The sequence below is a fragment of the Ornithodoros turicata genome, chromosome 1 (assembly GCF_037126465.1).
Source record: "Ornithodoros turicata isolate Travis chromosome 1, ASM3712646v1, whole genome shotgun sequence".
NCBI lineage: Eukaryota > Metazoa > Arthropoda > Arachnida > Ixodida > Argasidae > Ornithodoros > Ornithodoros turicata.
This window is the reverse complement of record NC_088201.1, coordinates 196,844,820-196,976,837: the sequence shown is the minus strand read 5'-3', so window position 1 is coordinate 196,976,837 and position 132,018 is coordinate 196,844,820. Positions and strand designations below refer to the sequence as shown.

Sequence of the window (132,018 nt, the reverse complement as noted above, 5' to 3'; positions counted from 1 at the left end):
CTGTCTTTGGCTTGGCTGCTTGGCTTCTTTCGTTTCCTCCTCTGTGCATCGTACATAAGCGAACAGCTGTTATGCTGTTGCTAAGCCGGAAACAAAGCATGTGAATGTTTTTTTTTTTGGCACAGCGTCGTTTGGAAAGTGCACTTCCTTGTTCTGACCTTGCCTTTTATGGGCTGGAGCGATATGATTCGTGAATATGCCACGGCGAAGTTGTCGAAGATGCGACAGTGCTACGCTGTTAGAACAATTCATCGGAGCATTCAAGTGTTACCTATTATAAGCTGCCAAAAGACCAAGCAGTGCGAAGCTCTTGGCTGACAGTGGTGCCTGCTAATTTCCACTGCAAGGATTTCGTCCACGAATGTTATCATAGGTTACGCGCGACTCCAGAGGCAATTTGGAATCTCGGCACGAAATCGTCTGATGAAAATCTGAGGTGCCCGACGCATAACATTTGAACGTGCCACGGAGGATCAAGGCAAAAAACGAGAGCAAAAAATGGCAAGTCGACGTTCAGATATAAAAAATAGCAAGCTTAATGAATCGATTGTGCAGCTGTCCTACTGCGCTTACTCTGATATAACCACGACTAACAACACAATAGTACTATTGATAATCTAAGTTCTGAACTATCACAGGTGCACGCCGAAGGCGGAAATGAAGCATGATCTGGCTTGCATCTGGTCATGAAGAAATTGCTGACACGTTAGTTGCAGTCCACCTCCACCAACAGGTATGACAATGTGATGTTATAATTTGAGTATTCATCTATGTTCAACTTTTCATGTGCACTCGCATGCAGACATCTTGACACCACTTTTAAATCTACCCTCAAAGTTACACAGCACAGGGTGTGCACAGGGTGGAAAACAAAGGTCGCCATTCCGATTAGCTGCTATCTCCCAGTTCAAGCACTTTTGTGTCTGGACACTGGTTCCTGTGGATAGGTGTTACAAGCTTCACTGTCTGATATAGAAGGTACGTTACATTAGTTCAGTTAATTTGTCTTTTGCACATTTTTGTTACTGTTAGCTGGATTACTGTTGGACATACAATCCTTTGACACACCGAAGCTGATGTCGCCTCTGATAACGTTTTATAATTTTCAGTGTCACCAACGTCCATTGAGGAAGGTGCCTTTACTATCTGTGAATCTTCAACTGAAGAATAGCCCAGAATTCATGTTAACATTGTCTACTCTTATTAATTCACTGTCTGTTTTCTGAGAGCTGAAAGAAGAAAAATGGAAACTATTTATTTGTCACAACTTCACACTGGATACTGGTGTGGTACTGGCTTGACATGTAAGCTAAAATACCTGGATTCTACAATAATTGTGTTCAACTTGGTGCATTACCGTGGGCAATGCCACTTCACTACATTTTTAGTGGGTCCGGTGCACAAATACTGTGTGCATACTGCATACATACATACTGTTCGATAGGCAAAAATACCTGAGCAGTGCTGTGTAGTCCTTTTACCCAAAGTCCATACTCTTACTGCAAAGTCACAGTACGTAAAACAGCAATGTGCAGGTATGCTGCGATAGAGATTCACAACAGAAAGAAGACTGTTGAGAGCATCTAAATTTTAATGAGACGAGACTTTCGTGCACAAGGCTGCTCTTGTTAATGTCTAACATGAAGTTACAAAATCCCAGAATATATAAAACATGTTGTAATGTAGAGAGCGAGGGGTGGTACAGACATAAAGATAATTATATAATCATATATAATAAAATAAAAAGGGGGTACAACTCCCCCCTCAACTCAACTCGACAACTCAATAACTCTACTTAGCCTTACCTTACAACATGTCATATATTCTGGAATTTTGTAACTTGATGTTAGACATCAAGAAGTACAGCCTTCTGTTTCTGTTGTGCACAATCATTATACAGTAAATGCGACTATCCATTTCTTGTCATTAAATGCTTTTCCTTTCTTTCTTTCTTTTTTTCTGCAGTGATGAGCATCCATAAGGACACATGCCAGAAAGGGAGTCTCTTTGGGATGGCAAACCCTCATCACCTCATGAGGATACAATGGTTGACGAATGGTTCTCAAGCACATCGAAACTTCCAACAAATAATTCATGAAAAAGCCAGTCAGTGCTAGCACCAGGAATTGAACGTGGACCGTCCTGCTACCAGTCAGAGATGTTCAGTGGCGTAGCCACGGGGGGCTAGGGGGGGGGGGGGGGCTCGAGCCCCCCTTACCTGCCACGGACCGACCCACACAAATCGTGCAAATCCGAGAACATAATATATGGGGGGGGACCAGTGTGACTATCGCGAAAGTTCTTGCAGTTCATGGCGTCTATCTGAGAAGCACTCTTGAATGGTTTTCAAAGTATGAGCTTTTCAAAATACTTCCAATACTCCAATACTCCACTTCATTGGTCATGACAGCCTATACATGTAATCGTACTGTGAACGTCTAAATCAACTATTTTCGTTCCCTTTTTTAATCCTCAGTTTGCAGTGTGCACAAGTATGTGTGTGTTGTCGACACAGGATCAGCGGGGGGGGGCGAGTTTTCGTATCGAGCCCCCCCTACCTTTGAGGTCTGGCTACGCCACTGGATATGTTACATTTCAGGCGCTCATTGACTTTTGGTGAATTACTTGTTGACTTTGTCCCAAGGTGGAGCTCGCTACAGCTCATTTGCTATCTGTTAATGTTGTGTCGTGTGTTGCGTTTTTCTCTTTGTGTGTTCCAGACTCAGAACGGTTAATTTGGATCAGGTCAGGTACGTTTCATTTAGACATGGCAAACATAAAGTGGTGTTTCTCAACACAACTTAGCAGTGGTCTTCATGCATTACTGCTACGGCCATTAAGCGTGAATAGAAACCTGCACATTATCCACGATGTAAAACCCCAAGACTAGGCAACACGAAGGGACAGACACAAACATGTCCCTTTGTGTTCCCTAGTCTCGGGGTTTTACATATGCATCATCTTCACCAGCTCGCTTGCTTGCAGCCATTTTTTCTGCACATTATGTTCACTCTACTTTTATCGTGTGCTATATAATCTTGTTCAAGTTCTGTCAAACAACCTGTAATGCTATAAAAAAATTCAGTACACTGTTTGTGTGGGTTGAATGGTAGCGCATGAATGCAGGAAGGAAACTGTCATGTTATGGCAAGTGTTTACGTATTGTACATTTAACTACTAATTTCATTGGTTAGCTTTCGCTGGCGTATCATGTCAAGCCATGTTATATTAATTTGGAACATGTTCTTCTTAGTAGCCAGGGCAGCTGATACACAGAGAGAACATAGCCCGTGTGTGTTTGTCTTTTCCACCGCAGCCCTTGGGTTTCCTCCCTGATGGCTACACATGTCAGGGATAGGTTTCAGAACCGGTAGTTCCTGCCAAGTGTGAATTGCTTTTCAGGGGATCATCACGCTGGCAGATGAAACATATGGTTTAAATTATTTGCAGGACAGGAATTGCGCAGCTTCACACAAATACTACTACTACGACGTAAGAGTGGTTTCAAATCTAACTTTTTTGTGTTCCTGACATTATCGCACAAGATGTAGTATCCACTATGATCCTTTATGTGGGGGGTATGTACAGTGCAATCAACAGATGCTATTTACAAATCTGTGTTTTGTACTGTGTTGAAATAGGGTTCTTTCTATCTGAGAGCCATAGTGAAACACAGGCCCTCGAGAAACATGGCAACACATTGCAGGGACTCTGGATGCTGCCTAAATTTCCAGAACACACAGCTCAAGGCAGCGGTTAAATAACAAGTGGTTAGAGAAATCCAAGATAGTTGCATCCGTAAGCAGTCCGCTGTTGGATTTGCTTCTGTCAGAGATATGTTATCTCAAAGGGAACGCACGGACACACTCAGAATGATACTAGGGCTGCCTGTGAAATAGAATGAGGAGAGGGGAAGATATATAACCCTTTTTCTTGTCTGTTATTCTATTGGTTAAATTGTAATTTTCTTAGCAGCATATGTGTGTATATTCCAGAGACTGCTTAGAGCCTTCCAGAGTCTGAGTTTAGAGCTAACAGTCGCATTGTAGATGTCTCATCCTGTCCTTGGTTGCTTGTGATTCACTATGGCCATGCTTGCTATTGCAAAAACAGAAAACAAAAAATCACAATAGAAAAACACGGAAAGAGCGACCTAAAAAGCTGCCTGTTCTAGTGCTCACATGGAGGCAATGCAATGAGGTAACATGTTCCATTCATGAACTGTGCATAGTAGTACATATCACAACGGCAACCGATTATTCAGATTTTTCTTGAAGTACTTTGTTTTTTTTAGCTTTGTTTGCACAGTCTATTATTGGAGATTTATGTGATTCCCCTCTTCAGATACTTTAAGATTGCTGATGCTGTGCAGTTTGTTAATTTTGAAACTGTACTGTGCTGAGGTACAAAAACAGAATTGTCATATCTGCATTTGAGCACATAGGAATAATTTGTAAGTACTTTACTTGTTGACATTAATATTTGCACCAGGTCACAACATTGTTGATTTATGGAAAATGTAAATAAGTATATTTATTTGCTTGCCAAACAATGCACAAATGTCTTCTTTTCTAGTGAGATATTCCCTGTTCACCAGACATAAATGTGGAAAAGTTAAAGGGGCACAATGATGGTAGAGTCTAGCGTTGCTTTTTGCCACTTCACATATATGCACTGTTATTCGTGTGCACATGTAGGAATAGGAAGGTAGAGGATGCGCATAAAAAATTTCGTATGCAGCCACACATATGGTTCAGAAGATTAATTAGATGATGTCCAAGCATATATAATTGTGCTTCATGTGCAATGGGTATGCTAACGGATTGCTTCCATGAAGCCTTTTTATTTATTTTTTATAAATTCTTTTTATAAATGTTATTTTTTATTTTATATAAATTTCATATTACATATTGTATACTTATATTTTTATAAATTTTATAAACGTGTTGTAGTTAATGGTGCTAATTCGTGTCGATCCTTCGTGACCTCGGGTGTCCCTCAGGGGTCCGTTCTGGGGCCCTTGCTCTTTTTAATATATGTTAACGACATTACAACGAATATTCAGTCGAACATCCGATTATTCGCAGATGACTGCGTTGTGTATCGCAAGGTATCAGGACCGAATGACGTTCTCTTACTTCAGAGAGACCTTGACGCTATTGCTGCCTTGTGTGCTACATGGGGCATGACCCTAAATACTAGTAAATGTAAAGTTCTTCATTTTAACCGCACTAGTCGCACAAGAATACCTTCGTATGTAATAGGATCTGTTCCTCTCGCGCTGACAAATGAATACAAATACTTGGGTGTTTTATTCCAGTCTAACTTACACTGGGAGGGTCACATCAATCAGGTTGTGTCCAGGGCAAGTCGTACTTTGTTTTTTCTTAGACGCAACTTTAAGCGGGCGCCGCGTAATGTAAATGAAACTGTTTTCAAATCATACGTTCTCCCCATATTAGAGTATGCTTCGGTGGTGTGGGATCCCCAGCAGGAATATTTACAGAAAAGGATTCAGGGAGTTCAGAATATGTCAGCGAGGTTCGTGTCGGGTAATTATTCTTTTCTTATCCGCTCTCATGAACTCATTGCCGACTTAGGGTGGGACAATTTAAAGAATAGAAGGCGACATAATCGATTGAAATTGCTGTACGATATTCATAGCATAAACACTGCTCTAAATAAAGATGAATTTCTTCTACCAGCTGTGTGTGTATCGTCCAGGATGGATCACTCTAAAAAAATTGAACCATTGCGTTTTTCAACGAGTGTTTTAAAGCAATCTTTCTTTTGTTCCACCATCCCAGAGTGGAATTCTCTGCCCCAAGAAGCCGTTAATGCTGCCAATAATACATTATTTATGGCTAAGATTAGGTGTCTTATGCACTGATTCTTTGTTTTTGTTGTTACTCTTCTTTTTTTTTTTCGTTTCTACCATGTAATACTGTGTGTAGTCAGTGTACAATATTGGTGTGTTTTCCTGAGAATGATGCAAGTAGCATCACCATTGTACTTCCTCACTCCTCTGCTGTAATGCCTCACGGCGCTGCAGAGCTCTCTGAATAAAAATAAATAAACTAAAAACTCAAGTTACACGGCCCCTGTAAGAGTGCCCTTTGCAAATGGTTTGGTAACGTGTCTCGAACTGTAAAGGTAAGAGGCAATCGAGAATGCTGCAGACAAGGTTGCAACTTACATATTGCTTATCACGTCCTACATACAAAGTGATTTGTACAATAATTCCTGAGCACGGAATTAATCCCGAGGCTGGCCAGTGATGTCACCCAGGACGACAAGTCACATAATTGCCTTTAACACTTTTACACCCCATGGGCTGAGTTGTGAATTGAAAGAGCACTCTACAGAAGGATAAGGTGCACCTGATTTCTAGGATCTATGCTATGCCCTAACTCTTCAGACACCACATTTCTAAGTGGCAATATGTGCTCTGGTACTTCTTTTGCGTCTGCATAGTGTGCAACCACATGGCTACTGGAGCTTTCGTGTGCATGTTTTTGTGCGACGGTGTTCATTACAAACAATATCCAGATGTTAGACATAAAATGCAGTAGTAGCGTACCACACAACGCAGCGTGACATGGGAGTGTGTGATTCAAAGAAAGCTTCTGGAAAATGCACAGAATCCCACAAAAAGTTTAAAATTATTTTTGTATTTCGTTTTACGTCTTTCGTCATTACATACCATCGTCGACGCTGTTGCACATTGATAAATCGTACGTAAAACTTGTCCCATAGCAGTATGCGGTCTCTCAAATACATAGCACAATTTTCCTGCAGTAATAAAACGCTGTCGGCTTTTTCTTGCTGACACGGCTGTCGAAACGTCAGCCTCTACAATGGGCAAGTGCTGTAAAGGGGCTAACGCAGACGCAACTTGATAGAAATTGTACGTGCTCACAAAACACAAACGACGAATTCCAGTCACAACATCGCACAGAGGTTGGTTCGCGAATGAGTTCGCAGCTGCTGCACTGTTTACTTATCGCGGAACGGTGGAACCCGGCTGTCCGCCATCTTCAAGCACAGATACGTGAAGCCGCGAGAAGCCGTAGCTGAAATCCACTGACAAGTACGAAGGCGCGTACACGTCACAATGCCCGTTCGGGTGCATCTACGTCATAAAAATGGCTGCGCCCATGTGTGTTTCGGAATGACTTACCTATTTTTTTGACATGGTACTGTACCGAACTGAGAGAATGAAGGTGTATTTTGGGGAGAGCTGGATGTGGGCTTTCAGAATATCACAACCGTTTAGACTATTTGGGATATCGGCATAGCTGACCTTTAAGGAACTACACGCACATGAATTCGGGACAGAACGCAAAGCAGGCTTCACCTGTGTATTCCTCATAGAGCACACGTATTAGGAATCTAAAAGCGCGTAGAAAACATCCCTCTGACAGTGCTCCGCATTCGTTCGCTATAGTGGCGCGTTGCCTGTCGTCGCCGTCCCTGGTCCGATATTAGATGACGGCAGCATGCATCAAAACAATTGTAACGGGAACGGTGTTGAACACATGGCTATGTAGGGTATGAACGATGGGAAAGCTTAGTGAATTGTAATGCATCCTATTAACATATAGGACAAGAACAAATGGCACTACGAGGTAACATTAGAAGTATTGACAAATTGAAACATGACACAGAAGCAAATATCATAAATGAAAGAAAGAAAGGAAAACCTTGCGACAAAAACGTTACGATTTCGCAGCTCCCTCAACCACCTCCACTCAGCAATTATCCGCAGTTAGCGTGCAATTTTGCACGCAACAAGCAATTTTGCGCTCTAGTACATCCATTGGTAATGCCAATGTAGACGCGACTGTGCTTGTAGCTTACACAGCAAATGTTTTTACACCTTATAGGGTGCGGATAGGGTGTAATACGTCTATAACACTCTTTGTTTTCGGCAACGCCCTTCTCTACACCCTTCAAAATGCAAATGGGTATTGCATGAGTGTGAAATGGGTGTAAAGTAGGATTACACACCCCAGTCACCCCCAAAACACCTTCTCACGTGGTGCTTTGCTTTGCAAGGCGGGTGTCTCATAGGGACAGCCAAGCACTTTAATATTCATTACTAAAAGTAAGAGACACGAGAGGAAATTCGAAATCAACAACCTGGGTGAGAATAAGTCGGAATCGTTCACCTATCCTGTACTCTACCGCGGAAAGTCTGCTGAAATCCTTCACGCAGGCAGGTACAGGAACGATTTTCTCTAATTTATTCAAGGATATTGGCGATAACGGCATATATCAACGTAGAACTTCCCGAGGAAGTAACGTGGAAAACAGAGCGCCAAAAACACGACCGCGGATTCTTCGGAATAACAGAGTCAGGGTAACATCAGTAGTAGAGAGGGGTATAGAACCCAGCCCCATGCGAATCCAGCACCCCCCCCCCCTACCCTGAGCCCTGCGCGTATTTTTCCCTGCGCGGCGCGTGTGCGGAGGGTTGTCCACGTGATTATCGACGGGGGAGGGCTGCGCGTGCGCTCATCGTAGCATATTTTTCAGCCTGGGCAGACTTCTTTGGCCATACTTGGGCCGACTTCACATATTTTTCCGATACAACAGGTGAGCGGTTTACATGCAGAGACATGCAAAGAAGGGTCATACACAAAAAGTACAAGTCAAAATATATTTATTAGTGTCATTCAAGTTGAGATATATTTATTAAAGCCAATAGTGCTGGGAATTGTGATGCCAATCAGGTGAAGGAGAAAAACCCAGCCGAAAAAACCTTCACCACCTGTAACAGGGCGGAGCGTGACCGGAGGGCTGTTGTGGTGGGCGGAGTGTGACCGGAGGGCTGCGTGCTTACCATTCACCCTGGGCTGACTTGTTTCACAATTTTCCTACTTGGGCGTCGCGTGGCCGGAGGGCTGCGTGTGCGTTTACCATTCAGCCTGGGCCGCCGACTTTCGTCATTTTTCAGTCTGGACCGCCGACGTTCGTCATTTTTCAGCCTGGGCCGTCGACTTTCGTCATTTTTCAGCTTGAATCGACTTGAATCGTAATTTTTCCAGCTACAACAGGTGTGCAGTTTACATGCAAAGGATAGCCATACACAAAAGTACAAGTGAAAATATATTTATTAAAGTCATTAGGAATTATGTTATGACTCTGCGTGAATGGGAAAAACTTAGCCAAAAATCTGAAATAGAAGGAACACAATACACGTAACAAAGAATATTACAGGTATGATACATTAGCATTGAATAGGTATCACAAATCAGAATTGACAGCGCATTTAAAATATTCTTAATCAATACGATTACAATCAAAATTGCAAATTGTATTATAAAACGTCTAATATTCCTATACGTGAGAACCATCTTTGCAATAGCGGGAACTTCTGATAGTTGTATGTAATTAACTGTGAACAGCAGAGACACTGGAAGACTATGGGACACGAACACAAGACGAAATAAAATCTATACCACTACAAAGAAGATATTCCACTTCACCACATAGCACGCTCCTAGCCAACAAACAGAACAAAGCACGACACGAACACAAGAGGAAAATCAGAAGAAAAAATCAAACTCATCAGAAAATAGATATGTTAAAAACGAACTTCACCACATAGCACGATCCTAGCCAACAAACAGAACGACACGAACACAATACGAAATAAAATCTATACCACTACAAAGAAGATATTCCACTTCACCACATAGCAACGCTCCTAGCCAACAAAGAACGACACGAACACAAGAGGAAAATCAGAAGAAAAAATCAAACTCATCAGAAAATAGCCATGTTAAAAATGAACTTCACCATATAGCACACTCCTAGCCAACAAACAGAACGACACGAACACAAGAGGAAATAAAATCTATACCACTACAAAGAAGATATTCCACTTCACCACATAGCACACTCCTAGCCAACAAACAGAACAAAGAACGACACGAACACAGGAGGAAATAAAATCTATACCAATACAAATAACATATTCCTAATCAAAACAACATAGTAATCTATCATTCAGTAAATTAGAAGAAAAAATCAAACTTATCAGAAAATAGACATGTTAAAATGAACTTCACCATATAGCGCGCTCCTAGCCAACAACCAGATCTAATGATATCTGACCTGCATGATTTGTTGAAGACGGATGCCGATAGATGTATGGGAAGACCACGGAACACGAGCGACAAGAGGAAATAAAATCTATACCACTACAAAGAAGATATTCTTAATCAATACGATTACAATCAAATTACAAATTGTATTATAAAAGTCTGTGACGTGAGAACCATCTTTGCAATAGCGTGAATATTTGTCATAACATTTCGAGCGCAATAGGGAATCTCAGTTTCATATTCCAACATTACTCAACTTTTAATTTCTTATTAAGTGAACAGCATAGACGTAAGGAAATAACGAGAAACAACACAATCATCAGCTACAATTAATAGAGAGCCAAACCTGCGCACCGTCCAACACATAGAGAAATAATAGCTAATCAATCTATCAATGGCGAAATAGCAGACTTAACGCTGAAGAACAGAGGAACACGCGGCGACACGTAAACATCAACAGAGGAAAATAATCTATCATTGAACCATCATAAAATCGATCAATATACAATTTTCATTCTAACAAACACTACGAACCTTGATGGAGGTATCCAAGACATAGGAAATATGCACGGTTTTCACTCTTTTCCTCAAAGCCAGGAGGCTTTATGTCTATATCTATGTGACCATAGCACAGCGCATGCTTTATCACTCAAAGGGTTAGGGGCTATATTACTTTGTCCAGCAAACGGGGCGCTCTAGAGGTCAGATAAGAGAGTTCAAAGGCGATATAGTTTATTGTGCAGCGCAAATAGATGTCGATATCACTCGCTGGGGTCACTCTCTTTTCGCATCCTTTCCCTGAAATGGAAATCTTTCGTCAAAGTGGTTGTCAAGTCGGCTAAGTTTGTAGAGATGCGATATTGTTATTGAAAATGTAGAGAAAGTCCAAATTATTAATTGGTAGCAACGATACTCAATCAAAAACGAGAAACAAATTTAATTACGTCAATTTTTGTAATATTTTGCAACAGAAATTTCTAATGAACCACACAGAAATATCAAATGTGAAATGCAACTCAGAGCTATGAGGCATTCCCATCTTAGAGGTACTTACTTATGTCAATCGAGTGAACAATTGAAACAAATACAAGACAATAATTATCTCGAGCGGTAAGTTCACAACTCATAGAATATCAGTCGAGTGAATACTTGAAACAAAATCAAAACAATAATTCTCACGACAGGTGGAGATTATAGCATTCTAAATCAGATAATAAAATTTTAATCAATAAAATAAACATAGATATGATTTTAATTAAGTGTAGACGTGCACTTGAAAACAGAAGAGACAATTGCTCTACTTTGAAAAGATGGACAGATTTTGTACTCGATACCATAAGTCATGGGAAGATGTGATAAAAAACTGCTTCGAAAAGGAGGAGCCGCGAAACGATTTCATTATCGCTGCATTTCAATACGTCCTAGACATGGTCGTATTCGGAGATATGGTACAAACTACAGAACTGAAGGTGCAAGAATTTATATGCCGAATCTACAATACTTATAAAAATATCTGCACATCAACGTCTGAAGGGCCATTGGGATTGATGGCGGAGTTTTTTAGGTTTGCCAACGAAGAATTGAAATACACTAGACCAGATGTAATTGTAATCATTGCAATGGGCATTGCGTACATCAAGAAAGCAGTCGGATCAAATTATCATATACAAGCGGTCTATATCGCACGATTCATTACGGATTTGTTGAAATTACACATATCTGAGATGGAAAGTATATAAAATCCTATCATGGTGATATATTCCACTACCACGGCAACGCAATTATTTTCTTCTACCAGTCTCTGCAACGATGTCGAATCAACAGAAGTTCAATATTGTCGTGCAAGGTCTGATGTATTATCACCTGTTGAAACTCAACAAACATATCAATTGCGGTGGACCACCGGACGATTTTCATCTAATACTCTCTTGTACGCCATTCAAGAACCTTCATGCAAAGAAAGGAAGCATCAATAAGAGACTCTGCAAATTCATCGCGACAAAGTGCAAGTTGTTGAAGCAATACAAACACGGCGACAACATAGCGCCTGCATTAATCAACGCTGGATTCAAGCGCCCAATAATCAGAATAAACTATTTAATGTCTTCGGAATTCATCAATGAAGACAACAAACGAAAACTTCAGAGTTTGAAATAGAATTGTAATTTATCGAAATAAACAAGTGTATAAGTGAAACAATAATTGTAATCTTTGTCATCATTAAAATGAATGCTTCGCATCACAATGAAAAACACTTTACATTTAGCATGGCTAGACTGAGAACAATGATCGCTAAGGAAACGAAATATTCCACAATTTGTGTAAGAATTCTCATATGGAATGAGACCTGACCACCAAATAGGTTTTACTCGACTACACTCTGTACAAATTCAACACCCGAAGGATAGAATTGCCGGAGAAGGATCGGTCATTGAAATTTAGAGATATGATACATCGGTCTATGATTACAAAAAGGATCACTAATCTCATGTGAAAACTTATCATATTTCACGAATTAAATTCAACAGTGCATGTATATTTCTCAATCAGTTGCACTAGCCCAGACATAGTAAAAGAAGAAGAAAAGGCGTCTTTGACAAGCAACCGATTGGAGTGCGGAACAAATAAATAAATATTTTTGTCAACACAGTTGTCCATTTGTATGAGTAGGAAAAAGGAGCCGTCCAAGGCTTGCAGTGGGGGCCAAGATATGGCAAAACGGGAAGTAAGGCAAGATAACTGATTGCGGCTGGCCATTCGCGACAACTTTTACAATCGCATTGGGGTTCACTGCCTGGGAGATAATACGAAGCCTTCGCGAAAAGCGAATCTATTATCAGATGCCACAATGCAAACGAAATATTTTACGAGCACGACGTGCAGGCCAAGTCTACATTTCTAATCATGTAGTCTTCGTAACACACGGCACACAAACGTATACGAAATAATTTCCAAGTGGCAATCAGATTTTGGGAGAAGCGGATCACACAACTGCCATCAGAAGTGCTTAACCAATATACAATGAAGATGAGCGTTATGCATAAGCACAATGGAAGATATGTTATATTAATTATAATAACCAGATCAGCGCAGGTCACACATAAACGTAGATCCAATTCACAAAATATACTAGAGATTTCCCGTAACCATACAGAAAAAACTATCACATTATTTTAGTGTCATAGCATCTAGGCACTACAAATGGAAAGGCCATACTGTAATTTTATAAGTCTTTAGCTCATAACATTGTAAAACGCAAATTCCACACTAAAGATCATTTTCTTCTTTAAATTTTCAAAATCAAAACTGCACGCTATTTCTTGCATTTTTCTAAAGATATAGATTAAAAAGTTGTGCATATACTCACATAAACTTTACAAGATATTTGTATTGTATATTGATCGATTTTATGATGGTTCAATGATAGATTATTTTCCTCTGTTGATGTTTACGTGTCGCCGCGTGTTCCTCTGTTCTTCAGCGTTAAGTCTGCTATTTCGCCATTGATAGATTGATTAGCTATTATTTCTCTATGTGGTGGACGGTGCGCAGGTTTGGCTCTCTATTAATTGTAGCTGATGATTGTGTTGTTTCTCGTTATTTCCTTACGTCTATGCTGTTCACTTAATAAGAAATTAAAAGTTGAGTAATGTTGGAATATGAAACTGAGATTCCCTATTGCGCTCGAAATGTTATGACAAATATTCACGCTATTGCAAAGATGGTTCTCACGTCACAGACTTTTATAATACAATTTGTAATTTGATTGTAATCGTATTGATTAAGAATATCTTCTTTGTAGTGGTATAGATTTTATTTCCTCTTGTCGCTCGTGTTCCGTGGTCTTCCCATACATCTGTCGGCATCCGTCTTCAACAAATCATGCAGGTCAGATATCATTAGATCTGGTTGTTGGCTAGGAGCGCGCTATATGGTGAAGTTCTGGTTATGGTTTAACATGTCTATTTTCTGATAAGTTTGATTTTTTCTTCTAATTTACTGAATGATAGATTACTATGTTGTTTTGATTAGGAATATTTTATTTGTATTGGTATAGATTTTATTTCCTCCTGTGTTCGTGTCGTTCTTTGTTCTGTTTGTTGGCTAGGAGTGTGCTATGTGATGAAGTGGAATATCTTCTTTGTAGTGGTATAGATTTTATTTCCTCTTGTGTTCGTGTCGTTCTGTTTGTTGGCTAGGAGTGTGCTATATGGTGAAGTTCATTTTTAACATGGCTATTTTCTGATGAGTTTGATTTTTTCTTCTGATTTTCCTCTTGTGTTCGTGTCGTTCTTTGTTGGTTAGGAGCGTGCTATGTGGTGAAGTGGAATATCTTCTTTGTAGTGGTATAGATTTTATTTCGTATTGTGTTCGTGTCGTTCTGTTTGTTGGCTAGGATCGTGCTATGTGGTGAAGTTCGTTTTTAACATATCTATTTTCTGATGAGTTTGATTTTTTCTTCTGATTTTCCTCTTGTGTTCGTGTCGTGCTTTGTTCTGTTTGTTGGCTAGGAGCGTGCTATGTGGTGAAGTGGAATATCTTCTTTGTAGTGGTATAGATTTTATTTCGTCTTGTGTTCGTGTCCCATAGTCTTCCAGTGTCTCTGCTGTTCACAGTTAATTACATACAACTATCAGAAGTTCCCGCTATTGCAAAGATGGTTCTCACGTATAGGAATATTAGACGTTTTATAATACAATTTGCAATTTTGATTGTAATCGTATTGATTAAGAATATTTTAAATGCGCTGTCAATTCTGATTTGTGATACCTATTCAATGTTAATGTATCATACCTGTAATATTCTTTGTTACGTGTATTGTGTTCCTTCTATTTCAGATTTTTGGCTAAGTTTTTCCCATTCACGCAGAGTCATAACATAATTCCTAATGACTTTAATAAATATATTTTCACTTGTACTTTTGTGTATGGCTATCCTTTGCATGTAAACTGCACACCTGTTGTAGCTGGAAAAATTACGATTCAAGTCGATTCAAGCTGAAAAATGACGAAAGTCGACGGCCCAGGCTGAAAAATGACGAAAGTCGGCGGTCCAGACTGAAAAATGACGAAAGTCGGCGGCCCAGGCTGAATGGTAAACGCACACGCAGCCCTCCGGCCACGCGACGCCCAAGTAGGAAAATTGTGAAACGAGTCAGCCCAGGGTGAATGGTAAGCACGCAGCCCTCCGGTCACACTCCGCCACCACAACAGCCCTCCGGTCACGCTCCGCCCTGTTACAGGTGGTGAAGGTTTTTTCGGCTGGGTTTTTCTCCTTCACCTGATTGGCATCACAATTCCCAGCACTATTGGCTTTAATAAATATATCTCAACTTGAATGACACTAATAAATATATTTTGACTTGTACTGTTTGTGTATGACCCTTCTTTGCATGTCTCTGCATGTAAACCGCTCACCTGTTGTATCGGAAAAATATGTGAAGTCGGCCCAAGTATGGCCAAAGAAGTCTGCCCAGGCTGAAAAATATGCTACGATGAGCGCACGCGCAGCCCTCCCCCGTCGATAATCACGTGGACAACCCTCCGCACACGCGCCGCGCAGGGCTCAGGGTAGGGGGGGTGCTGGTCTGCTGGATTCGCATGGGGCTGGGTTCTATACCCCTCTCTACTACTAACATATGAGATGCACCTCAGAAATCCTTCCAAATGGTACATAACGAACGGACGTTTGGTGCTTGAGGTACAGTGCTGGGCAAAAGTCACCTGAATTCATCTCAGCACCCCATTATCTCTACGATAGCAGAGAGACACCCTTCCCGCGATAGCAACTCGCGCTTAGTGCAGCGGAGCGAGAGAAAAAAAGAATAAAGCCATTTCAAAAGCAACGTTACCAATCTTATCACGGTGGGCCGCCACAAGCACCGCCTTCCATCCCTCCGAAGGAGTGAACTCGACCGCTTCAGCTTGGCGCTAGGGTGCCTCTGCTCACAGAAAATACGCTGCTTGCGCGTTCCGTAAACTTTTGTCCAGCACTGTACATGAGAAGAACGCTATAGACAGAGCTTCCATAACCCTCCAGCTACGGTCCAAAAGCGTGGCAATATACAAGCGACACCAGCACGTGAAATACGAACATTCCCGGCAACCTAGAACACCAAACGGACGGACAACGCATGTCACGATATTTCCCGGTGAAACATACGATTACAAGCGCCCGCGGACGCCTGTTGCCCTCGAGCGCATCACAATGGACGAACACTTGAGCTGACGAAGCGAGCCCGAGAACGCGTCAGAAGCAGACGAAGGAAGTGCGCCGGAGAACTCCTACGATGAAAGAAAGCAAGCAAGAACGTGAGGAGTGGTGGAGAGAACTCATTCATTCGGAGACCAAGCAGTTCAGACCAGTTCAGACTTCACCTTCCTTCCTCCTCCGCTGATGTACAGTGCGCTCGGCTTTAGATAGAAGAAAGTAGATGGTGCCACTCTTGTCGCCGCTTTCCTTCCTCCCTTCCTCTGAGGAGAGGGGAAAATTTAACAACTGAAGAACGGCAATGAAACTTCCTAAAATTTATCTAAAGCTTTCGAATCGTGGACCATGCTCCATCAGGAAAAAAAGAGCAAGCACTCACCACAAAAGAAATATCCTCTAATTTCTTCTCTGATGACGCAGGAGGAACCTGGTTGTCGTCCTTGTAATGGAGAGCGCTGCCAAACATGTGCTTCACTGTGACATGCGCTGTTGCGCACAGCAACACCTCTAATTTCACACTGAAAATTCGCCCGTCCCTCCACTGCAACACAGCCAGTGTCTGGTATCTGGTCACCTGCAGTAAGTGCAATCCGCAATCCATTGGTGGCCTTCACGCCAGGAAGCAAATTTGACGCAAACGCAGGCGAACGACGCAGAACGACGAACACTGAACGACTGAACTGCTGACTACTGAAGAACGCGTTAGAACTCCAGAAGCCCGGTCACCCAGTCGTACGCGCATTGCCAGGCTATTCATCATTCATTTCGCCTCACCACTCCAAACCGTTCAAAGCCCCATACCCGCGCATGTTCAGTGCGCACGGGCACCACTCACAGGGAGACGCCAGAAAGGTATTCCAACACTTTCCTATGCACAGGGGTGGCATCCAGTGTATTGCTCCGTAGACAAAAAGCGTGCTGGGCGAACGCAATGCATCCGGACAGGTCCTGGTCGCACGTCACAGAAAACGTCAAGGCACACGTGGCCTTAAAGATGCCGGCGCCCGTGATCGGTGGCCAAACCGTATGTAAACAATGCGGTTGTTGTTTCTGCGCAACGTTTTGGATGTCTTTTGATCATGGTAGTTATATTTATCCGATAATCTAGCCCTAAGCCGCGTAGTTTTGCACATAAGCGCTCGTATTGTTGTTGACTTCCAAAGATGTGATGTCGACCGCGCGTTCTCACTGAGCCGATGCGATGCACCTAAACTAATTAGAAATTGGCTACCATGCTGCGGAAGAAGCACCGCATAGTTTACCCTGGCAAAATACGTTCATCTCTTGGCGTTATGACAACGGAAATATGTCGGTAAGCGGCAAAACGACATGTAAACAGTGTCACCTCTGTGTTCCTATGCTATGCTATGCCGTTATGCTATGCTTTAGATATAAGAAAATTAATGGCGCCGCTGTCGTCGCGCTAACTTCCCGCCTCATTCCGGCGGCGACGCTTCGAATCGCTTCAACTCCGATTCGAAGGGAACTATGAACTAATGCTGTGGCCAGTGGTGAACGAGTTTATTCAATACAAGCAAGTTAGTCATGAAGTCTGAACGGTTCATTGAAGAACGACAGGTCCCTTCGCCAGATTCAGTTCTCTGTTTGCTTCATCGCTCGTATCTTGACCGTTGATGGGATGGTGAACACATTAGCCATGTAAAAAAGATGGTGGACGGTGTGTGCGTACAGATATGGTTGGATGTCGGTGAGTTGTCGCTTTAATGCTTCTCCTCTTGTCGCGTTTACCTACCCCCTAACTGTGATTATGTGACAGCGTATATTGGAGTAGTGTATGTTTTGCGATTGACCTTGTTGTGATTAGCAGAAAGTCTTCCCTTGTTGTTGTTGTTGTTATTATTCGTATCCGTGCATCCCCAACCATGTTCACAACGGTGAAAATCTTGAGTGTGGTTGCTTTCGCTTTTGACTAATGACTAATGCCGAGGTGGACTTGCCATTTCGAGATGAATAGATTTTATTGTACTAGCAGCCATGCTGACCGAATGAAAGGATATCCTCTGTAGTATAAGGGGGAGAAGAAACCGCTGCTGTCCAGTATTTCCTTTGCGAATCGAATAATTCATTGACTCTGCTTCTTTGCTTTCACTGTCACAGATGTGAAGCAAGAGAGACATTCTGAGTGCAAAAATCTAGTTTTCTCATGCAACTGCCTGGGGTATGTACACCTGCAAGAACTACATCTTCAAGCTATCCTGGTTGAATTAATTACTTGAATTACAAATACTTATACATAACGTAATGCAAGTCGATTTGTTTGTTTTGTGTGTTTGTCTGCTTTCTGGATCATTCTGGTAACAATGTACTTGCTGTGGTATGCCGTGTGCAACTACATGGTGTACACACTTTTTAAATTAGGGAACAAGAAGCGATTTAGCTGAATCTTCGGCACTATCTGAGGAAAGCGTCAGCAGTTCGAATTGACAGCGAGGGCCATGACAGCGAGGACGATGACAGCGGGGATGATGACAGCAACACACACACACAACGGATGCTGAAGATCCTCTTTTTCGTGATGATCAGCTAACACGTGAAGGAGGTGTAACCCGTGCTGAAGCTCTTGTCCACCTCATACTGTTCACGATCCGACATGGTCTGCCCTTGGCGGCAATGAAGGATCTGCTCCTGCTTGTCAACACAATGTTCGGGAAGCCTGTTGTTTCAGCTAGTCTGTATATCTTTAAAAAGGCACTAATGTTCTGTAGAAACTTTGACGTTACCTACTATTGTTCCAAGCGCTCATCAGCATTTATGACCTTCGTTTCTGCCAGTTCAAACATCCAAAAGTGTGCAATCTCTTGTTGTGACGAACCGAGACGAAGTTGCCATGTTTTTATCATCACCACTTGAAGCACAGCTTGAGAACGTTCTTGAAACACTCCGGGGGGGGGGGGGGGTGATGTAGGGGGAAGGTGCGGTCAGCCTGCTCTAAAGTGGCGGTTCGGTGCACCCAGAGGAGGAAGAAGTGGGGAGGGTGAAAGAGGGAGGGGAAAGATGATGGTGGCACAGGATAGGGAGAGGTGTGCTACCCACCACAGAAAACATGTGAGCATCCATCAGTAGTCTTCATTGGGATGCTCCCTGTACCACGGTAACCGCCAGGATTATTGGCGAAGTTACCCCATCCAATAATCGCCAGTCTGAAACACTCCTAGACTATATATTCCTAACGGAAAGGTACGCCAACAGACAGGTGTTGGGAGGGACATATGGGACCACCAACCGTATAGAGACCTTTGCAAGGATTACGATCTTTTTTGAAATTCAAATAACATCTCCTTGATCATGAATACGGATGGATGCTCGGTTTTCAGAAGCAGAAGCTTATCAGTTTGACCTGTGCAGGTCATAATGAATGAGCTTATTATTCAGTCCGCAGTCTGGTTCGAAAAAAGACAGTCGGCAATGGAAGTTTTCCTGCAGACATTTGTGGAGCAGTGCAGACTCTTGGCTGAAAAGAGGTTTATGTGGAAGCGAAATGGAGCTGATGTGATCAGCAAGGTTTTTGTCGTCTGTTGCAGCGTGGACACTGCTGCAATACAGGATAAAATTGAACGGATATCTTAGATGCGCACGGTGTTACCACCCTGGGGTGATCGTAAACGGTCAAGTAGGGTACCCCATGACGGAAAAGGTGACGGCAGCACGTACAACTGCTATAGCTGTCCGACACATGTATGCCGCTGCTGCGCGACGAGCTATCATCATGAGAATGTGTTCCTCCTGTTCTTCTGAACCTGCCGTCCTTAGATGTCGTTTCATCCTATGTACCAGTCTATTTGCACTCTGAAAACTCTTGTTTGAAACCTCGAGCAACGGCAATTAGTATTTTCGTTGGAGAGCCATCCACTGTATCTCTCATTGATGACAGGATGCGCCGCATAAAGCCACCTTCTTCCATTGGTCGCTTCCCTCGTCAAATCTCAGAGAGAAAGCTGTGGAAAGTGCAAGAGTTCCGGTCACGGCTCCTTTTACTACTGTCTTCCTGTTATGAATGGAATCCTGCCTCCTAAATATCATCGGCATGCATCCCTTCTTGTTCAAGCCATATATATTTTGCTACAGGAGACAATAATTGAGCAGACATCAACACAGCAGAAGCGTTACTGACAAGGATGTTATTAAACTCAACATAATTTATAGAGACATTAACATGGTATACAACATTCACTTGCTACTGCACCTACTTGAGGCAGTGCTTCAGTGAGGCAGGCTTCTTTATGGACACACTCGACATTCACATTTGAGTCTTGCAATGGCATGCTCATAAAATCCGTGAAAGGCTATCATGGTGTCGCAGATCAAATATTGCATAAAGCTATACTGAAACAGCCTTTGCACTGATACGTTCAGCTGAAATGTACACCGAGATTGCAAACATATTTCTCTGCACTGAAAAGTGAAACAAAAAGTGTGCCTTCTCCGAGACAATATTAGGTGCAACACTGTTAGGAAAAGGGCGACTGTACAGACGGATTGCAGCAGAAAAGACGCGCATAATATCATTTCTGGGTTTTGTTCCACACTGTCTCCTGCAGTTTGACAAAATGATTTTAGGCGTTTGAAATTTCATGCATTATCATATTCTCGGCCGAAAAAGACAAAGGATGCAGTTTTCATTCTACAAAATGTTATGTTTTGTTCCATACGATGGATTTTCACGTTCTTGCATGAGACAAAGCAAGCTGGTTTGCCTGTTGACCGTTTCGAGACAACGGACACAAGCTTCTATGGCACGAAGCATATTGTAAGAGGTACAGTTGGTGGTGTGGAAATGTGCAGCATCACCGACGCGCGTGCAAAAGCAGTCAGGGTAGATGTGGGTAATTCTGTTTACTGCTGCGAAACTCTGAATCTTCATGATATCAACTAAAGATGAATGAGTTGAGATTTCCATAGATACCTTCCAAATGGGATTGTACCATACTTTTTTGTTCCATCAGCTAACGCGGTATTTCATGCTCTGAAGGACACAGTGTTTATTGAATATGCGTGTTGTCGTTTTATTTTTGTAAATAACTGCTGTGGCATTGTAGTTTTATACTTATCGCATGCCCTACATAGTTTGGGTATTTTGTTATTTATGCGAGGGTGTTATGATAACTGTGCTTTTCTTGTTATTTTCTATGCGCCTTTAAGCTCCTAGCAGTGTGCTGTATCACCGTAGCCTCGTGAAGATGAATGGGACGATGTCTGAAAGGCTGGTATGTTGTTATTGAAAAAAGAATTGTATCATATTTTTCTATGTGAGAATGTACGTTCAGTACAGTCCATATTACCTATTGTGTTCATTGAATCTTATCGAACATGTGTGCAGTCGATTTCATACGAAACTGCTTTCTTATGTGACATACTAGATTTATTGCATACTGCACATTATGTTGGTCTTGGGCACCTCTCTGCAACAGTATTTTGGTGACTGTGCTTTTCTTGTTACTTTCTATGCATCTTTAAGCTTCCAACATTCATTATACTGTTGGGGACACGGTTAGCTAAAATCTCCGGTCAGTAGTTCCGCGACCCATATTACCTCAGTTACACTTGAAAGTATTGTGCCACTATAGTATTTGAATGTGGACCATGTGCAACAGCTAATTATTACTCAAAAGAGATAGTCTTGCACGCCTGCACATTTCAGAGGGGATAAACCACAGAGTGCTGATTTTAGACAGTCATGTCCCCTACACTACCTCCAATAGGATTTGTTGTATCAGCACACATCTGTGATAACTTTTGTAACAATTTTAAAACCTTATTGCCTATTTCAGTATTTCTATGGTTGGTTGTATGAAGCATGCTTTAATATTCTGTGCCTGTTGTGTGTTTTTGTTATGACAGTATTCTGGTGTTAAATGTGTATTATTAAATATTTCATACATTTAAAATTGTGTATTGTCCACAACTGTAATTTATTTATAAGTACTACTGCATAAATTAATATTTTTGCAAACTTTATTTTGTTATATGTAATGCGGCCATATGTTGTAGTACTTGAATATGTACTTGCAGAACTGTAATATTACTCAAAATTCATTTTTCATTCACATGTTTAGTCACTCTCTCTTTGGCCTTGAAGACCAACCCGTTACCTGCATACAACAATTATAAATGCCTCGATCAATGGTAGAAATGCAAGGGTGCAGGCGAGCTGGTACATTGTAAAAACAACGATAAAATATGATGACAGAATGTCACAATTGTTTCAAGCATTTCCAAGAGACCAGTGTTTCCAAAAAGGTGCGTGACCCGTTTGGGCGACTCTTACCTGAATTCAAAGGGATTAAGTGACGAGGCAGTTGCGTTATTGTTCCCCCTGTTCCCCCTTTCCACCCATCAGGGTGTGTAGGTTGTCATTGGGAGTGTAGGTTGTCATTAAATGGACTGCTGAGTTTGAGAATGTGTCGTGTCGTCTTTTTCTGTTCCGTGTCAGGAGTGGAGAGAAGAAGTTTAATTGAAGATCAACGACGCCATCTTCAAGAAAGCGGCCCGGAAAGGCCGCTGACCATCGCCGGGCGACGGAGCACAGAGGCAGGTTGCAAAGCATCGCAGCTATGACCACCAGTTTCGGACATCCTGTGACGTCATCATGGGATGTCTGGGCAAGTTTGGACAGCTCTGGACATGCAAGGAGAAAAACACTCGTAATACAGAGGCTGGGAAAGCAAGAGTATGAAACCATCAATAGCTAACAAGAAAATAGGATTAGTTACACAACAAATGATCCCACCAGTAGTATGGGATCAGCTCAAGTATCCGGAAACTCACATCTTCGTCTGGACGCCATTAATTAGCAATTAGAGCTAATTGGGACCCCCCACATTAATCAGGACCCACCAGGGAGTCATTACACTAATTGGGGATCATCTAAGACACGTCCAGACCACTGTGTGAGTTTCCGGCTACTTGAGCTGATAAAAAAAAGGTAGAAAATAAAATAAAAAGATAGAAATAGAGTGGTGAGAAACAATTTATTCGAAAATCAACGATGCCGCGGCGAAGAAGCCGCTCCGCAACACCCGAGTGACCAGCGCCCGCCATGTTGGTAGTTTGCACCCAGCAGTTGCAGAGATCGACGACAGGTGGCCACTTAGTTGCACGGCATCACACCAGATGGCGCCACCATCATAGCTCTAGACGAGAAAGACAGAACAAGACACTAGCGGCAGGTAAAAATGACAGCACTGCTAAGCAAGTCTACGCATGCGAGAGAAAAGGTCTAACCGCTACTGCTAAACAGAAAACGGTACACATCGGGGAAAAAGGCTTACGGGGACGATCGCTTAGGCCTAACCACAACACTACGCAGCTAACACAAGGTGGGAACCACACATCGCTAAACATGCGTCAACAGGCTTGGACACCGCAAAACAAGTCTAAACATGCGAGAAAAGGCTTAACACGAGCGCGGTCACCGCTAAACACGGCAAACATACGAGGAAAGAGGCTTACGGGGACGATCGCTTAGGCCTAACCTCAACACTACGCAGCTAACACAAGGCGGGAACCACACATCGCTAAACATGCGTCAACAGGCTTGGACACCGCAAAACAAGTCTAAACATGCGGGAAAAGGCTTAACACGAGCGCGGTCACCGCTAAACACGGCAAACATACGAGAAAAGGAGCGCGTCAAATCACTCACCTTTTCCCCCGCGGCAACTTCGAGGCAGAAACTGAGCGAGCGCGGAGAACACACACGTCTGCTCTCTACGAGAGGCAGCCAGAAACTGAGCGAGCGCGCGGAGCGCCCGTCCGTCTTCCGCGACGGTCCGAGAGAAACTGAGAGAGGTGACGCGCAGCGGCAGCTATGGATGCGCGCGCGCCCTCTGCTCCACCCGTCCGCGCATGCGCGCGCGCTGCTAGCTCCCTCTGCGCCGGCCGCGGGTGTTTTCGGTTTCGGCTCTCTGCTGCGCGCGCGCGCGCTCCTAGCGGCGACGGGTGGCTTTTCAGTTTCGCTTTCATTCTCCGTTCTTTGCGCGCGCGCGTTTATCTGTATAAAGGCAGCGCGCACCGCGCTCGCGTCATCATTCTGACCGATACGTGGAAAACGCCATGTGTGGTTTATTCTCCTGCGTTTCTCGTCGTCGCAAGGAAAAGACAAAAAACGAAGAACTTCGCGAATTTATACGCGGCATCGTGGAGGAAGCCTTTCAAGTCCACCGTCTGGAATGGTTGCAAGCACGTCAAGAGATGTGTCAGGACAAGATGAAGACGCTCGACCGCATCTTAGCGGCGGACAGACTGGCGAAAAAGAAGTCCAACTTTAGCCTGGACAATCTGTATTGGGAACGCAGTTCCGATGTAGAGGACGACGACGAGGATGTGTAAATAAAAGCGATGCATTTCTCTTCGAGTCTCAGTCTCTTCTTTCTCTTCGTGAAACGTGTATGCACGTAACATGTCTTCCCCCGAACTTTTTCGTTTCCGTCATCCTTTTCGCTGTATCTTAAGCGGTCCCTCCATGTGCGGCAAATCTACGTTCGTTGCTAACGTGTTGAGGAACCTGAACGACGTGGTGGACAAGCCTCCGTCACAAATATTCTACGTGCAGAAATATGCTTCGCCGAGCATGCAGGACGAATTCGAGGACTCCGTAAAATTTACCAAGGAGCTACCGCGAGAGTGGGACACGTCGCGCGCTACGCTGATCGTCGTCGACGATCACATGACCGACGCCGGTTCCTTGAAGGAGGTGACCGATCTTTTCATTCGGGGTTCTCACCACGCCAACGCGTCGATCTTCTTACTCGTTCAAAACATCTTTTTCGACAGTAGCCATTTTAGAACAATATCCTACAATGCCAGTTACGTCGTCCTGTGGCGCACCGTGCGCAGCGTGCACCAGATGGAACATTTCGGCCAACAGCTATTTGGCAGAAAAAGATTGGAGTATTTTCTGGACGCATATAAACAAGCGATGTCGTCGCCCCACGCATATTTACTCGTGGATCTTCACAACTATACGCACGAGGATCACAGGTTGCGTAGCAATATCTTTCCGGGAGAACGTCAATATATCTACGCTCCGAAATGAATCTCCGCCCTCACCTCACTTTACTCAAAGTACTCTCCACTCTACCCCCTCCACGCCGCCGCGACGTCTTGAGATGTTCGTCCTCGTCCGACATGAAACACCTCTCCGAAATTTGCCTCAATGTATTGAACGGAAAGGTGGCTCTAGCTCCAGATACGTTCGCGCGTTTGAAGAAGCACAAACGCTTTTTACGACGGCTCGCCTACAAAAAGATTCACAATAATCCGCAACGTTTGAAGCGCTATCTGTCTCAGCAGCGAGGACAGGGCGTTCTTTCGTCGGTGGTTCCTCTCCTGCTTTCCTCCGTGTTGAACCTTTTCGCCAATGGCCAAGAGAATTGAAGTGACCACCTCCTCCTCCATCGGAAACATTCTTTCCTCGAAGGAGAGTGACGACGTCAAAGTGAAACTCATACTGCAAGCACTGTATCGCATACTCAAGCAGTACGGATTTGACCCCTACGACAATAAAAACAAGGCGTCCGACGCTACAAATGACTTTGACTATTCGCTCCTCTCTCCAGAGGTGGACGAAGAGGAAGCGGAAAGGGTCGTCTCGGAATTAAAGAAGGTTCTTTCCTGGGATCACGAGGGTTGTGTCTCCGTGTCGGGCAAGCCCATCAGACACTCCTCAGTTTACGAACTCGTCAATTATTTGTTGCAACGTAAGATGGGAAAGAAACCTTCCTGGTTCCCCAAAGTCTCGAAACTATTGCGTCTGATTTCTCTACCCAAATCTCGCGAGCCTCAACAGCAGCAGCAGCAGGCCTCCATTGCGTGGACGACTTATGGAGGGATATGAGAAACCAGAGGGTGGTTTGGGGGGTGTGGAACGCTATAGAAAAGCGCATCACTTGAGCAAAAAGAAGGCTCTCACCATTCTCAGAAAGCTGGATGCCTACACGCTCCACCATCCGGTCAGAAGAAAGTCTAATAGGAGACGCATCATCGCGCTCAAGATCAACGACGTGTGGCAAATGGCCCTCGCCGATTTTTCAAAATACAAGAGATTCAACGGTGGCTACCGCTACATTCTCGTGGCAATCGATTCCCTCTCCCGCTTTCTGCGCACCCTCCCGCTAAAGACGAAGCGCCCCGCCGAAATGAAAAGGGCCATGATAAGACTTTTTCGGGGAGGTAACGTACCTACACGCATCTTTTGCGACAGAGGCGGGGAATTCTACAACAAGACCGTCAAGGAGTATCTCTCACGAAAGAAGGTTCACATGTATTCTACCTTCTCTCCAGTAATCAAAGCATCGCAGGCAGAGCGCGTCATACGCACTTTACGCGACAGAATATTCCGTTATTTTAGAATAACGGGAAAATACCACTTCGTTTCCGCGCTTCCCAAGATCGTGCGCGACTACAACACCACCAAACACAGGACTTTGGGCATCAGCCCGTCCGAAGTCACGCCCGAAAACGAATTGGAGCTGTTCAATAAGATAAATGGGAAGCCCGTCGTACCCTCCGTGAAAAAGAAGCTCAAACTGGGGGATAAGGTGAGGGTCCAACTTCACAGAAAAGGTTTTCATAAGAGCTCGGAAGGGAGTTGGTCGCCTCAGATTTTCACCGTCTCCCGCCTGAGAGACACCTCTCCTCCCGTCATACACCTGGAAGATTACCGGGGTAAGGAAGTGGACGGATCTTTCTACCCGGAGGAGGTACTCGTCGTAACCCGAGACGCCAATCAGCCTTGGCCAGTAACGAAAGTGCTGAGAAAGAAGCAACTGAACGGTCAGAGCTTCTCCTTGGTTCGCTGGTTCGGTTACGACAAAGAACACGACAGTTGGGTTCCGAGCAGCGACGTGGTCAAGATTGGGAAATGATGTCAGACATCTACGTCCATCTGCTCTCGAACGCCAGCATGGATAAGTTTCCCTCGAATAAACTCAACGCCTTCACGGTAGCTTTCGATAGTCCGCTTCAGCTCTCGAATCAGTATAAAGTCGGTCTGATGGATCTCAGCATAAGTAAAGATTTTTTAAATATCGGGTACGAAAGGCAAGATGCAAAAATCGAGGTTTCTTTCGAGGATACGGTGGAAGCCGGCAGAACTTTTCGTGTCCCCTCGGATCTCGAGAGGGATTTGGGAAAAGCCCTTTCGGAATTCTACGTTTCTTTCGTGTACAATAAATCGCGATACGACTTCACCTACCCGTGGAGGTGAAAGCCGTGGAATTGGACCCTCGGCTCGCGCAAGCGCTCGACGCCTCGCTAGCGTCCCGCGAAGCAGGTTGTGCGGTGAAACCCCCCAAATTGAGCGAACGCGAAGCCACCTCCATCTTATTGGAGCACGCCGCAGCCGTCGCTTTCGGCGACGTCACTCTGAATTCGGAAACCACGTCCCTACGGAACACACTCAACAAGTATTTCCAGACGCACAAGCTGGACGCCTCGCTAGAATTCGCGGATAACGTGTACTCTCTGAAAACACCGAAAGGGTTGCACGTACCGGAACCCTTTGTCAGGCTGCTACATCTCACAGCCGTCGAGGGACACGAAGAAACGCTACGCGTCTCTCTCCCCATAGCGCGTCAATTTTCTTTCACGATCAAGACGAAAATTCCTCGATCTTTGCAAGTACATCTGCCTCCCGGCTATTATGCAACGCCGCAAGCACTTCTAAATGCGATTAATCAGCGCGTAGGCGAACGCGCGCGCTTCAGCTTCGACGGAACCGAACAGAAATGTAAAATTCGGCTTTCCGAGGGCACCTCCACCCTAAGACTTTCCGAGTACCTGGCCGTGCTTTTGGGCTTCGAATCGCGAACCGTGTTCACGGAGGATGAGGATGCTACGAGCTCCGTCGAGGTACTCCTGGAACCCCCGTTTCACAACATAATCGTGTACACGGATATCGTGGAACCCACGTACGTGGGGAGCGGGAAAAAACCTATATTAAAAATACTGCCCTTTTATTACGAGAAAGACAAGCACGTCGTCACCTACACGTTAGATAACATCCAGTATTTTAACCTGTCTCAATTCGAAATTCCTTCAGTGACGATCGTTCTCGCGGACGAAACGGGAAGACGTTTGCCGTTGCGGTCCAAAGGCAGAACCAATCTAACGTTGCATTTCAAATATGTACCGTAATTCCCCCAAAATAATTCCCGTGTACACGGGACCCCTTTTCCAACGAGGGGGCGGTGTGTTGAGCAACATATCCAAGTTTATCGTTCCCATCTGGCAGCAAATAAAACCGATCGCCAAGAGAACGTTGAAGCGCTTGGCGCGGAATTTGGCCGATGGCGAAGGAATATCGTGCGCAGTAAAAAAGACGGCCATAGCAACAGGGAGAGACGTGCTGGATTCCATGGAGGGCTCTGGAAACAACAATGGGAAGAAACGCCGCAAACGACAACAAAAGGCGCCGACACACGACGCACCTGCAGATATCTTTGGTACGCCGTGAAGGTCACACATCCGCTGCGCGCGCTCCGTCATGACGTCAACGAAAGGAAAAATACAGACGCCGATCTGTCTAACGAGTGATGTGATGATATTCGAACCCCCTTCCATTCAATACGGCGTGGAAGATACTTCGTACCAACTTTTTTATCCGGTCAACGGAGTAAATAATTCCGTGATCGAGTTTTGTATTCAAAATTTGCAAAGGGCACACTTGGATCTCTACGGCAGTTTCGTGTCTTTGACCGTGCGCATTGTTCGCGACGACGGGGAAGAAATGGACGAGAAAGATGTCGTTTTCCCAATAAACCACCTGTTGAGCGGCATGTTTAAGACGGTCACCGTTTATGCGAACAACAAACTCGTCAGTTCCAACGAGTTGTACGCCTACAGGAGTATTTTGGACGTCGTGCTTCACTCCACGCAAATGGCTCAAGAAACAGTGCACGCGGCTGGACTTTATATCGAGGACGACGAACATTTAAAGGACGATTACGACGTCTCGTCTCGCGGTCCGAAACAACGTTACGAAGCGACGAAGGGTGGCAAATACTTTAACCTGGTCGGTCAGATCAATACCGACCTGTTTCAACAGCCGCGCCTGATGGTACCTGCCGTCGAAATTCGCGTCGTTTTCCTATTAAACAACGACGAATTTAAACTCGTATCGGTCCCCAAAGACAAGAAAACGTACAATTACGAGGTGGACATTACAATGACGTTACACTTGAAAAAGGTGACGCTGGCACCTTCCCTGTTTTTGGAATACGAGCGGCGGCTTCAGACCACGCCGGCCATCTACGTGTTACGCGGATTGGAAACCAAGGTGCGGAGCTTGAGTGCCGGGAGCTTGGACGCTCACTTTGAAAACGTTTACCCCGAAAGGGTGCCTTCCAAATTATGCGTCGCCCTGCTCGCCACGTCCGACTTTCTCAGCGACATCCAATCGAACCCCTACAAATTCCGTCATTACGACCTGTCTCATTCGATGCTCTCCGTGGACGGTCAGCAAGTGCGAGCCGAGTACGACTTTCAGAACGACCTCGTCAAAATTCCCTACTTTAACTTCTTGCAAGAACTGGGAGAGAAACATTTCAAGTATAGCTACGAGCGATTTAAAACGAACGGGTTCCTTCTCTACTTTAACTTGGACGTGGACAAGTGTTCTTCTCCTTCGCATTTGAACGAGTGGCGAAAAGGAAACGTTCGCCTGCAATTACGCTTCGCTAAAGCCCTTCCACACGCGGTCACCGTCCTCTTGATTTCCGAGTGTCCCAAGCTCATGTACGTCGACAAGGACCGTACGGTCACCTTCCCATAAGAAAAGATGTACGAGAGCGACATCTTGGAACTCGTGTCCCTGAACCCCCTCGCTTCCTCCATGCTGAGAGGCATTTGCGCTTCCGACGAAGCCTTCGTTTTACGCAAGGCCGGTTATTTAATCATCAATACGGAAGAGCGAAGAAGGCGCGGGCAGCACTGGGTGCTCTACCTGAAAAACTACGACGGGTCTGCCGTGTTTTTCGACAGCTACGGACTTCCCCCCATCGAAGCAAACCTTCGAAGGACTTTACCTGTAGTGGACGAGTATAACGACAAGTGTATTCAATCGCCTTTTTCGCCTTACTGCGGGCTTTTTTGTATCTACGTAGCCACGCGCATGTCGAAACGCTACAGCTTGAAAAGTTGTGTATCCATGTTTTCCTGTAACCTCGAAGAGAATGACGAAACAATAAAACGTCTCCTCGTGAGCGAACTCGTTTCGTAAAAAAAAAAAATAGACTATTTATTTTTTCACGACATACACAAGACCCTTGCAAGACGATCTTCCAACGTGCTGACCCGACGCTCACCGCCGTCGTCGCCGGTCTGCACCGTGACGTCGAGGGATGTGTGGAGAAGCCAGTAGCGACGGACGATAGGTCGGTTGAAACCCGCGTTGATGATACACGGGTCGACTGTCTCTCCTCGTCTATACTTCTCCAGCAGCTCGAGCTTGTAATCTACAAAACGCTTCATTTTCTTTGCAATCTTCCCACTGACGGTGAACAGACGTAAGGGTATCGTCTTGAGAATCGAGCGAAAGTCTCCCTCGCAGCTATCGCCGTGAATATAATCGCGTAATCGCAGCAAGTCCCGATACATTCGCGTTTGCACAAAGGTGGCAAACCTCTGCTCGGGCGTCATCATGACTGAGACGGAATGAGAGTAGACAACCTTTTTTTTATTTCTCGTTACACACGAATTAGGCTCCAGCTTTGGTTTCGTAGCCGGGAAGGCAGCCCAAATACGGACGAAGGCTCGAGTCTAACGAATGGCTGGGGTTTCTCGACCAGAGTCCACCGCAGCGACAGGTAGTCAGTTGATCGCCGATTCGCAAAAAGAAGGTCTTTGGAGGAGGCTTGAAGGTTAGGACCAGGGGTAGATCTCCCGTCAGTAGCCATTCGTAATCTGCAACGAAAGGAGTGTGAGAAACGCGTGTTTTTTTTAACTCAAACACACACACACGTACAATCTTCTTCAGTCACAGAGTGACACTGATGGTCCATCTTCTCCATCTTCCTTCAATAGTCGAAGTCCTTCGCAACGTACGTCGAACGGTACCGTCCGACAGCCGAGAAACGGGCGAATCAATCGGTCCGTCCAATGCTTTTGCTCTGGAAAAAAATGTGAACGATTATAGAACGTATTAAAAAAAAGATAACGAGGAAGTGTACCTTTGGACCACAATCCACCGCAATTGGTGCAGAAGAAGCGGGCCCTGCCAATCTCCCGAAATATGTGAGGCGGGAAAAAACCGACTTCACGCGCAGCAAAAGTGTTGTACACTGGAAACGAAACTCTTCAAACATTTCGACGATGATGATGACGTCATGGGTATTACTTACGAGGATCTACCAAGCTGATCATAATGGAATGACGATCGACCATTCGCTTCGACATTTATAGTAAAGCTTTGCCTCTCACTCTCTATGACGTCATTGAACGTGTTTGGGCATGTTAAGACGTGTTTGAACATGTTTGAACATGTTCGGACACGGGCGGCGAACCGTCGAAGTCGCCCCTGGACACACTCGTTCCTCTCTCTTCCTCTTTATGACGTCATTGAACGTGTCTGAACATGTTTGGACGTGTTTGAACATGTTGTGACGTCACTGAACATGTTTGAACATGTTTGGACGTGTTTGAACATGTTGTGACGTGTGTAGACACGAACCCCGCAATACGAAAAACGTCACGCAGTACGAATTAGATTGGTGGTTAGTGTGTCGCGCCCAGTGTAGAAGGATCCTGGGTTCGAATCCCACTCTGGGACGACTTGTACATGACGACAAGAAGACCCAGAGTGTTAGCTAGAAATTAGTGTAATGTTTTATTCAACGCCGATGACATCATTGTCATATGCGACATCGCAAAAAGGCGCGAAAGACGGAAGGCGGGGTGGTCAAAGTACAGACGACACCGTCGCAATGCGAGGAGGAGGAGAGCGGTGTAGCGATTATAAAAGGTGCGCTAGTTCTACGACGATTGATCGACAGCCCACGAGGGGCATTCATCCACGACGTGAGTCGTTTCGTGGGCCAAAATGTAAGTTGACCGTCTCTGCTGTGAGAGTGTATTCTATGCATGACATTGTTTTTCAGGAACCAATAGCCGCTGTCACCGCATGACACTGAACACAGGGTCTCATCCCATCCTCTCTCATCATCATCATCAATCTCAAGCGTTCCTCAACTGAAGGGAAAAGTGAGCATTGTTTCGTGAGAGGAAATCTCGTACTGATTTTGTTTGACCGCAGTGCCGCGCTGTCTCGTATGTCAGTACGACCCCATCGATGCCATGCTCGTGGCCGTAGAAAGAGAGCACGAAGCTAGAATAGAGAATCTCGGTAATAGCCCAGTCGTCCTTTCAGATGACGACGACGACGACAGAGTCAGTAGTCCGCCTTTCGTAATACCTGAAACGGACGACGACGACGACGACGAACCCCTAGATGGACATGACAATGCAGACGAATTGCTCATGTGGGAAGGGGATCAGTCGTATGCAGATTTCATTCCTCTGTCTGGTAGGGTTCGAGATGAATCACCAGATGCAAGCCCAGAATTTCGAAACGAAGCTGAGCCTGTCCAGGGTCGTAGAATCGTTGAATTGAGAGAACACGTCGTAGAGAATCATCCCTCCGTCACGGAGAGACGATTCCTTCCTTTTTTTGTCACAGATGAGGCATTTGACGGAACGGCTACTAGGTACACGCTTCTCTGTTCCCCGCACGACGACAACGTCGACGATTTGCGACTCTATCTACCGTAGCTCCAGTAATCACGCCCGTCCTCGAAGCATATCCCATGCCTTTCAAATTTTGTCTGTGCTCGAAAGCGCTCATGGTTAAGGACGGAGCCGACGGGTTGACTTCTCATCTCCTTCACGTGAACCTTCACATGAGAGTGGTTCATAACCGTCAAGAAATCGAAGACGCGATAAATGCTGCTATCGCAGAATCCTCGCAACGCGTAGAAAACTATGCGAGAGAAGGGTCTGGTTTCACCTCGAACGACGTCCAATGTGTCGACTTAAAACTAACGCGTTTGAAACCGAAGCGGATTGGGTGCACGATCGAGCTACCCGAAATGTTGAAGAAAAAAACAAAGACTCTCACAAACGTCAAACTTCCACCGAATCACGAAAACGAGTGTTTCAAGTATAGCGTGCTGGCACTCTTGCATCCGTTGAGGAGCAAACCAAACCTTCATGTTAGATACCACAAATACATGAATCCTTCGAATCCGGAGACGCGTGTAACATACTGGCCACCCTGCTTCCCAGTCACTTACGAAGACATTGCCCTGTGGGAGAGAAAAAACAAAATCTCCGTGTACATCTACGTGTTCGACGAGCAGACGAGTTCGATATCTACCGGACGGGTTCCCTGCACGCTCTATAAGGACAAAGTCCTCCTGCTCGAGGTTAGGGAGCATTTCTATGGGATCCGAAAATTTAGCACTTTCATGGGGCGAGGTGACTATTTTTATTGCGAGAAATGCACGAGCGGTTATAGGACGAGAGGGGCGTTGGAGCAGCACGAACGTTTGTGTCGAGACGTAAACGAAGTAATTCTCGAAATGACAAAAGCGGGGGAGAGCGTTTCCTTCACCAAGATACAGTACATGCATCCCTATCCCTATTTTGCGGTGTTGGACACGGAAAGCATACTGGAAAAGGACGCGCTCGTTAAGGACGCCTCGAGTGTGCACAGGATGAGCTCGTATAGCATCGTGCTAGTGAGAAGTTGTGATGGGAAAATAATGGACGTAGATGGCTATTTGGGACCCAACGCGGCAGAAAAATGCTTGCTCTCGCTCAAGCGATTTAGCGAACAAATCGATAGGCTGAACCGTCTTCCCTCTACGTTGGTCATGAGTATGGAAGACCACTTTCGGCACGCGAGCGCTACGCACTGCGAATTTTGCGGGTGCGAATTTAACCGACATACGCGGAAGGTGTCACATCACGACCACACCCGTTTCGTAGACCCCGGTTCCTCGAATTTTGTTGCGACGCTGTGTGATACGTGTAACCTTACGTGTCGTAACACCAAAGAACTCGTCGTGTGCGTGCACAACCTGCAGTACGATTTGAGCTCCCTTCACCGCCATATGCACGTTCTAAATATGGGAGAACCGTGGATCTTAGCGTCTACCACAGAAAAAATACGAGGCTTCAATATTGGCGAGCTCCATTTCCGCGATACCACGCAGTTTTTCAACCTCTCGTTGTCTAACCTGGTAGAAACGCTCCTCTCCAGCGGTGGCGAGAGTGCGTTTCATTGCACCCGTCAAATGTTTGGTGACCGTTTCCGACGGCTTCTCAAGAAGGGAATTTACCCGTACACCTTCGTCGACAGTTTCGAAGCGTACAATTTGCCCGCACTACCGCCAAAGGAAGCTTTCAAAAGTGACCTAAACGATGAAGAGATCACGGACGAGGACTATCAGTACGCCCTCGAGATTTTCGAATTGTTCAAATGCAAGGACCTAGGAGATTACACGCGTCTCTACGTCACGCTCGACACCTGTCAGCTGTGCGACATCGTGCTGTATTTCAGAAAGATTGCGCTAGAGACGGATGGGATAGATATCTTACGCACCGTGTCCCTCGCCAGTTACGCGTGGAGTAGCGCTTTGAAGCTCACCAATGTCAAACTCGAGCTCATAAGCGACCAAGAGATGTACGAAACGATCGAGAAGGGAATCAGGGGAGGCATTTGTAACAGCTTCCACAGATACTGTCGGGCTAACCACGAGGGGTGCGACGATTACGATCCCCAGCAAGAAAAGACTTTTATCCAGTACCTCGACGTGAACAGTTTGTACCCCTACGCGATGACTTTTCATCTCCCAACAGGGGGCTTTGAGTGGGTCGATCCTTCGAGGGGGAGCGAGATCGATTTTCTCAACATTCCTCACGATTCGGAAGTGGGTTACGTCTACGTAGTAGACTTGTCGTATCCCGAAGAACTGCACGCACTCACCAGGGATTTTCCCCTGGCACCCGAACACAGGTGCGTGGACGAGAACGAACTCTCCCCCTACCAACGCCACCTGAAAGATGCGTTGTCGCTGAACGCCCCTCCCACCAAGAAACTCTTGCTGACGTGCTACGACAACGAACGTTACGTCGTTCATTATGCATTGCTCGCTCTGTACGTGAGGTTGGGCATGAAAATAAAACGTGTTCACAGCATCCTCGTTCCGCCAAGACAACTTTTTGCGAACCTTCGTGCAGAGAAACGTCGCGTTGAGGAATGCCGCGACCACGAAATTCGAGCGACTTCTGTACAAAACCATGTCGAATAGTACGTTCGGTAAGACGATACAAAATGTAAGACGGATGAAAAGGTATGCCCTAGCCTACGACAAAGAAAGCGCGCTCAGAAAAGCTAGCTCCATCGACTGTCAGCATTTTCTCATTCTGAGTGACAAGTGCATCTTGTACGAGATGAAGCAGCGCCGCATCAAATGCACGCACCCCCTTTACGTGGGCTTCGCCATTCTAGAAATATCCAAAGTCCGAATGTACAGCTTCATTTACGAGTCGCTCTTTTCTCGCTTGTCATGTCCAGTGCAATTGATCTATAGCGACACGGACAGCATAATTTTTTCTCTCACGTGTGAAAGCCTGGAAGAGCAGCTGGTGAAGATTGAGAGTGAGTTAGATCTGTCTTCCTATCCGCCAGACCACCCGCTTTTCAACGACGAGCACGCGAACCAGATGGGGTTCTTCAAAGACGAGACGGGGGGTGGAGTTATTCAGGAAGTCGTAGCCATCCGAGCGAAAATGTACAGCATTCTCTTGGCTGGGTCACACAAACAGATCGCGCGAGAGAAAGGAGTTAAGAAGGACGTGGTGAGGAAACATTTATTGCACGAAGTGTACCGAGATTCTCTGTTCAATGAAAAGGCGGTCTCTCAGAAGCAGTGCACCATCCAGAGTATAAAGCAAACGATGTACACCATTTCGAGACTCAAGAAGAGCTTGGTCCCCTACGACGACAAGCGCTATCTCGTGGATGCCGTACACTCCTTCCCTTATGGGAGCTGCGAATACGGTAAGCTTTGTTATGTTTTGACGCGTATAGGATTACGATAGTGCTCTCTCTTTGTGCAGCAACGGAAAACCCGGAAGAGAGCCCGAGAGCGTCGTCGTCAGGCATCGAGTAACCGCGGAACAAAGAGCTGCACGCGCATGTAATCGAGAATAAAAGTTCTAGTCGAGACATGCTTCTCTCTCTCTCTCTCGCAGACAGGAGAAGTACGGGTCATCGTGGCAGTGTGGTAGCGGAATGGGTGTACGAAAAGAATTACCATTCCGTCATCGTGCTGGTGCAGTGACCCGCGCAATGACGACGCTGCGATGAAGATACCCCATATCCTTTCTCTTGAGGCAAGTCAGGGAGGGTGCAGGCATCTATCGACCAAGTCCTTTGTATGTATTCAATAAAGATGTTTCAGTGAAAGAACACACAGAGTCTCGTCAAAGTTATTCGGACTGTTTAATGCGTTGCATGTCAATAACCAAGTGGTATTTCAATAAATCAGTGACAAAGTTGGCGATGTAGACTGCTTGCAAATGTCGCTGCTTCCGTAGAGCGTGCTTAATATGAGCGATGGCACGAGCGAGAAGGTCCACGATGTCTGCAGCGATGTAGTTGAATTCTGCGTTGGACAAGCTCACAAATTCGCTCACTAGTCCCAGGGGTCCGTGCGGAACCGTTATGCAGACGTTCTTGTAACGGGCGTAAATTCGACGCACCATCTCCTGCAGCGGCCCCGGCGAGAGCTCTCATATATTGCCAAAGCCTACCATGTCTATCACGTAGCGAAAAGCAGTGATGACGAGCTCGTTGCGGGGACTTTCGCCGTTGAAACATTCCTTCTCCACTTCTTCCCAAGAAGCGTGGGTGCGGGAACAATTTTGTAAAGAGTGGTAGCTGAACATCTTCACGTAGTGATGACGCGAGCGCGGTGCGCGCTGCCTTTATAGAGATAAACGCGCGCGCGCAAAGAACGGAGAATGAAAGCGAAACTGAAAAGCCACCCGTCGCCGCTAGGAGCGCGCGCGCGCGCGCAGCAGAGAGCCGAAACCGAAAACACCCGCGGCCGGCGCAGAGGGAGCTAGCAGCGCGCGCGCATGCGCGGACGGGTGGAGCAGAGGGCGCGCGCGCATCCATAGCTGCCGCTGCGCGTCGCCTCTCTCAGTTTCTCTCGGACCGTCGCGGAAGACGGACGTGCGCTCCGCGCGCTCGCTCAGTTTCTGGCTGCCTCTCGTAGAGAGCAGACGTGTGTTCTCCGCGCTCGCTCAGTTTCTGCCTGGAAGTTGCCACGGGGGAAAAGGTGAGTGATTTGACGCGCTCCTTTTCTCGTATGTTTACCGTGTTTAGCGGTGACCGCGCTCGTGTTAAGCCTTTTCTCGCATGTTTAGACTTGTTTTGCGGTGTCCAAGCCTGTTGACGCATGTTTAGCGATGTGTGGTTCCCGCCTTGTGTTAGCTGCGTAGTGTTGAGGTTAGGCCTAAGCGATCGTCCCCGTAAGCCTCTTTCCTCGTATGTTTGCCGTGTTTAGCGGTGACCAACGAGTGATTTGACCGCGCTCGTGTTAAGCCTTTTCTCGCATGTTTAGACTTGTTTTGCGGTGTCCAAGCCTGTTGACGCATGTTTAGCGATGTGTGGTTCCCGCCTTGTGTTAGCTGCGTAGTGTTGTGGTTAGGCCTAAGCGATCGTCCCCGTAAGCCTTTTTCCCCGATGTGTACTGTTTTCTGTTTAGCAGTAGCGGTTAGACCTTTTCTCTCGCATGCGTAGACTTGCTTAGCAGTGCTGTCATTTTTACCTGCCGCTAGTGTCTTGTTCTGTCTTTCTCGTCTAGAGCTATGATGGTGGCGCCATCTGGTGTGATGCCGTGCAACTAAGTGGCCACCTGTCGTCGATCTCTGCAACTGCTGGGTGCAAACTACCAACATGGCGGGCGCTGGTCACCCCGGAGCGGCTTCTTCGCCGCGGCATCGTTGATTTTCGAATAAATTGTTTCTCTCCACTCTATTTCTATCTTCTTATTTTATTTTCTACCTATTTTTTATTTTTTATCAGCTCAAGTAGCCGGAAACTCACACAGTGGTCTGGACGTGTCTTAGATGATCCCCAATTAGTGTAATGACTCCCTGGTGGGTCCTGATTAATGTGGGGGGTCCCAATTAGCTCTAATTGCTAATTAATGGCGTCCAGACGAAGATGTGAGTTTCCGGATACTTGAGCTGATCCCATACTACTCCCACCACAACAGGAGCGCAGAAGATGCGACTGCTCTATCCGACAGCCAGGCAGAGAACTGACTCGTAATGGTTTTCTTCTCCTGTATAAAGCCTCGCAGCTGCACCCCCTAGCGGTTACTTTCTCAACTAATCTCACAACAAAATTATTAAGAATCACACCAGCGCTACTCCCGTTCCCAAGGCAGAACAAGATTGAAAATGGCGGGGATGCCCGGACAACAGCAACCAGCACCCGACGTGCACTGGCACGAAAATCGCAAACAAAGCGGGAACAAAGTTGGCGAAAGCATTAGTTACACAACAAATCAGCTCACCACAGCAGGAGCGCAGACCGATGCGACTGCTCTCCGAGCCAGCCAGCGGGAAACTGACTGGGACGCCGCTCCGCGGCCGCTACGCATACGCGCTCCTAGCGCCCACTGGACCGACCACCTCCGAGAGGCTAAGAGTGAAGAGCATTCCTGCGCCCCCTGCTGGCCGTTCTCATTGGTCGTGAGGCTAAGAAAGAAGAGCATTCCTTCGCCCCCTGCTGGCCGTTCTCATTGGTCGTGATGTCATTCTATTGTCTCAGGGCTACCCTGTTTTTTTCCACTAATGCTCCTCTAGACAAGGTCAATCTGCAATGAAGCCACGGTATGACGTCATCATGCAGCTGCGTGGCTCAAGGACGCGTACGCTCTGGACAGGGGACCTATTATTTATTGAATCACTATCCCAAGATTATTTCCTTTATTCTTCTATAACGATTCAATAAGAAACTATTGCAGAAGAGCACTATGCATGAAAGCTGATCGTAGGAATTCCAAAGTCTTACTAAATGAGACTTGCAAAAGAACAAAATATCCTAACACGTAGCTCCATCAACGGCAAATAAGAGGACTAGGCACTCAACAAATCAACACAGAGTACAGGTAACCAGGAGCGCAGAACTCAGGGCAGCACTATCGTCAAGGCAACAATGTTCCTTGTCAAAACAGAAAAAATACAAAGCGTCAACAAAGGAAAGCATGCATATCGGGTCATGTCAGGACACGTCAGGACAAATCGTACGACTGCTGGGCAACAGAGGAAAACAAACAAACACTTGAACAGAGTGAAAAAGACACTCACCATCATTTTTCCCGTTCACAGCATTCCCTCATTGTAAATCCGCTCATCACAAAATCCACCTGCATCGTCGAACACCATTCACCAGTGACGAACCACACATCCGCACCCGATCAGAGGCAGACAGAACCCCACCGAAGCTACGCTCTTCCACTGACGGCCAACGCAATTACCAGGAGCAGAATTTGCGTGTCCAGACCCGTCAGTGTCCAAGAGAGAAGTGAATCCTTGCGCCCCCTGCAGGCCGTTGTCATTGGTCGTGACGTCATCCTATTGTCTCAGGGCTACACTGTTTTTTTCCACTAATGCTCCTCTAGACAAGGTCAACCTGAAACAATGGTCTCGCGGTATGACGTCATCATGCAGGTGCGTGGGTCAAGGACGCGTACACTCTAGACATGGGACCTGTTATTTATTGAATCACTATCCCAAGATTATTTCCTTTATTCTACTATAATGATTGCATAGGGAACTATTGCAGAAGAGCACCATAGACAAGAGGAGATTGTAGCATTTCATTCCCAAAGTCTTACTGTAGAGGGAAAAAATAATGGTTCAGCAAGACATGTCCATCCCAGCCGAGAGCCATGCAGCTAAGTGAATAATGATGCTTTGTTCCTTCTGAATAAAGTCACACACCTGTCCCCCTCGCGTTTACTCTCTCAACTAAATGAATCGCAAAATTATTAAGAATAGCTCTACTCCCATTCAAGCCAGCACTATCGTCAAGAATATTCCTTGTACAAAAAGAAAAAAGCTACATGTAGAAGGAAAGCATGTCAGAACAAGCCCAGGCATGTCAGCGCATGTTTGTCAGACAACAAGGGGGGAAAAAGCGAAAAGAAACAAAGAAGAAAACCAGTATCAAACTATTTCTAAGCACACGCACTCCTCTTATTCAAAAACAGTGCTCATCATAAATCCGTCCACGGCAATACACACCATCTTTCTATTGCTACACTTTTTTTCCAGTAACGGTCAATGCATTGCTACAGACTGCGTGACGTCATCACATCCTGTCTGAAGAAGAAGACAGCAGCAAAGACTCCTATCATTCATTGAATCGCAAGATTATTTCCTTTGTCCTACTCTTAATGACATTGATTCTCTCATTAAAATTCAACAAAAAAGCACCCCGCATATTAACGATTTTCCCCCAAAGGCTCATCATGGTCATTAGAATTACAGTAAACTGTCACTGCTCTTTTAAAATAATAAGTGAGACCACTCAACATCACCTCCAGGCTTATGTAATACATGACCCTTTCTATGCTCACCCATTCGTTGTCTGAGGCTACACCTGTGAGCAAAAAGGCGCGAAAGCCGGGGGCAAAGTTCCATTCGCGCATTGCGAGCAAAAAGGCGCGAAAGCCGGGAGCAAAGTTCCATTCGCACAGGCCAAAGCACAAGACAGAACGCCTTTACGGGAACACGATGGCATTCCTATACTATATTAATGATTGTTGCATTGCAGTTTAGAAAAACTACAACTAAACTATAATTTTAGGAGCCCATTAAAATTCTACTTTCTATGGAAACTATAATTGCCCTATTACTTGGATCGCTATTAATGAAGCGCTCCAATTTTTTCTCTCTTCCCATTTCAGCCTTGTCATGCAGTGAAGCAGACTCACATCCAAAATAATTAATTTACACTGAGGGTGCCGTGCTTCAGCAATTCCCATCCTGCGCTCAGATGCAAGCATTTCTTCACGGATACCTTTAACAGCTGACTTCCTCAACATACCGAGCTCCTAACAGCATCTAACAAACAATCAGAGAAACCCTCTTCTCAGCTGCACCATGCGACTTTCTTCTGCGTAAAATCGGTGATTTGAGGAAGAGAGCAGCGAAAAACTGCGCGCACTTGTGCTTGACTTAAAAAACCTGAAGCATATGCTAATAAACTAAGAAAAAGACACTCATGTCTGGTATCTGATAGTGCCACATACACAGACGCATTGCCCTTGCGCAAAGAAAGCACAGGACAGGGATACACAAATTTCCTTAGGTGAGCAGGGAAAAGGCTTAAGACCTCAGGTCACCACACATCGCCACGCGGCTAGCACAACATGACACCAACAACATACTAGCAGCGGGAAGAACTGCAACACTGCTAAACAAGTCCAGACATGCCAATATGACGTCATAACTCAGGGAAAAAAAAGCACACGCATGCACGCACAGAGGACAACGCATTAAACACACAGAGCGCTCAGGAATAATCGTAGCGTACCCGCACATCGCTACGAAGCTCAACGTCTAACACAAGACGGCAGCCACAAGATATTAGCGAAGGGTAAAAATTGCAACACTACTGAACAAGTACAGACATGCGACATCGCATACAAAACACTGCTCATCGGGGAAAAGGTCTAAGCCCGCGGCGGATCATCATAGAGCACACACAACTTCATTTTTCTACTTCGCGTAAACTAAACGCGGTCTGCTTGGAAAACGACGTACAAATTTTCTTAAGGAGCAGAAAAATATAGAAATTTCTACTCCGTGCTCAGATACCAGCATTTCTGCTCAAAAACCTGCAAAATTAAGCACTGCTTACTTCGTCAAGATATCGAACACCCAACAAAATCAAACAAACAACCCCACTTCCACTGGTAGAACACTATTTAGCTTTTACGCAGGAGGCTTTCTTCTACATAAAAAGTAGAGAAAATAAGAAAAGAGCAGCGAAAAATCACACGCACTTTTGCTTGACTTTAAAAACCTGAAGATTATGCCAATAAACCAAGAAAAAGACACTCATGTCTGGTATCTGATAGTGCCACATACACAGACGCATTACTCTTGCGTAAAGAAAGCACAGGACAGGGATACACAAATTTCCTTAGGTGAGCAGGGAAAAGGCTTGAGACCTCAGGTCACCTCACATCGCCACGCGGCTAGCACAACATGACACCAACAACATACTAGCAGCGGGAAGAATTGCAACACTGCTAAACAAGTCCAGACATGCCACGATGACGTCACAAATCAGGAAAAAGGCACACGCACGCACAGAGGACAACGCAAAAAACACACGGAGCGCTCAGGAATAATCGTGGCGTTACCGCACGTCGCTACGAAGCTCAACGTCTAACACAAGACGACAGCAACAAGATATTAGCGAAGAGTAAAAATTGCAACACTACTGAACAAGTCCAGACATGCGACATGGCATACAAAACACTGCTCATCGGGGAAAAGGCCTAAGCCTGCGGCGGATCATCATAGAGCATACAGAACTTCATTTTTCTATTTTGCGTAAACTACACGCGGTCTGCTTGGAAAACGACGTACAAATTTTCTTAGGGAGCAGAGAAATATAGAAATTTCTACTCCGTGCTCAGATACCAGCATTTCTGCTCAAAAACCTTCAAAATTAAGCACTGCTTACTTCGTCAAGATATCGAACACCCAACAAACTCAAACAAACAACCCCACTTCCACTGGTAGAACACTATTCAGCTTTTACGCAGGAGGCTTTCTTCTACATAAAAAGTAGAGAAAATAAGAAAAGAGCAGCGAAAAATTACACGCACTTTTGCTCGCATAGCTATAAGAGAAAAAATAAATAAAATAACGACGCACACGCTAATAAACTGTGACAAAGACACCCATTTCTGCTATCAGATAATTATTGCATAATGCTAAATACTCATTTGCATTGGCCCTGCGTGAAGAAAGCACAGGACAGTGATACACAATTTATCTTAAGCGAGCAGGGAAAGTCACTTCTACTCGAACAGCTTAATACCATAAAGTCTGAATTTTTGCAAAGAAAATAAAGCTTGAACAGCGCTACGAAGGTGACAGACACATACTAACAAACAAACAAACACTTCTATTCATTTCTATTGATACAGGCGTAAACCACACTACAAGGACAAAGCACACTGCTTCAGGAGAGCGCATCAAATTCAACGCAACAGGACCGGCTCTCATAAAATAGCCTACCCAAAACAAAGACTTCACCAGGTTCGCGAGGCAATTCCATTAACCCCAAGGTGTGTTGATGGGAGCGCACTACTGCTTTGTTGGGTCTCTATAGTATTCTTGCAAAATATATGGGTGCAAGAAAATAAAAGGAAAACCAAGAAGACAATGCACTCCTGTATGATGATCGCTGCGTAGAAGCACGGCAGCGTTTTCTTCGTGGAGGTATAGCGAACGTGCATTCCTTTCTTTCTTTCTTTTTTGGTTCGCGTCGGTCGAGTGGCGATATCCTATTACATTCGGAACGAGGACCTATCGCTTTGCGATCGCATACAAGAGTGAGCCATCTTTTGACGATGGTAGGATAATTATTGACCTGAGGAATAATGTGGATTTATGTGGTTGTGAGAATAGACTTTGTGTTTGTGAGTGTGAAAATGTGAGTGTGCGTCTGTGTGTGCGCGGACGCTTTTCTGAACCAGGGATCTCACTTGACAAGTACGTTCTTTGTGTGTGCCTTTTCATGTGACACGAGTGATACATTTATGTACTATTGCGTGGAATAGTGGTTTAAAAAATAAGGGTAGCAGCGCTTGCATTGCTATCTGTAGGATAGATCGAGAGCGTTTTTAATGGAATTGCCTCGCGAACCTGGTGAAGTCTTTGTTTTGGGTAGGCTATTTTATGAGAGCCGGTCCTGTTCCGTTGCATTTGATGCGCTCTCCTGAAGCAGTGTGCTTTGTCCTTGTAGTGTGGTTTACGCCTGTATCAATAGAAATGAATAGAAGTGTTTGTTTGTTTGTTAGTATGTGTCTGTCACCTTCGTAGCTCTGTTCAAGCTTTATTTTCTTTGCAAAAATTCAGACTTTATGGTATTAAGCCGTTCGAGTAGAAGTGACTTTCCCTGCTCGCTTAAAATAAATTGTGTATCCCTGTCCTGTGCTTTCTTCAGGCAGGGTCAATGCAAATGAGTATTTAGCATTATGCAATAATTATCTGATAGCAGAAATGGGTGTCTTTGTCACAGTTTATTAGCGTGTGCGTCGTTATTTTATTGATTTTTTCTCTTATAGCTATGCGAGCAAAAGTGCATGTAATTTTTCGCTGCTCTTTTCTTATTTTCTCTACTTTTTATGTAGAAGAAAGCCTCCTGCGTAAAAGCTGAATAGTGTTCTACCAGTGGAAGTGGGGTTGTTTGTTTGATTTTGTTGGGTGTTCGATATCTTGACGAAGTAAGCAGTGCTTAATTTTGAAGGTTTTAGAGCAGAAATGCTGGTATCTGAGCACGGAGTAGAAATGTCTATATTTCTCTGCTCCCTAAGCAAATGTGTACGTCGTTTTCCAAGCAGACCGCGTTTAGTTTACGCAAAATAGAAAAATGAAGTTCTGTATGCTCTATGATGATCCGCCGCAGGCTTAGGCCTTATCCCCGATGAGCAGTGTTTTGTATGCGATGTCGCATGTCTGGACTTGTTCAGTAGTGTTGCAATTTTTAATCTTCGCTAATATCTTGTTGCTGTCGTCTTGTGTTAGACGTTGACCTTCGTAGCGACGTGCGGTAACGCTACGATTATTCCTGAGCGCTCCGTGTGTTTAATGCGTTGTCCTCTGTGCGTGCATGCGTGTGCTTTTTTTTCCTGAGTTGTAACGTCATCGTGGCATGTCTGGACATGTTTAGCAGTGTTGCAGTTCTTCCCGCTGCTAGAATGTTGTTGGTGTCATGTTGTGCTAGCCGCGTGGCGATGTGTGGTGACCTGAGGTCTTAAGACTTTTCCCTGCTCACCTAAGGAAATTTGTGTATCCCTGTCCTGTGCTTTCTTTGCGCAAGGGCAGTGCGTCTGTGTATGTGGCACTATCAGATACCAGACATGAGTGTCATTTTCTTAGTTGATTAGCATATGCTTCAGGTTTTTTAAGTCAAGCACAAGTGCGCGCAATTTTTCGCTGCTCTCTTCCTCAAATCACCGATTTTACGCAGAAGAAAGTCGCATGGTGCAGTTGAGAAGAGGGTTTCTCTGATTGTTTGTTAGATGTTGTTAGGAGCTCGGTATGTTGAGGAAGTCAGCTGTTAAAGGTATCCGTGAAGAAATGCTTGCATCTGAGCGCAGGATGGGAATTGCTGAAGCACGGCACCCTCAGTGTAAATTAATTATTTTGGATGTGAGTCTGCTTCACTGCATGACAAGGCTGAAATGGGAAGAGAGAAAAAATTGGAGCGCTTCATTAATAGCGATCCAAGTAATAGGGCAATTATAGTTTCCATAGAAAGTAGAATTTTAATGGGCTCCTAAAATTATAGTTTAGTTGTAGTTTTTCTAAACTGCAATGCAATAATCATTAATATAGTATAGGAATGCCATCGTGTTCCCGTAAAGGCGTTCTATCTTGTGCTTTGGCCTGCGCGAATGGAACTTTGCTCCCGGCTTTCGCGCCTTTTTGCTCGCAGGTGTAGCCTCAGACAACGAGTGCGTGAGCATAGAAAGGGTCATGTATTACATAAGCCTGGAGGTGATGTTGAGTGGTCTCACTTATTATTTTAAAAGAGCAGTGGCAGTTTACTGTAATTCTAATGACCATGATGAGCCTTTGGGGTGAAAATCGTTAATATGCGGGGTGCTTTTTTGTTGAATTTTAATGAGAGAATCAATGTCATTAAGAGTAGGACAAAGGAAATAATCTTGCGATTCAATGAATGATAGGAATCTTTGCTGCTGTCTTCTTCTTCAGACAGGATGTGATGACGTCACGCAGTCTGTAGCAATGCATTGACCGTTACTGGAAAAAAAGTGTAGCAATAGAAAGATGGTGTGTATTGCCGTGGACGGATTTATGATGAGCACTGTTTTTGAATAAGAGGAGTGCGTGTGCTTAGAAATAGTTTGATACTGGTTTTCTTCTTTGTTTCTTTTCGCTTTTCCCCCCCTTGTTGTCTGACAAACATGCGCTGACATGCCTGGGCTTGTTCTGACATGCTTTCCTTCTACATGTAGCTTTTTTCTTTTTGTACAAGGAATATTCTTGACGATAGTGCTGGCTTGAATGGGAGTAGAGCTATTCTTAATAATTTTGCGATTCATTTAGTTCAGAGAGTAACAGCGAGGGGGACAGGTGTGTGACTTTATTCAGGAGGAATAAAGCGTCATTATTCACTTAGCTGCATGGCTCTCGGCTGGGATGGACATGTCTTGCTGAACCATTATTTTTTCCCTCTACAGTAAGACTTTGGGAATGAAATGCTACAATCTCCTCTTGCCTATGGTGCTCTTCTGCAATAGTTCCCTATGCAATCATTATAGTAGAATAAAGGAAATAATCTTGGGATAGTGATTCAATAAATAACAGGTCCCATGTCTAGAGCGTACGCGTCCTTGAGCCACGCACCTGCATGATGACGTCATACCGCGAGACCATTGTTTCAGGTTGACCTTGTCTAGAGGAGCATTAGTGGAAAAAAACAGCGTACCCTGAGACAATAGGATGACGTCACGACCAATGACAACGGCCTGCAGGGGGCGCAAGGATTCACTTCTCTCTTGGACACTGACGGGTCTGGACACGCAAATTCTGCTCCTGGTAATTGCGTTGGCCGTCAGTGGAAGAGCGTAGCTTCGGTGGGGTTCTGTCTGCCTCTGATGGGGTGCGGATGTGTGGTTCGTCACTGGTGAATGGTGTTCGACGATGCAGGTGGATTTTGTGATGAGCGGATTTACAATGAGGGAATGCTGTGAACGGGAAAAATGATGGTGAGTGTCTTTTTCACTCTGTTCAAGTGTTTGTTTGTTTTCCTCTGTTGCCCAGCAGTCGTACCATTTGTCCTGACGTGTCCTGACATGACCCGATATGCATGCTTTTCTTTGTTGACGCTTTGTATTTTTTCTCTTTTGACAAGGAACATTGTTGTCTTGACGATAGTGCTGACCTGAGTTCTGCGCTCCTGGCTACCCGTACTCTGTGTTGATTTGTTGAGCGCCTAGTCCTCTTATTTGCCGTTGATGGAGTTACGTGTTAGGATATTTTGTTTTTTTGCAAGTCTCATTTAGTAAGACTTTGGAATTCCTACGATCAGCTTTCATGCATAGTGCTCTTCTGCAATAGTTTCCTATTCAATCGTTATAGAAGAATAAAGGAAATAATCTTGGGATAATGATTCAATAAATAATAGGTCCCCTGTCTAGAGCGTACGCGACCTTGAGCCACGCAGCTGCATGATGACGTCATACCGTAGCTTCATTGCAGATTGACCTTGTCTAGAGGAGCATTAGTGGAAAGAAACAGGGTAGCCCTGAGACAATAGGATGACGGCACGACCAATGAGAACGGCCAGCACGGGGCGCAAGAATGCTCTTCTCTCTTAGCCTCACGACCAATGAGAACGGCCAGCATAGGGCGCAGGAATGCTCTTCACTCTTAGCCTCTCGGAGGTGGTCGCCCCAGAGGGCGCTAGGAGCGCGTATGCGTAGCGGCCGCGGAGCGGCGCCCCAGTCAGTTTCTCGCTGGCTGTCTCTGAGAGCAGTCGCATCGGTCTGCGCTCCTGCTGTGGTGAGCTGATTTGTTGTGTAACTAATGCTTTCGCCAACTTTGTTCCCGCTTTGTTTGCGATTTTCGTGCCAGTGCACGTCGGGTGCTGGTTGCTGTTGTCCGAGCATCCCCGCCATTTTCTATCTTCTTCTGCCTTGGGAACGGGAGTAGCGCTGGTGTGATTCTTAATAATTTTGTTGTGAGATTAGTTGAGAAAGTAACCGCTAGGGGGTGCAGCTGCCGGGCTTTATACAGGAGAAAAAAACCATTACGAGTCAGTTCTCTGCCTGACTGTCGGATAGAGCAGTCGCATCTTCTGCGCTCCTGTTGTGGTGGGATCATTTGTTGTGTAACTAATTCTATTTTCTTGTTAGCTATTGATGGTTTGCATACTCTTGCTTTCCCAGCCTCTGTATTACGAGTGTTTTTCTCCTTGCATGTCCAGAGCTGTCCTAACTTGCCCAGACATCCCATGATGACGTCACAGCTGACGTCACATGATGTCCGGTTCTGGTGGTCATAGCTGCGATGCTTTGCAACCTGCCTCTGTGCTCCGTTCCCCGGCGATGGTCAGCGGCCTTTCCGGGCCGCTTTCATGAAGATGGCGTCGTTGATCTTCAATTAACCTTCTTCTCTCCACTCTATCTCTATCTATTTTTTTTATTTTTTGTGGACTCTCGTAGTGCACAACGCTCAGCTGGCCTGAACACGAGTTAGATGTTCCCCAATTAGTGTGGTGGCTCCCTGGAGGGTGCTGATTAATGTGGGGGGTCCCTATTAGTTCTAATTGCTAATTAAATCGTGTTCGGGACAGTTGAGCGTTGTGCACTGTGAGAGTCCAGTACTTATTACTCCTATGAGGGGTTTAGAAGCTTAGATATGAATCGAAGTAACTCCATGGCAAGAATAGTAAAAACAATAAGCGGCAGGGAGGGCATAGACCAATAGCAGTTGGGGTTCACCAACCTATAAAGGGTTTGGATGCCTGGGCTGAGGGTGATGGCTGTCTCAAAAGTTTATTGAATAAAAGTTGAAATCAGTTCCTCTGAAGGCAACGCAGTGTTGCCGCGGCCTCATCTGTGGGAGTCCTAGGGCTGACCGGAGGTGACCATCTCTGTACCAAATAATGTTTGAAAAAAGGATGTTATACGTAATGGGATAATACTACTCACGCCTGCGCATACAGCCACCTTCACTTCATTCGGTCCCTGGACAAGTGGTGGCCATACCTATAACAACGGAGCAAAGGAGATGTCACTTCTTCCACCTGCACCCTCGCTTTCGAAAAGATGCTGTCGCTGTTCGTCAAACGTTGTGGCAGCTCATTATTCAGCCCTACAATATGTTTACAACGGAATAAGCAGAAGCAAAGCAGAATCTTTGGAAGCCGATGGAATGTTGAATTAAAGTTATAAAAGTTATAGCTTACTAGGGGCCCCTGGCCGTGTATCGATATATGTACTACCTGCAAAGTGAGCGATGCCTTATCAGCTCTCAGGTCATGAAAATGGCTGTACGAGTCCATTGCGTGCGGACCGCCTTACCGATGATGACGTGCACGAAGGTTCCAACTTTCACGGGAAAGTACATGCAATTGATCGAGCATTGTTTGAAGGGGACTTCTTTAAAGATGCTGAAACGACCACCAGGATATTCCACCAGGCAATAGACGAGGGAATTCAGATTGAAAGCTTTTTACACATCCTCAGAGTGACGTCTGACTCGGTGTCTATCGCAGGTAGACCCCTCTTCTGTCTGCGGTGTAGGGAAGTAAGCCACGTAAACAACGAGAATTAGCCGAGGCAGGCCACAGTTACGCACGACACAGACACATAACACTCACCCGCCCAGAAATTAACTGTTTCAAACAATTCAGGGAAAAGGGGTGCTGACGCCAGGCATCAAACCTGGGCCTTCTGATCTCCACAGGGCAACGGCGTGCTGGTGTGGTGTCGCGGTTTGCATATCTGACAGGGGCTTAGACCCAGCTTAGACTCAGTTTCGACAGGTTTGCGACCCGGGTTCGATTCCTGCACCTGTTTTCCCTGAGTTGGTTGAAAAAGTAACACACGTAAGAAAACAGAGCAGTGCGCCAAGATGTTCTGTATTCCGCGGATACGCGCAGATAAAGAAAATTCTGCTCCACTTACGCGGAGAGAGCAAGGGCTGCCACACACGGGACCAATTACTACTATATGATGTCATGGGTCACACTCTTAAAAATGAACTTCACCGCATAGCAAGCTCCTAGCCAACCATAATCTCGAATGATATCGTTATCTGCCCTGATTTGTTAAAAACGGGAGGCGTACGCCTTTTTTGTGACACTTATACTGTTCATAATTGTCACAAAAAAGGCACACGCCTCCCGTTTTCAACAAATCAGGGCAGATAACGATATCATGCGAGATTATGGTTGGCTAGGAGCGTGCTATGCGGTGGAGCTCATTTTTAAGAGTGCAGCACATTACAGAAAAGGACAACCATTCACGATGTAAACCTCAATGGTATTTTTTTTAATCAGGCCGCATCTGCGATTGAACATGCATTCTCGAGGGATAACACGCATGAGGAAAAGAGTAAGGTGCAGGTATTTGAAGTTCCAGCAGCCAGCCATATTTCTACGGTGCGCATACCAGCAGATAACGGGGCACCCAACATAGCACAAAAGGACCCCTAACACGTGGGAAAACCGTGGCACATTGGAACTGGGAATATACCTAGGTGACCGTGCCTTACGAACCCGGAGGCAGAGGCCTTTCGTAAAGAAGCCTCCAAACGTGGGAGGAAAAATTTAAATCCGTACCTTTAACTTTAGGAAAGGAACAATGTAAACTGTAACCTGTATTCTATCTTGAAAGTGTCTAGCACGCTCGTCGGTTTGGTGCAGGCAAAATATGTATCAACTGCTACAACATTTGTAAAGTTATTTTCAAAAAAATGGTGATTAAGCATTCCTTTCCGTGGGAAGCGCAGGTGCAGCAGTGTACTAATGAAACGCGACCAAAATATCACGGTTGTTTCAGATATAGGACACGATACGCAAGGAAAAATACGCAGCTTGTACATACATGTTTCTATATCTCGAATACATGTTCGTATCTCCGGTGAACTTAGGCATCCATCCCGAGATCACCACAGTATTACTGATAAATTACATACAGTGCTTTCGTGCGATGCGGGGTGTCAATGAGTTTCTCGCCTTCGCTCGATCACCTTCTCCTTCGGTGCACACCTCCAATGTGCCCTGGAATCAAATGACTACGCAGTCAAATGACTACGTGCGTGGCGCTGGGCCCCCAAAGAACGTTTTGCATAGCAAAAGACCTACACTAAATTCTGCAGCAGGAATCGTGACCACGACAAAAAACACAAGATATCAAATCAGTTTTTGAGGCTATGTGTTGGACGCCCTTCGTATTGTGAATCGGCTAAAGCAAATGATTATGAATTGATGCTAAACATGTCTCAACTACAATGATGTCTCAAACGACTGTGCAGCAGGAGTGAACATGATAATTTTGCCGCAGGAGCGAACAAGGCTACCAACGGCGCCACACATTTTTTTTATATCACCAGGTGCAAGCAGAAAGCATGATATGGCTTTCTGGAACCTCTCACGGAAACAATAAAAAGGTGGGCGAAAATAATTAGCAGCTCGAGTCGCCACGGCTTCAGCGGGGCCGTAAAACTGCCTCGTCCAGGCAGATTGCTTCATCCAGGTGCGTTTCCGAAGATCGACACGTCACTCCGTTGCCGGACTGCATTCGACAGACATCTTAGGTAACCATGCGGTCGCTGATCATACCGATAGTCATCGTGCTGTACAACGTGTGGACACCTTCGCGGAGTTTGGGCACAACAGAGTCAGGTGCGTTGATCTAAACGTCAGAATATTCGCGAAACTTTAAATAACATGCTGATGACGTGGTAACCTCATCCTATCCTCCGTAATTATTACATTTGCATTAGACTCGTCATTGATGAACCTCTGGTTAATGTTTCTACCTGTGTCGTTAGCAGATCCGAATCCTGAGGTAGGGTCTTCATGGGTTGTGCAAGATTTCGCGAATTTTCGTGGTATCTAAGTAAAAACATCGTTTAATATCGTTAATAATAAAAAATATCGTTTTGCGAGCACCTTCACTCTGGCGCAACGTTGCCTTTTTCTGTTCAGAAGCGTAAATATCAGCGAGTAAACATAATAAGTAGATCGGAAAGTGTCCACGATAGCTCTTGATCGAAAACATGACAAGCCAATGGCCCTTTCAAGAGAGTGACATCACTTTGCTATGGTGAATTGAATTTCATTGGATCAATTGGATTGCCGTTTCCGTAGAGTTCTTTTCATGTACTAAAAGTCGCTATTCTCGACTGTAGAGGCGACTACAGGGTCGTCATTGCTTCGGTTTTTAAATGCGATAGCATTCCTTTAGCGCGCTTTTGGGGCCTCGGCATCCCCGTTGCGTCACACTAAACAAAGGATAAAGTTGAAAATTGGGCAGTTTGTTACCTCAGTCTAAAATCAATACCCCCCTCCCCGACTCCTGGGGAAACGAAAAGGACGGATGGACTGACATACACTTCTGCGTCACACTGCTCCAGCTTGTTAGCCTCTCTATTGCGGCGCCCGTTCCGTTTGGAGATCACATAGACCTTGAAGAGATCTCAAAAACGTCTTCACGTATATGCAATGCGTTCCTGGCCGCTAATACATTAATGATGTGGGCATGAATTCAGCATTGTTATGAAAAAGAAAACTTTAGGAAGATCAATTGGTGAATCCTTTGGAAATGCGTTAGCGCAAGCCTTTGGTTCGTTCTTGTGCTTGCTCTGTCGTGGTCGAGGGACGAGGCAGAAGTCGGACTACAGGAAAAGCACAGCCATCCAGAAGGATGACAGAACGTTTAATGATGCCACCCAAGTGATCACGCCTCAGGTTAAAAAAAAAACCCCGTCGTCATTGTGTTTACACCACCGGTACAATCACTACCCGTACAGCTAATCACCCGTACAGCTTCTGGAGTCGTAGCATTAGGGTTTCCTCACGGTTCGCCACGACCAGGTTTGCACCAGTTGGGGCTCACCACCTTGCCGCTGTCGAGGGGAGCCCCGAAGAAGCATGTGTTGATCTCGTCGGCGCTGATGGCGGTACCTCCTGGAGATGCTTTCTAGGTCTGCCTCTTCAGCCCAGTTTCAGTCTGGACGAGATACGATCTCGGGGCATCTGCATGTTGTGCCGCGTGTGGCGGCGCCGGCTAAGGTGCGTGCGGCAGTTCCGTTTTGTAATTGTGGAGGCCCTGCTGCCCGGAGCCTTGCGTCATGTCATGTCGCCCGTAAGACTTGTAGTTTCAGGTACCGTTGTCTACATCTGCGTACACGTGGCCAGGTAGAGATGAGGGATTCCGGAGATAACGTTGCAGTTGAGTTTTGGGCCCATCGGGAGTTTAGCCGGTGAGTACCCGGCTGAGAGCGGATGGCGAAAGCCTAAGAAAACCGCTTCTCGTGCGCTGTCGGTGAGCGAAGCATGCGGATGTGCAGCATGCCGTTGTGCAAGATTTTTACTTTTTATTTTTGTCCAGTGAACACGCTTTGAATTTCCAATAATAAGTTCCAATTTTCAATAATAATTATGATTTGCAATAATATTCCAATAATAATTTCGAATTTCCAATAATAATTTCCCATAATTTGTAAGTGAAGCTTTTTGGCTCAGGTTGATGCGCTGAGATTGGAAGACGTCCGGCATCCAGGCGAGAAAAACCCGGGCGGGGGGCGGTCACGACGAGGTCGTCAATAACTTTATGAGCCGCAGGGCAGTGAAGTTTCGGACAGCGGCAGACCCAGCGAGCAGTTCAGAACAACCCAGGTAGTCGTTTAGTTTATCCAGTTCAATGCCTTCGTCTAGTTCACACGTTCAACAGTCACTTGAGCGCAGCGTCACAGCCGTATACACCCAAGACCGCAGCGTTCCGCCCAGTACGCATATGCGCTGTGGCGGTCCCCCCCCCCCCCCCACTTCTTGCCCGCATGCGCAGGTTAGCTGTACAAAACGCTCCATATAGATGCCGCAGATGCCAGACGCGTATGCGTTGTGGGGTTGTGGGCTTGCGGCATTGAAGTCTATGGTTTGTGGCGAGGCCCAGTGAACTGAACTGCTGAACTAATGTTTTGCTCGTTCCGCTCACCCGAATGACTCGTTCAGTGAGAAGGGCTCGTTCACGAACGACACATGACTACATGGGCTTGCTTCCTGTCCGGACAGTTCGGAAATTCAAGGCTCGCGTTCGGTGTCCGAGCGAAGGTGTAACCCGGACATAAAATGTTCGGAAATTGGCGAAGTCGGACTAAAAATCCTACGAGTTGAGATTTTCGTTTGCGACATCGTCGCCGAACATTGAGCGATAGCTAAAATGAGCAAGCAAAGCTACATTGACCCACATGAACAGGAGCGGATCTGGAGGCGCGTCGCCGTGTTCTGACCCCCACTTCAGTTTCTGTCTACACATACTGTTGAATTGACTAGATCGCGTAATATTTTGCTGGTCAAGGGTGGGCCCGCCCCCCCTCCTCTCAGAAAATTCCCGGATCCGTCCCTGGATACTGTACACAACCTGTCATCGAAGAACACTCCGTACGCCAGCGCTCAGCCAAGGGGATGCAACTTGCGAGTTCCTTTGCGGACTAAAGTGAGGCGCTGCGAACTGTTCGCGTCATCGAACATCATGAAACGTCAAAATTTTTACGTCGAAGCGTGAGTTCTCAACCGAGAGCATCCCATTGGCTCCTGCGGCCGCTCCCCCGGTATGCGAGCGCTCATTGGTCGGTTTGAAATTATAACGTTTTCGTGGCGCGCGTCAGCTGGCACCGCCGTGTCGGGGGGTGCCGGAGCAGTTCGCCGTAAAGTTTCGAAATATGCAGCAGCAGGGACACACGCAAAGCATCTTTGTCGGTACCGCTTTGGGTGGCTTTTAGTGCCCGTCGATACCGACTCTGAAAAACTCGAAGCCTCTTGGATAATTCTGCAAGTGAATTCAGCGATAGGTAAGTGGAAGGCAGGTCTGCTTTGCTTGCGACAACGATTCAAGAAGGATCAATACTGTGTTTTTCCACTCGATGACAGGTAAGTCAGTTCCTCTTCCGCTTAGCATAGCATAGCATAGCATAGCACCACACCTGAGGCATATACGCTACATTTCGGCCAGTAGAATTTTTAGTTTTCACGTTTTCTGTTCCCTGTTCTGGTCTTTCTTGCTCAGGTATCAACTAGGTACCGCTCAAGTCATATCTGCTTCAGAAAAGCATCTGCATGGATGCAGTAGAATGGATAAGCCACTCTGAGTGGTTGGAACAACATCTATCGTCATAGCAGCTGCACAGGTTCCTTTGTGACGGGTCAGCCTTGACATGTGACACTACACAAGCAGCAAAGGGGTATGGACAGGTTTTCTGTCGTGTTGGATCTGTGAATGTGTGTGCCTGTGCAGTGAATCTACTGATCTACTGTGAAATCTTCCACGTGAGACATCAGCAAACAGTGAACGCGAAGTTGCTTCGGCATATTACTCGAACTTCAGAAGCAATGTTCATGTCAAGTTCGTGTTTGGCGCAGATACAGAAGACTGCATATGTGTGATTTGGAAATACCAATCCCGAAAAATAAAGCACCGTGTGCAACAGAAACAGCCAAGGTTTCCGCGTTTTATTTATTTCACTCGATGCGAACGAAAATCTAGAACGACCAAAGCGGGGGGGAGAGAGAGAACAGATGAGAAAGGGAAAGCCATAAACTGCCAAAACAACGGGGGAGAGAACAGAGGGGAAAGGGAAAAAGAACGCCTAGGCAGCGTCGCTTTCCGTCATCTGTCACCCAGGGAGACAAAATAAAACAAAGCAAGAAACTACACTCTTAAAAATGAACTTCACCGCATAGCACGCTCTTGTCCAACCATTATCTCGAATGATATCGTTATCTGCCCTGATTTGTTGAAAACGGTAGGCGTACGCCTTTTCTGTGACACTTATGCTGTTCATAATTGTCACAGAAAAGGCGTACGGCTCCCGTTTTCGACAAATCAGGGCACATAACGATATCATTCGAGATTATGGTTGGCTAAGAACGTGCTATGCGGTGAAATTCATTTTTAAGAGTGTACTCCACCGAGGCCCAACGATTGGCCCGACGTCAGAGCTCACGTGAGTTTTTCCCGACAATAGAAATATACTGCACGTTCATTCCTTTGGCTCAGCATTGAAGTCTCAAGAATTTGAGTCTCGGTCCTCGATCACGTTCACTTCATCCAATCCAAGACAGGGCAAAAAATGGAGGATGGCGTGGCAGGGCCCAACGGTAAAAGCACCTATAGGACCCTTACTTTGAGATAGTCCACACAGCACTTGGACAAATGAAACTGACTATACCTAACAACGAACGTGCTTGATGCGTGCGTACTACTTCGTGATGAGCGTCTTATTTGCGAAATGGAAAGCGCGACATGGCCCCCAGGAAAGGTGGCAACGATATATTTAACGACAACGTTTTTCTTGTTCTTTGTTTCCTAGTGATGACAATAAACAAAAATATTTTCTCCTAAGAAAATATTTTCTCCTATATGCACAGTGTTCTACATTTGAAAAATGATCTTCACCACATAGCATGCTCCTTGCCAACCGTCATCTCGCCAACAAGTGACATCTTTCTCTCTCCTGATTCGTTGACAACGAGAGGCGTACGTTCTTTTTTTAGGCTTATGCAGAAATGTTGTCACACACCGGCGTGCGCCCCACACTTTTCACAACTCAATAGTTATAGAGGTATCACTCAGTACAATGGCTGGCACTCAGCGTGCTATGTGGTGAAGCTTTGTTTTAAGAGTGTAGCCTTGTAAAAACGTACCAAGTTTTGTGCATACACACTGACTCCAATGCAATAAACGTATTTCTTGCCAGATGTGTGTAAGCGCACAACATGGTATAACTGTCCTATCCATACAGTCACTGTCTCACACCCAGGTGCGCTAGAAATTCTATCGGACTACAGTATTTCAAAATGCTATATTTTTCTCATACCAAACCTATCACAGTTTGAACATGAATCCGAACATTTGATAGCTCCCACGTCTTTGTGACGTCATGAAAAGTTAACTGCTGTCTTACATGAATACGGGTAGGCACTGCAAGCTCCGCACAGATATATCCCTCAACACACACAACAATATCCCTCAACACAAGACTATTCAGCACAGCGCAATTTTCAGTAATGCACCTGGCGCTTGTGCGGCTTCCCTAACCTTTAGAGGGAAATATCACAACATCCTGAGGGGCAATGTCCTTCAGGTATTTCAGAGTGTTATGATGCTGATATGACGCGACCGTGCGTAGTTCAAGCGAAGACGGTCGATCAATGAAAAGTTAGTGCCTCGGATGCTCTCGACCCGAAATAACACCGGAAAGACATGAACATGATTTTACAAAGCTGGTCAATACAATGAGCCGCTTTAGTGCAGCATAGAATACGTTCAACTACTTGTGAAATATCCTTGAGGACGTTACGCGAGACACTCAAGATCTGTACCCCAAGTCAGAAAACGGTACATTTAAACGAAGGTTTAGGAAACACAGCAGCATTTCCTGAAAGTTCTCGAGCTTGTTGCAAGGTGCGCATGCTAAAATATTATCAACAAGAGTGAGGAGACCATTCAACACGTCATATGTAGGAAGACCGGTGTAGAAATGAACACCAACAACACCAAATTTATTTCGAGATGATGGATGGCAAGTTTCATCGCCAGGGGCGATACTCTACCCCATTGCTGGTGGTGATGCAGGGTACAGATCTGGTACAGGTGGTGATGATGAAATAATGAGCCCCTCCACAATATGGATCGAAATCCCATGGTGCCCAGAAAGGTGAAGCGAGCTTTGAGAGCAGAGCGTTGGTGGGCTCGATGTGGCCAGGGTCCAAGCAATTTTGTGTGAGAGAGTGGGCGAGAGTCCAGCTCGTTAACGGATCCAGAGATTACGGTCCCGGAAGGTTGATATGGTGGGCTATGAAGAAGAATGCGCTCTAGACCTTCTACAACACCGCAGTGACTGCATTGGGGAGAGTCAACTTGCCTCAAGCGGTAACGCCGCTGCGCTGTAAAAGCCACATCGTGGCGCATCCGACGAAGTAATGCGGCATCTTGACGAGAGGTGTGTCGAGACATGCGGAAAGCAAGCGCTACATCAACTCTGCTCAGCATGGCTGGGGGCAGAATATCAGCAGTCATTTGGCGGGCAGCCAGAGGAGCCACAGGCCGATCGAGCCGCTGAAGCAGCTCTCTCGTCTTGGAGACAGACGCGTACAGCGCTGCTTAGGGGAGATCGTCGTTCCGTCCTTCGACGCCTCGTGTAGAAGTGAACCTTGTCATCATCTGCTTGAAATGCTTCTGCGCTGAGTTCCAATCGTGTAAGAGATGCTTTCAGTCACTTCGTCGTGTAGACTTACACTGTCTCTCTGAAGTTGTTCCACATAAGCAATGCGTGCAAATGTGGAGTCACAACAGCGCTTCCTGCCCATCCGCTACATAGGTGTGAATACGGTTTGATATTACTGTGTTAGTCATGAATATCGCTACATTTTGTTGCTTGTAACGCAAAGTATGCATTGACCACAAACGCAGTTTAGTGCTTCAGTGCTCCTAGTGGTCTCACCTGCACGGCCGTCCATGTTTGGAAGCAGCGTATTTGTAGTTGTCACTGTAACTGCACCTGTACTCTCCGCCACGTCATCTATTACAGCTGAGTAATTAACTGTCAGTGAGATCCAGGGTAGGGCTACACGAACTAGTGAGGTGTTCACTTTGCGCGTACTGCTTGGGTGGATTTAGCAATATGACTTGCATTAGGGGTGGGCCAACCGAATCTACGAATCCTCGTATCCTAGGCAGGGATTCCAGATTCGGCAATCCCTATCCCAGTTCAGAGTTCAGGAAGAAACTCTTGCATTATCAGTTTCAAGATAACGTGGTTTTGCTTTCGATGGTTTCTTACTTTTATCGCGAGAACACATACTAGAGAATTTATGTATTTCCTGTAGTCGATGCACACCATGTTAAACAGCCTGCATTTAAGAAAAAGTATACGGGTATGTTATCTCTTGAAAGTGAAATATTATTTAATGTGTTTGTCATTAAACAAATGGATCAAATTCTGCTTCAAAACACTTCTCAGTAGTACAGGGTGTGTGCAGAAATACGTAACCCGCATTTTTACATGTAACTCGTTGTCCACTCAACCGAGGAACTTCCGGTGGAGTACGATGGCGTATTTATGCGTCCGAAAGCTACAAAAAAATCCAGGAAGCCATACTCAGCGTAAAAAAATCAACAGAGCGCGAAAATATCGGCTTCCATGCAATAGAATAGTGCGGTCATGACAGTGCGTGGTAGAGCATGGCGGTCTCAGGATAGTTATGTGCAGACACCGCTATGGGCACTACCGATGAGCATCCATGTGGGACTTTTTTTTTCAATTTCTGCACCGATATCTCCCCTAGCTGTACCTGAACACAACTCTCCAGCGTCCGCCATGGTGCCCTATGCTGATGCACGGAGGCCGACGTTTTCGTTGCTCTGTTTATTTTTTAAGCTGAGTATAGCTCCACGATTTTTCTGCAGATTTCGCACGCATAAATGCGCCATCGTGCGCCACCGGAAGTGCGTTAGTTAGGTAGACAACTAGCTAAGTGCCTAAATGCGGATTACGTTTTTCTGCACACACCCTGTATTATCCTTTCTGGCTTTAAAAAAAAAATTAAGGAATGATTCGAAAGCTTCAAGATTCGTAAGATTAGTAGATTCTCAGAATGTTTCTTGGACTCGTATTCGGAAAATTTTGGACCCGTCCCATCTCTAATTTTGATACCGCGGGCTCCGTCGTTCATATCGCACGAGAGCTCGCGCGTTTCCGCAAGGCTCTCAAGCATGGCCAAGATTCTAACTGGGACACCAGTCAGGGCGCGGGTATAATCATTATGGTTTGGCATTCCTGGACAAATAAAATGAGTTTTTCTGTAGTACCTTCTTGCTTGAAGCAACTGATTTAGTAATTTCAAATATTCTCCCCGACTTTTTAACTCGTCTCGGTATAATTTCTGTGAGAGACCGTCGACCAGTTTTGTCTATGTGCCGCTGTAGAAGTGCAGATTGCACACTCTTTGCATCTGCTATCTTTTTCACAGTCAGATCGGCTCTGTTGGTCCGGGCCAGCAATCCCCAACGTCCTCTGCTTATCAGCTCAAACATGCGTGTGCCATTGCTTCTTATAGCTCAGGGTATCCTAAAGAAACGGTATTTTGCGCTCACATTCTTCTCAAACATGCTACTGCGGTGTGGGCAGCCGAATGTCGCGCGCAGGCCCATCTTAAAAAGAAAAGAAAACGCCGGTAGTGGTGGTGGTGCTTGTGGTGGTGCTTGTGCTGGTGAAAGGGTGAAAACGCCGGACCAGACAAGTCTCTGCAGCGCACGCTGCACCAGCGTAACCCATCATGCGGGGAGAGCTCCTCCACAGTGCAGTGCGACACGACGTGCTTGAACGCGCCTTATACAGGCCTCCACAGCTCCCCGCATTAGCGGCAGTAGAAAAATAAAATCACGTCACAGTCACGTGGTATTACATCGTCAGGCATCATGACGGATGCCCATTGGCCAAAGGAGGATGCGCGCTCCGGGATTGGTTGATAAAGTTTCGAAGTATCTGACAGCTCACTTTTCGCGGGCAGTCTGCCAGGCGGGCAGCTCCAAGCAAGGTCGCTGCGTCTCCGCGGCTCGCCGATGTCGCTTGACTACAACGACCAAAGAGGAAGTGTACGGGCGGGTTTGTTCGTGAGCTATAGTGACTCTTGCCATGTACTGATCCCCGATAAAGTGTCAACCTACGGACATTCTTGCCGGGTCGGAACTGGAATGCTTGGTGAGCTGACGCCTGAGGAACACTTTCGAGCGCTCTCGCATTTTCAAATACAGTGACTAAGAAGAGAGTGTTCGTAACGACAAAAGTATTTCCCGTGACTGTGTGACCTACGGTGCATCGCCAGAATGAGAAGAAGATGCTCATCTGTGAAACGCACGCACTCGTGGACTTCGCTCACCTCCAGAAGTAGACTGTATGTGTGCTTTGCAAGTTCGAACTTGGTTTGTTTGCTGTCTATTCAAGGAACGAAACGTCCTGTACGCACGGTGAATATATGAGTCAAACATTTGAGTTTATACGTTGCATCAATAAATATGTATTTAGTCTATCAAAAATGTCTTGGAATAACGGGCGCCAGGTATGAAAACCAGTAGAAGTCAATGGCAGCCAGGGCCGGCCGAAAGCCGAGCCAAACTGAGAGGTTGCTGATTGGTTGGCTGCTAGGCATCACGACGCATTTTCGTTGGTCGTATGTCCAGTGTTGCCTGAATTATCTCAAACTATGGGCTCTATGGGGAGCTGTGGGCGCCTGCCTTATATTGCAAAAAGAGCATCCGTTTCCTACAATAGGCCACCCTCCCACACTGTAAGAAAAAAGGAGTGATTTTACTCATTTTATGGACTAAATGCATTGCCAAAAACATAGTTCCTTTCGTTAGTATATGCACGGGAGTAAATGAATGTCACAGAGTGGAGACTACATTTCATGCCTTGTTCTAAGAGTCCCAGGTATATGCATGAAAATATGCTTTGAATAAAACTGTCAACCGTGATATACGGAGTGATATAAAATCTTGCGGCATACATACATAATTTCCGAAGAAAGAAGCGCTAACCATCTATTACCCTGTGCGAATGGAAAATTGCTATGTTGGCTGAGTTATACAACCCTATTCCATTAAATTGACCAAGAGCACATATTTACGTAGACTGTTGCATTCGGAAGACCATTCGCGAAGTTGAGTGACAATTTACACTCCTGGGGAGTAAATGTCGGGGTGAGGGGACTAAAACGTGAAGTAATTGCAGTTTAAGGGACCACAAGCTGCAATTACTCCCGATTTTACTAATTTTTTTCTTAGAGTGCAGCCGTTCTTCAAGGAGAACTCAGATCACTTAGGGAATCTCTTCATGGACCCTTCAGGAAGGATTGCAAGGATTATAATGGGTGTTGGAGATTGGATAGCGTTTACGATAACGTTTTCGTAAATAGGCAATTTTATTTCATCGGAAAAATTCTATAAAACCGATAAGATAACAGAAGTTACAAAATCCCAGCTTAGTCATGTGATGTCACTCTCTCCAAAGAAATAGGGTGATTTGCGTGTCACTTTGTCAGAGCTGATATCGTGAACACCTTCCGTTGTACTGAAACTCCCTAAAAGGATACGCCAAGCACACGACTCATTTGAAGTGGCGGACATCGGGTTGCTGTTGTTTGGTTTTCGTGTGTTACATTTGGTGTGTCATTGGTGTCCCGTTCACTTGCTTCCCTGAATGACCGAGCGATATGTGGAGCACTTATTGAACCTAATCATCCATATTTTTACACAATTCCAGACGATACCTACAAGGAGCGACCAATCAACATCTTTTTCGCTGCCGATCACTTCTTTCGCGAAATGACAGGTGACGAGCTCCAGAAATACGCCGAAAGCTTGCTGGCCGGGGTGAGTGCACGCACGACAAGACGCAAATACCGTGAACGAAGCGCATGCCTAACAATTTTTGCGGCATTGATGTGTTTACCACATAATCCAGTATTTACCCAGTGGCCTTGGCTGCGAGCAACCAACCCCACGTTAAGGTGGCATTGCGGAGCAAATCTTGTGCTTTCAGGATTTTATTCCATTGATGTCCATCATGGAGGTAAGAAACTAAGGAGATGCCCTAAGCGCCTCCACCAATGCAAGCGAGCGTGCTGTGACCCGCGCATGGCATTGTGGTTAGTTGCCCACACACGTAAAACATGGCGTCCTCCATGTCCGCGGCGTATCTTACCTGAATACAGAGACTAGCTGCGGCCGAATAACCTGTTTCCGCTTTCATAACATCTTTGGAGTTAGAAGTTATCACACCCGTTGAAACACAAGATAGATCATCTCAGTGTGGAAGCAATGGATCACTAAATCGTTAGAAGACGTACGTACGTCATCGTGACATTGCCTGGCTTCTCTTCTGGTTTGCTCAACTTTTGCTGTGATTTATCACGCGGCAAATGTTGACACAACCCATAGCCTTCAAAGTATTGTGCGAATGGACTCCTTGAAGGTAAGACGTTTGCTGAAGATGGGGTTTGCTAAACTTCCAAGCCTCCGCGCAGACCGCCATAACGCCGAAACGTGTGGGGATCACGTGACCGGGCAACTAGATGGGCGTGGTATTGCCAGGAGCGACCGCTAGAGGGGTCCCACGGCCCTCCGATCTTATAGCCCTCTCCTTAGTTTCTTACCTCCATGATGTCCATGTATCTAAGTCTGTACTCTTCGAACATTTCGCTCCTTTATGTCATACGGAAGTATCTAGAATTTAAAACTGTGTCATTACGTTAGCGTTGCGGTGACAAACATTGATTTTTTTTTCTGGACGGGCTACTTACTTCTGGGTTCCTAGAAAGCTTGTAGAAATTTAGAAAAGGCGACACAGTGTTCAAATGTCATCAATGTGGACATCCGCAACAATTCATGATTTTTAAATACACTTCAGAAGTCGACAACAGAAGCTCTTTCTCGGCAAAATGCGATAGGAGAGGGATTCTATGCGGGGCACTTCAGTGTAGCTGCGTTCCTAGCATCAACAAAGAACGTGACAAAAAGATTGCGAAATCCCTACGGATGCAAGGAAGAGTAAGGCGACAAGAGTCGTTGAACAACCATGAAAATGCGAGGATAATTCTAAGTTGCAGAATTGTGCCAAATTGTGCGGGACTGTCTTTGCAGGTTTGTGCCAAATGTAGCAGCAGAACTACAGTGAGTTACTGCGTAATGCTAGAGCGGATAACGCCAAGTGGGATTTGGCGACAAGAAAAAAAAAATCAATGGACGACTACGATGGTCGGTAATGCTCGATGGGAGCCCAGCTGTTGAGGTTCAGATATACCATTGTTTTATTTTTTCCGCACTTTAGTACTTTCTTCAGGTAGCACTCCTACCTGAGTTCTTCATGGCCATGATGGTCATGAGCGTGTTTCATTGCGCTTATTCGTCTTTTCTGCCAAATCAATGACGCACAGCGGTTAAACAGCGGACTAGCTGATTCAGGTGCACATGGCCGACCCCGCCTTTACATGCGGATAAGTTACCGCTTTTCACGTGGGTCGCCGAGTTACACCTGTATATTGCCGTTCAAATTATGAATGAAGGAAACACCGCAGAGACAACGACCACCAAACTAGACAAAACGATTTTTGTTCAGTTTTGTGCCACAATGCGAATCTGCACACCGAAGGCAAAGCCAATTTCTCTTTCCGCATTTTCTTCTTTCCACACATGGAATGCCGCCGACATTGACGCATCATCGGAACAAATTGACTGAACGACTCAAAATCGGGAAACGAGTTATGTGTTTGTGTGGCAGAACTATTGGATGGGTCCTGCTTACGTATCTGATGAACTTATTTTTCCTCAAGCACACTCAAGGGCTGTGCAGCTCGCGTCAGGAAGCGAAGCAACAACAACTTTACCTTAACATGCCCCATTGGTGGTGGTGATGAGGGGAATGACATAATGAGTATTTTCACAGTAAGGATCGAAGTCCAGTTGTGTCCAGAGAGGTCAAAATAGCTGTGCGAGCAGACTGTTGGTGGGTGGGCAAAACAGAACAAGTTTGTTTCAAACTTGAGTAGCCATTGTAGCAGAAAAAAGTAGTAGTAGAAAACGTAGTCGTGTAAGAAAGCGCAAGTTCTAGCGCGAAAACGTATACCAAGTCCGTTTTGTAACTGTGCATTTGAATCAGCGCGTCAAGTTACTTGAGAAAGAATGCAGAAAGAAGAGAGTAAGGACAAGGGGATGAAACTCGCGCGTTCCTTCGCGGAATAAAGTGAGGCGCTGGGAGCTTTTCGCATCATGAAACGTCATGAAACGTCAGAACTTTTATATTGAGGCGCGACTTCTCAACCCTCACCAACCCATTGGTTCCCTCGGTATGCGAGTGCTGACTGATCGGTTTGAAAGTATGAACTTTCCGTGGCGCGCGCAAGCGGGTGACGCCGTGTCGGCGGTGCCGGAGCAGCTCGGCGTAAAGAAATATGGTGGGTGCAGCAGGGACGCAAGCAAAGCATTTATGCCGGTGCTGCTTTGGATTGTTTTTAGTGTCCTTCCCTTAGCATGTTGTCGGTACTGACTCTGAAAAACTCGGACCCTCATGGATACTTCTGCAAATCAGATATAGATAGATTCCACTGATAGATAAGTGGAAGACAGGTCTGCTTGGTGCGACAAGGATTCAAGGACCAATACTGCGTTTTCCCTCTACCTACTCGATGACAGGTAGGTCAGTTCATATTCCATTCTGACACTTATCATATAGCGTACACCACACCTGTGGCATATACGCAGCATTTCGGCCGATAGAATTTTTGGTTTCCACGTTTCTGGTTCCTATTCTGATCTTTCTTGCTCAGGTATAAGCACTCAACTCATATCTGCCTCCGAAAAGCGTCTGCATGGAGAAGCCACTCTGAGGTGTTGGAGCATCTTTATCTTTTGACATACGATTTGAACCAGTTCTTTTGTTTGTCTGTTTTGTTTAATTCCGTGTTAGCGCCGCGAAGCAACTGTGGCTATGAGCGACGTACAGACGTGGACAGATGAAGAGAGGAGCAGGAAGGAATGGGGGACAGCGGGGTTAGTATGCGTCCTGGGCCGACTTCAGGGGGAACTGTGCCGACATTCGTCTGGAAAGTCTTCGGAAAACCCAGGGAAAACCTCAGACAACACAGCCGGATTCAAACCCGTGTCGCCTCCCAGTCTCGGCGTGGAAAGCGATCATCCTAACCACTATGCCACGGGAGCTGCTCATGTTCCTTTGTGAAGGGTCAACCACACCCCTACACAAGCAGCAAGGGGATATGGACATGTTCTCTGTCATGCTGGATCTGTTAACGTGTGTGCCTGTACAGTCAGATACTGTTGTTCTACTGTGAAATCTTCCACGTGGGACATCAGCTATCAGTGACTGCAAAGTTCCTTCGGCACATCACTCGAACTTGAGAAACAATGTTCACGTCAGGTTCGTGTTTAGCGCAGCTACGGCAGACAGCATATTTCTGATTTGGAAATAACTATTCAGGAAAATAAAGCGCTTTGTGTAACAGGAACAGCCAACGCTTCTGCGTTTTGATTTCGATTTCACTCGAACGCGAATGAAAATCCACAACTACCTAGGACCGCCAAAGCGGGGGAGAGGGAGGGAGAAGATGAGAAAGGGCAAGACGTCGCCAGCGTCACACGTCAGCCAGGGAGACAAAAAAAAAGAACAAAACAAAGCAGAGCAAAAAAGCTACTGAACCGTCGTCCAGCGATTGGCTCGACGCTACACTGTTAAAAAAGACCGTAAATTTACGGAACGGCGCCCACGGAACCAGAGCTTCTCTTTTTCATTGCTGCTCCAATTCCGTAGCGGCGCATGAACCGTTGCTATCCCGTCGTCTTTTCCAGGAATGAGTAGAGCAATATCGCTGAAAATGAAATATTTTGTTCAGACCACGTCACGGTTATACTAGCAGAAATATGGAAGACGATACATGTCTTCAGCGAAGCACATATTTACAGTTTTTAAACGATCCAACAGTGATATCGCGATATTCGGGCGTAACTTTTTGCTCGGATGAATGTGGCAGGCTCAAGGACGCCGGCGTCTCGCACGTCAGCAAGTGCGCAGCGCGGAGCAATACAGCATTGTCACCTGAGCCGCTAACTGGAAGCCCGCGAAATTCTTTCCTCGTAGACGCATGAGACGCTCCGTGAAGTTTTAAGTGTTTGGAAGTGCATCTAGTGTTTGGTCTTTGGCCGACTGTACCCCCCGCAAAGCAAAGGTGAGTTGAAACTCTGTTTCGTTGTTCCACTGCTATACCAGGTCAAATAAGCACCACTTGTAAGCATGGTTGAAAAAATTGTTTCGTTGCAGACGCGTTTCAGCAACGGTGTGCAACAGCAAGAGAGCAGTGTCTGTGTGTGTCACTGTGTGTGGATCATAAGTAGAAACGTAAAGAGTTGCCTAACGTTCAGTCGTTCAGGGGGAGGCTACTGAAATAATTTGTGTTTTGCTGTGATCTCGCACTAAAAGATGATAAATGTTGTGACTCTATTTTCCCCCTTGGAACTGGAGTAAACAGAATTCCTCTGTTGTGGAAGGTTCACCTGAAGGTGTCCCAATCTCCAAATTGGATATCATTCCGATATGGCCTGTTATACTTTCCATTGAAATCTGTTGCATTTGCACTATAGGAAGGCCTCCCGTCTGCAAAATTGCAATCCTCTACAGTTTACAATTCATCAAAGATGTCACATTTCACAGTCTTTCCAGACAAATGTACCTTTCACTAGTCAAAGCGGCGTCAAAATTTTCACCAGTAACAGTTTCCTGCTCGCACAGCTGAAGGCTGTACATAAATGGATCCCTTTTTTGCACTCTCTTGGTAGGTGATATACGGGTGCACTTTGTTCCTGCAGAAATTTTCATCTCGTCGAGCTCTTTTCGACCATCTGCTATCAGATGAAGATTTTGCAAGTGGTGTTCCTTGCACCATAGAGGGACGTAATGCTGCTTCTAAGAACTATAGAACCAATTCCTCCAGGTGTCATCCTGACGAAATGCCAACACATTCAACACAAAAAGTATTGTCTCAAAAGTTCTTCTCTCTGACTTCTTGCAGCCAGCAGTGTGGACAGTGAGGAAGCACATATTGCACGCTGAAAACGTCACCTCATCACAGATGCATCGTGCTCTGTGAGTTGACAACCCCTTCTTGTGTGCTTCGACAGTCACTATTCATGGGACTCAACATTCAACAGGACACTATCTTGTGGTCTCCAGAGACGAGTACAACCTGTGCTTTGGGAAACTGTTACACATCTTTGTGGAAACTGGCCCGGAGGTGATGCCAATTTTTCTTTTTCGCATGACGCCATCAAGCTTCCTACTAGACCTCAGGCTATACCATCTTGAATCTCAGGTACAAGTGAATATTGTTGTGTGTGACCCTCAGAATTAATGGACAGTCATCCATATTCAGCTTATGAAGTAATAAACTCTATTGTTGTCTCCCTCAGGATATCACTGCTCAACCATGATTATGGAGGTATATATAGTCTGTTTAACCAAATTTTTGCAAAATATATACGATACTTCTGGTTTCGCTTACTAAGTTCTAGTTTTCTGACACAGAAAGTTCCATATGAGAGGTACATATATTTCCCTATGCGTGCTACAGTGATTGCTATATATGTGTGTGGTTTTCAGAGCTTGCTCAATGCTGCTGCTTTTTCTCTTTCTTTTTTTACTAGACGTTTCTGAAGATCAGGAGTAGAGATCACAAAACGAAAAACTTGGTGTCAGTAACATGTCTTCAGGAGCGAAACAGAGTTGCTGTGGGTCAGCGAATTTGTCAGGAAGGCGACATACAGGTATGGCACTTTTGTTATAACGTTTATAATGCTCGTATGAGCTTCAATTGCATTGTTGTTCTAAAAATCTTTGTAACACCAGTTATTTGTTTCTAGGTGCATTTAATGGATGAGCTATCACTTCGCTGTATGGTTGCTGGTGCTGAGAAATGCCTCGATGACATTTTCATTGTTAAAAATGGACTATGGAAATAAGGTATAGTGCATACATCTCCAGATGCCACTTTGCCCTCTTGCTTGGGGCTTTAAGTGCCATTTTTTGTTTTGCTTTCCTGTTTAGATCAGTCAACATGTGTGAGTGCACCTTCACCAATCCCACAAATGCCTCTGCTCTCACGAATTTATTACCCTTGGGAGAGCCTCAGCAAGACAGTACTTGATGCATTGGAAGCAGACAATGTTCTGCTTCCCTCTCAACGACAGGAAGTGGCACACATGGCAGCGTCATGGCCCTGCATATCCATTGAAGGTGGGAGGCACTCCTGATATTTATTCACAGGTATATTTGCTGTTTGCATAGCTTACCTGGATAGAGTACAGCAGATATAAAAAAAATGTTGTGACATGCATTGAAATGTTGTAGGAGAGCATATCACATACTGGTAAAATATAGCATTTTGAAACTCACGTGATGTAGTAGAGTAACAAAAAACTGGTTTGGAAGTTTAGATATTGCTCTAGCTTAGATTATCCGCGGGCCTGTCTCGCAAGAACCCTCCTTATATTATACACATATTTACTCGGCTGGTACGATACATACTGCAGTAAATACAGCAGGCGATGTAACACATACGTATAGCAGAGGCCATATCAACTGCTAACCTTTCAGAGACATTCATATGCTTCGCATATGGTGGTGTCTCTGGCATGCTGAACTATGCTCATAAGCATGTTTCACGGATGAAAAAAAATCCTATCTATGTGCTCAGAAATTTGTTGTGCCACTTGCAGTGGTGGACGTGTAGTGTTCTTCATAAACTTATTTGGAATAGTTGGTAGAGAAATGGAGTGTTTGTCCTGATCATTACACCATGTGAAACTAAGAATATTTCATGCAATTATTTGAATACTCATAAGGAAATTTTATTAATTGGTTGTGATTTTGGGCACCTGGTTGGTATCATTGAGAACGAAGGGAGCCAGCAGGCATAAAAAAATCAAGAGGGCTACATACATAAATGCGTGAGGCAGTGAGGGCAGCAGATGAATATAGCAAGAAGTGGGAACATGTAAGTTGTAAATGCTTCCTACGAGCATATTACATTTCTTTATTCATCAAATAATTTAATTTGTTGTGGAAGTATTATGACTAAGGAGGCTAGTAATACTTTCTTTTCTTTTCAGCTCATGTGATACATAGCGGTCAAATGTTCCACCACCAAAGTCATGCACAAGTTATTTGTAGTCTTTCCAGTAATTTCAAAAATAAAGGGTTATTATTGAAAAGCTATCCTCTCTGGACACACAAAACATGAGAATTGAACAATTAACAATGAAACAAAATCTCTGGACATCTCGCATTGATCATAAGGACTGTAAAGGAAAACAACAGGAAACCAGTTAGCATCATGGTCGACAGCATTTATCCCTGTTTTAAAGCGGAATCATCGTTTCATTACTGCACAGGGCCCCGTCATTATAATTAGTGAATTGCTGCCGTAATGAAGAGGCACATCACGAGTACAGTTTCCTATACTTACTGATATATAGCAGTACCTTGCCCAAACGGCACTTCGGTGATGATGTACTATTTACTGAGTGGTAGCCGTTGGCAGTTCACAACAGACTCAACACCGTTTTTCTCAGTTACGGGTGCATTCCTGTACATTCGCCGTCTACCATCAGAGCCGTAACGGAAGACTATGGGGACTTGGCTGGCATCAACGGATAGCAGCATTCGTTCCCGTTTTGAAACGGAATATTTTCTTACAGTGTAGAGGTCACGTGAGTATATCCCAACAATACAATTATACTACACGTTCACCCCCCTCCCAGGCAGAAATCAGGACTGGTTCCCGAATGGTCCCCAAGTGGTTCCATTTGCAGTTGAATGGTCCCAGATGGGTCCCCAAGTGGTATTAATGGTCCCACTCTGGCTTTAAGCGGGTTCCATTCTGGTCCCAGATGGGTCCCCAAGTGGCGTTAGTGGTCCCATTCTGGCTTTAACCGGGTTCCATTCTGGGCCCAGATGGGTCCCAAAGTGGTGCAGTGTTCCCACTCTGGCTTTAAGCGGGTTCCATTCTGGGCCCAGATGGGTGCCAAAGTGGTGTGTGGTTCCCACTCTGGCTTTAAGTGGGTTCCATTCTGGGCCCAGAAGGGTGCAAAGTGGTGTGTGGTTCCCACTCTGGCTTTAAGCGGGTTCCATTTTGGGCTCAGATGGTTCCAGCACTTCCAGCTGGAGCCTCACAGGTACCATTTTGTTCCCAGAATGGTCACTTGAGACTCCAAGTTGGGCAGCTTCCAAGCTTTCCCCTTTGAGATTTCATCTTGTCCACACTTGCCATATATCCTTCTGGTTTTGTTAGATCTATTACTCTGATCTATTTTAGCACATGCATGATCTCTTTTTATTGCTGTTTATCCAGGTGCGTGCGTCTGCGATCAAATATATGCTGTATCCCTGTAACTCCAATTCGAGCACATATTCTCATCTGAAGGTGCATATCATAACATATAAAGTACCAGACAAAGGTAAAAAATACATCTCAACAACAACAAAAATTAAGCTAAATAACTAGAAGAAAGACAACGAAAAAAAGGTAACTGCAGAGGCTGATGCAATGTGAAGACGCTACGGCGGCTACAAATTCAAACTTCAAACGGCGAGAGCCGAGAGAGAGAGGAGAGGGCGAGAGTGGCAGGTGGCATGGCAGTTGGTGCTTGAACGCGTCGCAACAAGTTGGTTTGGTCTTCAGGATGGTGTAGCATATCGTCAGCAGCGACAATGAGGAAGATAGCGCTGAGCGCGCGACCTTGAGCAACTTAAGCAATCGTGTCCAATAAACCAGTTGTTGTTGTCACTCGGGCCGTTCACTTCATCCCTCTCGGGCTCCTACATATTTGGTGACCCGGAACACCCGCCGATGTTCGGCACGAGCCCGCCTTCTGATCAGCCTTCCGCTACCCTTCCACCTCCTGGTATGGCCAGCTCTTCCTCTGTACCACCCGTGGCACACGTCGCCGTGCGGCTTCCCCCTTTCTGGACCTTCAACCCGAAGATCTGGTTTTTGCAAGCCGAAGCACAATTTCAGCTGGCAGGTATTACAACTCAGGCGACGCAGTACCGACACATTGTCGCTGTTCTGCCTCCAGACATCGCCTTGGAGGTAGGCGACGTTCTATCCAGCCCACAGGCTGACAGCCCCTACGACCAGCTCAAAGACGCTATTCTCCAACGTACGACGGCGTCTGAGCGCAAGCGGCTGCAACAACTGCTCACAGCCGAGGAGTTAGGCGATCGGCGGCCTTCCCAGCTACTGAGGGCCATGCAAGCTCTGATTGGTGACCGTGCAGCAACGTTCGACGATTCGCTGCTACGCGAACTCTTCATGCAACGCTTGCCGCCGCAAGTTCAAATGATTTTGACCACAGCTTCAAGCCTTTCCCTTTCCGAGCTCGCACAGCACGCTGACAAAATCATGGAGGTCACGGGCCCTTCCGTCGCAGCTGTTTCTGCCCTTTCTCAGCAGGCTCCCTCCGCGCCTCTCTCTTCATTTTCGAGTCAGCAGCAAATCGAGGAGCTTCGCGCCGAAGTGCGAAACCTCTCCAGTATGGTTTCTGCCCTGTCTCGCCGCGCTCCCAGACGAAGACCCCAACGGCCACGTTCCTCTAGCCGCTCACGTCGCCGCAGTGCCTCACCAGTCCGCGACAATTCCAACAGCTCTGGATTCTGCTGGTATCATGAGACCTTTGGCGATGCGGCTCGCAAGTGCCTGAAGCCTTGCGCATGGCCGGAAAACGCGGCCGGGCAACGCTGATGGCGACCTCCGTTGCTCCACAGTTAACAGAAAGTCGCCTCTTCTACGTCCAAGACCGGCAATCCAGGATACGTTTCCTCGTCGATACGGGAGCTGACGTCAGCGTTTTGCCAGCCTCCCCTGCTGACCGTTTTCGGAAACCCCTGTTTCACCTGCTGGCAGTCAATCACACTGGCATACCGGTCTACCAACAGAAGTCCCTTTCGCTAAATCGGGGCCTCCGGCGATCCTTTCGCTGGGTTTTCCTTGTGGCAGCAGTTAAGGACGCCATTCTTGGGGCAGACTTCCTGCATCACTTTCGACTGACTGTGGACGTTTCTCGCCGCCTCATCCGCGACTCTACCACGTCTCTCGCCGTTGCAGCGATACCTGCTTCTCCTCGTTTGCCGCTGTTTGGCTCGGCTTTAGCCCACCTAACGTCTCCCTTCACCGAGCTGCTTGACCAATTCCCCTCCCTCACGCGCTCTCCGGACTGGACGCGACCCGTGCAGCACGACGTGGTCCAATATATTCAAACCACGGGACCGCCTGTTTCAGCGAAGACACGGCCGTTGCCTCCGGAGAAGCTGTGCATCGCCAAGCAGGAATTCGAGCATATGCTCTCAATCGGCATCGCTCGCCCTTCTTCGAGTAGTTGGTCTTCAGCGCTCCACATGGTCCCCAAGAAGACAGGCGACTGGAGACCATGTGGCGACTACCGCGCACTCAACCTAGCTACTGTGCCAGACCGATATCCTCTGCCCAGACTCCACGACTTTGCCGCAAATCTGCACGGGAAGAAGTTCTTTTCCAAGATAGATCTAATGAAGGCATATCACCAAATTCCCGTTGCATCAGAAGACATCCCTAAGACGGCTATCACCACCCCATTTGGTCTTTTTGAATTTCATCGTATGCCATTTGGATTGCGGAACGCCGCTCAAACGTTTCAAAGATTTATCGACAGCGTCCTTCGCGGCCTTCATTTTACCTTTGCGTACATCGACGACATCTTGGTTGCCAGCTCGTCTCTGGAAGAGCATCTCGCGCACTTGCGTCTCGTTTTCACCCGTCTGGCAGACCACGGTATTGTCATGAACATACAGAAATGCGAGTTCGGGCAATCGTCGCTGGAATTCCTCGGCCACATGGTCTCGAGTGACGGCATCGCGCCTCTTCCCGCCAAGGTCGAAGCGATCGTGAAATACCCGGAGCCCCAATCTTTCCGCCAGCTCAGACGTTTCCTCGGGCTCATCAATTTTTATAGACGTTTTATTCCGCACTGCGCCCACACACTACGCCCGCTGGAAGAACTCCTCCGCGGCGCCCACCACGGTGCGCGTACTCTGACGTGGACCGAACCAGCCCGCCAGGCTTTCCAGGGTATCAAGGCCAGTCTTTCTCACGCGACACTCCTTCACCACCCTCAGCACGAAGCCCCAACAGTCCTAATGGTCGACGCCTCAGGAGTTGCAGTCGGCGCTGTTCTCCAGCAGAAAATCGATGACGTCTGGTGCCCCATAGCGTTTTTCTCGAAGGCCCTCAAACCGGCAGAGGTCAAGTACAGCACCTTCGGAAGAGAGCTCCTGGCAGCGTACCTGGCCGTACGCCATTTTCGTTTCTTTCTCGAAGGCAGGAAGTTCACTCTCTTAACCGACCACAAGCCCCTGACTTTTGCCTTTCGATCTGCAAGCACCCGCTACTCCCCGCGGGAAACGCGCCATCTAGCTTTCCTTTCGGAGTTCTGCCCCAACATCGTGCATGTGAAGGGCTCAGACAATAGTCCCGCTGACGCACTCAGCCGCATCGACGCCATACACGGCACGACTTGTTCCTCCGAGGACATTGCTCGAGAGCAGCAAGCGGACGCCGAGCTCCAAAGCCTCCGGCAGTCTTCCTCCTCTCTATGCCTTGAAGATTTCGAAATTCCCGGTTCCTCCCTCCGTATCACGTGCGACACATCTACAGGCCGACAACGACCATTCGTGCCCTTGTCACTCAGAAGAACTGTCTTCGAGTCGCTGCACCGCCTCTCGCACCCAGGAATTCGCGCCTCACAGAAGCTCGTTGCTGAGCGTTTCGTATGGCCCAAAATGCACGCGGACATACGAGCCTGGGTTGCTTCCTGTCCTGCTTGCCAGACCACCAAAGTCTTTCGCCACACCACAGCTCCTGTAGGACGTTTCGCCCCTCCCGACGCACGTTTCGACGTGGTGCACTTGGACATTGTCGGGCCACTGCCACCTTGTCAAGGGTTTCGCTACCTACTGACGGCGGTTGACCGCTTCACGAGATGGCCTGAAGCCATACCAATGCCTGACGCCTCAGCGCGAACGGTTGCTTCCACCTTCCTTTCATCGTGGATCTCTCGGTTTGGTGTCCCATCTAAAATAGTCACCGACAGAGGCCGCCAGTTCGAAGCGCACCTTTTCGCCGCCTTCGCGACGCTCTTGGGAACATCTCGCAGCCGCACAACCGCCTATCACCCTGCTTGCAACGCCCTTGTAGAACGGTTACACAGGCAGCTCAAGGCAGCCATCATGGCTCACGCAGACCCTACCAACTGGGTTGACATCGTTCCCATCGTACTCCTCGGAATCCGTTCTGCCGTCAAGCAAGACCTCTCGTGCAGCAGTGCTGAGCTTGTATTTGGCACCACGCTTCGACTCCCGAGCGAATTCTTCCATCCGTCAGCTCAGCCCTCCACAGCCGCACCAGAATACATTGATCGCCTCCGCCATACCTTCGCTCAGATTCGTCCGACGGATACCCGCGTACCCTCCAACCGCCCGCATCACGTTCCCCACGAATTGACCACGGCGTCTCACGTGTACCTTCGAACGGATGCCACCCGGAAGTCCCTTCATCCTCCATATTCTGGTCCGCACCTCGTCTTGTCCCGTTCACCCAAGCATTTCACCATCTCGGTAAACGGCCGAAAGGACACAGTCAGCATTGACCGCCTGAAGCCCGCCCACGACGACAACGACCGCCTCGCCGCTGCTGTCTTTCCCTTGACGACGCCTTCTCCGCCGAAGACCAAACACGTCCGTTGGTCGGATCTCTCTTCGCCGTCTCTGGAGGGGGGGCTATGTAGCATATCGTTAGCAGCGACAATGAGGAAGATAGCGCTGAGCGCGCGACCTTGAGCAACTTAAGCAATCGTGTCCAATAAACCAGTTGTTGTTGTCACTCGGGCCGTTCACTTCATCCCTCTCGGGCTCCTACAATGGTGTATCTCCTGTGCAGTATTTACGTGTGTTTTAGTGGGCTTTGTAAGACAATGCGATGACAATGGTTCCTATGCAACACATTGTCGATTTCCCGGAAGAGTTTTGACGCCAAGAAGACGTAATCGGCGTAGGGGCAAAACGCACTGTGAAACGCCAATCGGACTGCACGTCGCGAATGTTTGCAGGTATGAGTGATTACCGTGATGTTTTGATTACTATTAAATAGATGTTTCATTTTAGAAACTTAGGAGGAACTTGAAGAGATACAGGATAAGAAAATTCCGAACGTACGGTGAAGAGGAAGGGGGTGTCGCGACCCGCATGGAAAACAGGAGTTAATAATTTAATAATTGGGTGTTTACGTCGCGAGACAACTGAGATCATGAGCGACGCCACAGCGGTCGGTCTGTGGATTGCTTGAAAACAGGAGTGTCATGTGTCATCTTCTCTAAGAAAATACAAGATGTGAGGTGGCCAACGAACGAAAGCTCCCTGTATTCCGTGAGTGCATCGCACAGTCAGGCATATGCTTTGTCAAGACACAGTGAGTGATCAGACTTATACTACGTAGTATGAACATGTAGAGATGTATTGATTATTTCTTTCTGCTCAGTGTATGCTTTTAGCAGAATAAACGGTATTTACTTGAGCAATATCTGCATTTCTACGCATTATTTTCAGTCATGCATTCAGTGGCCCCAGCTGCTAAGTGGCCGGATCCCGGACCACTGGATCAATTCCACTGGTTCCAGTTCAAGTGGGACCATCGTGAAGCTGGTTCCACTTTCAACTGGTCCCAGTCACTAAGTGGGACACACTCAAAGTGGGACCTGTCCAATAAACCACTTTAAAGTGGTCCCACTCCAGAGTGGTCCCATTCTGAAGTGGTTTAACGAACTGGTCCCCCATGGGACCACTTGGCAAGTGGGACCAGAGTGGGACCATTACTAGGGTGGGACCAGAGTGGGACCATTACCAGAGTGGGACCAGTTCGTTAAACCATTTTGAAATGGTCCCATTCCAGATTTCTGCCTGGGCTGGTAAGGACATGGGCTTGTTGGTAGGACATGATAAGAGAAGAAGTGCAGTGTTGGAACCCCTGCAGTGGTTTGCTGTTTGTCGTCATTCTATTCTAGTCCTCTGCACCGACGGAATTCAGAATGATCGGTGGTGACTCGTAATCAGTCTCATTCAAATGTACACTGCATATAGGTATGGGTTGAGTGCCAGGTTGAACATCCTCACGTTGAATAAAGGCAAACGACCTACTATTTGCTGGCTTATTTGCCGGACCTGATGCATGCAACAGCCGCGTGTATTTCTTTTTCTTTTTCATTTGCGCAGCCTTAAACTCCACACGGCGTCACTGTAGGCCTTCTCAATGAAGCACACACTTGTGTAACACACGTGCACGGACAATTATACAGGCTCTGTCTCGACTTAATGGAACGAACACGAACGAACCGAAAAGAGCAGAACAGAACAGCGCCACATATGAGACGCCAACGGCGACGTACGTGTGGTACGTACTTCCTACTCGTAGACGCACGCAATGATCATAAAAGAACCACCATAATGTGCCATCGGTAAACAGATACCATTTTCTAAACGTGTGTTTTCCTGTTTGATATCCCAGAACGAATAGCAGTGAACAAGTGTAGGACGTCGTCCCGTCTAGAGCAGACAAATTGTTTCGCAGCGAAGGAGGCGCATCGCCGGTGTGACGTCATAGGACTGGAGGAGTGGCCTGGAGATGGAGCCCGGAAACCCGCCGTGTTTTTACAGTTAAATCGCGTCGTAATGAAACCTTTTTTAGATATTTTTCGTGTATGCTTTTCACGGGTCATTTCACGAAATACGAGCGGTTTTTAGACAGCATGAATAGCCTGTTCATGCTCCTTTCACGTTTCCGAAAAACATGTGCACCAGTGACACAGTGTCGCAACGCTACCGCAACGCTACCCTGTAAATTCTATACTACATTGGTACACGCGCTACACACTTAGAAGATCTGACAAGAGAAAAAAGTACCTGACGAAATGCAGACTACTGCAACAAAGCTTCTATCCATAAACAGTAGTTTCAGTGTTTTTATCTTTATATCACTGATGTTAACTGCACCTGACGAAGTATCGATATTCTTTGGAAGCTCTTACCTGTAAGAGAGCAGCACCACATCTGTCGCGTGCTGGCGTGTCTCTGAAATTAATGCACCGCAGCAGGACGCCCCCTTGATATTTCGGCCTCGCGACCGGTAAACGTGAAATTAAGCTTCACGAAGTGTGGTTGATCAAACACGCCGGAATTTCGCAAATAATACGCGCCAACTATACCGTTCTCTCTCGTAGAAGGCTGAATGCTTGCGCCTGTTGGTACACAGTATTGGAGAAAGGTAACCACCGCTAACCGGTTCACTTTGGACGACTCGGTTACAGCAGCCAGAAGCGTGTGAGCGAAGTTCCAAAATCGTTGACCTTCAACACATCGAGAATCAACATTGCAATTCAGAAATCTAGAAATTGAAACCAAGAGACAACCTGGATACGACCGCCATGTTGGAGTTTAGATGCGCCATCCATGGAAAACGCGAATATAGACAGAAGCTGCATACAGCGCGTGGCTAATTCGAGTGCTCTTTTACCACCATCCTGCTTCACTTTATCCTCACCCTCTCTTCGCTTTCATCCTCGCGCCCTCTTCACTCTCGCTGTGCGCTCTCCCGCTGCTTTCCTCCTCACGCCCTCACTACCTCCATCCTTCGCTTCGCTCCTCATTCGCTCATTGCAATGCAACGTCCCGGCGTTTAAAAACATATTTGGCATGAAGGTTCTAATATCATCATAACCTGAAAGCATGTGTAGAGGAGGTGTTGTTCCTCTACATGAGTCCCGACCGGCGATGATGGTATGCCACGGAGAGGCGATGACGGTGGCCTCTCTCCATGGCCGCGCCGGTGGAACTGAAGCCGGCACTCCAGGCGCGTGGCCATCTTCGTTGTTGTCCACGGCCCGCTACAGTGCTCGCTCCTCAGACGCGGAACGGCGACAAAGTAGTACGATGACCCACGTCAACAGCGGAGGAAGAGAGGAGGAGCGACCGTGGATGACGTGCACTATTCGATGTGTTCGTGGCACGGCACAACACCCGTTGGCAGACACTGTCGATGAGCAGGGCAGATGAGGGTGATATCGTTGGGCGTCAGAGTCGAGCGTGAGAGTCGTGGCCAGGGGTGCCGCAACCGGCACGGGGGCGAGAGCTCGTAGGGTCGATCCGAGGAATAGCGAGGCTGCGTTAGCCGTGTCGGCTGCCGAGACGCCGGCTGAAAACGTGCCGTGGCGTCGGCTGCCACGACTGGCGTAACCGGCAGGCGAGCACGTTGCTCTGGTGTCGCGGCCGGCAGGGGATAAGCGTCGAGATGCATGAAATGAAGCGGTGAGTCGTGAGTGTGCCGGATGCCGTGGATAGCAGGTCGGTCCCTGGAAGCCCTGAAGCCATGGTCGATTGACGGATGCGATGATCAGTGAGCGGTCGGGTCGTTGCGGATCGGTCGGTCGGGTCGGTAGCGGATCGGAAGCGTGGACGGAAGCAGGACGGGAGCGGTCGGCGTTTTGATCGAGAGGCGAGCAGCGGTCGTGATGTCGTCGTAATGAGCCGACTAATGGCGGTGGCTTCCAGGGAGAGCGTGCCGTGGTAGTGCTAGTCGATGGTGTCGTCAGAAATTTGGGATGGTGAAGGGCCGAATTGCTCCGAACTTCAGGGTCATCATTCGGATCACCAATTGCAGAGGAGGCGTTGTTTCTCTACTTGAGTCCCGACCGGCGACGATGGTATGCCACAGAGAGGCGATGACGGTGGCCTATCTCCATGGCCGCGCCGGTGGAACTGAAGCCGGTGCTCCAGGCGCGTGGCCGTCTTCGTTGTTGTCCACGGCCCGCTACACATGTATAGCTCCCCCCCCCCCCCTTCAGGCTGTTCTAGGTAGTCCGCTGTGATAGGTAGTTCATGTGGAAAGTTGGGCGAGGTGGTACAGGTTGGGACAAAAATTTACCGAATACGCGAGCGGCGTACTTTTTCTTCGGTGCGGCACCCTAGCGGCTGCCGGAAGCGGGTGAGTTCACTGTTTCGGAGGGATGGAAGGGTGCGCCTTTAGCGACAGCCCCTGTAGCTACAGAGTCCCTGTAGAGGGGACATGTTTCGAAAGCGGTGAAAAGTACAGCACGCTGTGACACAGCGAATAGGGCTTGATGTTATCTAGTGACATGAGCACTTCCCTTGCCTATTGGTACTGCGCAAATAAATTCCGTGAGGGGTCCATCACGTGGATGACACCACTTTTGCCGGTTTGTGAATGAACAGCTGATGAGAAAGCCGCATAATAGCCCCAAAATAAAACACAGAATATTCTAAATGTGACATGACATTCATGTGACAAGAAATATTATCTTTTACACGTGCGGCTATTCTGCAGGAGAACCTGCGAAGGGGATGAGACCAAAACAAATTATGTAAAAATCAGGCAAGATCAATCTTGCAAGAAAATCCACGCTGCGAAGATAGTCGGAGGGCATTTTTTTCACCCTCGCTTGTTGGGAGAGCTTTTTTTCGAGGACCATAACTTCGCGCAGCATTTTTCTGCAGGACCAATTTCTCCGGGACTGTTTCAACCCGAACAATCCGGGCCCCGATAATCAGCCGTAACCGCTCAGGCAGTTATCTCGCGTTACGGAATAATGAATGTACCGACTGCAGTTCTAGAATCAGAATTTAATAAACTTGGCTAATTCCGAGAATTTGACAAAATAACAAACCAGAGCGTGTTGTGGATTTCAAGATCGAGCCGTGATTTTAAACCACGCGTGAGTCGCGTGAATCATTTTAGCCGTAACTTTGCCCGGAGACAAAAGTTTTTCTGTGCCATTTCGACATAGTCAGCAATAATTGCTCTCCGCTGGGACACACGGGTGATGACAGTGTTTCAAATTCATCCGAAAAATTACTTTCTTGCACGTGTTAAAGTACCAGCCGGACATCGAGAACACTGCGCTTGCCATCTCCTTTTTTGCTTCTAAAACGACGGCCTTCAGACGATTATTTGTAGCATACTGTCCAGATTTTCTGACAATGACTCTGGTCCAGGAAACCGGTTCGCCCCCGTCTACGGGAGGATAGCGACTTAGTTCCCAGAACTCTGGTGGCCCATGTGGGTCAAAGTGAAATAGGAAGACGGTTTTAGCGCCACTCTTCTCCAGAGGTTTGTGCACATGTCGTGGTCGTGCCGAGACGAAAGCAGGCTATCACGGAACGCGCTGGAGTAACCTTGGGCATTGCAATATGGATGAGGGTCCACCTGATTGCAGTAAGTATTTGGTTTTTGACTGTTACCAGCACTGATTACATTTCATTGTGAACTATAGGGCTGTGATACGTGATTGTTGCTTTCTACAGGCCCGTTTACTCGTATTCATCGTGATGGCGGTAACCAATACCTCACAGATGGCTTCACCTTTCCACGAGGTTAGTTAAAGCCTTTTATGGAATATTTCACGCTTTGCAGTGTTTGGGGGTCAATGCATTGCACCAGCTCGTGTCACAGTGCATGGCCAACTGACAAACTACGACGGCAAATGCAAATATAATGCTGATACAGTTTCATGGTTTGACAGTAGAGAACTGATTATCCACGTTTCAAACCCTTATGCAGGGCTTGTTACACCCCCGGTTCATGGGCACTACAATGAACAACAGCACAGTCCCACGTTAAGGATGTGGAAATTATTTTCGAGTGATTGCGGAGGCCATTGCTCTGGTACGTAAAAATTCCTTGTCACTTCCTGTGATTTTGTCGTAGTCCCATTGGTTCGCTCCATCCATCCGCTTTTTCTACTTTCTCACTCTGTTTTGGGCAGCAAGACTTCAGCTATCTCAACATAACAAGAATCATTCATTCATAAAAACTTTTTATAATAATGCCACCTTTCTTAATCATTTCGAGATTGCACTAAAGTTGTCCCTGTTTAATCCTAGTTGCCAGCCAGCCTTGCTCACCGCCTAAACAACTGGGATATTCACCGTGCGCAGCAGCAATGCCCGCACAAGGTAGGGTCAATTTTAGAAAATGAGGGGTAGACAATGTACTACCCCATTTACTATTCGCGTGTGATAATCGACTCCTGCTGGCCATATAGTACAACGACGGCAACTTCACATCACCGGTATGCTAACTCTCACGCTAGTTGTTCCACTACGTACCACGAATCTCGAAGGCAATGCAGGTCACACAGTTTCAACTACTATTGAAGCTCAAGTATCAGTTGCAGGTATGCGTCAGTCAGAGATTATAATTTATGCTCCTTGTTGTCTTGCAAAACGTTTACATGCTTTAAGTTATCAGACGCTATACAGCGAGATACACGTACATGTTGCGTAATCGTCGATTAATAGTTTTCGGCAAGTACGAAACAAATGCAACCTGTGACCTGTGCAATGATAGTTAACATAGTGCCTGACCTTCCCCATTTGTCTTCCAGGCCCGCAGTCCGAAGTACAAGCCATTTGGTCAACTCCTGGGACTGTTGCAGCTCAACTTGATTAGGGACCAGCCCTTTCCAAAATCATATATGAAATCTTGCTTATGTGAGTTACTGAAGAAGCTACAGGCGCTGTAATCCAATAAAATATGCTGCGCAACAAACGCCTATGCTTCTGTTACTTCACGTTTGCATGTATACAATCGGCAATGCATGTTCACTGCACGGGTATACAGAAAACCGGAAAAACTAAGTAACCTATAATTATGGCATAATCGTACCCTATATATTCAGGATACCCCTCGTACCTGATATCTAGCGAACCTTATAAACAGAGTACCTCATAAGAGGCGTACCTGATATTCTGCGTACCTGATACAACGCGTACCTGATATTTCACATACCTTCTAAGACATGTACCTGATATTTCGCGTACCTCATGGGACGTGTACCTGATATTCGCTGTACCTTTTAAACTACGTACCTGATAAAAGGGATACCTTATATATATAGTACTTTCTGAATTGTGAACCTTATAGCTGATGTACCTTATAAAATCTCCCTCCTATTGCCCAAGCTAAACGGCTTATGGGACAATGCAGCGCGTACCGTATAAACTATAGGGTACATTTTTGCAGAAATGTACCTTATTAACCGGGATTTTAGAAGGTACAGAGTTTAGAGTGAAGCAACAGAGGCATATTCAAGCCTGGGAAGAACATAGGACTTGTAAAGTTTAACGAAGACAGCAGGAGTCTGAAACTCCTTGCATGTATATGACAGGAGGCCCAGCGTGCGAAGAGCGGAAGAACGAACCGCTGTGACATGTTCATGGAATAGCAGCTTGGCATCAAAAATAACTCCTAAACCTCGGATACTGTCACATGACATATTTCAATGTCGGAGAAGTATCGAAACACATAGATATTTGTCTTGCGTGTGAACGAGACAACCTTCGTCTTTGCGCTGTTAGTTTTGAGACCGTTAGCAGTCCACCATGACAGTATATTGGATACATCTGCCTGTAGCTGTAAGCAGTCGGAAACCGAAGAGATCGCTTTCATTAATTTGAAATCATCCGCATACTGAAGTAGAGCAGAATGTTTGAGGCAGGATGACATATCATTCACAAAAATATTAAAAAGCAGGGGACCTAGGTTGGATCCCTGAGGGTCCCCAGATGTGGGAACATATGCATCAGAGTACGTGCCCGAGACAAAAACAGAACAAGAACGCTGACTTAAGTATGACTCGAAGAATGCAACAACCGGGTCAGAAACACCGGATGTACGTAAGCTTATCTAGTAGGAGGCCGTGACTCATTAAATCAAAAGCTTTTGAAACATAGAAGTAGACAACATCAATCTGACTGCGGGCACTGACGACAGGGGCAACGGAAGAAATGAATGATACCAAATTTGTTACCGTAGATCTGCCCAGGGATTTCCCTACACCCCCCCCCCAGGGGGGGTGTACACGCTCCCTGCATTTTTGCAACCCCCCCCCCCCTGAAATTTCTCAAGTGACCCCAACCAGCTGGCCACCAACACGTTCTGGTAGTGAGTCCGGCGCAACGAATTACATCCTGTACTGTCAAACTTGGGCTGTAGGACCACAGACATGCAGATGATCGTACCATGCATTTGTCCAAAATCATTTGAAAGTGACTGTTCAATGCATATATTGCGCGCATATAGGAGCAAAAATGCGTGCGGGCACGCAAACTCAAGGCGTGGGTCATCAAGAACCATTTGCGCCTAACTCAATCAAGCGAGGTATTCTGCTTTTTTCGTCTACGGTTTTCACCGTTGATTGCTAGGTATTCATTGAACTTCGTGAGACAAGGCGCTAGTCTTTTTTCTTTGTCGGTCGCGTAATTATGCATCTTAATGTTGAAATGCCGTTCATAATGAATCTGTATTCTAATGTACTGTTTTCTAACATAATAACATGTACAAATAAAATGGGAAAACTGTCCAGATATGTCAGCATTGTGCCACGATTATTTCCGTGTCTAAGACAAATTCCGCAAGTGGAACCTTCACCAAGCATACCCCCCCCCCTTGAAAGCTGGGCACCCCCCCCCCCCCCCCCAGCAGTGAATTTCTGGGGAAATAACTGGATCTGCCTGTCATGAAGCCATGTTGAGAGTCAACGAGCTTGCGTTTGAAAAACGACGACAAGTGCGTATATATGACGTGCTCAAACGCCTTAGAAGGCGCGCAGAGAATACTGATCGGTCTGTAGTTGGTCGCAATGTGCCAATGTGCCGGTCTCGTGACTTGTGAACAGGAATCACAACGGATGACTTCCAGTGACTAGGGAAATTGTAAATAAACGATAGTACAGGTGTAACAACATCAGAGTAAGCTTTCAGAAAAATAACTGGAATTCCATCAGGGCCAGGTGTTGTTGTGGGTTTCAACCTGCGGATCGCGTCGCTTACATCACTCTCAGTAATAACAAATGTACGCAAATCATCGGTGTACGGTGCGGTCTTGAAATCAGCGGAAGCAGTAGTGTTACTGGTACCGTCGTACACCGAACTAAACTGCGCAGCAAACATCTTTGCAACGGTTGGGGGTCAGAGTACAGAGCGTGACCGTCATTGAGAGAAGGCGACATGACTGGACCGCGTTTCTGAAGTTTGTGCCATTTCCAGAAGTTTCGAGGATTATCATTTACATTCGCTTCGACGGTGCTCAAGTGCAACCTGCGGTCGTACACAACGGCTTTTTGAAAACGTGCGCGAAAAATAACAAGTTGTTCGTAGTCAGCCGCGTTCCCATGTTTTTTATACCTACTGTGAAAATACTTTTTCTTACTGAAATAGCGACGCGATTCAGGGGAAAACCAGTGTGGATACCTTGAACGACGAGGTGCATACTGCGTACCTGAACTGAATTTTATTTCTAGGTGCATACCTCCAGTGCTTCAAGAGCAGAGCGGAGGAAGGCGAAGAAACCACAAAGAAAATGAAGAGGAAACGAAGAGGAGTCGCGGCACTGAACGACAAATTAAAGTGTCTGAAAAATATTTAGAACCTGAGCACCTCAATACCAATAAAAAGTCTTTGAACACGAAGTCGCGCTGCGGGCGCTCTGTGTTGTCGATGCTTTCAGGTCCAATATGTGGAAACATCAGGACCTGAGGCAACCGCAGGGCTTCAAACTCTGAGGTAACCCCAGAACCCCAAGCTCTGAGGTGACCTCAGAACCCGAAGCTCTGAGGCAACTCCAAGACCTCAGATGTCCCATAATGCCTCAAGACCTCAGGCTCTAAGGTAACCTCAGGAATTATTTTGAATAGGGAAGTTACTTCAAATCACCTCGAGTATAAAGAAAATTATAAGCAAACCGCCCAGTGGACCCTGTAAGTAGACCCAGTGGGCCTTGTAAACAGGCACTGGACAAAGGACACTGTGTGAATATCGCATGGCCGTATTGTCCTAAGTATTCCTGATTGAACGCAGTTTATGAAGGGTGTGCACGCGCTTCCCTTCCAGAAACAGAAACACACAAGTCTTCTATTTCAGGTTACGATTTCAACCAATCCAGAGTGGATGGACCTGCCATGCTCCCTGCGTTTGAGAGTTTCCGCAGTGCACATGGTAAAGACCAGTGTTCTTAAGCATTCGCAACAGAACTCCTTACAAAATCGAAAAGAAAGGTGTAGCGTTTCACAGTACGCCGGAGATGGGAGACTGCTGACGCTCGTTCTTTCTCTCTTCCTTTTCTTAGCTGAGTGATAAGGAGGAAGCCATATTATTGCCGAAACTTACCCTCTACGACTCGGACGGGACGCAGCGCGAATATGTCGACGACACCGCTTACTCTGCGGGACATCCTCCAAGGATGGAGGACATTCTGGAAGACAGTTACTATTTTTCGGCGGCTGACATCGTCGTGATATTGACTGGGTAACGTATTCAGGCAACATCTTCTGTATCCTGATTAATTACGAAGGCAACAGGACAGGCGTAAAAAAAAAGACGTGTCATAGAGCTGAGCGTTTTCAGCCAATTTACTGAACTTCGTCTATCTACTGTTTGTAGCTATCTGTATGCAGTCTTGGGCAGTAACTCAGTTAGAAGCAACTTGTTACAGTAACTAGTTACTGTAAAGATTTGTTATTCCGTGTTTGCACCTCGAAGCAACTAGGACCATGGGCGGCGTACAGATATGGACAGATGGAGAGAGGACAGCAGGAAGGAGTAGGGTACGGAGGTAGAATGCAACCTGGACCGGCCTCAGGAGGGCTGTGGACATCCATCTGGAAACTCTTTGAAAAACCAAGGGAAATTCCCAGACAGCACAGCTGGTGGTAAGGTTGGAATCCACCTCCTGCTAGTATCAGCACGACTTTAGCTACCACCAAGGAGCGGGAATCCTTAACCGGCATGGCCATGCTGCTTGTAGTTACTCTAAAACTATATAGTAACTGTAACTAATTACTCTTCCTAAGTAAGTAAGTTTCTGGTGTAACTGGCTACTTTTTGGACACACTCTAAATCTGGTGCCCGTTAGTAGCGGGGAAAATCACAATATTATACCGTCCTATACCCTGTACCAATATACAGGGTGTCTTTTTTTTAGGCGATACTGATTTTTCATAAAAAAAAACTATAAGGGCTACAGACATGCTGTTTTCATTACTATCCTCTCCGGACCGGCGGTCGTTCTTAGCCATATGTTGCTCGACCGTCAAATGATTAATTACCTAAAAATCGTTAATTAACTTTTTAATTATAAAAGCTACGAAGTTGTTCCAATGAGAACATCTGTTCCTTTCGATGACGTGATATCGTAGCCGTTTTCGGAACAAAAATCCGATCGGTAGATTGTCCGCAAGAAATTCGTGAAGGAACACAATATTTTTTTCATTGCCCATCTTCAGAGACGCGTCTTTGCTTCATCCCCAATTTGATATGGTGAAGGAGCCTCATGCGCCGAAGATTAGCTTTAATTTGCGGAAACAAAACAAGAACACGTGTATCGGGGGACGCTATCGGAACTGCCCTTATCTTGGGTTGCATTTTCTGTTAATCTTTTTCCAGGACGCAAGAGGCGACAGTGTGCTCTTTCACCCTCTCCACATTGGGGGCAAAGGAAAGACAGGTCTCCGAAGATGCGCAATAAACAAAATAAAGAAAACAATTGTGTTCCTTCACGAATTTTTTGCTGACGATCTACCGTACGGATTTTTGTTCTGAAAACGGCTACGTTATCAGGTCACCGAAAGGAAAAGATCTCTCATTAGAATAACTTCGTAGCTTTTATAATTAAAAAGTTAATTAACGATTTTTAGGTAATTTGTCGTTTGACCGTCGAGCAACGTATGACCAAGAACGTCCGCCGGCCCAGAGATGATAGAAGTGAAAACAGCATGTCTATAGCCCTTATAGTTTTTTTCATGAAAAATCTGTATCGTCTAAAAAAAGACACCCTGTATACAGTCCTCACGTTACTGTAACTCCCTCTCAGTACGGCGAAACCGTACCTCCAATATCTGAGAATGACACGTAATGGACGCGATTACGGTATATCAGAGCACATAAAGATGTGAAACACAAGGATGAGAAGCATTGAACGAGGAATGGAGATAACTGTTTTGAACAGTGTTAAACACACAGGAACAGACGCTGCGAACTGTGTTGCTAGACAGCTAGACTGTCCAACGAAAACGTAACCATAGAAACTTTGTAGTAAACATACGGTAAACATACTGTGATAACGTTTCATTACTTCAATATTGAGCTTTATTTGTAATTTTAAGACTATGTGCCATTTATACAGAAGCAGACAAAATAACAGAAAGCACACTGACCCGAAACTCTCGTGATTAATGTTCGGCAAAAACGGGATCACAATAACTTTTGTGCAGTATATCTAATAAAAGTTGTTTTCAAATATGTCAACAAGTTTCAGGGTCAGTGAGATAAACCACTACTATCGTACTGCAGGGAGAGAGGGTGGCATTTTGACCCGTTATAACTACCGACGACAATTATCTGGTACTGTGCACGGCGAGCTCGGGCGAACACCAAATTCGCGCTGAGGCCAATATGGCGAGTCGCATGGTCAGGATATTTGCAGAAGTGTGTAATTTTAGGAGAGACAGGGCGAAATGCCGCTGGTTGTGGGATGGAGTGTCGCCCCTGACGATGAAACTCTCCATTCATCACCTCGAAATAAAGTTGTTGCTGCTGTCACTGGTAATCGCAGACCGCCATGCCTCAGAACCAGGGGCCTCAAACTCATATCGCATCTTGGGTTGCATTGGCCTCAGACTACAACATGACGGTCAACTCAGAAAAGAAAGGACGATAGTTACAATAAATACCGTATATACCGTAGAACAAGATAAATTTAAAATAAAACAACGTTTCCGAGTGTCGCCACGGTCCCCCTTTCACCTTTGCACGCCGTCTGCGAAAATGGGCCCTAGAGCAGACGATTTCCGCATCGTATCACGAACCTTCCTTCGGGGCGACATAGTGAATGTTGCTGTTGCCAACACAGATCGCGATGTGCTGTGCAACGTTTGTCGGTTGAATTCGTTTATTTAATATCTGTGAAGTTCCCGACCCAGCAACTTCGTAGGATTCCATTTTTGACAATGGGGAATCGAATGGTACACTTTATACAGGGTGTCCCAGAAAACTTGTCATTCAATTATAATAAGAAAACTACTCCACCTAGAACCATGCGGTCAACGGCATTTGTTCTTAATAGGTTTTTGCCACCTCCTGATGCAAATGTCATGTGTCGTAAGTTTAATTATGTAAATATTTTCGAACTGAACTCGGAAATTTGCCAAGTAAATGTCACTTTTTACCCCACCAATATGAAGAGCGTGCCGAATTCATTCAAATTCATGATACTTCACAGTGATATTTACGAGCTATCCCATCGGAAAAAATAGCCGAATATCATGCTTTTCGGAGCACCGGACCATACCGCGCGATGATTTTTTTAGCGCAATCGCTCGCAGTCCGACGAAAGGAGGTTCCAACGCCAGCCACAAGAGTAATAGTAGAAAAAGTAACAGTTCCTAAAATTGGGAGAGGGAAAGCATTATCCCAGCGAAAGTCTGACGCGATAGGCCATGCCTGTCATTATTCATGCTAGCATTATTTCTGTCTGCGATGCCGGGGTGGGCTGAGTTTCCAACCTCCTTTCGTCGGGCTGACAAAGATTGCGCTGAAAGATTCATCGTCCGCTATTCTGTGGGAGCTCCGTTGAGTATGATGTTAGGCTATTTTTTCCATTGGGATAGCTCCTGAATATCCCTGTCAGTTATCATTAATTTGAGTAAATTAGACACGCTCTTCACATTGGTGGGGTAAAAAAGTGACCTTTACTAGGCAAATTTCCGACTTAAGCTTGCAGAAATTTACTTAATTAAACTTACGTTACACGACAGTCACATGCGGAGGTGGGAAAAACCCAGTAAGAACAAATGCCATTGACCGCATGACTCTAGGAGGTGTAGTTTTTTAATTATAATTCAGTGACACGTTTTCTGGGACACCCTGTATATGTATACAGGGTAAACATACGATCGTAAACATACGAGGAGCGCCTTTGTGTGGAAAAATCGCTCCACGGGAAGGTAGTAAGCGTCTCAATCAAAAAGAGAAAAGGTACCTACCTTACCAGCAGCGCAAAGTAGAGGCATAATTCTGCCCCTGTGGAGTAAATCGTGAAAAATATTCAGGCGTTTTAGAAATAATGAAAATCGAACATGCAAAATTTTCGCGTAGCACTCGTGGTTTTGCGATACTAGGCGGAAGAAAAATGCGCTTGAACCCAGTCACTTTATATCATGTGAAAGGTCCTGTAAAGCTTTCGAATGATACTAATTCAATGGTGGCAGCCATCATCTGCAGGTGTCTCGCAATGGGCACATTTTACGTTTTTCGAAACTTCCACAACGTTCTTTTACCAATGAAAAGGATGTGAATTTCACACTGCCTGGGGGACTGGCGGCAACCTGAAACAAAAGCTACGGTGTTACCACTGGATAAAGATCTTCACGAAGCGCTTCGTTTCTTCTCACTACTTTGTCGGTATGTTCGCGGACTGGAGGTTCTCGTCAAGGGCGCACAGGCAAGTCATGTACTCTCCCACGGTTTGAATGAGCCTGACGGAATTGAGAGACCATTGGGTAAACGTGAAGTAATGCTCTGGGGATACTACAACAAGCTCACGGAGTGCGGTCATTGATTACTCCGTCAGTGGGAGACCCGTAGCAAAGAAGAGGTTGAAGGTCGCGTGCTCGTGGATGGGGCGCACAAGGCAGCAGTCTCGTGGACCATGCCTGACCAAAAAAATCGCTGCGTGTGTCTCAGGTAAAAATAAAAGATTGTTTGACTTGGGGTCTAAAGTAGAGACATGGCGCCACCTTTTCAAAAATAATCAATGAAATCGAAGATGGCATTTTTGAGAAAACTGAGATGCAACATTGGCAATTTTCGCCTACCATGTGCGATTCTCAAGCTAATAACACAGAAAGCACTGGATTGAGAAAAATGAACTTTATACAGCACGAAAGTTCTTTCAACGTCCTATCGAATGGCACTAAGCTCGACGTCCTCTGACGTTTCATCATGAAGCAAATTGGTAGCAAAGTTTGACCTTTTTGAACGTTTACGCCAAGTTTGGAGTTTTTTTAACAGAAAATCTGTGGCCCTCAGAATTCTGTGGGTGGCTGTCGACAGTGTCTATGGTGCAGCCTACAATCAGAAAAAACCTCCAGTTCCTAGGCAAAAAATCAGCGGTGCTAGATCCCGTCAAAGTCAGTCCAGAAGAAAGCGCGCTCAAGCAGCCTCAGATTTTCCTCCTCTCCTACGCGGAAACTACTCCACGCACGATTATCGCACGTGGCGCGATTTGCGTCTTTTGAGATGTCATCTAACATATATTTTTTCTAGGCGAATTAAAAAATACGACTTTCACACGTTGTTCGATTTAAAATGAAACTACCCAACAAATACCATTGATCGCATGACTCTAGGTGGTGTAGTTTTTTATTTTAATTCAATGACACGTTTTGTGGGACACCCTGTAGGTGGGCCACGGTGTACGACACCTTCTCGTTAAAAGGTGTATAACATCTGGAAACGTGTGTATGAGCCCTATACGATAATATTCGGCACCGCTTTCTCTCTTGCTCTAGAAACAGCTTACACGGTCAATACACGAACTTTTTAAGATTCGCGCTCCTTCTGTCTAAGGAAGCCCCGGCGATAGTACCATCATGATACCATCAAGCCAGGCACACGAATGGAAGAAAAGCGCAGGCAATTGTCTCGCAAGCTCGCCTGCTTCGCGTTGGCGTCGCAATATGCTAGGACAAGTATAACGGGTATAACGTCCTCGGTAAATACGCTGACTTTCGCTCACCAGTGCGGGTTTTGGCGCGACCATGTCACGTGAAACTCGGTGTTACGCTTTATGCTCCTACATGTATGAACACGTCCGACCCTATCCCAGAGGTGCCATTCCACAAGCGATCGCATACTCCGACACCCGTCCGACGGTCGGCCAGCTTCTACTGGCGAATTGGAGAATAGTGATATGCCGTGGAACCTCAGACGAACGGGGAAATCAGTGTCGCAGTACCTTCATGGTTCCCGTATATCCTAGCCCAATGGCCGCCGCACGACCCGTGGCATCCGTCGCGCTCGATTTCGAAACCACAGTACCGATTTTACTCCTCGTTCGTTACCGACAACAACAATTTGACATAATGCATGGGAAGAACTGACGGCGTATGTTGGGTGTATTACTGAATTCTGTGTCTGGAAATCTGATAAGACGTCACTGGACAAAGCCAATCAGGGAGCGTTAGGGCGATCCTTGGCGACCGACCAGCCGGCGTGAGGGACTGTGTCTTCAGGTCGCGTACGGTGCGTGGTTGGCTTGTAGAATGTTGTTCCTGGTTAACGCTGGATTTGTTAGTACAGGAAGGAGCATGGTCGCATCAGAACTCACACTGCTAAGCGAAACTCGCTGTATTTAACCATGACTTTTCATTTTCCATACTGGTGTGGGAACGTGAAGCAGGCAACCTCTGAGACGATCGAATCGACTGCGCTGCGCACCCATTCATGCGCCCGGCTTCCTTCATCATGGTGTTGCTATAGGTGGAGCTTCCCTGATGCATAAGGATTGCGAATCGTCAAAAGTCTTTCATTTATTTTGTAAGCTGTCCTCAGAAGGGAAATCTGCCCAAGTGGGACCGTGAATCAGTGCCGAACGTTGTCGTATCGGTGTGATACACACGTTTCTGATGCGACAGTTATTTTAATAGCTGGCATGTGGAAATCCAATGACAATGCGCCTCAGAATGGGTGGATGATACCCCAGTGTGGCATGTGGACCACTCCCTAGAAATTATAGTTACCCTTCCTCTGGCGCACGTCGAATGTGAGGCTGAAAGTTACCGCCAAGAATGTTTACTTCAGTACACATAACAGGCAAAGAAAACTGAATACCAAAGCAATGCCTGCGTTTACACAATATGAAATTGTGTTTTAAATGAAATTTATTTATTTTACTCTGCAGGCATCCTACAGTATCTGGGAATCCATACTGTAAGTACCAAATGCTGACCGAAGAATTACAAATGAATCTTGTAGCAAGCAGTGATAGTGGCACTTCACTCCCAGACAACATCAAACGTTATTCGGACGTCCGAAAAAGGCGAAAAAGGTCCCTACGTCCCAGGTTCCAGAAGTTGCGTTCCTGGGACGTGTCCCTTGTACAACGCGGCTCCACTTGTTTTTTTGCTAAGGAAGTCCCAGAAATGTGTCGGAGTGCGAAGCAGCGCTCCTCCCACTCTCCCACGTTGTTGAGAGAAAGAAGGAAAGAGCAGGTGGTCTGAGGCGCCCGCGCGACAACGGATCCCTGACGCCATTTGGTGTGATGAGTTGCCGTCGCATTTCCGAGCAGAATACGAAGCACCGCTGCGGTCGACATTAATAATCTCGGTGATGTTTACGTTTGTGGTAATAATTCGTGGTGTTTGTTCACGTTATGAGAACGAGTACAGACGTGTGGCTTGCTGAAACTGATCTTTGAAAGTGGCGGGAAGGCAAATTCCCGTTGACATGTTCTCTATGCTGGCAGTGCGTGTGCCGGCCTAGCTTGAGAGGTACAGGCGAGAGCAGAATGGCGAGTGAGGTATATAGCCGATTCCTACATTCAAATTACTTAAATGTGGCATGATGTACAGTTGTTTAAATGAGCAATGATCTGGACGTTCTGCACAACATTTTTTGTCCGACTCGGCGCGTGTATGAGCTTCTGCGCGACGGCGCTTGGTTGATAGGACAAGATTCCTGGAATGTGCAACACATAAATTGGGTATGGATTTTGCAAATATTGAGTATATTATTGAGGATATTTTTGCTTTATTTCCAGGCTATTTGACAGAAGGTGAGAGTGCTTCTTCAATGATGCCACCCTTGAAGAAGTTCAAGCGACAATGTCATGGTTGCACCGTGCAGGTTGCGCCACGCACTGGTTACTGAGGGAGTGCAACTCACAGTGAATCTGAGGAAGGACAGTGATGCTTTTTGTGTGCATCGAATATTCTTTCGTATTACTTTCTGATAGGAATTTAGTGATGCAATATCCATTGTGTGTGTTTACAGTAGTGACCTGTGATGAAGTAGGCCAATAGCAAGCTACGATGCTTGATGCAACCCTGGTTTTACACTCTGGTAAGTGCAGTGACGGATCTGGGAGAGGGGCGGTTGGGCCATCGCAGCCCCCGAAGAAAAACACACATTAGTTTATGCATTGCGTTTCCATTTCTCCCCTGCCCAGTACGAGCTACGACAAAGAATCCACCCTTTCCCCTAGCCAATGGTATGGATCCGCCACTGCCCTAGCTATTGAATTGATCACTGTTATTATACATGGAAACTAGTTTGGGGAACTAATAAAGGACAAGCGTTGCTTATGTCGGAACAAGTGAGCTTTTACTGTTGTTTGATGACCGTAATCTCTTCAACAAGGCTCCTCTCAAACAGCATCGATCAGCACATGTCCTGATCGATGCTGTTCGAAAACTACTACCACGTTGAACGCACTAATAACAATAAGGCAAGCACCTCGGCAGAGCTGACATGCTGTGCAGCAAAGCCTGCTTCGAGTGAACGCATAACATCCCAATAAGGACTCATAGAAGTCCAATAGAGATCCCAATGGACGTCCCTGTAACGTTTGAACTACATTCATCGGAGTTTCATAAAGACGTGTATGGACTTTTATTGAACCAAACTCGCACATCGCTCGGACGTCCTTACCATTCTCAGGGGGACGTCCCAGAGACATTCCTCGGATCATTTTGTGTTATCTGGGTTGATGGCTCTGCACCCGAAGAAAGTCGCACAAAGTAACACCGGTAACAGCTGAATTGTCGAGAAGACTATCCGCGCGTTTGCTGACCAAGAGCGAGGGAGGCTCGCCTCCTGGATGCCGGGCAATAGGAGAACGCGGAGGCCAGGCACTTCCCAAGTCTCTGCTCTCGCCTAAGAGATGGCGCAGCGTTACCGTTATTTCCAGAGCCGTATATTAAAAGGGAGTCTGGCCATTAATGGGTCATGCCGATACCTGAAGCTCCACCCACTTTTTCAGCTTTCTCACCAACAGAGGCTTGAAATATAGGGCGCTATCCATTAACCTATCCTCACTGTTTGTCCCCCCTATCGAACATGAGCAGCGCCATTTTGGGTGGCAAGTGGATTGGATGGGATTGAAATGGATACCTCTCGCTACCTGCAAAACTAGTGGATTCTTGGTGCAAATTTAATGAACGCCACCTAGAGTGCGTGGGGCTCGTCGGGAATTGTCTGCTTCCGTCGTGTTACCGCTGCCGGCAGAACCACCTGCTGGGGGCACATTCTGTCGTCGGTAAGATTTTGAAACATATCTACATGAATTGTTGGAATATAAAAGGCAAGAATGATTATATCCATGGAATCCAGCAATTAAATATAAGATTGTGCAGCACAGTGCCGTTTTTTTGTTATGATTTCGTTGTGATCGCCGTGTTCACTAGGCCTAACACCGACGACAAAACGTAATATTTTCGCTTAGATATCGATGGGTGAGCATCAGTTGAAACTGATTTCCAAGAAACCTACATGAGGATGTACATTTGCAGCGTAAACTCAGAGTAGTCTGTGAAAATTTTTTGTCACGAAATCCCCGCTTCACTGTGTTTGTTTTCGTCGCCATTTTGGGTGGCAGTGAAGTGTCATGGCGACCCCCTTGATAAAAAGCAAACCAATCGGTGGAGCGAAACTGTGATTGACAGGTCGAGCCTCTTTTTGTGACTCCTCCCAACGGCCACACTCCCTTTTAATATACGACTCTGGTTATTTCGGGTGTCGCAAGGCTGCTGCCATGACGCACCAATCTAACCAACAGCTTCGCCGTCCGTTACCCGGCGTACGCGCGACAGGGAAGGGTAACGGTAATGGTAACGGAAAGAGAAACGGTATATTACCGAAACTGAAGATTGTAACTATAACGGAAACGGAAGCGCATACCATGGTCCTCCATTACCGGAAACAGAAACGGAAAGGAATATATCGTCCGGTATTGAATTCGGGTAAAGGCTATGCCTGTTGTGCGATGACATTTGAGTGACATTTCATTTCTTTTTTTTTTTTTTTTTGTATTTTGATGACACGATTCTCTGTAATGCTACAAATACTACACGAGAGCATGGAAAGAAAGCGCAAAATGGATCTCGAGGGTGCATCCTTTACTTACCTCTCCCCAGTCCACATAACTCCATGACATCGACACGTGACTACACTCCACCATAGCACGAGGATGCCAGCCTACGATTTTTAGTTACTTATTTTGAACTTTTTTTTACTTTTTTTTCATGTGGCCATGGTAGTATTATTTACTATTGAGAGCGTCCGTTTATGAATGCGACATTCGATGAAAGTTACGTCCATCTTGAGTTGCTGGACTCCGAGTGACTGAAGACTCAAAACATATTCAGAACATGGCAGAAAAAAAAGAAGCCATTAAAGAAACAAATAAATGACACTAGACGTGTTTGAAATTCAAAAAACCAATTAAGACGGCTTCTACATCATAAAATCCGTACCTTATAACGTACCTTATATTGAGCTGTACCTGGTAAATATCAGACACATCAGTGCTTTTCCGCAGTTGCTCTAAGAGGTACTGGGCTAGACAAAGGATTTCGCTTTGTATGTATGAGGTACAAGCATATTTATGGGGCACACGGTCAGTTTATGAGGTACCGTGACTTGTACCGTATAAAGCACTACATCTTGCGCAAAGTCGTATTGTGCATGCTTTCCGCTGCTTTCAGCACTTCTTGCGTTCAAGTAACGCCCCAAAGGGTTCGATGCAGTCAAATAATGCATGTACATCGCAGGGGCTCGGAGGTAAAGATTAACTGTTGATTTACAACTATGATTGTTTCATTCACGGCAGATGATTAAACGTTTCCTGTGTATGTCGTCAGCTAGAGAGCCTCAACTGTGGTACTTTTGTTTAAATCGTCTGCGTTTGTTTCAAGTATATTACGAACATAGGCTAGACAGTGAGCAAGGAAAATGCCGTTCTGTATGTGTGATCTTCATTGGTTATTGGGTATTTACATAGATAAAATAGAAGGAGATTGAACTCTCTCCGTGTGCTCGTGAAGGAGGCAGGTTTTCTTTTGGCCAACATGACAACTAAGAGAAAAAGAACATTCCGGAACAGATAAGCTGTCGACAAACCGACAAGCCACACCTTCCGGTGGTTTCACGAGGTCAGGCGGGTCAGTTTCTTATTTTTTGTTTATCTTGCCTGATATCTAGCGAATCGAACCTTTGATACCTACGGAAGAAACACACGTTATAAGTACAGCCGCGTCCGCGTGTGAAGGGTATTGTTAATCAGGAAGCCGCCGTCTTCGCATGGTTAAGTGAGCAGCTAAGGGACATGGAAATGCCGGGAAGATGTACCTACTCATGGTAATTGCTGTTTAACGTTGTTCATTTCCGCTACAACTACGTGCATGTGTAGGGTGAGCGTAGTGAACGGTAGCTTGCCAGAGTACGTATGCGATTGTATTGAGGGTTGTAACACCCTAGAAGCGTTCCACGTCAGTGTATTATTAAACTGCTGAAGGTTATCGTCACAGTTGTAGCGCTGAAATATGAATTCGATGTAGATACAGTGGCGCGTACACTTGCCTTAACCAGCGGACCGCGTGTCATCGGGCGCTGATAGACAGCTGGAAACGAGATTGGGTGATCCACTATCCCGTTGAAGGAAGGGCCGGTACGCACAACGGAGATGTCGAAACGCGAACTCATCCGCTGTGCGTACCGACCCTCCCTTCAAGGGGATAGTGGATCGTCCCAACCTCCTTCCAGCTGCCTATCAGCGCCCGATGCTACGCGCTCCGCTGGTTAAGACAAGTCTGCGCGCCAATGTTCCTGCCGTCAGTCAATTAACGAACACTACTACCCCATGGCATGGCCACCTGCAATGGATTCTTTCGGATCCTGCTCTCCGGGTAAGGAATAAAATTATAATTCTATACTGGAGCGAAATCTGATCGCCTTGATACATTGCTTTGCTGGAAAGTCAGGCACCAAGAGTAGCCAGTCGGCAAAACACCTATGGGTCAGAATGACGTCTTCACTTAACGGCGTGATGTAGTTTGTCAACACTAATTATTCATACGATCGAAATATATCAAGCGAGGTGATCGGTTTTGCTGTGCTGTTACTGCTCAAGCCGACAGTGCAGTTTTATTTCTAATACCTAAACTTCATTTGTTTCTCAGCTGATACTGGAATTCGACGTCAGATTCCGCAAAAGCTTTGATCAAGCAATAGTGGAAATGGCCAACATCCTGGCGGCTTTTTCAGCCATGAAGGAAAAAGAATCGCCGACGTTCGTCGATGTGGACGTATTCTTACGTCCAAAAAAAAGAAAGAAAAAGAAATTGAAGTATGACTTGGATATCAACGGTATGTGGACTGCTTCCTTGGTTTAAGACAATCCTTTTGGAAGGCACAAACACAAACTAATTGCGACGTTCCTCACCAGATCGTTTCCGAAGAGGTAGTCTCTCCGGGACCGAAACTCTCTTTCTGGCAGAGCCTTGTTTGGTGTAGTGACGGAGAGGCTGTGCAACTGGAACCGTCAGGCATGCTTGAGTTTGCGCTGCTCTGCTGCTTGACAGTTTACTACGTAAAAAACGTGACATACCCAGCTGCTTTTGGCCAGTTGTTAGGCCTCCTGCAAATACATGTTGTGGGTGACAACGAATTCTCGAAGCCGTACAGAAAGCCACGGCTTTCGAGATGCTGAAATCGCTGAAGGTCAAATAGAGAAGAAAATAGAGAAGAAAAGAGCGGTTCAGTATTTAGATCGCCTTTTGTCTTTGTCCCGCATGTGGTTGGTCACCTTCGCGTATGTTACAGATGCACACTTCGGCGAGTGTGTATTACACTAGTGATTACACCAAAGCGTAAACGCACAATGCATGATGCGCGTCGTGCATTTTGCTGTGCGTGCGATACGTCACGTGCGGATTATGTCACCACAAACGTGTTCCTCTCCGTTGTACAACGGAAGTATACAGTCCAACCAAGTTCATACCAAGTCCATACAGTCCATACCAAGAAGTATACAGTCCACACACATGTGTGGACTGTATACTTCTTGGACACCTGTCCCCTTAGATGGGCGTACCTCTTAGACGGCGGTACCTCTTAGACTGGCGTACCTGTTAGACGGCTGTACCTCTTAGTCGACGGTACCTCTAAAATGGCTGTACCTGTTAGACGGCTGTACCTTTTATACGGGGGTACCTGTTAAACGGCAGTACCTTAAAAATGGTGTACCTCTTAGGCGCTTTCGTACCGCATAAAATAAAGGGTACGTTTTTGCAAAAATCTACCTTACAAAAGTGTGCTTTAAGAGATACAGATTTTAGAGTGTATGGCTGCCCGCAGAGAAACAGATACTCACGGAACGATGCGACAGCACCAGAGGACGCGTGCTTCGCCGTGTTTGCGGCTCGTCAGCTCTGGGTAGCTGCGCAAGGTTAGGAATTGGCAAACCAGGAATCGCTAAGCGAGCGACATACACCTGTGAAAGTGACTGAGCACTTCTCAATGCCACAGTGCAAGCCAGTGAATTATAATGCAGAAAAAAAGCCACTAAAGAAACAAATAAATGACATTAGACGTGTTTGATATTCAAAATTACAGATTAAGATGGCTTCTGTGGCTGCACGCAGAGAAACAGATACTCATGGAACGATGCGATTTTGTCTGCATTATAATTCACTGGCTTGCACTGTGGCATTGAGGAGCGCTCAGTCACCCTCCCAGGTGTATGTCGCTCGCTGAGCGATCCCTGGTTTGCCAATTCCGAACGATACCGTCGAGTTTGCTCAGTGGACCGCCCTATGCAATTCTGCCTTCTCTTGCAAGTTTGCTGCATTCAGATCTTCCCTCCGTGCGCCTGCTCATCAGCCAAGTCCGAAAAAAGCGCTGCGTTCGTGCTTTGTAAACCCTACTTGTGCTCCCGTGTCTGCCCGCACAACTGCGATTTCATCAAAGGGCCCTAAGTTTTGTTTAAATTTGACTCCCTCCCGTTCAGATGTAGCTACTTGCATTTATAAGGTTTCGTCTGTCATAACTGATCCCTCCTTATCCCCGTCTTTCATTACTCAGGCAGTACACCACATTTCGCACACTCTGGGTTCCAACAACCGTCCCGTAAACCGTAATCTCTCTCCTGTTAAGTTAATTCGTAATGAATTGTCTGTAGAGTTCCTGCTCAAGGATCACAAGGTGGACATGCCGCTTAGAATCGTAATCAATGAGAATCAAACCTGGCAAAAAACTGTTTCGACCTTTATGCGAAATGGGTTTTCCTCTATTTTTGTCCCTAGCAGTTTAACTTTGAAAAATTCTGAACAATTTATTTCGGATTTACAATTGTTCCATGGAAAGAAATGCTTTGCTTTTTCCTTAGACATCAAGGATCTATACTATTCACTGCAAGAGAATGTGTTGTTGATTAGAGTACGCAATTTCTTGAAGATACCTTGGTGCGCTTTCAATCGAAAGTTGGTATATCTGTGACTGAATTTTTGCGCTTACTAGAACTTTATCTGGGGAGATCGACTGCCATAAGTATTGACGAGCATCTGTACACCCAAAAAACTGGTATCTGTATTGGCTCGAGCATCGCGGCTGTTCTTTCTGAGATTTATCTGTGTGTAATTGACAACGCTGTATTATCCTTTATATCCTCTCTGTCTTCAAATGATGTCGTTGTAAGAAGGTTTGTAGATGATCTGGTTTTCGTTTCCACCAATGAGAGTGTTATAGATCAATGTGAAAATGTAGTTGTGTCCGCGGCCCCGGAGCTTGTGTTCACCAGTGAGTTCCTCACTGTTGGCGTGCTTCAGTTTCTTGATATCAGGCATTTTGTTACAACCCGCTCTTTGATGGTCTTGCGGCAAATCTCAGGCTAAACCCATTTTGCCCGCTTCAAGTTGTCATTCTAAAACTGTAAAACGGGGTTTGATCACAGGTATCCTATCAAATGCTGTAAAAAAATCTTGTTGTCATCATATCATTCCTACTACATTTAATTATATAAGTTCAGATCGAAATACCGCTTTGTTTAGAGAGCCGATAGCACGGACCTCTTTACCTCCCAGGAGTGGTGTACACCCCATACGGTTTTTGCAATACACCCAGAAATTGGTGATATTACCCATACAGCTTGCCTCCCAATGAATAGAGCCACAAGTATGCCTCTATATACATATCTCCCCCCCCCCCCTATGGGATGCTCGGTACCCCCTTGAGGTCGGCCTCTGTGGACATTACTGTCCGATAATGCAGTAATTAATAATACGGAATTCATCTATATAGAAAAAAAACGGTTGAAATAAGTACTTGCTACAGAGGCGCATAGAAAGTCTACAAACTGTCAACAACGACATCTATATACCTTGTCCACAAAAGGTACACATAAGGTAGTTCAAGAGATTGTCAAAATGATGTCAATAGCAATTCCTGTTGACTTGATCAACAAGAAGTCAAAGTCAACACACTGTCAAGACAGGAAACAAGAAGTCCCCAAGAAGTCTGCAGAAAGGAAAAATCCATTTTCATAAGGGCTGTTTACCAGATCGCCCTAGCTTGTGGTTTCTGTTATATTGGCCAGATAAAACGTTGCTTAAATGATTGTTTGAGAGAGCATTCATTAAAAGTAAAAAATAAAGCTTCAAACTCTGAAATTGCAAAACATTTGGAAGAATGCTCAGATTGCTTCCCTCTATGGGATGAAACAATTATAAAGGCATCCGAAGTGGACCCTCACAGAAGTCTTTTGAGAGAGACCCTTTTCATAACTTCTTGTGGGAACTGTGACAGCAACCCATCCGTAGTCCTCAATCATGCCTTGAACAGACTGCTCGTTCCACCGAAATGACCTCCTATTTTGTCCTCAACTGGTTGTTCCCTTCCCTCTGTTTGTATATATTTCTTGTATGTTAGGTAAAATTTTAAGCTGTGTTTGAGACTTCGCGTTGTGTCTGTCCCTTCGTGTTCCCTAGTCTCGGGGTTTTTACATTATGCATCATGGACAAGGAGTGCGTGATTATTTAAGAACCGCATTAAATACTCACGGGAAGAAAATACGTGACCTAGCTTCCACGTATTCGATTATGCACCCCATGGCCCCGAGGCCCCACAGTCAATGCACGGGCTACATTCTCCGCTGGTGGACATATACAGGGTGTTTCACTTGAGTGACCCCTAATTATTAAAAAAAAAATGTAGTTGAGATAAAAATTAGAAACCTTCTGCGTCACACTTGCGAAGGATTTGCCGCCCAAACAGGAGTTTCCATCAGTGTACCTGATTAATTTGTCTAATTAGCTTAATTGAACTATAAAAAATCCCAAGGAAAGGTGTTGGTTTCTGCGATCCCTTCAGACAACCCCTTTTCTTGGTAACCACACACATGTCGTGGTTCGTCTCAAGGGGATTACGCCGCTAGCCTCACGCAACCGGTCCTCCAGTGTCCCGCGGCCTAGTTCTGACCTCAGATCTCGGAACTCCGGAAATCGCTGGAGGCCATCGCCTTTGTTAGGCTCCGAGTGTAACTGGACTTTCGCCGTGAGCGTCGGCTTTCTCACGGCATTGTATATTTGTAAATAATAGCACTGAAAGCGGAGCTGCTAGACTAGTGAATGTATATATTCTTGGAATATCTGGCACGTGGCCCCTGGATGCGTGGGAATGTTGTCACGTGACAGAGAATTGACGGATGTATAAAAGCGAAAGTGCTGCTTTGTTTGGGGTCTTTGGATTGGAGCCGGACATGTAATAAACGTCGTTACCTCCACGCCCGTGCCTGGCCTGCCCTCTGCACTCCGCAACGGACCTGCGGCGCACCCATCCACCTCACTTCACGGCAACCTCTTCCCGGCTCTGGGATTCCAGGCAACTAGAGGCCCGCATCCTATTTAACTGGCGCAGTCGACAGGATTGGGTGCAGCGTCGGCAGCAGGGACAGCGGAAGTTGGCCAGGACAGGAAGGCGCCAAAGTCCACTTTGAGTGGCTAGCTTGAAGGAGCAACCGAGCAGGAGGAACTGCGGATTCGGCGGTAGCCAGCAGGTGGACAGTATCTACGGGAGAAGCCCGCCATCGAACAACTCAGCGAAATTGCAACAGCAAGACAGATTTCGTGGGCCCAAAGGCGCAAGAGGTTGATGTAACCGGGACCATCGCGGTGATCCTGAAGCAGACGTGGAGCGGCAACAGCACCGGACGGTATCGGAAGGAGAGGTCCACCACTGTCTGTGGAAGCTGCGTGACAAAGAGGCATCTCAAGAGCGACGTTGTGTGTCTGTCAAGGTCAAGGAACAATCGAAGTCAGCATTTGTGACGAAAGGAGAAGGGAACAGCAACTTTGGACTGATGAAGTCAACGGTGGAAAGTGATTCGAGGTAGGTTCCTTTTGTGGTTTGCTTGTTGGGATTTCACCATGTCGAGAAGCACAAGGCAGGTCGCGAAAAGGGGAAATACCGAATCGCTCGACAACGGCAACATGAGTGACGCGGACGACGCAGAGCAAATGATCAATGAGGGAAGCTCAGACGAAAATAACGATAGAGAGCTCGCGAAGCTAAGACTCCAGCTCGAGATAGAAAAACTAAAACTCACGCAAATTCAAGCTGGAGCCGGGAACGGTTTCAGGCAGAATGGGGAAAGCAGGAACAGAGTGAGCGAGTACGCCAAGGACCTACGAGGTGTGTTAGCTGCAATGCCAGAGTCCGAAGCTCTAGTTCCCGCGTGGTTTGTAAGCGTTGAAACTGTATTCAAAAACTTCAACGTGCCGGAAGATGTGCAAGGTACTGTGCTGCTTGCATATCTGAGCGAGAAAATGAGAGCAGTGATTGCAAGACATGGCAATGGGAAATTCCTCAGTTATCCTGACGTGAAGCAAAAGGTGCTAGTCGAACTGCGGTTGACACCTGCTGAGTATAGAAGGCATTTCTACCAGGCAAAGAAAGGTGATTCCGAGTCGTGGGGCCAGTTTCTAACACGATTGACAGCTCTCCTCGACCACTATACCGATAGTCGCAAAGTTAAGAGTCTGGACGACTTACGAGACCTAATCTTAGCTGACAGGCTCCTGTATCTTATGCCTGAGGAAACACGTTCGTACGTGGCTCTCGCTGAAATGAGGGAATGGCACAGGCCAGACAAGGTAGTGGAACTGGCAGAAAACTTCGAGGAAAGCAAGCGAGTATCCAGACAGCGGAAACCGGTAGCCGCAACCACCGCAACGCCTCAAAAGCGACATTCAGAACAGCGCGAGAATAAGCCAATTTCCGCCAAAAACGGTGAGGCCGCTCGCCCTTCTACGGCGACTCGTGGAGTATCGAAACGGGTGATTCGTTGTTATCACTGTAAAGATCTGGGCCATTATGCTAGGGATTGCCCCCGGTCTGTTTTGAGGGAATCTGAACGGGACTTTGCGGAATCGCGGACACGAGACGAGACAGAACCGAAAGTTGTTGCCAAAGTTGCATTGCTACGGGGGGATGCGACAGGTGCAGTAAACGAAAATAAAATGCAGGAAGATGCCGCAGAGTATGTACGCTTACGAGTAGGGGATAATCTTCTCACAGCTCGATTGGATTCGGGAGCTGACATAACTGTATTAAGGCGAGACGCAGTTTCACTTGCCGACAATGAAAAGGAAAGTGGGCAGATAAGGTTAAAAGGAGCTTTTGGACATATTGTCCCAGCACAGCTTGTGGAAGTCCCGTTGGGAATAGAGACAGAGAATGCGTGCATGCAGCAGGTACTGACCCTATGTGCTGTGACAGATGAGCTAGCGGACGGCATAAATGCCTTACTGACCCCTCATGATTGGGTAAACATAAAGAATGCTAATGAGAAACGGAATGAGGAAGAGTTAGATACGATTGAACCGCGGTCAATATCCATACCGGTGGAATTTGAGGAAGAGACGTGCGATCGGGAAAGGGATGAGAAAGAGGAACATAGCATAACCGCAGCTATCAATGTAGCGGTAGAGAGCGCAGATCCCGAAATGAGGAATGTGGAGTCACATAATTTCGCAACTGAACAAAGAACTGATGAATCCCTAAAGGAATCGTGGGAACACGCGAAAGAAGGGTCGCATGGCATGGTCATTGTAGACGGATTGTTGTACCACAACGACTGCATGGACTTCGGTAATTGTAGACAATTGGTTCTACCGGCGTCGCGTAGGAGAGATGTTCTGACAATTGCGCATGACTCTCCTTGGGGAGGGCATTTTTCGTACAAGAAGACGAAACAACGAGTTAAAAGTGCGTTCTATTGGCCTTCAGTGATATCAGATATAAAGAAATATTGTCAGTCGTGCCACGGATGCCAGATATTTTCTAAAGCGAGGAGTACTGATCGCGTCCCGATCACGCCAATAACCAGACCCGAGGAACCGTTTAAGGTAATATATCTAGACTGTATTGGACCCCTCGACCCCCCTTCTGCCCGTGGGCATCGGTACGCATTATGCCTGATAGACCTCTGCACGCGATGGCCCGAGGTTATACCACTCCGTTCTTTGACAGCCAGGGCTACATGTCAGGCGCTAGTTGATGTGTTCGCGCGGTACGGCACGCCCGAGCTTGTGTGTTGTGATCAGGGAACGAACTTCACTAGTAAGCTAACGCAAGAGTTAACCGAGAGGATGGGAATTAAAGTTAGGTTCTCGACCCCTGATCACCCACAGAGCAACGGCATCGTCGAACGGTGGAATGGCACTTGCAAGGCTATGCTACGGCATGTCGTAGCAGACGAAGGCAGAGAGTGGGACCGCTACGTCTCATGTCTTTTGTGGGCATATCGGGAGGCACCCAATGAGGTTACCGGAGTGTCGCCGTTCCAGCTAATGTTTGGCAGGGTCCCGCACGGTCCCCTTCATATCCTGCAGCAGACATGGACAGGCAACTGGACACCACCAGCAGGATTAAACAAGCCGGCTGGGGAATATTTAAGTCAACTTCGAGAACGCATGGCAGAAATGACAAAGGAGGTGTCGGAGAGGGTAGGAAACATACAGAACACGTATGCAAGTAAATATAACATGCGAACCCGCGCGAAGGAGTTCCAACCCGGGGAGAAAGTGTTAGTACTAGAGCACGAATCCGCAAACAAGCTGAAAGCGAAATGGAAAGGACCGGCGCAGGTCAAAGAGAGGGTCAGACCCGACAGTTACAGGCTGCAAATGCCCGATGGAAGCGAACGTTGGGTGCACGCAAACAAGTTGAGAAGCTATGTCGCTCGCGTAGACGCGGTTGGCGTTATCTTCGGGGAAGATACAGAATTCGGAGAGATAAACACGATACCTGTTCCCCATCCGCAAGAACATCCGAACATGTCGAGGGAATCCGCGAGCCAAATGAACCGCGAGCAAAGGCAAGAAATTGAGGAATTAGTGTCCGAATACAGAGACGTATTCAGTGAAAGACCAGGAAAATGCAGCGTGGGGACTCATCATATACGCTTAGTTCCGGGAGCTAGGCTAGAAAGAGGTCCACTGTACAAAGTACCCATCGCATTACGAGGGGAAGTAGAAAGACAAATAAAAGAACTGCTACAGTGGGGTTGTATATACCCGATAGAGAGTAATGTCGCACACCCGATTGTGTGCGTATCTAAAAAGAACGGCACCATGCGCATGTGCGTAGATTATAGACGATTGAATGCGGTTACAGAGCAGGATAGGTTCCCTATGGAGAACGTAACAGAGCTGGTCTATACCGTGGCCAAGTCGCGCTTCATATCTGTACTCGATATGACTCGGGGATATTGGCAACTGCAAGTTGACCCAGAATCTCAGAAATACACAGCATTTGCCACCCCACTAGGGCTGTTTGCATGGAAGGTAATGCCCTACGGGCTTCGGAACTCGGCTGCCACGTTTCAGCGAGTGATGACTGAGCTGTTGAGCGATCACAGAGAATATACATGTGTGTATATCGATGACATCGCGGTGCATTCCAACTCCTGGGATGAACACGTCCGTCATTTGCGTGCAGTTCTCCACACCCTCAGAGAGAGCGGTCTCACGGCAAATATTAAGAAATGCCGATTTGGGGAGCCTAAAGTAAAGTATTTAGGTCACTGGGTAGGCTCCGGTAGTCATTCGCCGGACCCGGAGAACGTCGCAGCCATCCTCAAGCTCAAGCCACCGACTGACAAGAAGGGCTTGAGGAGCACCTTAGGAATGTTTAATTACTACCGTGATTACATACCTAACTACTCCGAAATCGTACTCCCGTTAACTAACCTGACAAATCGGCGCATACCGAACAAACTGCCGTGGAACGCCGAGGCCGACAAGGCGTTTGAGTTGATCAAGGAGTTGTTGGCTAAAATCCCAGAACTGGCGCCCCCTGATCCGCAACTTGGATACACCTTGACGACTGACGCGTCTGAAAAAGCCGTAGGTGCATGCCTATCTCAACGAGTGGATGACAGGGAAAGACCCATCGCCTTTCTAAGCAAAAAGCTGTCTGACGCGCAATCAAAATGGTCCACGATCGAGAGGGAAGCTTGTGCTGTAGTATGGGCACTCGGGCGTCTAGACACGTGGCTGTTCGGGACAAAGATAAAGCTGCTCACTGATCATAATCCCTTGGCGTATATTGCGCACTCTGCTCCTAACAGTGCTCGCCTAACGCGGTGGTCCCTCGCACTCCAGAAGTACGACCTGGAGATCTCCCACATAAAGGGATCAGACAACAAATGCGCTGATGCCCTATCACGCTTACACTCCTAGTGGGTCACCTCGGCTACGTCAGACATGGTGAGGTTCTGACAGGCACTACATAAAGGAGCCTGCCTGCTGTATTATAGATGACTTGATTATGGTTGTGCTATAGTAGCAACGTGAATTATTAGTAGCGTACATATGCTCATAGCTGATACTTTGTAAACATTGATTGTGCAGAAACCTTTCTCTTATGTATCAGGTGTTGCACTTCCCAGAGTCCCGTGCAACACATTTCAGGGGGGAGGTGTTGGTTTCTGCGATCCCTTCAGACAACCCCTTTTCTTGGTAACCACACACATGTCGTGGTTCGTCTCAAGGGGATTACGCCGCTAGCCTCGCGCAACCGGTCCTCCAGTGTCCCGCGGCCTAGTTCTGACCTCAGATCTCGGAACTCCGGAAATCGCTGGAGGCCATCGCCTTTGTTAGGCTCCGAGTGTAACTGGACTTTCGCCGTGAGCGTCGGCTTTCTCACGGCATTGTATATTTGTAAATAATAGCACTGAAAGCGGAGCTGCTAGACTAGTGAATGTATATATTCTTGGAATATCTGGCACGTGGCCCCTGGATGCGTGGGAATGTTGTCACGTGACAGAGAATTGACGGATGTATAAAAGCGAAAGTGCTGCTTTGTTTGGGGTCTTTGGATTGGAGCAGGACATGTAATAAACGTCGTTACCTCCACGCCCGTGCCTGGCCTGCTCTCTGCACTCCGCAACGGACCTGCGGCGCACCCATCCACCTCACTTCACGGCAACCTCTTCCCGGCTCTGGGATTCCAGGCAACTAGAGGCCCGCATCCTATTTAACTAAAGGTAACGTTCTTTTTGCGCTGATTAGAAAGCCCATGGCCACAACACCCCATTTCAGTCACAATTACAGTATCTTTCACGATCTTTCCACACATTACCATTGCATCGCATTGGCACATTACCTCGGTGTAACAGCTTCAACATTAGTTAAGTAACATCAGCGCAGCGTTAGCTTGACGTTACCTTTGAAACATAGCGTTGACGTTGAAACAAATGTATTACACATATGTATTTGTACATAAATAACAACATACGTACAACGATGAATGAAGACAAAAAACAGCCGCAACACTTCAACGTTCAGATAACATCGATGCGACACATTTGCAACTGCATGTGCTGTTTGGAACCAATACCTAACATTTTGGGCGTTGAAGGGTCGAGTCAGCTAATACAATGTTTTCGTACTACCAGAAACGGTTACGATACAACACACAAAGTACGCACATGAGCGCATGGTGAGTGTCTAGATACTGCAGTGGCACCACCGTTCACTTGTGACAACGGCGATGACGGCGCTGAACGCACATTTTGCCGGGAACATTTCTGGTCGTGCGAGAGCCGTTAAGTGCGGGGTGCCGTGTGCTGAGATTTCCGTGCACGTTAAAGATTCCTCAGGTGGACAAGGCTGATCCACTGACTGACCACTGTTTCGTCGCTCATGAGCATAGTTTCTCACCACGAAAGCCTACGAAGTATCCTTCTCTAGCCTGTAACTTCAAGAATATAAAGGGGTGCAATATGGTAGTTGTTGAAAAAAAAAAAAAAAAAAAGAAACAGATGGGGGCGCTTTTTGAACCACGTACCTCTCGTTTGGCGGATGAGTGCGGTAATCAATTACGCTACAGTAATTACCTTGACACTCGTGCGTTTTCTCTTTCTTTCTTTTTCTCAGTACACTGTTAAAACAGAACTTCAGAACATAGCACGCTACTAGAAAACCATCATTCTGTGTCATGATTTGTTCAAAACAGGGGGGACGCGCCTGACTGTGACAAGCCTAATGTGTCTCAAATAGGCGCCTCCTCCCATTTTCTCATAAATCAATGCACAGAACGATATCACTCGGAATGATGGTCGGCTAGGAACGTGCTATGTGGCGAAGTTCTGTTTTAAAAGTGTAGCGTGATTGAGCCTCAAAAAAGAAACGTTACATTCCACCATGTTCACGAATGCTTTTACGAAATTCAGTGGGTTTCAGGGAATTTATAAAATAGATCTATAAATCTATAGCGCCATCACAAATAACGTTGTTGCCGTAACAAGCGTAATTAGAATCGCAGCACTGTCCACTAGGGCATTTTCCATGTTGACTTCCCCTTGTGCTTTCAAACTGAACCAAAATTGTGGGGCTTCACTCTTGTCTATGTGCGTTGTACCGACTCAGCCGTCGGTTCGCATCCTAACTCGTAAATCGAACAGGGGAAGCGTAAACGAAAAAATCATGACGTAACTAGCCGTCTCAGTGTGGTGAACTGAGAATGACTTCAGCGACAGTACGCTCAAGGGGCATCTCGTGATAAGCGAATCAGCAAAGCAATAACGAGGCGTACTCCCCTAGACGCAAACTTTACGTTTCTGAAAGTATAAAGGTTACATGAAATTTGAGACGCCGGCAAAAGGATTGATAATATTTTTGCTGAAATACCCTGTATCTACCACAAAGAATACCTCTAAAGGCGGATCCGCATGGGGCGTATTTCGGATCGTAAAACTGTCAGCGCGACGCCCTGAGATACGCCTCATGCGGTTCCAGCTCGGTAAGCGTGTCACGCTGTCATTGCCACGTACCCTCCCCGTAAAACATCAAGAGGCTGCTGACGTGCTCCATTACGCGCTAGTAAAGGTTGGTCCTCACTGATGCGTTTTGACGCAGAGGCATCCATTCAGTTGGCCTGTATCCGTCAGTAACCATCGCAACGAGCTAAGGGAGAGCTCCCACGCACGGACGTACAAGATTTCGCAGTTTCTACTTTGTAGATAAACAGCAATGGCGGCCGACTGAGCAGCGTTGTGTGGTTTTGTGTACCTAGTGCTGCCAATTGCGTTGCATTGGAATCAATGCTTTGCAGCGAAATACAGCTGACAAGACGAGGCTAGATTATTAAAAGAAAATGCGGCGTGAAAACGTGTGTTCTTGTCTCCTTCAGTTTCTGCTTCAAGAGTAGCGCCGCCTAGGAAGACTGGGCCACAAGAAATCCAGCGAAAGCGTCGCTGAGTGTCACCTTTTTCGGACCTTCTATATCGAGTCACCACGACACGCAAACAGAACGCTTTTAAAACACGTTGTTCATTCGTAGTTCCTTCGCTGTGCCTTCGTGTGTGCTGTATGGGCATGCACTGAACTCACGTTCGTGCGCTTCGTCGTCCGCATATGTGAACTGACGGGCGTAGGTTCATGGCACTGAGAACATGTGAACGCGTTGCGCTACGTTGAGCGCTGAGGATGCGTGCCAACGGAAAGGATGCCTGTGCGTCAAAACGCATCAGTGGGGTCCAACCTTAACCGGTTATCCGCGTGAAATTTTGCGCCATGTGCACTGCGGCGCGTTTTTCGCGCTGAGATACGCGCCATGCGGTTCCGGCTTTAGACATGGAAATACGTGAAATGTACTGCCATTACTCTCTTAAAACAAAGCTTTACCACATAGCCCGCTGAAGGCCAACAATTTACAGAGTGACACCTCCGTCACTATTGAGTTGTGGAAAGTGGGAGGCGTACGTCTTTTTGTGACAATTAACATTTATGCATAAGTGTCACAAAAAGGCGTACGCCTCCCGTTGTCAACAAATCGAGGGAGAGAACGATGTCACGCTGTCTGATGGTTGGCTAGGAGCATGCTATGTGGTGAAGTTCATTTTTATGAGTATGAAGAACCTACACATCTCCACATTTGGTTCTATTAACATCACACGTAGAAACATTACGCCAAAGGGCGATTAATGTCGAACCTAACGTAAGTAACAGGGTGGTTTTCCCACTTTAACAGTATGTTGTTCAAAGTATCACCTACATCCTCGGCATAGAACATAACGAACCTGGCAGTTCTGTGGTCAGCCTCGGGGAAGAGGTCCCTACGTTGCAGAGCACGAGGAATACCGCTATGATGATAGACAGCATGGTTCCCTAAGATGCTTGTCGAATGCAATCCGGGAACGGAGTGACACGCCGATCTTTCTAACGCACCTGGATGAAGCGATAAGCCCCGAGGAGCCAATTTTACGACTTCTTGGAAACAGTGACGACTCTACCTGCTAATTATTCTAGCCAACATTTTACAACGGTAGCTGTTAACAGGGAGGTCTAGGAAAATCGCTGTGGCTGTATCATAAAACCTTCTCCGACCTCGAGATGAGAGAGAGAGAGAGAGTAGCGAGTAAACTAGCAACCTAGGAGAGTGGACGTTGCAGCCGCTCTTATACCTCGCTCTTGCTGTTCACGTGATCTGCGTACTCGGTAGTGGGAAAAGCAAGAAGGGCGTGGAAAACCTCTGTGCGGAAGAAACTATCTGAGACATAGGGTGCATCCAATGTATTGCTCCGTAGATGAAAGCGTAACGGGCGAACGCAATGCATCATGGACCGGTCCTGGTCGCACTAATACAACGCACTTTACAAATAGTATATTGTTCTAGATTAGGTCGCAAGGATGGTTTTATGATAGTTCAAAAGATAGATTATTTCCATTTCAATTTATTAAATTTGTAATCTTTCTTGTTTGATAGTTTGTTTCGCTATTATTTACTTGCATGTGTCTGTTGTTTACACGTTGGCAGACGCGTCGTTCAAAGCGTTTCTATGCTATTCAGTGTTAACTCATGTGTGCATGTTTATCATTTTGATAAGATTGTTTTTTCAATTATTTTATTTTGTGTACCTCTTGTTTACGTGTTGGTTGGTGCATTTGTTTGGTCGTCTGTTAGCTGTTGATTGTATTTCTCATTATTTCCTTGCATGTATCTAAATTTTACGTGTGGATGATGCACCGTTCAAAGTGTTTCCCTGCTATTCAGTACTAATTCCGTGCATGTTTACCGTTTTGATAGATTGTATTTTCCCATTATTTTCTTTTGTCTACCTCTTGATGGATGATGCACTGGTTTGGCTCTCTATTAGCTGTTGATCGTATTTCTCATTATTTCATTGCATGTATCTATTGTTTACGTGTGGATGATGTGCCGTTCAAAGTGTTTCTGATTATTTCCTTGCATATATGCTATTCACGTCATAAGAAATCGATTAATTGTGTCGTGTTGGAATATTCAATTAGCTTCTCATATTCTTTATTATGTGTTTTGTGTTTCTTCTGCTTCAGGTTTTTTTTGTCGAGTTTTTCTCCTTCACACTGAGTCACAACATAACTCCTGCCGTTTTGGCTTTAATAAATATACTTCGTCATGTACTTTTGTGTATGGCTTTCCTTTGCATATCTATACTTGCATGTGAACCGCGAACCGCACGGCTGTTGTAGTGGGGAAAAATTGCGAATGAAGTCGGCCCAGATTGAAAAATGCCTATGAAGCTGGCACAGGTGTTGTCATTGTGCATGCCCCTCCTTGCGTGTAAACCACCTGATGTAGCGAAAAAGAAGTGTGACGGTACGGTGTGACCCAGGCTTGATGGTATCATCGCTTGGCTGGAATAAGAGTGTGCATGTCCCTACTTGCATGTAAACCACTCACGCGCCGCCTGAAAAAATGCGAACGAAGTCGGCCCAGGCGAAAAAATCGCCAAAGAAGTCAGCCCAGGCGTGACAGTATCATCGCCTGGCTAGAATGACAGTGTGCATCACCCTACTTGCATGTAAACCACTCACGCGCCGCATGAAAAAAAATTGCGAACGAAGTCGGCCCAAGTGGGAAAATCATCAAAGAAGTCGGCCCAGGGTGCACAACTATAAGGGCAAGCTCAATCCTTGACGGCCCCAATGGCCTATGCGCGTGCGCATGACCTTGATGCGGCAGAGAGGGTTATCTCCGTCTTCACGAGATGGCGAAGTATACGCTCGACAGAAGTTGGGACCAGTGGGGAGACCGCACGAACGGCTCTATCTCGTCGGTCCCACCCCGGACCGGTTTTGATCACCTGTGCTGCCCACGTGAGTTTGTTTTGACGCGCGTCGAGCGTGGTTCGCCGGAGAGCCGTCACGATACGATGCGTATGTGAAAAATGTACATTACGTTTTTAACATCCGCAACAATCTTCTGATCTCCTGCCGAACGCTATGCACAGGACGAATCTGAGGAGCTCCAAGGTCACCATCTATGGGGTCTCCCGAAAACTGGCACTACCGGGTGGACCTGACCTGAGGCTGATCTCTCATTGGCCACTTGTGGGAGCCGCTTTCGTCGCCTGCCATCGAGACCTGCTCGTCTGGTTATTCAAGGACGCCGACGCGTCTCTGTTTTCCCCTGCCCGTGTGGCTTTGCGCTCGAAAATTGGGACAGCGCACTTCGGCATGATGATATGATGATGATGATGATAATCAAGCTTTTAAAGGCGCATCAGCTACTCAGGCGCATCGGCTACTCAGGCAAGGGTGTCAAAATAGTGGTGGAAAATGTAATTGCTGTAAATTAAAAGCAACTGATTATGCTGAAAACTATACATTATTCCAAGTAGCCATAAAATATTCACACAAATAAAAAGGTGTAGTTTAGAAGCAGCGTAAAAGCTCAATACATCTAAAAAGAAGTTGTATGTTGTAGTAAATGGTAGGTGCAAAAGGCTATCACCCAGCAATAAAACAGAATGAAGGGGGAGATAGTACTGAATAAAACTCACGAAAATGATGACGACGCATGCGCTGGTGTAAGGAATATGTAATGAGGATGTGTAGCACAGAAAGTTGGTCCCCACAATTTAAGCAGTGTGGTGGCTCTTCCCTGTGCAGCAAGAACCCATGGGTGAGATGTGTCTTTCCAAGTTGCAATCGAGATGAAATGACCTCGTGTAAGCGATTGTTGGACTTGTATGTAGACTTCCAGTAAAGTTTCCCCAATAGTTCAGGAAAATAGATTGCAGCTGTCGATGTTTAACAAGCACAGACTTTATGCAAAGAAGTCTACATGTACAACTTGGAGAAGGCACGTGAGCGTTCGGCTAACTCTCCTTGATGGCATCTGAGCTCCTTCTGCCCCGTTCTTTCCTTCATCTTGCTTACATCATCACTTTCTAGGTGGTGCATACATCCCGTCGGCTCCTTTGAGAACGCACCGCTCTGTCGGTACCTGACACCACGAGCGGCTTCATCCATTCTCACTATCATATAAACACAACCTCTGCATTCCAATCTGCATCCGTTTCCAATTCTAACACCTTCCCATAAAGAATGTTCGAAGACACTTGCTGTCGCAGGACATTATACAAAACAGAAAGTACTTATCAGTATATTATATCAACACGCCTCCCTATTGTTTGTTTTGACTCAGAGCACATACCAAGTACAGCATAGGACCCAGCCTGTACCTTCCAAGGTCCAGCAGGTGTTTTTTTTTTTTTTTTCGTTTGCATTACACTACTCTGACTGTCCTTCAGAAGTCGTATTAAGTCGTGACAAAGCGTCAGCACATTAATTTATTCACCCCTGATGTACGTTACTTCCAGATCGTATTTCTGCAAGGCGAGAGCCCAACGCGAGCCCGAGACGTGCACTAAGAGACGCCGAGCGAGAGAGGAATGTCAGTGCGTTGTGATCAGTCACAACTTTGACTTTTATTCAAAAAATCCAGGTGTCCAGTCGCCCCAGTGCCCACGCATATGACTGCATATGCCTCGCGTTTGTCGACCACCGCGACTGTGTTAGCGTTAGTTTCTTACTCAAGAAGGCAATTGGCCTCTCTAGGTCATCCGTACTCAGCGACAGGCATGCTCAAACTGCTCGTTCGGAGGCATCAGTAGCTAATGTGTAGCCTTTCTCTGTAGCAGGGGCAGCTAGTGTGGGAACTGCTGCAAGAGCATGTTTCACTTTCCAAAACGCCTCATTCGCTTCCTTATTCCAGGGCATCTTATTTGGGACCCTCTTATTCGTAAGGCGCGTCAACGGCAGAACTACTTCTGAATAGTGGGGAATGTAGTCTCGATAATAGTTGAAAATACCAAGGGCACTGCGCAGCTTCGTTTTCGACTTTGGCGGCGCAAGCTTAATTGTCGCGCTTACCCTATCGCCATCGGGACCATGGGTGCCTGATCCCATTACATGTCCAAGATATTTGACACTTCGTTGTGCGAATCTACATTTCACCGGGTTAATCACGAGCCCTGTTTGTGAAATCGTCTCCAGCACATTTCTGAGGTGCTCTAGATGCATTTCCCAGGTCTCTGAGTATATAGCTACATCGTCAATGTACCCCATGGCGTATCCTCTATGTTGGTGTAGGACCTGATTCATGATGCGTTGAAACGTTGCAGCCGAATTCCTTAATCCGTACGGCATAACCTTCCACGCGTAGGGTCTACACGGCGAAGCGAACGCTGATAATTTCTGTGATTCCGGGTCTAAGGCAATTTGCCAGTACCCGCGAGTTAAATCTAGCGTCAAAATATACCGCGCTCTGGCCACCTCATACGACAACTCAGCCGTATTGATCATAGGGAAACTGTCGGGCTCTGTGATCGCATTCAGCTGCCTGTAGTCTATACACATCCTGAGTGATCTGTCCTTCTTGGAAACGCACACTATAGGGTGAGCAACTGGACTGTCCGTAGGATATATAAAATCCCATTCAAGCAGCTGATCAATCTGTCGTTCCACCTCACTTCTCAAGGCTATAGGGACCTTGTAAGGATAGGATGCCCTAGGGGTTGCTTCTGGTATCAAAGTTATCATATGTGCCCCAACGTTACATCTTCCTGGTTTCTGTGAAAAGCATTGAGCGAATTGCTCAAGCACTTCAGATAACTGTTTACTCTGGCTTCAGTCGAGACATGTGCCCCCAAGGTCTATGGGGATACCGCTAACTTTCTCATTTGCTACAGTTGGGGTACTTATAACCTCCCCAAACTCATCATCCGCCTCAAAGATGACCCCAACATTATTTATTCTAAAGTAATAGTGTCTCAATCTATTAGCATGTACCCATCTCTCGGTGCCGTCTGCATGCTGAACAACATAGCTATTTTTCCGTCTCTTTTATTTTATTTTCATGGGTCCCAACCACTTGGCTTCATTTTACCAAGCTGTCCCCCGTCCAACATTAGTACGTCATCCCCATCAGCGAACTCATTTACTTTCCCCCTTAAGTTGTACCTCTCCACATAACCTCTCTGGATACGTTCAGCCCTTTCATCTACCACGCGCGCTGTCTCTGACATTTTATCTCGCAGGTCCCTCAAGTATTCTATCGCCGATGTATTAAGGCCAGTTGGCGGCGTCCACTGTCCTGTCCAAGTTTTCTGCAAAATGCTTCATGATCCGTTTGGCCTGCGTCCATACATGAGCTCAAAGGGAGACCTGCCAGTTATATCATAAGGCACCCCTCTGTAGGCCCATAGTATACATGGGATATACCTGTCCCACTGTCGTTCGTGCGTAGATATCACGTGTCGTAGCATAGACTTAAAGGAGTACAGAGGGTCATCAAAAAAAAAATTCAGATTAAGACATCTGATGAAAGTTTGTGTGTCATTATACCGAATAGCGCGAAAGGTTTTGATGTGTGCAATTTGTTTCCCAGAAAAAAAACTCGCATAAACATAGCTAAGCGTCTTCACCCTTAACTCGCCACTCCAGCTATAACGAGGATGAGGAGGTATGATGGCACGTCACCGATGACAGCATAAGGAGACTCGTTCTGGTTTGCCGGTCAGCGGGGGTCAGCGCATTGTCCCTTTGCCGCCGTAAACCTGTTTTGCCAGTTTTTGCCGGAGAATTCGGGATAGAAGGAGCGGCCGAAGCATTATCGAGCAAGGAGAAAGGCTTTATCAGAACCCCGAACAGCCGAGTAGCAGACGACAGCGGAGTAGCAGACAACATTTCTCTAGGCCAATCAGCGAGCGTTCTCCTTATAGCGCCAGCGCGAGGTTGCAGGCAGATCACACGCTGGTACTGCTCTTCACCACCGTTGCGCACGGTCGCTTTTTGCGGCGTATTTTAAATTCAATTTCTGCGATAATTATGACTCTGTGGTGTAAACTACTTCGCATGGTGCATCTTACTGGCAAACTTAACAGTTTTATAGGAAGAAAACTCGGTGTTAAAAATGACTTCTGTGCTACTTTAAAGGTGCCATTCCAGCGCTCCAGAATTCCATTACTTTGTGGGTGTTCTGGTGTGGAGAACCGGACGTTTATGCCTAAGCATTTGTGCAATTCGGCTGTCAACTTTGACGCGAAATTCGTTCCCTGGTCCGAACGGTGTGCCGTAGCGCGAGAAAATATCCAATAACGCCTGGCAGGTTCCCCTGGCGGTCAGTGTCCGCAACGGTACAACCTCGGCGTATCGCGTGCTCAAATCTACCACACAAAGGGCATACCGATGTCCTCGTGATGAAGGGAGTTCGAGCGGCTCGATGCAATCCATTTATACGACTTGGAATGGAACTTGTGGCCTGGTAAGGGGTGTAATGGGTACGCGGTCTTTGGTCCTAGGAGGCGATCACACCTGGCAGTAGTGGCAACTTCGATAGTAGGACTTAATATCCGTTGTCATAGTAGGCCAGTAGAATCCGCTTTGAGCGCGCTGTTTAGTTTTCTTTTCTGCAAAACGGCCCCCACATGGCATGTTATGGGCGAGGCGTAGCACCTCTTCCCTTCGCGACTTAGGGATGACTAATTGTTTTTCTTTCTTACCACCAATTTTCTGTACGTGGAACAACAGATCATCTTCTACTATCATCGCGCGGCTGTCAGCTCTTGCCTGCGCCCACATATCCGTCAACGTCGGATCACTCATTTGTTCTCTCCGAAAGGCCGATTCCCTATGATCTATTTCCTCACTGTTCTGTGCTTCCGTTGTCAATACATTGGTTGCATCAACCTCATTTGTCTGATTCTCATCAAACTCTAACTCTACCATGTCCACCGCCTCTTTTTCCCATGCACCATTTGCCCCTCTTGCTCCAATGCTACAATCGCCGTCCGCCTCTGCTTCTGGTTTCTCTTCCTTCCTACTTAGCATTTCGTAATCTTCGGGGGTTAGTAATGCTCCGACATCCTTTGCCAACTGCTCTGTTACTGCACACGGCGTCAACACTTGTTAGTTTACATTTCCTTCTTCCCCCGTTAGGCTGAGTGGGACATAAACCAAATCAGCAGTGATCGTGGAACCGAATGCACCTCTCAACTTAATGGTGCCACTGCTATCGGATAACCATCCCTCAGGGAGGTCTCCCGGCCTCACAACCGTGATGTCAGCTCCTGAATCTAACCTGGCCGTGATGGCCTTACTTCCAATCGTAAGCTTGATTGCCTTCGAGTCCACCCGACAATGCTCAGCAGCCCCATGCCACTCCTTCATGTCCAAACACGACACTCTAGCAACTAACCTCGGGGTTTCCTCTTTCGTTTCCGCGCCCGTTTCGTAGGGTTTGCTCCGCCTCGGCTGTGGGCAATCCCTCACCATATGGTTCAAGGCACCACAGTTATAACACCTAGGAGGTTTCCTGTCTGATGATTTATCTGACAGTTCTCCTGACACATTTTGTGAACTTGTTTCGCGCTCACTAGTACCCATTGCCGCTACCGTGCTTTCTCGCTTCAGTACTCTACGACTTTGGTAGCTCTCTTAGTAGTTTTCAGCGAGTTCCGCGATCTGTTTAGGCCGTAGCCATTCTCCGGTCTCATTTTGAATGCGTAACTCCGCATATCTTCGGTCATTACCAATTTCATTCAGTCCGCAAGAATCAGCGCCTTCTGATCCTCCATCGTCTCTATTTGCCGACTGTTCACGTAGTACTCAAATAGGGTCTCCAGTGTCGTCGCGAAATGATTTCATGATCTCATCGTAAGGCAGTATCTCCCCATCAGACTGGGTGGCTACGAAGGTCCTGACTTTCTCATTCAGAATTGGTAAAATAACTGTGCCTTGAGCTGTCGCTGGAATTTTGAGTGAGGCAAATCGCGCATCAACGTTTTTAAACCATGCGGGCACCATGGCATGCGACTCTGGCATAGGCGCTAACGCTGCTCGGAGTTCTTTAGCATATTCCCCCATCTTACTCCGCGCCCCGCCAGCCTGTACGTCACCTACACTATACCCGCCTGCGCTCGCGCAAGTTTTAGCTTTTCTAATTCAATCTGTAGCTGTAACGCTTGTAGTTCCATTTCTTTTTCCCTGAACCTAATTTTTACATCTTCCTGCCCAGTTTGGGTTCCATTTTCTTCTATCACGACTTCTACAGGATCTGCTCCAGAAGGGTTCTTTTTCTCCATTGACCTAGTTGTTACCGACATGGTGAACCTCTTAGAAAACAGGACAAAGTCCTACCTGTCCTCGCAGTCTTCTATGATGCGTCTGTGTTTCGTTGCTGTCGCTTCTCTGCGGTTCTTTCCGCTGTTATGACCGTAGTCCTCGGAGCCTCCCGCTTAGGTGCTGCTTCCCTCTGCTGACCGTAGCCCTCGTAAGACCTCCCTCGTAGGCACCGCAGGTACCGCCTTACAGAAACATTTTTGTCGAAGCCTCCCAGTGCCGCTTCGATGACACTCCGTACTGCTCAGCCGTAGTCACCACAACTTCTCCATTAGATCTAACTTTGTTCATCTTCTCCCACTGTTGTACTGTCGATCTCAGTCGCTCAAGTGTGTGTTGCTGACGATGGTTGGTGCTGCAATCCTGTCGACTGCGCCAGTAAAGTTTCCCCAATAGTTCAGGAAAATAGATTGCAGCAGTCGATGTTTAACAAGCACAGACTTTATGCAAAGAAGTCTATATGTACAACTTATACCCCTGTCAGACGGACTACTTTAGTGTTACTCTCAGCGCGTGACACTTGCACTTAGTGTCATTCCTGTGCTGTCACACGACATCTTTTAGTGACACTCGACAGAAAGTGCACCAACGATTTAGTGAGTTCCCCAAACTCACTTCACTTCCCTTCGGCTGACAAAGTGTGTAGCCTCGACGGCAGGCTTTGTGGCATAGGTAAAAATATTGAGAAAAAGCGAGGGGTCCCGACGCCACAATATTTTTAAACAAGTATGTTCAACAGCGTGTGTATCTTATTTAAGTACAGTACGAGATGGTGCCAAAAAACATGTCATTACTCTCGTTTTCAGCCTATGACAACTTGGGCGGTCTCGGCGATCCGGCGTCGGCCATTTTTGTTGTGGAACATGTTTGAGGCCAATTTGTTTAATGTTGGAAGAAGAATAACAGGAGGTGTTTCTAAATTAAATAAACAAACATTTTGAGGGAGGTATTGTGGAGCACGCCAAAAAATTTTGCCGCCGTTTATTCTTGTCTATCGTAATTGCCATCACTGCCATAAGTGACACTTACTTAAGCCGTGTAACGAGCACGTAGTGAAAGTTACATTCGCTTGTTGGAGTGTGCTACATGAAAATGACACTAAATCATCCCGTGTGACAGGGGTATTAAAGAAGGCACGTGAGCGTTCGGCCAACTCTCCTTGATGGCACATGAGCTCCTTCTGCCCCGTTCTTTCCTTCCTCTTGCTTACGTCATCACTTTCTAGGTATTGCTTACATCCCGTCGGCTCCTTTGAGAACGCACCGCTCCTAACTGTCGGTACCTGACACCACGAGCGACTTCATCCATTCTCACTATCATATAAACACAACGTCCTCATTCCAATCCGCATCCCTTTCCAATTCTAACACGTTCCAATTCTAACACTTCCGTATGTTGTTTTTTAATGAGATGAAGTTTTATTCGTGTTAAATTTATGGCATTGCTGTTGCCATAGGTTTTCCTATTCTTGTCCTCAAGATCAAACGAAGATCCTGAGAAGGAAGCTCAAATGCGGTTATGGCACTGTTGAAGTCTATGGGATGATTATACCATTAAAGTAATGAAATGACATGTTTGGCAGCGTTTGTTACCAAAAGGGGAACACCCAGGATTTGGTGGGGATCGCTACCAAATCCTGGGTGTTCCCCCTGGGTGTTCATTAGCCCATGTACATTTATCTCGAGCACCTCAAATTCTTTTACTTTCGAAATCCGACAGGGATTGCACTGAAACTTTTTAACATATGTTACCTATGTGCACTAAATGCACTAAATGCAATGTGCACTAAATGCTGTATTCAGTATATCGGAGAAACCGAGAACACATTGAAGGAAAGGTTTTACAGCCATAAATCCGATATTGTGAATAACTATCCCACACCAGTTTCTACACATTTTAACCTTCCTGGACACGCTTTGGGTACAGACCTCAAAATCGTTATCCTTGAATCGGGTTATAACAGTTACATGAAGCGCAAAAATCGCGAATCCTTTTTAGTAGCAAAATTCCAGTCACTGAAGCCTCACGGTTTGAACATCCATGCAGGCCCGCTACAACTATTTAACTCGTAAATATCATTTCTCGCATAAAATAAGATAAAGTAACGATAAACACACACACACACAAACTGTAAAACAACTCTCCATGTTTCTTTCCATATTCTCTTCGTTTGACTCTCTCCTGAGACCGCCTCTGCCTTCACGTTCTCAGGGTCCACTGGTCACCCTTGTGCTCCGCACCTGTGTCCTCATTCCGTCGCCATAACCCCCTTTTTATCCTTAATTCCTGGAACGTCACCTACACTCGTTCTCGTTTCCTGTGTAATCCCTTGGACTCGCGTTATGTTGCGCTTCTGATAAGCCTGTTTGTATTTATGTTCTTTGCATTTTTTCCTGTATTTGCATCATTTCAATCACCCTGTTACCCTCTCATGCCAAAACTCCCCAGTCAACTGTATATATGTTCCTGTACCATGTTCATATTTTTTTGTAACCTGAAGAAGCGCAGTCTCGTGCACGAAAGTCTCGTTACCATGTGTAAATAAATAAGTTGCTCCTACCGTTTAATATCACTGTTTGATTCGTATCGTTTTCGTAGATCAACGGTAGAAGCGCGACGGCCCAGGCGAGCAGGTACATAGTGACGGAAAAAAACCGAAAGTCCCTAAATCCACCTACGAGTACGCCGCCAGTTAGAATTTTTTATCACGTTATGTGGAACACCCTGTTTATCCAGAAAACGTCTATAGGGTATTCCATTTTAAACGTTGGGGTATCCCATGAACTTTGCCACAGAGCCCTTTCGATAATAGTGAAAGGGCGCAGACTAGCTGGTTCATAATGTCGAAGTGGGGACCCGAGACAGGGAGGAAATAACAGACGGCACGTTCGTTGACTGTTATTTCCTCCCTGTCTCGGTTCTCCATGGCGTCACAGAGCCCATTGACTTCCAGGAGAAATTCTGTGGACTAGCACGTCTTAGTCATTTGTCAATCCATTAACTATCCCATGAACGTCTTTTTACAATATATGGACGTATGTGGGACATCATGCAGGCATTTTGAACTTTGCCTTTTAAAAGCTATGCTAGTGTCACTTACGTTTTTCACACAGTCTACATGATATTGTGAGCAGTCCTGGGGAATGAAGTTACTTGTAAGCCGTTAAAGGGGCCGTAAACAGGCTAACAAACATTTCTGAAATAATGATACCCCATGAAAGAACGCAGATCATAATACCCGAATGTACATTTCGTTCGGCTCGTGCCAGCTCATCGACCCATATAACTGCTTTCAAAGATGAGTAACCAGCGAGCCTCTCTCCACCACGCATACGTCACATGGCTACGTAGCGTTTTGCCGTCCAATCGGGAGGCCGAGCTGCGCCCATGACGTTTCAAATTACCAGCCAATAAACATACTTCGTTATCAGCTGTGAGTCAAAGCGCTCAGTTTGTTTGTGTGAAACGACGTTTTGCGCTCCGTGGTTCCGAAATTCAACGTCATGACATCTTCAACATCTCCGGCTGGCGCAAACGTCAACAGTTGGGCTGCTATCACTTGACGTGATTCGAACCCGGGTTCCTCCCAGTCACGAAGTGACATGGCCAGCACGCTGTCCACTGTACCACGCGAGCTGGTGACGCGATGCCGCGTGGCTCAAACCAAAGTACGGCAGCCCAGTTGTCCGAACCATTGGATGATGACGAAGATGTTCCATCGCGCACCAGCACACCTACCTAAGATTCTGGAACTGTATTCCCGGATATTCATTCGCGCTCGTGGTGTGCTGCGTGCTACTGCCCAGAAAACGTAGTGCGCGTATGATACCTGGATTAAACGCATTTCTTTTTCAGTTTGAGGCTGTAACTGTTTAGATTTTGAATAGAAGAGGATTCACGTTCATCTAGTCCAATTCCGCATTTGAAATAAAATCATACGTGGAACACTCGATCGTAATTGGTGAGGAAAGCGCTACGTCAAAATGACGTAAAGTTAGAGCGCGGGGCGGAGCTAAAATGCGAAAGAGTGCAGTGAATATTTCACCCGTATGCAAGCCCCTGTTGTTTTTGAGCGTTAGTAATTGCAAGGAGTTTTCACTGCCTAAGTTTCAATAATATAACACAAAGGAATGTGCACCCTCTTGTGCCTGTTTACGGCCCCTTTAAGATTGACCATCAATTGGAATACAAGTTGGCGTGGGATAGCGAAACGCGATGAGCGTTCACCTTGATTATATGTAGAGGAGAAACGGGAAATTCTGAAGGAGGTGCAGTATACATCCAGTTCTTACAGAAAAAATATGAAAATTGAAGTAACTAAACGTAAAGTGCAACTACGTTTTAGCTTAAAATTTCCTATACAATTATTCCCATACAATTTCAGAGGCATTCCCAATTCCCATACAATTTCAGAGGCAGGTACCACATCCAAACTACTCAATCTGAAAGCATTTATTTAAGAAATAATTTATTGATGACTGATTGCAAGTAAACCACTACCGGACAGTGATTACAGCAGCTTGTGCGGTATTGTGTAAAAAACTTGCCACTTTTTATAAATTGTAGCCTGATCACACCACCTTTCATCATCTGTTGCCACTGGCATTCAAGACTCATGCTGACCTCGGGGAAAGAGTCCATGACTAGAGAGAGTCAGTCCCTTGGGTCCTAAAGTAGGAAGACATATGCTTCCTACACAGGTTCTCCCTCATCTTCTAAGGGTTGCATGCAATTATACACCGTTCACACCTGTTACTGAGAGAACAGCATTTAACAACCACCAAAAACCCGTTGTGCACGACACAGCAATACGGCAAGATACACACGGCACAACAAAGCAGACCAGACGACAGAACGACACGCAACATACATGTGCAACAGATGTCAGAAAAATACGACAATATACGACGTCCTTGTTGTTTGAGTTGTTTGTTGTCGTACCTTTTTTTTTTGTTTTTTTCGTCTGGTATATGTCCATAGTGTATCCAGGGAACGTTGTATGAGCGACGAATGGGACGTAAATAATGTTTGGGCATCCAGGAAACGTCTGCAGCACTTGTGTGAGATCCACGACCAGCGAGATCCAGTGGTTTACTGGTTGAGTATAGGGAGTATGCCACCTAGCAAAATCTACTAAGTATGTGTATCCTATGCTGGTCTAGTCCCCACTTTGCCTCACTTCAGGAGCGCCACTTCATTTCCACATAGGTTACTACACCATGTATGCGCTTACATTAAGCGTGTCTAATTTCCAGGCATCTCCATCTGGATCTCTCTGGGTGTGAGATCTCTTCCACGGCTTCAATGGAAATGATAAGAAACCCACAAACTCCAGAACGGGGCTATTTGCACTGGCAGCTAAGCGAGAGTAGCTTCGTGCTTAATGTAATGTCGGCCAACGTAGGCACCAAGGACGCGTACGGAATTCAAACAGTAACGCGACAGCACTTTACCAAATGTTCCTCAGTAGGCTGCTATACACTATGTTGCTCTGTTTTGTTATTGTCTCCTTCCTTAGTTGGGACAGAATAGGATTTTATCTGTCAAGAGAATTCATACCATGCAGTTAGGTTCTGTCAGTGAAAGTGTCACCATGCTATAGGCTGCAAACCTGGTCTGCAGACCTGGGACCCAGGCTACCTTCACTCACGGAATTTAGGTGGATGCTATTGATTCTATCCTATCCTATCCATTTTTTTTTCTTTTTCCTACCATTAATGTCAGCCTAGACCAGAACCCATGGCCAGACCTTCGCATACGGAAGGAATATCGTTCTATAAAAAACCTTGCTGTCACTCTGTGGGGCTCCGATGTGCTTGTCACTACAAGCGTCGCTGGACCAACCTCCAACAACGAGCGTGTTGAATGCAGTGCCCCTCGGCCACGGCTGAGCCCCCCAAAATGGTGGTGGTGGGTTAATACAAGTATGCAAATATAACTGCACACATTGCACACATATATCGTGATTTTATTTCGTGTTCTTATGTGAAGGGAGTTTATTTCGCGTTTATGGCGCCTATATGCATGAATTTCTTTATGTTAGCTTACATCAGAAATCAGCCTACATCAGAAGCCTTTACAATTGTTTCATCCCATAGAGGGAAGCAATCTGAGCATTCCTTCAAACTCCGTCCTTCCTTCCTCCAAAGCAAACTCCGAAATTGCCAAGCATTTGGAGGAATGCTGAGATTGCTTCCCTCTATGGGATGAAACAATTGTAAAGGCTTCCGAAGTGGACTCTCACAGAAGGCTGTTGAGACAGACCCTGTGCATAGCCTCTTGTAGGAACTGTGTCAGCAACCCATCCGTGATCCTCCGTACGGCCTTCAACAGACTTCTCGTTCTCCCGAACTGACCTACTATTTTGTCCTCAACTGGTTGTTTCTCTTCTTTGTGTTTATATATATTTTTTCTTGTATGTCAAGTAAAATTTTCAGCTGTGTTCGTGTTGAGTCTGTCCCTTCATGTTCCCTAGTCTAGGGCTTTTACATTATGCATAAATTTGTCGATCTCGCACTCCCGCAGCTCTGACGATTTCGTCTTTTTTAGAAGACTGGCGATTTCGTCGGGTGCAGCAAGGTCAACGCCTACGAGTCCCATACTCAGTGATGATAATTTGCGATATACATACTACAAAATCAGACTTTGCCATTTGGTACATCTACTTTATATGAAATGATGTTGGGCGGTAAAGTTGACAAACTTTCGATTTCACACCCCCAGAGCTCTGCGCGGAAGACAATTTTGTCAAACACGACCTCTGTGTGTGCAGCAGGGGGACGGAAGAAAAAATATTTCCGGTAAAAGATTATTACGGAAAACAGAATGATAAAAAATGGTCCTGGCAAAATATGGTCCCAACTTGCGTGAGCAGAAGAAAATGGTTCCGCAAGCTCCTGCTCGCCAAAGAGCCGATGGAAAACATCACTGCTCACCGAGTGTTACTATTTCCCCTCCAAATTTGTTGAAGAGACATTTACTTTTTTTTCATGTGTTAATTAGAATAAAATATACACGCCACTTAATGTGAAACATAAAAGCTATACAATTCGTTGCAGTGGCCGTGGATGACATCGGTTTTCTATTATGGTCAAACAGAATCTTTCCCTGCACCTTTCCTGTTTAGAAGGATGTGGAGAATATATAAAAGCTGTACAGCCTTTCACTCGCAGAGTAGCAGGACCTTAGAAATTCGCTTCATAATTATAACCTTGCATGTTCTCTCTTCTTTGACAGGGGGGAGGGGGGGATAAAGCGGCTTACCGGACAATTGCTGGCAAAACATTTGTCCAGCTGAGACAGTGCATGTGCTCACTCCTTTCTATCTTACCATGAAACAGTGAATTATAATCGGCGTCGTACTTTTCAGACCACCATTTCATTTTTCGAACATTTTAGAGAAAATTTATCGTCCGAGAGCTACTAAAGAAACAGCTTCGGTCTCCCTTGGTGGAAGTAATGACATCTATAACGTAAGGTGTGACAATTCACTCTGACAAAGATATGTTGTCAGTCGTTTTTTTTCCTTTAAAAGCATACCTACTGTTGGCTTCGGGGTGCGGGCAATTAATTGCTCACCAAAAAACTGCTATAGCCGGACAATTGCTCACCACAGAACCGTTGGAGCCGGACAATCACTAACGGCCTCTTTCACTACACTTATATTGTGATTGCCTAGGTTAGAACCGGGTCCTATAGATGTTAGGTTAGTTGAGGCTTGTCTCTGACTATCACCCAATCACCCGACAGTTTCTGGTACTCCTATTTTCACACACACACGCACACATACACACCAGACATGTACAAGATACTCAAAAATGTATTTAAGATAAGATAATAAATAATAACGTTAGAACGTAATTAAGATAGAGTATAAATACACGAAAATTAATGTAATTAAGATAGAGTACAAAATACTTCAAAAAGTATTTGAAATACAATTAAGGTACTATTTATCCTTGAACACAAAAAGTCACCGGTCACTGGAAATGCGGCACTGGAAATGCCTAAACCCCACGCACTACGCTAACCGCTATATGTGACGCAGAACAAAGCAAACTTCTAACAGGTCCTTGCTCGGCGAGGTCAGAATTCGGCATCATCATGTCAGGGCACACGCGCACATAATAGAACCCTGACTGGCCAACGATTAGTACACACTGGGCAAGATCTCTAAATGGGAACTTCCAAGAAGGGCCAATGTCCGGGTCAAGTCCAAGGGACTCAGGAAATTTCCACTAAACAAGCAAGATAATGGAAAGACGAGACACAGAAAGTCTGAGAGAGAGATTCAAAAGATGTAAATGGAGTATTGCGTAGAAAATACCATAAGATGTATTTTAAATAGAGTACAAATACACAAAACAAAAAGTATTGAGTAGAGTACCAAAATACCGCAAACTGTATTTAAAATACAGTATTTTAAATAAAATACTCCAAATACGTACAAGTCTGACACACACACACACAAAGTAAGAAATAATATCACATCTTTATTTTTTAATGCTTCTGAGAAGTATATCCGCTTGAGAAATGTCACATTGTTCCAATGTTCTTAAGCATTCGGCGGTTTCCCGGTTGTTCAACCTCGGAAATCTAACGTCTAGACAGATGTTCCAAGAAGACCTTGGCCTTTGTGACGAAAGGTTGGGTAGTGCTTTCACAACTTTGTTTCCTATCGATTTGGAAGTTCGTTTATCTATGTTGACCTGGGAAACCTATTAGGGACGGAAGGCTTTGCACACGGCCATGATGGTCTAATGCGGGCTTTTTTGTTTGTGTTTTGGTTAATAATCAGTGTACAAATCGTATAAAAGCTGACGTTTCCGCTTCGGATTCGTACACACTCTTCCGAGACACGCGTCGCAGCTCTTCGCCATTGATGGTCAAAACCTGCGATCCTCAGCAACGGACGGCCCCAAATGACCTTCTACGCCTTTGATAGGATCATTGCCCACGCTGTAAGATTTTCACCTGTATGGAACGCAAAAATGACTGAGTTGTAATGTTACAGTAAATGGACCATTTGCCACAACGCGTATGCGCATGCCCAACCTTTGCGTTCGCCATCTTTGAGTGGAAAATATCACTATGGACCCACCTGCGGGCGACTGTCATGTTCATTTGGGGTAGATAATCGGTTTCAAGGTTACGGGACGTTTGAGGTCTACATTTGGCAACCCTTTGTACTGGTAATGAGTACAATGCGCTTTCACTCTTTCCGCATTCTTCTTCCAATTTTCTCTTTGTACTTTCCCACGCAAAGTGCCAGTCCGAAAAGTGTCACCATGTTTATTGGCGGGAAAGACACGACGTTCGACATTCCGCCGCCAGGGGCGACGCGAATATAGAAATGGTCCATTCAAATAGCGGTTCAGTTCCCTCAGTTTCTTGGTAATATTTGCCGATCGATGTCTTCTTTTTAATTACCACTATTCCAAATGTAATTATTTATTATTATTATTATACCACTGTACGTAATGGGTGTTCTTTGAGAAACGGGCAAGATTTTCTTATTCGTGCATCTATAATTTTCTTTAAAAAATGACATTATTGTTAAAGTATCCTTTAAAAAGTAAACGAATCCGGCATGCAGCCGAATGGCCGACTGAGTTTAAGGTTGAAGATTTGCACTTTCTTTGGACACACTTTCTGAATCACTATATAGTTCACAGAGTTGTTGGCAATGTTATCCCTGATGAAAGATGAAAGTCACTGAAAAGGTTAGCCAGCTGTAGGACTCGAACCCGCACGTTCCCCAGGGTGACCCCGTGAGGATAACCTCTGGGTAACCCCAGAAAATCCTTAAGTTGCCTCAAAAAATCCTGGGGTCTTTCAGGTTACCCCACGACTGCTTGGGGTAATGCTGAGGTAACCCCAAGACATTCTGGGGTTACCCCAGGACCTTCTGGGCTCACCCTGGGACCTTCTGAAGTTACCTCAAGAGCTCCTGGGGTAACCCCAAGAGCGTCTGGGGTTACCACAAGAGCAGCTGGGGTTGCATTTAGAGCTTCTGGGGTTGCCTCAGAAAAAGCCGAAGGTTTGCTGTGTTATCCTTTGAAATTCGGATGATACCTCAGAACCCGTCTATAAGGGCCTACTGGGCGCATCTTAAGAATGTCTGGGATTGCCTTAAATTTGCCTAGGGATTGATAGTGCTGATATCTTAAAAGGCTTGCCAAGAATCCACTCTGTTTTTGAACACGGATCTGTGCCGCTTGAAATGGGAGTACTAACACAAGCCATTGAAACGGATCCGAGAGTAAACTTCGCATGGTATTTTTTTTTATGGTATTTAATGTTATGTAACGCTATTTATGTTTGACAAATAGGATGCTGCTTTATTAACACAAGCGTGACCACACCCGCTCCCTCGGATCATTCGACCTTCCAACACCTGATGTCATGTTGATGCGTGTGACCTTGAGTACGGAGTTTCGCCTCCAAAAAAAAACTGCAATACTTCAACTTTATAAATCACGAGCGCTAAATCTCAGCAGGTGCCAGGGTGTCGAAGTTGCGCTGGACAAATACGTCAGTCAACCCCCCATTCCTCTATCGAACGGGGAGGTGAGCTTGGTCCTTCGTATCTCATGCATGAACAAAAGCGCTTTATTCCTTTTGCTCCCAAGACAGGTTTTTGGATTGTTGCGCTCGGAAAGTTTTCAGTTGATAGCCTGAGCTCGTCCGGTGTTGTTGTCGTGTTTTTCGTTAGTTAAACTTGACACTATTACTTCGCGTGATTTCGAACGTTAAATAATTATTCCACTGTGGTTCAGCGCTGTGACAGATTTGTATTGTCGTCTTTGTATGAATGTATCGTTCTCGTAAGCCTGTGACATTGCACAGGTTGTAAGTGGAATCGACTTTGAAAACCGCCAGCAGATTGATCAGTCGTCAAAGCGTGAAGTCGTCGGCCCCAGATCTGAAAACAACCGCTCTTCGCCTTCAGCATTTTAATAGTTTGATGTTCGTAACATATCGTTACGTATATATATTGGGCTGTACCACATATTCCCATCCATTATATTTCTATTTGCAGGTAACGTTTGCGCCGCTGCTGAGATATAATTCCAGATGGAATGCAGGGATATACACAGGGTCCCCAAGAACACAATGATATCCTCAGGTCATCCCAGGGATGTTCTATTAGGACAGGAAAAACATCCCTCGGACATCCCCGTATGGTCCTCAGTTTGTCAGAAAAGCGTTAAAATGCAAGGCCTCGGGCCATCCCCAGAAGCTCCTCAGGAAGTGTCCCAAAAACACCACCAGTAAGGTTTTAGGAGCAAAACAGGATATCTCATTGTGTTGAGTTATGTATTTATTTATTAGCGAAATGGGGCCCATTTTGAGTACAAGGCCGTTTTTCTCTTTCCGGCACTTGCTCAACCTTAGTCACCAGCTTTTCGTTTGCTGCTTTTTATTTGTTTAGCGTATTTCTCATAACGGACAAAGAGCGCGGCGGTTTAAAAAGCAAGCAGAAAGAAATATCAAAGATTTCCAGGAGCACTATGTCCGAGAAACTCACTTCGAAAGGTACTGGACCTTCCCTCCGAACAGAAACAGGTACTATTTATTGCTTGTTACGCGTCGTCCGATAAATTTGAGAGCCTTAGTCACTTCCGAATGAAAAACGAAGGGTGAGCTGCTAAGTTTAATTCGATTATGCAAACAAATAATACAACAAACGAGGAATTGCTTAGAGTATTAACTCCCCATCAATGCAAATCCTATGTTTCTTACTCCATTTGGTTTGAGACATTCGGTGGAACCTTGGGAGGTCAAAAACAGTGCAAGAGAATCGCGCATTTTTGTCTTTTTCGCGGTAAATGCTCCATGTGTCGTAGACAGTCACATTTTTCTGGGATGAGGAATCTTACAGAGGACCGCACTTCGTTTATGACAAATGCCATTCAGCCTCAGAGATC

At 46.1% G+C, this 132,018-nt stretch overlaps 1 protein-coding gene and 1 long non-coding RNA gene across 3 annotated transcripts; one reads left to right on the top strand and one right to left on the bottom strand.

The window, feature by feature from the left end:
- Positions 1 to 49,170: 49,170 nt before the first annotated feature.
- On the bottom strand, positions 49,171 to 111,824 carry LOC135374845 (uncharacterized). Its single transcript, XR_010417127.1, has 4 exons — positions 111,721 to 111,824; positions 90,128 to 90,164; positions 49,352 to 49,408; positions 49,171 to 49,293 (listed from the first exon to the last, which is right to left on the bottom strand). It is a non-coding gene; the product is annotated as an uncharacterized LOC135374845 (long non-coding RNA).
- LOC135374824 (uncharacterized) lies at positions 51,897 to 94,414 on the top strand. Of its 2 annotated transcripts, XM_064607760.1 has the most exons (6): positions 51,897 to 52,050; positions 62,694 to 62,803; positions 86,010 to 86,084; positions 86,215 to 86,393; positions 93,046 to 93,074; positions 93,904 to 94,414. In XM_064607760.1, the coding sequence occupies exons 1-6, from the start codon at positions 51,969 to 51,971 to the stop codon at positions 94,011 to 94,013; spliced, it is 585 nt and encodes a 194-aa protein (XP_064463830.1). In that variant the 5' UTR covers positions 51,897 to 51,968; the 3' UTR covers positions 94,014 to 94,414. The 2 variants fall into 2 exon arrangements, with proteins under 2 accessions (XP_064463830.1, XP_064463838.1); XM_064607768.1 differs by lacking the exons at positions 93,046 to 93,074; positions 93,904 to 94,414 and adding an exon at positions 87,531 to 87,622.
- Positions 111,825 to 132,018: the final 20,194 nt, after the last annotated feature.

Coding starts and splice junctions, on each gene's coding strand:
- LOC135374824 (XM_064607760.1), top strand. CDS start 51,969: ATGCGGTCGCTGATCATACCGATAGTCATCGTGCTGTACAACGTGTGG. Junction 86,085..86,214: donor GAGTTTCCGCAGTGCACATG/GTAAAGACCAGT, acceptor TCCTTTTCTTAG/CTGAGTGATAAGGAGGAAGC. Junction 86,394..93,045: donor ATCGTCGTGATATTGACTGG/GTAACGTATTCA, acceptor TTTACTCTGCAG/GCATCCTACAGTATCTGGGA.